The sequence below is a fragment of the Salvia miltiorrhiza genome, chromosome 6 (assembly GCF_028751815.1).
Source record: "Salvia miltiorrhiza cultivar Shanhuang (shh) chromosome 6, IMPLAD_Smil_shh, whole genome shotgun sequence".
NCBI classification, from domain to species: domain Eukaryota; kingdom Viridiplantae; phylum Streptophyta; class Magnoliopsida; order Lamiales; family Lamiaceae; genus Salvia; species Salvia miltiorrhiza.
Genome location: NC_080392.1, coordinates 3,247,378 through 3,381,762, shown reverse-complemented (window position 1 = coordinate 3,381,762; position 134,385 = coordinate 3,247,378). Strand labels below are relative to the sequence as shown.

At 33.1% G+C, this 134,385-nt stretch overlaps 5 protein-coding genes, 1 long non-coding RNA gene and 1 pseudogene across 21 annotated transcripts; 6 read left to right on the top strand and 1 right to left on the bottom strand.

The window, feature by feature from the left end:
* The first annotated feature begins 26,066 nt into the window (after positions 1-26,066).
* Positions 26,067-27,886, top strand: LOC130987959 (pentatricopeptide repeat-containing protein At1g28690, mitochondrial-like; annotated as a pseudogene).
* Positions 27,887-39,744: 11,858 nt separating this feature from the next.
* Positions 39,745-41,621, top strand: LOC130987958 (uncharacterized). Its single transcript, XR_009089892.1, has 4 exons — positions 39,745-40,125; positions 41,005-41,060; positions 41,178-41,289; positions 41,395-41,621. It is a non-coding gene; the product is annotated as an uncharacterized LOC130987958 (long non-coding RNA).
* Positions 41,622-52,452: 10,831 nt separating this feature from the next.
* LOC130987957 (glutamine synthetase nodule isozyme-like) lies at positions 52,453-54,899 on the top strand. Its single transcript, XM_057911680.1, has 11 exons — positions 52,453-52,638; positions 52,784-52,823; positions 52,966-53,069; positions 53,158-53,206; positions 53,289-53,395; positions 53,556-53,772; positions 53,881-53,955; positions 54,089-54,142; positions 54,227-54,264; positions 54,345-54,504; positions 54,606-54,899. The coding sequence occupies exons 1-11, from the start codon at positions 52,565-52,567 to the stop codon at positions 54,756-54,758; spliced, it is 1,071 nt and encodes a 356-aa protein (XP_057767663.1). The 5' UTR covers positions 52,453-52,564; the 3' UTR covers positions 54,759-54,899.
* A 7,289-nt stretch (positions 54,900-62,188) lies between these two features.
* Positions 62,189-73,151, top strand: LOC130987954 (uncharacterized). Of its 16 annotated transcripts, none has more exons than XM_057911676.1 (5): positions 62,189-62,422; positions 63,111-63,198; positions 64,545-64,647; positions 64,866-64,952; positions 70,395-70,807. In XM_057911676.1, exons 2-5 carry the CDS (start codon positions 63,176-63,178, stop codon positions 70,521-70,523), a joined length of 342 nt encoding a protein of 113 aa, XP_057767659.1. In that variant the 5' UTR covers positions 62,189-62,422; positions 63,111-63,175; the 3' UTR covers positions 70,524-70,807. The 16 variants fall into 16 exon arrangements, 9 of the variants coding, with proteins under 9 accessions (XP_057767659.1, XP_057767658.1, XP_057767653.1 ...); XM_057911675.1 differs by having other exon boundaries at positions 62,189-62,432; XR_009089891.1 differs by lacking the exon at positions 70,395-70,807 and having other exon boundaries at positions 62,189-62,432; positions 64,847-65,185.
* LOC130987956 (stromal processing peptidase, chloroplastic) lies at positions 72,907-90,868 on the bottom strand. The gene is given in 26 exon segments (XM_057911679.1): positions 72,907-73,409; positions 73,551-73,679; positions 73,793-73,943; positions 74,167-74,268; positions 74,691-74,729; positions 74,731-74,772; positions 74,845-74,965; positions 75,632-75,761; positions 77,719-77,842; positions 78,040-78,192; positions 78,357-78,584; positions 79,069-79,206; positions 79,599-79,748; positions 81,881-82,051; positions 82,231-82,434; positions 82,680-82,904; positions 83,194-83,328; positions 83,860-83,961; positions 84,656-84,955; positions 85,088-85,276; positions 85,401-85,508; positions 85,680-85,727; positions 87,076-87,283; positions 88,271-88,503; positions 89,092-89,280; positions 90,551-90,868. Coding segments are annotated over 25 exon segments (3,783 nt in total). The 5' UTR covers positions 90,752-90,868; the 3' UTR covers positions 72,907-73,409; positions 73,551-73,587.
* An 8,896-nt stretch (positions 90,869-99,764) lies between these two features.
* On the top strand, positions 99,765-100,633 carry LOC130987953 (probable arabinosyltransferase ARAD1). Its single transcript, XM_057911668.1, has 2 exons — positions 99,765-99,887; positions 100,153-100,633. The coding sequence occupies exons 1-2, from the start codon at positions 99,864-99,866 to the stop codon at positions 100,414-100,416; spliced, it is 288 nt and encodes a 95-aa protein (XP_057767651.1). The 5' UTR covers positions 99,765-99,863; the 3' UTR covers positions 100,417-100,633.
* Positions 100,634-124,117: 23,484 nt separating this feature from the next.
* On the top strand, positions 124,118-126,027 carry LOC130987952 (nudix hydrolase 18, mitochondrial-like). The gene is made up of 5 exons (XM_057911667.1): positions 124,118-124,625; positions 124,801-124,921; positions 125,019-125,102; positions 125,192-125,320; positions 125,679-126,027. The coding sequence occupies exons 1-5, from the start codon at positions 124,540-124,542 to the stop codon at positions 125,892-125,894; spliced, it is 636 nt and encodes a 211-aa protein (XP_057767650.1). The 5' UTR covers positions 124,118-124,539; the 3' UTR covers positions 125,895-126,027.
* The last annotated feature ends 8,358 nt before the right edge of the window (positions 126,028-134,385 follow it).

Sequence of the window (134,385 nt, the reverse complement as noted above, 5' to 3'; positions counted from 1 at the left end):
CACCGATTCAACGACATAAGCTGAAGCTCTGCCGAAATAGCTACTCAGCCTAAAGCTTAAACCGCCCAAAGCTTGAATCGAAGAAGAGAATTCCAAAGCCAAAATCAATCACTGCTGATTACATACATTCTCTTAGACCCTAGGCATATATTCTGTGTACCCAGAAGCCAAAGGTCAAACTTGCTTCAAAGAACTTGTTCTTTGTAAGTATAGTTGGCACTCGTTTAAACCTCTCCCCCATAAGAGTGTTTGAGTGACTCGGAGTTTCAGAAGGTGCTCTGAACTCTGATAGGGAAGTCTGAGCACGAGATGTGCTTAGCAAGGAAATCCTGCGCGAGCTGTGTAGGTGCTGAAATCCTGCGCGAGGTGTGTAGGTAGGGAAACCCTACGCGAGGTGTGTAGGTGCTGAAGAGAGAGCTATCTTCAGTTCACGGTTTGCAGTGCACCCGGGAAGCACTTGCGGAGTGGATTGTTGGTCTGATCAACCAGCCGTGGATGTAGGAAAGAGTTTTTTCGAACCACGTAAAAGTCTCTGTGTTATTTACAGCTTTCAGTTTTATATTCTTAACTGTGTTATTTCAATCGATAAAACTGAATGCTGACTAACTGAAAAGAGAAACCTTAATCCAACTATCTGCTCCACTGAGGCTATTCGAAACTAAGTTTAATTTCCGCTGCGTATGATATCAATCTGACTCACTATCCTCTGATAGTAAGGAAGAGAGATATCATCTTCATCTCTGCAAACACGACTGAAGCCCTTACGTGGATCAGTTAAGTTCCAGTGACTTAACTGATAACTCTTTACTGAAGAGCTTTCAGTATCAGTCGTCAACCCTGTTGGTCAATACTTATTTCGGTTAAACAGGTGTCTTGTTTGCGTGTAAAGTTTCGTTTCTATCTCTGACTGAGATCCCTCTGATTGAGGTTTGTAGATAGTCATAAAAATAGCCCATAGGTGTATTCCCCCCCCATACACCTATTCGAGACCCCCCGGACCCAACAATTGGTATCAGAGCAGGTTGTTCGCAAGAACTATCTGTCTCTGACTAGTTCTACTTGAACTAGATCCTTTTTAAAGGTCTCGAAAAAGTTTTACTCTTTCTTTTTGTGCTTGCTACTTGCTTTATCTGCTGTTACCTGTTCTCTCTTTTTTGATGGAGACTAACCACAGCAGATTATCTTCTCTACCTATGTTTTGTATTGAAAAATACGACATATGGAAGTTTCGGCTTGAAAGCTTCCTCGTTGCCCAACATTGTAGAATGTGGGAAGTCATCACCAGCGGTCCAATCATCATCACCGAAACTGTAAAAAGGGTTCCTACTGACATTCATCAGGAACCTTACGATGAGGACCAGCCCAAGTCAAAGGCAGACTTCACCACAGAAGAAATGAAGCAAGATGAGCTAGACAACCTCGCCAAAAGCATCATCTCCGGCACCGTTCCTGACAAGTATGTCATGAAGATCATCAAATGCAGGACAGCAAAGGAGATGTGGGATATTCTGGAAAGAATGTGCGTAGGTTCTGAGGAGATCAAGGAGAATAAGCTTTCTATAGCTTGTCAGAAATTCGACTCCTTCCTCATGCTCAAGAATGAATCTGTCGAGGAAATGGAACAAAGATTCAACCTCATATTGAATGAAGTTCAATCCATTTCCAAAGACAAATACACTCAACGAGAAATCAACTTGAAGATTCTTCGAGCACTGCCACAAGGAGAATGGCAGATCTACTCAGTCGCTCATCAGCATAAGCCAGGATTCAGTCAGCTCCCGACAAACAAGCTTTTCTCCGATCTCATGGCAAATGAGTTCGATCTTCTGAGAAATCTTGGTAACAAGAAGGCTGGAGGATCAGACGAAGATGGTCCATCAACCTCAAGAGGAGTTGCACTGAAGGCCTCAACCAGAGAAGGCAAGAAGCAGATCAAGGAGCCAACGGAACTCAACCCTGAGGACTTCTTCAGTCAATACGCCTTGTTGACTGACAGATTCAACAAGATGGAGTCCAAGTTCCGGAAGTACAGAAGGTTCCACAAGCAGCACTACAAGGGAAAAGAAAGAGAAAGGGACTCCAGACATTCCACAGATCGAAGCGGAGAAAGGAAGTCAGCCGCTAACGATATCAAAGAATTGGAATGTTATGGATGTAGAAAGAAAGGACACTTCAAGCATGAATGTCCTGATTTGACTCCAGCTGAGCGCAGAGAACTGAAAGCAAAGAAATATCGCAGATCTTTGAAGAAGAAAGCGATGGTTGCTGATGATGCTGACTCTTCTGATCCTTCTCCTCATAAGGCAGCCCTCTCCTTCTTCCAAGGCAGCCCTCTCCTTCTTCTATCTTCCGCCTTCTACGTTTTCTTGTCCTCCTCCACTTCTCCGTCTCCCTCATCTCCTCACCCCATCACTGACGTCCTCCTCTTCTGTTTATCCGGACTCACTCTGTTCTCAAATCTTCTCATGAGGTTCTGAGACTAGGAGTTGGGTACCGTCTGATCATAGCCTCCATCGTCATCTCTCTTTTTGATGTTGCCAAAAAGGAGGAAAGTTGGGAAAGTCAGAAGTCAGAGAGAAACCTTTCCTTGAGGGTTGCTCCTGTCCTCTAACTCTTGACTGATGATGGAACAGCAAAGGATCACCAGAAGTCAGAAGGATGACGTTTCAGAAGAGACCTCAATTCAACGGAAAACAAGTGAGAGTGGAACAAGCTTAGGAACATTGAAGACACGAAGACAGAAGATGAAGATCAAGAAGTTCAAGGCGCAGCCAAGCAGACTGCTGGAGCCCATGGTTTATCCATGATGTTTTTGTTTTACTTTTTACTCCAATGTAAGTCTTGCTCTGTACCTAGACTGATGGCTTATCAGTCCGATTAATGAAATGAACTTCTTATTGATCTCACCCTGAAGACAATGACTCTTTGTCCAGGCTCTGATTTATGGTTTTTTCTGTCTTCTTGCTGTTCTATGTTTAGAACTGTTTTCGTTCTTGCTCTGAGTACAAGTTATTTAGGTTCTATTGTTAAGGGGGGACAGCTTTCACCCCTTGTCTAGAACTTGTACTGTGAGCTCAGTCTTTTTGCTGTCTAGAACTGCTGTATGGTTTTGGCATCATCAAAAAGGGGGAAATTGTTGGGAACCTTGTGGAATATCCTAACCCTTGTTTTGATGATACCAAAATTCATAGGACTTAAATGTAATAGACTAGAATCATTTTTGAACTCAAGTGTTAGAGTTCGTTTCTAGTTTAGTTGCGGTGTCAAAGACTGAAGACTGAAGACTGAAGAACGAAGACTGAAGACTGAAGACTGCAGTTACCAACTGAAGTATCAGTTGAAGAATCAGTTGAAGACTGATTATTTAATGCGCGCCATGGACTGATACTAAAGTCAAGTATCAGTTGAACATTCCTCCTAAGACTGATCTTCCAACGTTCAGAGGAAGCCACGTACGCTCAAGTACAGCCGCATTAAATGCAGAGATATCTCAATATCTTATCTCTGCAGAGGTCATTCCTATCTGGTGGTTACTTTTCAGAGATGTCACATCTCCTGTCCATCAAAGAGAGCCGTTTCCATACAGACAAGGAACCTCGAAGATTGAAGCCTCAGCCCAAATTCGAATTGCTCTCCAACGGAAGAAATCTTGAGGACGATTTACGCCAACGGATCTATTCAAGAGTTCTCCTACAAATAGCGCTCGAGGATCACTTCAATCTTCACCGATTCAACGACATAAGCTGAAGCTCTGCCGAAATAGCTACTCAGCCTAAAGCTTAAACCGCCCAAAGCTTGAATCGAAGAAGAGAATTCCAAAGCCAAAATCAGTCACTGCTGATTACATACATTCTCTTAGACCCTAGGCATATATTCTGTGTACCCAGAAGCCAAAGGTCAAACTTGCTTCAAAGAACTTGTTCTTTGTAAGTATAGTTGGCACTCGTTTAAACCTCTCCCCCATAAGAGTGTTTGAGTGACTCGGAGTTTCAGAAGGTGCTCTGAACCCTGATAGGGAAGTCTGAGCACGAGGTGTGCTTAGCAAGGAAATCCTGCGCGAGCTGTGTAGGTGCTGAAATCCTGCGCGAGGTGTGTAGGTAGGGAAACCCTACGCGAGGTGTGTAGGTGCTGAAGAGAGAGCTATCTTCAGTTCACGGTTTGCAGTGCACCCGGGAAGCACTTGCGGAGTGGATTGTTGGTCTGATCAACCAGCCGTGGATGTAGGAAAGAGTTTTTCCGAACCACGTAAAAGTCTCTGTATTATTTACAGCTTTCAGTTTTATATTCTTAACTGTGTTATTTCAATTGATAAAACTGAATGCTGACTAACTGAAAAGAGAAACCTTAATCCAACTATCTGCTCCACTGAGGCTATTCGAAACTAAGTTTAATTTCCGATGCGTATGATATCAATCTGACTCACTATCCTCTGATAGTAAGGAAGAGAGATATCATCTTCATCTCTGCAAACACGACTGAAGCCCTTACGTGGATCAGTTAAGTTCCAGTGACTTAACTGATAACTCTTTACTGAAGAGCTTTCAGTATCAGTCGTCAACCCTGTTGGTCAATACTTATTTCGGTTAAACAGGTGTCTTGTTTGCGTGTAAAGTTTCGTTTCTATCTCTGACTGAGATCCCTCTGATTGAGGTTTGTAGATAGTCATAAAAATAGCCCATAGGTGTATTCCCCCCCCATACACCTATTCGAGACCCCCCGGACCCAACAAAAACGTATTGCTGAATTCGAATTCTCTGTTATTGGAAGGGTATTACTACGGAAAGGAAGCAAGCCACAGGCGACACATCAGTTGAAGCTTGAACTCAACAATTTGTGGGGTATCCAATCAGAGTGGAAGCTTCTCACTCTGGGTAAGGGTTTTTTTCACCATAAAATTCTCTACTCTTGAAGATAAAAAACTTGCGAAAGCTAAAATTGTTTGGGATCTGGCTGCGGGTTCCATTCGCCTCCGCGATTGGGTTCCATGTTTCAATCCCTACAAGGAAGTCTCTTCTATATGTCAAGTTTGGGTTCGGATTTATTACCTTCCGAATGAGTTTTGGGATCCTGAGGTAATAACAGCAATTGCTAGAATTATTGGTTTTCCAATCAAAATTGATGGTGTATCAGCTCATGGAGAGGTCGGCCATTTCATTCGTGTGCTAATTGAAGTGGATATCGCTCAGCCATTGCAGGAATCGATGCTTATAGATTGTGAACATCCTTTCTATGTCGAGTTTAGCTATGAACAATTGCCTTTCTTTTGCTCGAATTGCCGCATCACTGGACATCAGGTGGAAAAGTGTACAAAGCTTAAGCGGAAGGACAGCCAGGACAGTAAAGATGCTCTGATCGAGTCTGCTACTGATAATGAAAACAAGAGCAAGAAGGTTAAGCCTAAAGATCACATGGCTGCTAAACCTGCTGCGACTTTGTCAAAGGTTACCGAACAGGCGGTAAAAAAACAGATTGTTGTTCAGGTTCTTGAGAAAGAGGCTGTTGAGACGCGGAACACATTTCAGGCTCTTGACTTGGAGAATAATGCGGAGACTGTTTTGGATATGGGCGTTGATCCTATTTCTGGAACGTCTTTCGGGGTTCATTTATCTGGCCCGGATTTGTTGGAAAAAATCCTGGTTCCGGTTCAGGGGGTTAAAGATGTGATTATTAAAGATAGTGACTTGGTCATTAACGAGGAGGACTCGGATGTGGAGGAAACTTTGGAGATGGAGGCTCCGGATGGCACGGGTTTTAACAGCCCGATTATTGACGACACAGTTGTTGATCTCGAACGTGACCCAACTTTGGACAAAAGAGGGGGTGTTTCGCATGAAGGTAACAAGGATTTGTCCGCTCTTGGCCCGGACAATATTGCTAGTCGCATTAGTCGGTTAGAAGAGCAGGTTAATCAGGGGATGCAAATGCTCTCGGACAAGACGACCAAGCGGGGACGTGGCCGCCCAAAGGGCACGGGAAAGGGCATGGGAAGGGAGCCGATGCAAGCGGTTCCGGAAGGTAGCATAAAAGGTCGTCTCAGGAATGCGGGGGAAATGGGCTACAAGCCGAGGGACTTTGTAGTTGATTGTAGCAATAGTGATAGCATGAGGGCAATGAATAATATAGTAAATAGACGTTGGTCAGATGAGATGGACGACTATCCTGAGTTATGGGATTGTTAGTGTCTTCAGGATTCTTAGCTTAACGATCTCTTTTCGAGTTTCGTGCCCTTAGTTTGCATTCTGTGCTCTCAAGGGATTTTTTCTTTTACTTTTTTAATAAACCTCAATTTAATAATATAACTAAGATAGTAATTTATTGTAATATAATAGATTGGTTACGTTGTTTGGTTAATTTATAAAAATATAGTGTAGTGCAAAAAAACTATAAGGTATTATTAAAATTGAAAACATAGAATAAACAAAATTGAATTGGATGTATTAGTAAGAATAGTGTCACACATCCACAACATTGTTTAATTATTTTAAAAAATAAAATTATAGTGTGGTGCAATACTTTGTAGGGAAATTGAAATCATATCATCACCTACAAATGTAATTGAAATTATAATTGTAAAATTTGCCACTATAATTTTGTGAATATTGTCACACCTTCATTATATGGTCCAAATATTATACATTACATAAAATAATAAGATAATAGGGGATACACGTGGTCCCACACCGTACTCGTGGTCTGTGACCCCGTGGCTCGACGTTCATCCTTCAAGGGTATAACAATGTATCTTTAGTGTGGTCTCACGAATCATATCACATAGTATCATATGTTATTATTAATTCCTTAATTCTAAACTATATTGCATAAACTTATAAAATTATAGGAAAATTAAACAAATAGTTATAAATTGTGCAATTAAGCACTATAATTGTTTGAATATTTTCAAACTTTTATTGTACATTCTAAGTATTTCATAATTATGCACTATATTACATAAATAATAAAATAATAGGGGGCACTCAACCGCACGTGGCATCCGACACTCACCGGCCATCGCTGACGGCTCAATACCCTATCCTATCCTTTGAGTGTTATAACAATATATCCATAGTTCAAAGAAAGATAAGATTATATGAAAGTTAAAATTTTAAAAATATTATAGCTAGTAAAGAAATAGTAGTTTTGAGAATTATATCACCTTAGTACTATATTATAAATTATTTAAAAATTATAGAATATAGTGCACAAAATAATTAGATACATAGAATTATAGAAAAAATGAATATAATTATAAAATAGTACAGTTTCAATAAATATGTCATTGTAGTATATATATTAGTACTAGCATTTGCACCCCGTGCAATGCACGGAAAACTATTTTATAACTTTATATTTATATAAAATGAATTTTAACTGAATATATTTGAATGAATATTAAAGATATAAAAAAAATAAAGAAGAATTTACAATTATAAAAATTAATTTTACGAAAGGCAAAAAAAAAAATATTTAAAAATTAAAACTAAAATAAAAAGAATTAAAAATTAGATTTATTCAAAAGAAGATGAGAGAGGAGAGATTTTTTTTAAAACTTTAATCTTTAAATTAATATAACTATTATATTTTAAATCAAATATTTATATAAAATATATCAAATTAAAACTCTTATCGTGATCTTTAATTTGATATGCATATTAAATATTTTATAATTAGTTGAATTTCACAATTTTAGAAAGAAATAAAACAAAAAATAAGAAGATAAAGAAAAGAAAATAAAAAGAAAAAATATGGTTAACAAATAAACCTTCAATTTTATTAGAACTACAAAATTGCCATTGAATTTTGAAATTGATTTCAAATTGAAAATTGTCTTTTTAATATATTACTAGCATTTGCATCCCGTACAATGCACGAGAAAATATTTTAAATTTTTATATTTATATAAGATCAATACTAATTCAATTATTATACTTATAAATATAATAAAAAATTAACTTTAATTGAATATATTTGGATTGAATATTAAAAAAATAAAGAAGAATTAACAATTATAAAATTTGATATTATGTAAAACAAAAACAAAAAAATATATATAAAAAAATATATAAAATTAGTGTAATTAGTTAAATTAATTTATAGAGATAGGTCAATAACAAACAATGAATATTCTTTTACATATGGGAATTTAAATTGATAAATATCACATACTATGTAATTGGATCGATGTTTGAAAGATAGAACTAAGTTGGAATTTTTTCATTAAGTATAGAATATAAAACTAAGTTTAAATATAAAATTTAGTGGGTTAAACTGGCGTAATTTGTTAAATTAATTTAAGGGATAATTGCATATAAAATCACAACCTTTAATCAAAATCCAATTTGCCCATGACCTTTGAATTTTCCAAAATTTATCATAACCTTTCATTGTTGTTCAATTAGCCCATACCAAACTTTTTGACTTATTCAGATTTACCCCCAAATTTGCACAGGATTACACAACAACCCCCATTTTCTTTTGAACTTTGAAAAATTAGAAAAAGGACCCCCAAACATGAATCAATACCAACAAAATATCCTTAAAAGTTTTCTAAATCAAATAACGATAATAAAAAAGGCCCAACATGCTTCCGTAACAAAACACAAATAATTCTAAACATAAATCAACATTATACCTTCCGTCAAATGGTCATCTTCCAGAGTCAGTTCTTGTTGCGTTTTACGGACCGTCTGCCCTCCAGGCTCCGTCCAACCACGCACTCGCAAGAGATGGTTGCAACCTTTCTCCTTCACTATGCTTCGACGTTTAATACTTTGTTGATAAATGAAAGAAAAAACTTTTCAAAATCGGAAATTGAGCAGAAACAAAAGCGTTTAATGAGGAATTATAAAATACTTAATTTATTTCATAATATCTCCTTAAGGGAGGAGACTAACTTGTTTAGCTACTCATGGTAGCTACTCCTTGTATACATAAATTAAAAGAACAAAAAACTTAAAACGAAAAAACTTTGAAAAACTAAAAAAATACAAAGATAATTTTTCTAGAGAGAGAGTGTGGTGTGTGAAAGAGTTGTGAGATTTTTCGATAATCTCTTCTCTCCAGAGCTTGGGTTTATATAGAGGTCTGATGCCCTCTATAATTGCTCGGTAGTTGGCCTTGGATTCCTTCTTCGTGGCCAGCTCTCTTGGATGGTGATAGCCACCTTATTTTGTCGGCTATAATTGCCGACACTAGTTAGTGCCTTCACATGGAGTTGAACCTTCCTTTATCTTTTTGTGATAATGGTTGGTGAGGTCCAGCTACTTTTTTCTCCACTCGGTCTTGTCTTTTGCTGAGTGGTGCTTTTCTGGTCCCATACTCCAGTATTCAGCTGATAATGCTGTGAGGGGCCATCCTGCAACTTTTCCCCCATCCTTTGTCTTCTTTTGATGAGTGGAGCTTCTGTAGAATTACCCACTTTGGTCAGTGGGTAGTTGGCCTGCATTATTGTCCACCCACTTTCGTCGTTTCTCTTTTAGTGGGTGGTCCTCCTGTCCTGAGTCACATGACTCCCTTTTCTTTGTCGGGCCCCTTACTTTTTTGGTGCCCGCGGTGCTCGTCCACGTGGAGTTTGATGCTTCTCATATTCGTCAGACCGGAACTTCTTTTTGTTAGGCTTTGGAAAAAAGCCTTTGCCGAATTTCGATTCTTTCTGCGTGGGACACTCCGCGCAGATATGATCTACCCAATGGCCTAGATGAGCCATGTTGCAGAACTTGTGACGGGTTTCTTTGCTTCCCGCTATCTTGTTTCGCCAGAGTGTCTGCCTCTTTTCTTCGAAGGCCTTCTCCGCGAAGCTTGTAGTTTTTCCTGTCATTGAATTTAACAGGAAAGTTCCAAGTCCTGCATTATGAGAGAACTTGAATTGGTACTTTACTTTGTCCATCTCTGTGAGACAGACCCATAGTCCCCATGCACGTCTTGTGGAGATTTGATCCTCCGTAAATGTCGTGACAATGGAAACTTCATGATCAGGTGCCTTAACTCGGTTTAAGGCCTCCGTATCAGGTCTTCGAAGCTTAATGAAATGGAAAGCTTCATGATTCCCTTTGCCTGCTGGTTCTGGAGCTGCACTGAGAGAGTATAACTCCAGGACGTCTCCCCTATTTAGAGACGGATTGTTTGACCAAGCATCATAGACCGTTTCTTGGATCCACCTTGGTAGACCCCTGATCTCGCTGAATGCTGGCGATATAGTATAAACTGAGGCTAGTGCCCCAAATTCATACCACTCCTTGACCTTCTGAGGGTTGGCTCCGGTGGTCATCCATACACGAGGATATTTTCCTCTGACATCAACCCGACAATAGCTCGGATTAAGTCCCTTTCTAGTATTGAGTTTCTCCCACCTGGACTGATACATCTGCCAAACAGGAGAAATTTCAATAATGTTAGTATCAATCTTAGATTTGCCCGTCAATGGCCTAAGACTGATCTCTCTCTCTTTTTTCCCAGAGGTGGAGGGTTGACATGTTGGTTCGGGCTGTGAAGCCTTATCAACAATTTTTCCTTGAGGATCTGGTTTTAACACCTTAGCCTTAGGACTCGTGCTAGGGGTATTTGAATCCCCTACTACAGGTAATTCGGCCTGTACGGTAATGCCTGCTTCGATCATGGGAGCCATAATCCCGCGCAGGAGCGGCTTGTGGGTTGCCTCATTAAGACTTAACATCTTTTTGAGACATTCTCGTATTCGGTTGGTTACTTTGGATTCATCATCCGTTTGTATCATTCCCGCTTGTTTGGCATGGAGTAAGCACTCTTGCCATTCTTGTTGTAGCATCTCCAGGTCGTCCAGGAGCTGCCTCTGGTTTTCCATGATGGCGTCAATCTCAGTTGGCTCCATCCCTTGTTAAGAAATCTGCAAGAACATTTTCATCAGATTTCAAAATGACAATATTAAAATCATAATATTGGCACTAAGCTTGCCATCTAAGTAATCTAGCCTTTTCAGGTTTAGATTCGATTTTCTTGGTTAAGAAAGCCTTAACATTAGTGTTATCGACTTTCAAAGTAAATTTCTTTGCCAGTAAGAACAGCGGCCATTTTTGAACGCCTTTCTAACTGCATAGAATTCTTTCTCGTTGATGTGCCATCGCACAGTTTCACTGTCGGAAAAGAGACCGCTACAATATCTGCAAGGTTCTTCTCCATAAGGGGTGATTTTTGTGATCACGGCCGCCCACCAAGAATCACTCGCGTCAGTGTAGAGGACCAGGTCATCCTCGTCTTGTGGTATTGAAAGTTTTGGGAGATTTTTGCAAATCTCCTTCAACTTCTTTATACCCTCCCGATGCTCTTCCTTCCATATGAATGGAACATCTTTCTTTAGTAGTGGACTAAAGACTTTTCTATGTTCTGCAAGGTTTTTAATAAACATCCCTGCAAAATTGACAACTTCGAGAAAGCTTTGGAGCTGCTTCTTTTCTTTGAGATCTTCTGGGAAATTCTGGACCTTTTTCACAATATGATCTTGTAGAATTATTCCAGATTCATCGATCTCAATTCCCAGAAACTCCATCTTCTAGGTGGCAATGACTGCCTTCTTTTCAGACAGCACTAGTCCTTCTTGTTGACAAACATCCGCAAAGGTCTCCAGATGCCTGACATGTTCATGAATGTTTTGTGATGTAATAAGGATATCATCAATATAAACAACATAAACGAAGAATAATCTTTAAATAGATTATCCATCTTTCTTTGGAATATCTGAGGCGCGTTGGCTAGCCCCATTGGCATAACATTCCAGACATAGTGTCCTTGTGGAGTTGAGAAGGCTGTGAACTTCTTACTCCCTTCCTCCATGCGAATCTGGTGAAATCCTGATTTGCAATCAAACTTTGAGAATACCTTTGCACTTCTGATGCAGTTGATAAGGTGTTCTCTACTCGGGATGAAGTATCCGTCAAACTCAAGAATATCATTAATTCCTTTATAATTAATGACCAATCTTGGTTTTCCTCGCTTGATCTCCCCATGATTTCTCACCAGAAATCTAGGACTGTTGTAAGGTGAATTCCCTGGTTCGATCATGTTTAAATCAAGGTGTTCCTTGATTATATTCCCTGGTTCGATCATCTTTATATTCCTTGATCCTGAGTGTTCATCAGGATAGGTCTGAACCTCACGAACTCATGCTCATTTCCAGTTTTAACTTTCAAGGTGGCTTTGAGCTGATTCTTATCCCACCATGCCAAAGGATCCTCGTGATAACACTTCTGGATTCTCCTTTTGACGTCGGCTATGGACACTTGTTCGTCTTCCCTAATATCTTTGTGTGATATTAAGGAAACTTTGAGAATTTGTATTTCTTCCTCGGAGAGATCTGGGAATCCCTCGGTTCTGCATTTGAGCTGAATGTCTCTGAATCTCCGTTGGTCCTTCATTTGTGGTCTTCGGAGTCTGCCATCATCACCACGCTTGCTGCGGAATTTGACTGGCATCGAGCGATTAAAAGCTCCTTCGAGCCTTTGCACAATGATTTTGTGGTCACAATTGGTTGTGAACACCAGCCTCCTGGCTTCATTGTCCTGCGTATATCTCTTGAAGGTCTGCAGAAAATTGTTTCCGAACAAAATGTCTGCTCCGGTATCATGGAAATATATCGGTGGAGTTTTGACCTTGTACCAAGGTGTTTGTCATGCACCGCCGATCAATATTTTCGTCTGTTTTACTCCTTTTGATAGGAGCAAAATCTTTTTGGAGAAATCTCTTCCTGCAATTCGAGGCAGTTCTTCTTCAACTTCTGCTGGAAAGACTCCTCGTTTTGCTGTACAGATTCCTGCTCCTGAATCCACATAAGCAGCAAAGTATTCTGCTTTGAATTTCGCGTATAACATCCCAACAGAGATATATATCGAGAATGGGCTTGTCATTGGATCATCAATCTTTGGTTTCCGATTGTGATCTCCATTCCACCTGCTTTCCATGACCAAGGTCGATAATTGTCAAGGAAATTGCATCCCAAGATCAGGACATCAGCTTCTTATCCGGCTTGGCCTTCGACTTGAATTTCAAAGCTTCCGATCACCAATGTTCCGATATATCGGTTGCTTTCTGGATTTGCCAAATAATACAACGTGTTGCAAGGAAACTTATTTTCCCCTTTTGTTGTATCAAATCTTGTAGAAACCATTCTACATCCTTCGGGACATTTGAGTTTAACCCTTATGTCTGGAGCTGGTGCTTCTTGTATTGCTCTTCTCTCATAGGAATGAGAAAAACTTCTTGCTAAAGGCCTTGAAGTCAGCCTATCTCCTTAGAACGATAGCCTTGGTGCTCCCAATCTGAGACTCTGATTGTGGTTCAGCACCTGCTTGTCTCCTACTTCGATATCAATTTCCCTAATCTGGGGAATCTCCACTCGGTTCGGATTGACCGCCTTGGCTACTTCTTTGAATATTTCTGGAACCTCAATAAATTCTTTTCCCAGAAATAACTCCGTGTGGTGGGAATTTGATAGGGCATACGATACTTGATAAGTCAGCGAGTATGGCCTATTTCCTCCCGTCATAAGTTCCTTCCTTTTGTAGTCCTGATATAGTGCCAGGGCTCGGCTGAAGGATGAATCCTGTAGATTATAAGCGATTTGTGGGTAAAGCTCGGTTATAATCTTCTTGGCATAGAGATTGCCTGAGAAAGCTCCAAGGACTGAATCTTTGGCATCTATAATCCTCTTGTCGCAGAGTGCAACATCAATTGGTTGATCTGTCCCGGGTGAGAGGGCAGATTTGATTACCAACTGAATTGCTCCAATATGAATCCATTTCATCGTACTGGCGACTTCTGGCTTCATTCTTTTGAGATCCCGCCGGATGTCTTCGGCTGGAACAAGTTGGATCTCCACCTGATTGCTTGTTATCTCGATTGGAAGCGCCAATTCTCGGCTAGTAACACCGAAATAAACATGATGCCTCCTTTTGAATGGACTCAAGCTATGTAAAACTTGATTCATTCTTCCACTAGAAAACCCTTGGTATGTTTGTACCTCTTCGGTTTTCTTCTTGAGTTTTTTCACGAGCTTTTTCACCACCTCTTCTTGTGGAATCAGAAAATGGCTAGTAAATCCATTCTGATCCTCCTTTTGAGTGTGGAAAACCTCGTTCTCCTCTTTAGTCTGACTCGTCTCCAGTTGATCCATTGGTCAAATCTGAATCTTCAAAGCTAAAGACTTCTTCTTGCTCGTATATACTCTCGTCAGAGGATATATCTTCGAACTGATACACGGGTATCAATTCCTGGTGGTAGAGAGCGTCTTCGATATCCGGTGTGGATTCGAATTTCCTTATCCCTCTTTTCTCGTTGACTGGGCAATTGGTAGAAATATGCCCCTTTGCACCGCATGTCCAGCAGTTGCAATCTTTGAAACTTTCATTTGTCTTGGCTTGGGTTCGCCTGAAAGTTTTTCTTGCCGGGATTCTCTTTTGGGATGAGAACCGGCTTCTTGATGGTCCGCTCCGTTGGCCTGATTTGTAGGAGCGTGCCTTTTGTCTTGTCCACATAGTTCTTGGCTTCCAAGAACTCCTCATTGATATTTTTCCATAGGGTTGGTACCTATGTTTCTTTCTGCTTCTTCTTTGATGCAGCAACTCAGCTCCAATCTCTGTCGGAAGATCAAGATTGTTGCACATCAATGGGGAATCTTTATTGAGCTTCCTCAATTTCTTGAGGTTTCTCTGGTCCGCCGCCTTTTGGCACCATTCGGATAGCTTCTTGTGAACATATGACATCCTTCTCGACGCACTGTCCAGTGGATAGTCTCCTGGTGAAACGTACTCGTTGATGAGCATCTCTCTCCATGGACTCGGAAACTTTGTGAAAAAGAGGTCCCTGGCTGTCTGATCATCAACTAACCCCATATGAGTATATAGGGTAAATAGACGCAGAAATTCATCAAGAGCTTTTGGCTCGAGCACCACCAATCTTAGATTGTAAAGTGCCTGTTGATATTTCTTGCGCTTCTTGTCTCCTGATGCTTCAAAGAAACCCATTCCAAGGAAATGGATTTTCACTTGATGTGAGGCCACCTCGAGGATTTCCAGAGCTGATTCTTTTTTGAATAATTCATTCTTTGCCTCGTTTGATGCCTTATCCCAGAATTGCTTTACCATTCCGGAAAAGCTTGCCTCGAAGATTTTGATAAATTCCTCTTTATCATATTCCATCGTGGCAATTACAATCTTCATAGCTAAAGTCCAGTCGTCAATGAGAACCTCCCAATCTCTGAAACTGGCTTCATCAAGGTTGAGAATCAATCCGTAGGGGTGGATTGGTTCTAGCGTGACCTTTCCTACAAGTGTATCATGTAATTTGGGCCATCTCCTTTTTCTGGTTCGCTCTTGATGGATTGTATCCTCGCGAATCCTTTCTCCTTTGTTTGATCCTTCAGGTTGATGCTCTTGTTTGGGCATCTCCCCTCCTTGGTTCATTTTCAGATCCACCATATTTAAATTAGCAAATGATTCTGCTAATTCTTGTAGATCCTCCAATCCGATTCGATCAAGGCTATTCATGTGATTTGCCTTTCATGATTCAGATTATGTCCTCCGGCTGCAACTCCTTGGGCGCTGCATCTAGTGGTAGTGGATACGTCGGGTCTTTGGACCATTTATTCCGAATTCTTCCGGAACATGGTTTTCGCCGTTCGATCTCCTCCACCTTCTTCTTGATATCACATAAGAGGTTTAGAATTTCCTCCTGTTTGAGTGATATTTTACTCATTTCCATCGGTAGTTCATACAGCTTGACGCCATAATATTCCACCATTTTTTGAATCTCCCGCAAGTTGACGTTGTCGGAAGAACTTGGCTCGATCTTGTGGTAGCTTGGAAAAGCTACTCCCGCCTTGTCTTTTGGTTCCATCAAGTATGATATTATTGATGGAGGTTGTCTCTGGCTCGTCGGTTTGCCGATATGGCCTCGGCATTCTCCAATAGGGCATCAAGATATCCCTGGATGTACGTGATGATATCACGAACAGTCTCTTCGTCTTCGTTAATGTGAACCGCTAAGGCTCGACAATACACTCGTAACGCGCCTAGTAGGCGACCGTTTTCTCTCTCCATAGATTGGAGAGAAATCCTGTATACAAGACATCTCGGACACTCGTCCGGATCCATATAAATTTTTATGGAGTCTCCTCCCACATAGGTTAATCATAAAATAAATTAAATATAATATAATTCCTCATTAAAAACCCGCTCTGATACCATTTTAGGCGAGAGCGTAGGATCAATTTGATTTTAAATAAAAGAAAACATTTTTCAAGAGGTATTTTGATTGTATTGTCCTTTTCTAGATCATTTGTGAAAAAAGCGGGGTTTTTGTGCAATTAAAACTGAAATGGGGTAGTTTCCAAATTTTCAAGAAATTAAGTAATGTGGAGATTGAACAACTATCAAAGGTTGTGATAAAAATTAGATTTTTCAAACCTTGTGGGGAGAATGGATTTAGGTTAAAGGTGGTGATAATGCATGCAATTACCCCTTAATTTAATTAGGGAAGGATATTGAATTGGACTTTTGACATTTGAATTTCTATTTTTATAATCTAAACATATTTCTCGCGTAAGGCTATAATTGTAAAATACCAATTCACTTAATCCACATTAATGTTGTCTTAATAACTAATTATGTAAAATTATTAAAATATCCTATTATGTACATACATAATATGTATGAATAGCACTTAATCGTTGATGGGCCAAAGAGTTAGACAGGGTGAATGCGACATTGGATGTGTGTAATGTGAAATGCATACCAATTTTAATAAAATGGTTGACAAATGTGCTTCATCCGTTTCAATAGAAATAATCACTTTTCTTTATGCACGAACAATAAAAAGTTGATTATTAAGTTTTAATTGAATATGGCCCACTAAAATTATATGTTACTCCATCCGTCTTATTAGTAGTGTCTCATTTTTTTTTATTGTGTCATTAGTAGTGTCTCATTCCCTTTATGTCAATATATTTTTCTCTCTCTATACCTAATATTTAAATAATTTATATCAACCCACTTTATCTATTTTCTACACACTTCTTAATCTTTGTGTCCAAAAGAAATGGGACACTACTGATGTCTGTGAATTAGTTGTCTAGATTTATGTTTATTATCGTGTGTTTTTATTTGATTTTGCCCAAGTTCGTTGGCATTTTGCACAAGAATTGCGTGGATGGAGAATGAAGATGACAGATGTCGGGAGATGATGAAAGTCGAGAATTTTGGATCAAGTTGGCATGATTTGGAAGAGAATTAGAGATTGAACTTGGAGTTAATTATTTTAGATTTAATTTAGCCCAAAACTCTTGTTTTAATTAATTTTGATTCATTTATTGTGTAAGGGCCGAAAATTGCCATTTATTGAGCTTGGGGTGATCGGCCACTGAAGACTTTTAATTCCCCTAGTTTGTTTTGGATTAGGGTAGCCGCAAACTATAGATACATATATAGGTGATTAGCTTAGTTTTAAAGGAGAGTCGCTAGTTAGTTTAGTTAGGTGTTTAGTTCTATTTTTAATTATCTCTAGTGCTACACGTTTATTTGCTTTTGGATTAGGTGTTTAATTTTTCTTGCTTTTGGACTTTTGATTGGAACTTGACGACTGGATTATTGAAGTAACAACAGACGATTTCTTTTTAATTTCAAGTGGTGATTTATTTTTATTGCAATTTATTTTATTGTTTTATGTTTGCTTTAATTTATTTGATTGTTCTTAGTTTAATTATAAGTAGCTAATTTCTTAATTCGGCGAGAATAATGAAGTATTGATTTAATAACATGTGAGACCTAATTGTTCATATAATTGATTCCTGTTGATTTTGATTTGTTCCTTGTGTTTAAAGATAGTTCTGATTTAATTTAAGCCTGATCAACTTAGGTTAAATTGGATTACAGTCAATTGGTTCCCCCAATCCGTAATTGTTGGAATAGGGCTGATAAGTGATAAAGCTACTATGTTCGTAGTAGGAATAAATTGGTAGATGAATTATTACTAGCGTATCTAGGATAATTTATCTAAACTGGGTTCATTCATCTTAATGCTATTAGAATATTAAATCTAGGCCTGGCGTCTCCAGCTAGGTTATATTTTAATAAGGAAAATAAGCAGGTCTGACGTCTCCAGTTGTTTATCGATACAGTAAGTAGGAATTGTGGTACGTCCGTTGCGTTTCACGGTATCCTATAACTGATTGATTGATAGGCATTAATTAATCATTGCGTCAATGATCAGAGTCATTAAATTAATATGGATTTATTCGAGCCGAGTTACCTTTTCTTTGATTTATTTCTAGTGTGATTTTCGTTGATTTATTTATTTTCTTAGTAAATTAATTTTTCTATCACTTTAAGGCGTGGTGGCTACACCAAAAATTTGATCTTTAGGAATTTGATTGCAATTACTCGTTCTCTGTGGTTCGACCCTGCTTGTTAATATACTCATTTAATTCTTGGTAAGATTGCAGGAATTATTTGGTGGTACACGACGTCCACCAAATTGGCGCCGTTGCCGGGGAATTCCAATTAATTTGTGTGTATCAATTTGGTGGACGTCGTGTACCACCAAATAATTCCTGCAATCTTACCAATAATTAAATGAGTATATTAACAAGCAGGGTCGAACCACAGAGAACGAGTAATTGCAATCAAATTCCTAAAGATCAAATTTTTGGTGTAGCCACCACGCCTTAAAGTGATAGAAAAATTAATTTACTAAGAAAATAAATAAATCAACGAAAATCACACTAGAAATAAATCAAAGAAAATGTAACTCGGCTCGAATAAATCCATATTAATTTAATGACTCTGATCATCGACGCAGTGATTAATTAATCCCTATCAACCAACCAGTTATAGGATACCGTGAAACGCAACGGACGTACCCCAATTCCTACCTACTGTATCGATAAACAGCTGGAGACGCCAGACCTGCTTATTTCCCTTATTAAAATATAACCTAGCTGGAGACGTCAGTCCTAGATTTAATATTCTAATAGCGTTAAGATGAATGAACCCAGTTTAGATAAATTATCCTAGATACGCTAGTAATAATTCATCCACCAATTTATTCCTACTACGAACATGATAGCTTTATCACTTATCAGCCTTATTCCAACAATTACGGATTGGGGGAACCAATTGACTGTAATCAAATTTAACCTAAGTTGATCAGGCTTAAATTAAATCAGAGCTATCTTTAAACACAAGGAACAAATCAAAATCAACAGGAATCAATTATATGAACAATTAGGTCTCACAGATTATTAAATCAATACTTCATTATTCTCGCCGAATTAAGAAATTAGCTACTTATAATTAAACTAAGAACAATCAAATAAATTAAAGCAAACATAAAACAATAAAATAAATTGCAATAAAAATAAATCACCACTTGAAATTAAAAAGAAATCGTCTGTTGTTACTTCAATAATCCAGTCGTCAAGTTCCAATCAAAAGTCCAAAAGCAAGAAAAATTAAACACCTAATCTAAAAGCAAATAAACGTGTAGCACTAGAGATAATTAAAAATAGTAGTAAACACCTAACTAAACTAACTAGCGACTCTCCTTTAAAAACTAAGCTAATCACCTATATATGTATCTAAAGTTTGCGGCTACCCTAATCTAAAACAAACTAGGGGAATTAAAAGTCTTCGGTGGCCGATCACCCCAAGCCCAATAAATGGCAATTTTTGGCCCTTACACAATAAATGAAAAAAAATTAATTAAAACAAGAGTTTTGGGCTAAATTAAATCTAAAATAATTAACTCCAAGCTCAATCTCTAATTCTCTTCCAAATCATGCCAACTTGATCCAAAATTCTCGACTTTCATCATCTCCCGACATCTGTCATCTTCATTCTCCATCCACGCAATTCCTGCGCAAAATGCCAACGAACTTGGGCAAAATCAAATAAAAACACACGATAATAAACATAAATCTAGACAACTAATTCACACACATCAAATCTCCTCACACTTGAATCATACTTGCCCTCAAGTATGAAGTGAAGAAAAGACTCAATAGTGAAAACAATTATCTATACACGACTTCCCCCCCCCCCCCCGACTCAACACACAAACACACGGAAAGGAAAAAGAAATATGGAAGATAAGAAGTGAGACACGAAAACACAACAACCAAGTAAATGCCAACTGCTAGCTTGTAACTTATACTGCCATGATGAACCAAGTAATTTATAAATAACTCTCAACCTTCAAAATGAAAAATTAGAATCTCAAGTACGCATCTCTATCATCAAATTAGTCAAAATCAGGCAATAGCAAGTACAGCTCATGACTTCACTCATTCGCTCAAATTGCAATTAAGGACATTCACACATACAAGAAAAGATCCACTCAGTCATGATATGTCGCGGTCAAATAGTGACTCAAAAAGGACTTTGTTCATTTGGCGTAATGGGGCTAGGGACTATTCATAAGATTGGAAGGATCTAAAGGGGTTCCTAGGCTCAAGCAATGAAGATCAAAGTGCGCACATCTAATCCAAACCCATCATCCACAATTTCAAGTTCATAGAGAAAGAAAGCAAGCAACTAAACTCGGGGGAAAAATTCCAACAATAACAATGATATTACATGGTCAACTCATACTGGTGCAACATCTTTTCTCTTTTATTTCTTTTCTTTTTTTCGATTTTTTTTTCTTTTTTTCTTAAACAGCAGCACCCTTCATTTTTTTCTATATCCCCAATCAACATGCAATCATCATCTACAAAATATCCCCACAAATCATCTCCCAAACCCATCTGAATTCACTGCCACTGTTTGGCCAAACGGATCACAGACCCTTATCATTTAGCACAAGACAACAGTTTGGGCAAACGGCACATATAACACAGCTTAACTTTCTCTAACAATTAATGGAATGAAGTTCAAAATTAGACATGCATCACTGGGCCAAAGAGAGAGTCCAAAACAGGCCTTGGCTAATTATTTAGTGACTAGTAAGAACAAAAATGGTCAAGGCTTCAAAAATGGCTCACTAGGGGTAATGTATGGGTAGGCAATGAAACGTAGGCCAAATGGGCTTTCCTAGTGCCTTCTATCATTTGTCACATATGACACACTTAATATCACGACCTCATGAACATCAAATCACTCAAAAAAGAAATGTAGTAGAGAGTGCTCTACTCTATTAAGCTCAAATCTCACTTATGTGTGATTTTTACTCACTTATTGCCTTTATTCTTCATCCCAATTTTCATCTAATAAAGATTCATCTATAAAATCACAATTCTTCAATTCCAAAAGCATCAAGCCATCTACTTCATCACAAAGTGCAACTTGGCAGCATGCATACACAAAACTAACAAACCAACACTCACTTGACTAACATGCAAGACAACACAACGACTCAACATAGACACATAAAAACAAAGACACATCCCCCTCCTCACACTTAGACGTTGCTTGCCCTCAAGCAAACAAGAAAAAACATAAAAAAAGAAGCACACAAAATACTAACAAAAACACAAGACAATAAACAAGACAAAGAGAAACAAAAATAAAAAAACAAACACAAGGGAAGGACATCACCGTGCACGATGCCTTGTGGAGATGCCGGCAAAGGGTGAAGGGCGGCGGTTCTGGAGGGGGTCGCGACGTTGGTGGTGTTTCAGGCGGAGAGATGTGAGTGGAGATGGAGGGCGGTAATGGAGGTTGGCGGTGGTGATTTCCAGATGCAGACGAAAAGATATGATGGCCGGAACAGGGAGGTGTTGGATTGTGGAATTAGAGAGCAACGGTGGGTGCAGGTTGGAGATGGAGGCTGGAGGTATGTGGCTGCGGCGGCGGTTCTGGAGTAGGTCGCAGCAATGGTGGTGTTTCAGGCGGAGATATGCGAGTGGAGATGGCTGGAGTGGGTTTTGGAAGAGGTGGAATTGAGAGGGAAACGATGGGGGAAATTTTGACTAGGTCAAATCCTCCATCAAATTCCAGAATTGCAGTTGACTCCACCACACTTAGCATAGTGTCCAATTTGATCCCAAATTCTCCAGAATCTTCAAAATGACACCCAAACCCTACCTCTTTCAAGTCTAGCTCCGATGGCTTCATAACAGATGGCAAAATCGATTATGTGCTGGTCGATTTGGGCATCTTGCTCGATAGGTGCCGAATTGGAATTTCGTTCGTAGAGTACAGCTGCATGATAATCTCTCGAATAGCGCCATTCTCTTCTGTTTTGGCATCCTCATCATTTAGCGCACTGAAAATAACTTGCTCGAGCTCCTCTTCCCTGAAATTCTCAACAAAATCATCAACCAAAGGATCAATCAAAGTCATGAAAATAGATTCAGGATCCTCTTCGATTTTTGTTTCTGCCTCTGAATCAGGATCCGTTTGGGCAAACAGATCCTCTTCCGCAGTAGAGGCATTGGGTTCAGCCATGAAAAACGGTTCTGTTCGGGCAGACAGAGCAATCTCTAAATCCAACAGACCTTGCAGCTTCCTCTCATTTGCTTCTTTCCTCAACCTGGAGTTTTTTTTTTTTTTTTTTTTTTTTTAAATCTTGCTCATAAACAACAAAAGAAAACAAATAAAAACAATGAAAATAAATCAATACGAAGAAGAAAATAATTAACACCGTTCCCCGGCAACGGCGCCAATTTGGTGGACGTCGTTTTCCACCAAATAATTCCTGCAGAATTATCAAAATAAATTAGTATAATGACAAGCAGGGTCGATCCCACAGAGAGCAGGTAAAATAATTCAATTCCCTAAAATCTATAATTTTGGTGTTGCCACCACGCCTTAATTTTGAGAAGAATTATTAATTAAACTAAGAAAACAAAATTAATCAAATAAAATACTGTAGAAAAATATCAATAGAAAGGTAATTCGGCTCGAATAAATCCACACTAATTCAAGGCTCTGATCATCGACGCAATAATTAATTAATCCTTATTAACCAACTAGTTATAGCCTTATAGGATACCGTGATACGCACTGACATACCCCAATTCCTACTTACTGTGTCGATAGACGGCTAGATACGCTAGTCCTGCCTATTTCCCTTATTAAAATATAACCTAGCTGGATACGTCAGTCTTAGATTTAATATTCTAATAACATTAAGATGAAGGAACCCAATTTAGACCAATTATCCTAGATACGCTAGTAATAATTAATCCACCAATTTATTCCTACTCGAACACGGTAGTTTTATCACTAATCAGCCATATTCCAACAATTACAAATTGGATGTGCTAATTGACTGTAATCCAATTAAATCTAAGTTGATCAGGCTTAAATAAAATCAGAATTATCTTTAAACCCTAGGAATAAATCGAAATCAATAGGAACCAATTTTGTGCTCAATTAGGTCTCACAGATTAATAAATTAGTGCTTATTTATTCTCGCCGAATTAAAAGTTTAGCTACTCATAATTAAACTAAGAACAAACAAGTATATTAAAGCAAACATAGAATAAATAAAATAAATAAGAAATTGAATTAGAAATAGATAACCAAATTGGAACCAAGAGAAAAGTTGTCTGCCACACTTGATAATCCAGCGCCAACTCCAAGAAACAAAAGTTAAAACAATTAAAATCACCTAATCAAACTAAGCAATACGTAAAGTGTTTGAACATAAGGAATCAAAAGTTGACTAGAAGTATTCTACTACAAAATAACGCCTACTGCCTAAGAAAAAAAAGTGTATTCCAAAAGTCAACTAATCATAATTATATAGTGCTAAAGTGACGGCTAGGGTAAGGAAAAATTAGGGAATTAAAATCCCTTAAGTTATAGCTAATGGGCTTCGGCCCTTTAATAAAACACAACCCAAAATAATTAAAATAAGAGTTTTGGGTATAATTAAATCCAGACTAATTAATCCAAGTTCAATCTCTAATCTTCTCCAAAATCAATCAACTTCTTCCATAATTCTCGACTTTCACCAACTTCTTCCATCCACGAGCATCCATCTCCAATCCATCTAAACAATTCGATCGGAGAATGTCGCCGAAGTCAACCGCCTCTCTGAAACGTACGACAAGCTCTCTCTCTTTCTCATTGGATTTGCTTAATTTGTAGCTCTGATTTTAGCAAGAATGCAAAATGTTAATTATAAGCTTTTGGAGTTTATTTTAGATTCATGATTTTAGCTGTTGTGATTGTGGGGAAAAAGAAGGATTCATAGAGGCTAGAGCTATGTGAATATACAAAGGAAAGCTTTTGCAGTAGTTGGAATTAAGTCGCTTGATGTGGAGCTACCAGAAAATGTGGGCTTAGTGTCGAGGACGCCGAAGAGAGAAACACCAGACCCTAAAGAATCGAAGGTCCACGATGGAGAATCGGAGCTTCTCTGTCTTTTCATGGTGCGACGGACAAAGTGAGGCGAGAGTGTGGCTAGGGTTAAACTTGTGTGATAGAAATAAGTTTTAATTAGGAACTTTAATTAAACTAATTAATTGGGTCATTTATAATGAGACAAACAAAAGTAGTACTTTTATGGGGTTATTGCCAGAAAATACATATACTTTGTCAATTTTCTGGTTTATATCATGACTTTATAATTTGGCCAGAAAATACATCAATTTTCAATTTAATTACAATTATAACATGACTTTATAGTCTGGCAAGAAAATACACCAAGTTTCAATTTATTCTCAATTATAACATGACCTTATTTAGATTATTTTTCATCATAGATGTATTAATATTTATTGTATTTATATTAAATTGTTATGTACAAAATATTTATAATTGATTGATTAATTTTTATAAAAATTAAGTTAGATGATTAATTATTTCATAATAATTATTTCATAATATATATATATATATATGTATATATATGTATGTATTTTTAAGCCATCAATATATATATATATATATATATATATATATATATATATAGGGTGCGGTTATAGTGAGAACCACACTTATCGTGAGAACATAAGAACCATTAAAATCAATGCATCTACTATGTAAATTAATGCATTCGCTATTAAATTTAATGCATCCGAAAATAATAAATTTTTTGCTCCCTTCAGGATTCGAACCCAGAATCTGCATTCATCCACCAAGATGATGCATCCACCGTAGATCTTGATGATCGAATGGTTTAAAATGGTTCTCCGTTCTAATTTTATTTAGTGGTTCTTATTTGAACCTCTCCCTATATATATATCTATATTTTCAAGACACAAATGCATATATATATAAATTTGATTTTAATGTTCTATTAATATATTATATATATAATAAGTATTTATTTATTTAAATTATGAAATTATAAAATATTAGGACCAATAAAAAAAATTGTGTACATATATAATAGAAACTATGTTAAAAAGTAAATAATATTATATATTATTTACATATAGATATATATATTTATCAAATATATATGTATTTATATATAGTATATTGTGAGATGAAAAGAAAATTAAAAATATTTAATGTATTAAACTTGATATTATTATACTAAATTAATTATAAGGTCATGTTATAATTGAGAATAAATTAAAACTTGATGTATTTTCTGGCCAGACTATAAAGTCATGTTATAATTGCAATTAAATTGAAAATTGATGTATTTTCTGGCCAAATTATAAGGTCATGATATAAACCAGAAAATTGACAAAGTATATGTATTTTCTGGCAATAACCCCTACTTTTATGGGGACAAACAGAGTATTTTTAGTATAAAAAAGGTCCTATAAATATAATTATTTTTGTTCTTTTAATGGTATTGAGCCTATAAAAAAAATATTTTTATAAATATTAAGTGTGAATGAGATTTAAAATAAAAGAAATAATACAATTTTCGTCCGCAAGACAAAATTAATAATAAAACAACAATCTCTCTGGACGAAGATGACAATGGATATTAAACTCCATTTAGCATAAATATCGATTAGGATTCTAAATTTCGGGTTTTAATTTGGATTCTAATTCTTCAAATCCACACTTGGCCCAAATCACTCGATCTTTACCAATTACGTAATTTTATATAGAATTAATTAATATTTTATTTTTATTATATAAAAATAAATAATTTCATATATTGATTCAATATTCAACCGCTGAAATGGTGGTTGGATAAGTAGAATTTGATACTCTATTTAACTAAAAAAGAAATAAATCATTAAGTGGAATTAGAGATTTTGTTGGAAAGGAATGAGTGAAACCGCAATCACCACTCCTGGTTTCTGAATCTGAGATTCAACTTGGACTAATCATCTCCTTCTTTGATATCTAAATGGGAAGAAAATGAGGCATGGCAGGTTCAGCAATATGAGTGCCCTAGTTCAACCCACAACGAATTGCCCACGAACAGAGCTCAACTCTGTACCAGTATTTTCTGTGGCATCGGAGCTGCAAAATTACATAAATTCCGATCACCCCTCTCAAGGCCAGAAGATCCATTCCCGCATTCTCAAAATCGGAATGTCAACATCTCCATCAAACTCCTCATCCTCTACATCAAGTCTTCCTGTTTATTGTACGCGCGCCAGGTGTTCGATGAAATGCCTCATCGAACTTTATCGGTCTACAATTACATGATAGCGGGCAACATAAGACATGGCTTTGTGGAAGATGCATTTGAGAAGCCTGATGGTTATACATTTTCGATGATTTTAAAGGGTTCAACCAGCGGGTTATCTTCGCATGCTGTTGCGAGGGAAGTCCATGCCCAAATCGTGAAATCTTATATAGATGGTGATAATGTGCTTTACACCGCGTTGGCCGACTCGTATGTGAAGACCGAGAGCATTGCTTACGCAAGGAGAGTGTTCGATTTAATGTTGGATCAGAATGAGATTTGTTCTACGTCGATGATCACCGGTTACATGAACCGAGGCTGTTGGGAGGAAGCAGAGGATGTGTTTGACAAGACTCGCGAGAAAGATGTTGTGGTTTACAATGCCATGATTGTTGAAATGGCGAAGAAGGCCATAGAGATGTACATTCAGATGCAGCGTCTGGATTTTAGGCCTACCATATCTACGCATGCAAGCGTTATCGGCGCTTGTTCTCTCCTGTCCGCGTTTGAAGTTGGCCAGCAGATTCAAGGGCAGCTGATGAAGACTGAGTTTTTCCCTCACATAATGATAGGCAGTGCTCTGATAGACATGTACTCCAAATGTGGTCGGACCGAGGACGCAAGACGCGTTTTTGACTACATGCCTAAAAGGAATGTCTTCTCATGGACTTGGATGATTGATGGATATGGGAAGAATGGAAGCCCAGGAGAAGCTCTCGCACTCTTTAGTAGGATGATCAAAATTATGTGACGTTTCTTGGTGCACTGTCTGCTTGTGGCCATGCAGGGCTGGTTGCTAAAGGGATGGAGATCTTTAAGAGCATGGAAGGAGTTTATTCGATGAGGCCATGAATGGAGCATTATGCTTGTGTGGTTGATCTGTTAGGACGCGCAGGAAGGCTTGAGTTTATAATGCAGATGCCCGAAAAGCCCAACTCCGATGTGTGGGCAGCGTTGCTGAGTTCTTGCAGATTGCACGGTGATGTAGAGCTGCTGCAAATGAGCTTTTCAGATTGAAAGACAAGAGCAGGGCGGGGGCCTACGTCGCGTTGATGCTGGAAGGTGGGAGGGTGTGAGCCAGTTGAGGGAGCTGATGAAGGCGAGAGGAGTATCTAAAGGAAAGGGTTCACTTGGATAGGAACAGATGCAGGTTTGGAAGCTTTCCATGCTGGGAGGTCCTAGTAAAGAGTTCAACATATTTGACGATTACCATTATCTAAACTATTTATTTCGAGTATGTTTATGGATTACGAAAATCCTTTCCTTCTTGCACGTAGTTGGTGTTTGAAAAGTTCTCAACATCTCTTTGATAAATTGGAGGTGAAGATGAGATGAGGTATAATACAGATGAACAGTAGCGGATAATTTGTGTTCCAATTGGATCGGCCCACTCTGGTGCCTAGTCCACTATTTAGTACTCCCTCCGTCCGCCAAAAGTGGGGCACAATTACTAAATCGGGCGTCCGCAAAGAGTGTACCACTTTCTTTTTAAGGAAATGGTCCCACCATCCACTTTAATCTTTTAACATTCCAAACACTCTTTATTTACAAAAAAAACCAAATCCAAATTTAATCTCAACCACATATCTCATAAAGTGGTGGGGCCCTTACTCCACTACATCAAAATCATTACAAATTTTATTAAATACCGTGCCCACCTAAAGTGCCCCACTTTTGGCGGACGGAGGGAGTATATAAAGCCCATTGGGCCTGATTGATTATTCTATTTTTTAAATAATAAAATATACTCTCTCGATCCCATTATTTTTAGCTTATTATCCTAATATTATTGATTTGGTCCATTTTTATAAAAAAATAATAATTAATTTTTTAAAAGACATGAATTCTATTATTTTTAATTTATTTATATATATATATATATTTTAATTTTCGTGTTTAAATTAAATATTTTTAGCCAAAAGTAATGGGACGGGGAAGTATACGAGAAATCCCGAAAAAAATTAGAGGCTTCAGGCTTGTATAACTAATACATTATGCTTGTATTAGTAATATATTATGTTGACCGACGCAATTGCATATATAATGGTCAAGAATAAATTATTTAACAAATAGAATATCAGACATGATTCTCCAACTGGTCACTGCACCGAATACATTTTTACCGATTCTGATTTTTTTTTTTCTAATAGACTTTAGCGTTCTACTGATCAAACTTATTCCATAAATAAAAAATATTAGATTAATAATCCAATCAACAATCAAGAATTATTGAATTAATACTATCACCTTTTAAACTATTTTTTTTTAGACGCATATTAAGTTAAATTAATAAATCTCTTACTCTTATATATATTCAATCTCATTCCATTATTATTTAAAAGTTTTAATCTGAATAATCAACAACATGTATAGCCTCCAACTCAATAGAATTAATAAGAAATTCGATGATTTGACCCGATTGATATTCCTAAGTAGAGTCCTAATTTGTCATGATCTCTCAAAAAGAGAGGTACTTTGCCAACACAACTATGACAACTATTCATTTTGTGAAATTGCTGAGTGTTTATTTTTCTCATGCATATTTGCACGTAAAATTTTAAATTTGGATTAGTTGCGATAATTATTTTGAATTCAATTACATTCATCATGATTACTTAATTTATCAGTTTGAACAATACATGGAACTTGCAAGGAAGAACATAACTTTTGAAATTTGAAAAGCCTTTTAAATTTATGTTGCTGAGCGAATTTGGAATCATAGAAATGAGATAGTGTTTAAGAACTTGTTGGCAAATAATGAGGATTTAATAGAGATTATTAAAGTTTGGTAAAAAAAAAAATAGAGATTATTAAAGTAATGTTTTTGAGAACTTGATCTCAAATTTAGCTCCAAGCAAGATTGAATTTGTAATTCATCTCGTTATTTTGATATATTATGATTATGTCTTTCTTGGACTTATTTAAAGTTTGTATCTCGTGTTTGGATTGCACTTTTCGTACGTTGTAAAAATTTGGATTAGTTATGCTGAATTATTTTTTGGAACATGAATCAAACGTCGGTTAGAATATAATGAACCCTATATATATAGTTACCTATTTTGTTATGTATCAATATTTTATTATCATCTTATATAAGATATAATACAAAAACTCCCGTGAAATCGATTTTATGGTAAAATTGGCTTCACAATGACACTTTAACATTTTAACATAAAAATGTCATTTTTATGTTAAAATAGTGTCATTGTGAAGCTGATTTCACTATAAAATTGGTTTTACGAGCGACACCCTAAAAATATAAATGGGATTTAATATAATAATCATCGAATCCAACGAGGAAACCAATAAAGAGTGGTTGATGGAGGGATAAGTGGACAGTGGTCCAACATAGTTTTGCCGGCTTCAAGAACACAACAAGGAAGAAGATATGATGAACCTAATTACTAATGCAAAGTTTGTGACAAAAAAGCCAAAAATGCCATTATTTTATGCTTTGGTGGCCTAAGTAGCAAGGAATATAGGATATATCAACTAACAACAAGGCCAGCTCTATTGAAAATTGCATTACACTTATTTAAATATTGTTGTGTTTGATATTCATATTAAGCATTAACTTTGTGCAATATTTTAGATTTTTAAATTTTTAGATCAAGGCTTCATTGCGTCAATTTATCATATTCATAGATCAGCTAATAAAACTAGGGGTGTAATTGAATCGAGTCGAACTAAATAGTGGTCTGCTCAAATTTGATTTGTTTAGTATCGAGTCGAATTTCGAAATTTGAGGCTCACGAACTTAATCAAGCCTATACAGTTTTTTTAGTTTATATTTACATCAAAAATATTGATTATTTTATTTCGAAAATAAATTATTTCATTCAAAATAAAAAATATAGGGTTAAGTACCAAATACCCCCCAACGTTGGGGCCCCTATCGCGTATAGGACCCTATAGTCAGGGTCCGCGCTGTTTACTACCTCAACGTGGCTAAACCTAAGCAAATTCCCCCCCAACGTTGGGGCCCATATCGCGTATAGGACCCTATAGTCAGGTATTAAGTACCAAATACCCCCCCAACGGTGACTTAATGCAAGGGGGGTATTTGGTATTTGAGGGGGGGATTTGCTTAGGTTTAGCCACGTTGAGGTAGTAAACAGCACCTACCCCTGACTATAGGGTCCTATATGCGATAGGGGCCCCAACGTTGGGGGGGTATTTGGTACTTAACCCAAAAATATATTAATTATTTTCTTATAACTAAAGTTAATTAGAAATTTAATACAATTATTATTAATTTTAGTAGATAAATATAAATTGTAATAATTTATATTTTTCAAACTGAATCGATCAACGAACTTGCTCACGAGCTAACGAGCTGAATATTACGAAGCTCAAATTTGTTTTGTTTATTCATCTAACTTCTAAACGAACTTGAACGAATTCTTTTTGAATCGAACTCCGAATAGTTTGCAAGCAGCTTGATTTCTTTACGACCTCAAATAAAATTGCCCGTGCTCTTGTTTGCTACGTTTTTTGTTATCCAATCTTGTGGATGGAATTTGCTATTGTGATTTTCGATTTTTAAGTATCGAAAATTAGTTTTCTCTCTAAGAAAAAATATTGGTACGATATGAATTGCATCACCTACTTAATTGATGAAATAAAGAATTTAATTACAATGAAAGCTAAAAAAATCTCAATATTAATAGTGAAATTGACATGCGACGCACGAAGATATAGATTGGTAACCAAATTTTAGGGATTTTAAATATCTCTTTTCGATCATGAATCCTACTCGGATTCATTGGAATGAGTCAAGCTTCCACAAACCCAAGATTCTGAAGATTCTCTCTCTAGAATTTGGAATCTTGTTCTTATTCTTCTCCATTTCACATTTAAGAAAATAAAAACTGAAATTAATTTCCATTCATTGCACACCTACTTTTCATTCCCTATGGTTAGGGGTGGAGCAAAATACCGAAAAATCGGTATACCGCACTTACCGTACCGAAAAAATACCGAAATTTCGGTATACCGAAAATTTTGGTACGGTATTGTACCGTACCGAAGATTTTCAGTACGGCAACGGTATCATTTTCCTCATACCGCGGTATACCGATATATACCGATACCGCGGTATATGCCGAAAAACCGGTATATACCGATAGTATATATACCGAAAAAACTAGTATACCGTCGGAATCAATTATATATATATATAGGGAATGGATCAATGAAGAATGCTAAATGTAGAAGGAAACAACGAAAGCTGAATAACTCAATACATTTACTGAATAAATCACGCAAGCGCATGAACGAAAAATGTACGTGTTTATTCAGTAAAATAACTATTCGTGCGGTCGCGTAATTTATTCGGTAAATTTATTGACTTATTCAGAACGAAATATAGTTACTTCTTCATAGATCCCAACCCTATATATATATATATATATATATATATATTAGTGGTAAATTATTTTTTTTGTAATTACTAAAAAATTAATTACAATTTTTTTTGTTTATTTCCAATTCTATTCATTTTAAGCAATTATTTACTAATGAGTTCATGCGAATTTAAACATATTTACTTTCTAAATACTTTGAAGATTTTATATATGTTTATTTTTCTTGTTTTGGAATTATAGTGATTTTTTTATATTAGCTAGGACATTATTTGATTGTATCATTTTTTATTTTATTTTTTGTGAAGAGTTTTATTGCTGCTTTGTTGAAGATGTGGAGTTTAATTGTTAGAAAGTTATTTGTATTTGTTTAATGAAATTTTGATATGTACAAATATACGGTATATCTTAATGGTTTGACAATTTAGGCATGAAACGATATAACAATAATTTCGGTAATACCGTATGGTATGGTATACCGACTTTCGGTATGGTATACCGCACTATCGGTACGACAACGGTATGAAAATTCTCATACCGAAATTTTCGGTATGCCGATCTTCGGTATACCGAAAAGTACGGTACGGCAACGGTATGGAAATTCTCATACCGCAATTTACGGTATGGTATACTGTAATGCCCCACTCTTTTAAATACATATTAGATTAAATATGTGCATTAGTTATAAAATTCTTTTAATTATTTATGGTGATTATTTTGTTCAGATAATATTATTTCAGCAAAAGTCTGTATAAGAGATACAGAGCTGCGATTTAATATTCAGTCATGAATGAAACCAATAATTAAATTTATTGGTTTAACTATACGTTTGAGACTTTGTTTTACCAGTTTATTGATTTAATCAATATTATTAGAAAATTTAGATTTATAACCGATTTTATAAATCGTGTTATTTAAATCAAATTGCTAGAATTATAACTTGAGATCATATGCATAATAATTTTATTATTACATGTTATGTGTGTTTAGTATTAAGTCGTGAATTAATTCCGACTTTCACGTATTAAATCCCAAGATTGAGGATTTAATTTATATAAATACGACAAGTATTTAATTAGCAGGAATTGGAAATTATTACAGAAACGAATAAGAACTAGGAGAAACTAGATCACGGAAAATCAAAATCCTACTACACGTATGTCTCGATTTTTCATCCAACACATCAATTCCTACACTATTCCACCTTCTCCTTCAACGCAACATCATACTGCAACAAGTTTTTCAAGGTCTCAATATCTTCCATGCAATCCAAAAAGCCAAGATATGAGGAAAAGAAGATCACGAAAGAAACAAAATTTTCAAAGATTGCATGCTCAACCTTCCCCTCCAATTCAAGATTTCTGATTTCAAAGATTTGCAGATTTCTAGCAAATCTTATTTTTTTCAAAAGTGTAGATTTGCAGCTGACTTTCCTTCCAACTCCCTACACAAATTTCAACCTTCATAATTTCCATTGTCTACGGAATCCACTTATAAATACATAGCATATCAGTTAACACACAGCTCACTCCACTAGCAAGAACCACACCCGTGCAGAGAAAGTGAAGCCAACAAGCTTCAAAACAAACTTTGCATACTTCTTAAGCTCAAGTGAGCTCCCTTCGCCGGGCTGTTTCTTCGCCGACCGGCCACTAGGCTCTGAACCGAGAACGTGTACTCGTTCCTCCATCTTCAGGCTACCAAACCCAACAATCGAAAGGCCGAAACCTTCTCTATATTTTCCCGACCAAAGGCCACAATATCCTTCGGAGGCCAACGTCGAATTCCCGACTTAGCCACCGGCCAACTTACGGCCTTAGTTTCTCACTATCCTTACGACGAAAAAGGATCGAGAAACCACCGTTGTGTAGCCTGATCTACCTCGCACGAGGAAGACTAAGTCGTAGACCTTCGCGGCTAAACACCATAGCGGAACGACGACCAGAAAAACCCCCGGCGAACAACTTCCATTAGTGCTCACTTGGACAAGGGTAAGTTGACGCCCTTATTTCAATGCATTCCCGTTTCTATTATATTATGGGAAATTTCTGGGGTATAGATGGGAGTGTGGTGATATTTGTACAAAGTTTCATGTTATTTGAACTTCGTTTACTACCCTTTTAAAATTTGAGAAGTCTACTGCCAGTATCTGCTGAAACTGTCGTGAGGCAGATGATTAGGTTAATTACTTCAGTAACCATATGTTGATATTTAGCTCTCAAATTTTTATTGTATGAAGATATATGTGTTAGCTATCTTCATATAAAATTTGAGGTTATTCCGGTAACGTTTGCTATTTTTTCAAAAATCTGGACTTTCAGTTGGCAGAAACTGCCGAATCTGGTAGGCGATGGGAAAATCGCTATATCTCTTAAACTACTTGGAGTTTTTCAACATACTTTTTTTTCAATTAAACTAGACTCAAAGAGGTTTCTATTGATATAAAATTAGACTCCATACGAGTTCGGAGTAAAAGCAGTTTATTAGTTGAAGTTGAATCTATACAGTTTTGTTGAGATGGAAATGATTCAAAATAATTCCTATTAAGAATTTTAAAGTTTTATTGTCGATAAAATATCACTTTTAGATTATAAATGAGCTATTGATGTGTATATATATATATTGGTGATTGGCATTATTAAATGGGGAAAAGGAAAACGTTTTATGTTTATAGAATTATTCTTTATTTATAATAGATAAATAAATGAATAATATAAAATGGAATTTCCTACATCCTCAAAGGTACATGAAATATTTTGATAAAGGAAGAACGATTGTATATGAGTTAGATATAGTCGTTTAAGGAAATATGGGTAGTTAGAGAAATGAGTGAATAGTGATTCACTGCATTTGTTGTTATCTTTTCTATTATTCACTCGAACACATGTTTTTGTGTTATCAAAGGTTCAAATAAACAAAAGCGTCTGAGTAACCTATCGCGCTAAGGAAAGAGAATCATTGTCTTAAGTAGCAAAACACTGCAATCAGGTGGGCATTACTTTTACTATACGTATATAGAGATCCCCTGCGTGTCGTAGGCCTCTTATACGAATGAATGCATGAGATGATCTAACTGTTAATTTCAGTTTCATATATATATCAAATGAGTTTAAATGTTACGTTCAAGCAAGTTATTTCATGACAAAATCTTTGAGTTAAAGTTATTTCAAGTATTGTCTTGCCATAAAATGTTTAAATTTTAGTATGATATCTATCTGCTTTGGCTTTGCCAATGATGCAATCGAATTCGGGTCTTGAGCAGTTGATAGCTATCCTGCCAGGGCTAGTGTACACCAGTGACCGTGAGTCATCTAGCGGGTTGGCCGGTCAAGTGACCGTGAGAGGTGGCCACCTCTCCGGCACACAGTTTCAGATATGATAGATTACAAGAGAACTTAGTCTGCAGACGAACTTTAAGAATCACAAATGAACTTAGTAAGCTTGGGCCTTTTAGCGAAAAACTCCCTTGCTGTACTGTTTATGATGGCATGACAATTTACAGTTTTGAAGCATGTATTTTTATACCTAGGCATACGTGCCCACTGAGTGCTTTTGTACTCAGCCCTGCATATGTTTTCTAAATGTGCAGGTTGAGCTGATGTGATGATGGTGCTGCAATGAGCGGAGTCTCCAGGGTTGTTAATAAATAGTTAACCTGTCTAGAATATGTCTTCATACATATGTCTAGCTACTTTCCGCTGCAAGATGTTGTTGATGTTATAGTATGTTATGTCATACTTTGAGTCTTAAGAGAATGGTTTCATATGATGTATAACTTGATTAATGATATTAATTAAGTTTTATGCTGTCTTTCATAGACTATTTTCAATTGAGTATTCATGAATAAAAATGACGAGTTTTATTAAGATGAGTAAGTTTTACGGCTATAAATGACGCCCCTTTTCTTCCCCTTCTTCTTTAACCCCATCCCTAGTCGTAGATCACTCGGCTTAACTATCCTTAGTTAGGGCGGGCTGTGACAAAGTGGTATCAGAGCGAAGGAAAGCTCTGAATTATAAGTCTTGAGTTTAGTCTAGAATGAGTCACTAGACTAATAGTTATTAACAACCGTGAGCTCAGCGCACCATCACACCAGACTCAACGAGGTATGTAAAATTTCAAAGTTTATTTGACATTAAATTTTGAAGAGCATGATGTTGAGGTTATATGATGAGTTATGATGTTACACTTTGAAGGTGCATAGTTTGAGTTTGAGGATGACAACATGATTAATAATGAGTTATTATGTTGTAAGAGCATATGTTGACGTTACATGATGAATCATGAGAGCGTTTATATCATATGATGTTATATGATTGAGGATGCATAATTATGAGTTATGATGTGATGTATTTGAGATGTTTTGTGATGAGAATTGTTTGAGCAGTTGTGATAAGTCACGATGATTTAGATGAAGGAATCTAATGTCATTGTTAAGAGAGATTTTTTTTTTTTACTAAGTAGAAGGATGAAATGAGAACTTAGAGCTAAAGCTTGAGAGAATTAGCAATTGCTTTAAGTACTTGTTGGTTTGAGTTATGAGTTTGAGTTATGAGCTTCAGTATAATAGCATGATTAATGATGAGTTATTAGCATGCTGCAATGAGATATTGTACGATATGTTGAGTTGTTTTGTGACGCGAGTTTTGCTCACGCAACCTTAATGGTACTTGAGGAGGTATCATGAGCCATAGTCTTTGGAGATGGCTTTGAGAGAGAATTGTTGAGTTGTCTTACTGAGTCACGATGATTTAGATTAAGGGATCTAATATCATTGTTTAGAGAGATTCCCTACTGAGTAAAGATGGGACGAGATGAGAATTTAGATGTTTTGAGCTTGAGTTTTAAGATAACAGTACTACTTAGTAGGAGTTTTGCTAAGTTATGTTTTGTTTATTTCTGTTGCTAGAGCCAAGGAAGGCTAGGGTTGAAAGGATGAAAAGTAGCCGAGGAGGGCTAGAGTTGATGAGAATGAGAAGAGAAGCCGATGTAGGCTAGAACTAAGGATGATCTTGAGAGTATGAGCAGTACACCCTTGTTTTTGATTAGTTTCAATTATATTGCGATGTATATAACTTACTTAGGAGATATTGATACTTGAGCTTTTGACATGCTGATAGATAAGCATGCGAATATAGTACCCTACTGATGTTAAATAGATGGATGTTCCTAGTGTGCTAAAGTAGCAACTAGATGAGTTAACCGGTAACAATTACCGTAGGAAGTCCAAACCGAGACATAGCACCATTAATGGTGTCGGTTTAGAAGGGACATTACGATAGATACTATGGTTTTTGTAGGGTTTATATAACCCCTTTATGTAAGTCCTCTAAAAAGAGGCATTCTACTGATGGATATATTAGGTTGACCAGAGTGGTCTTTTTGTTAGCATTTCGTGAGTGCTTATTGCCTTACAGATGAATGTTAAGGTGACCGTGAGGGTTTCCTTAAAGTTGAGTTAGTAAATTGCACTTGAGTTTCGAGGATGCTTAGAGCGTTGGTCGAGTTGAGTTTTCCTTTTGTGATTTCAAAAATGCCTCAAAGATATCATCAAGAGTGTGATGTGAAGGATAGGCGGGATAATACTCCGCCACCACCACCGCAACATGAGAGGAGAGTCGAAAAATATTGAACTTTCGAAACAAGAGTCTAGAACATAGGACCCTGAGTTTAAGCTTTTAGCTTGCTGGTGTGAACTTAAGTTTTGTTATGTATAGTATGTTGAGGGTTTAGAAGACACAGAATTTTCAAGTTCGGGATAGTATATCCCGTGTGACTGGGGAGTGATTATGTTGGACCTGGCCAGTCCACATGATCCAAATCTCAGTAGACGTCTTTTGGGTTGAAAATCCATGTGTTTCAACTTTCGGTTGAAAAGCTAGATGGGTTCATACTCGAGGTCATTTTGTTCGACCTAGTAGTTAATCATTTCATACCCTCTGGTTATTCTTTTGATTCTCTTGAACAATTTCTACAACACCTTGCTTTGATGTTGTGTTGAGTTTGAGCCTTGCAACTCGTGAGTTGTCATAATAAGATCCCCTTGATTGATAAGACTAAGAAGTGTTAGTCTACTGACGTAGTATACTACCCAAATTATGGCTTCGTATAATTGTGTCTCATTGTAATTAGTTGAGATTAGTCTTTGTCCTATAAATGATATCGACCACTCATTATGATAGAAATTCAGAGTTCAAGCTAAGATCGTAATATAGTGTTCGAGTACGAGGAATTAAGTTAATTGGTCTACGATAGTTTTAAGTGATTCTTATTTTTATAGATCTAGATTGTATGATGTTATGTGTGAAGTATATGCCTTGAGATGTGAAAGTTCGATGGAGTTTAGTTTACCCAAAATTGGGAACTTTTGAGCCAATGGTTAAGATGATTAATAGATGATGAAGATGAGTCCATGAGATGTATATGATGATGATTGATGGAGTAAATTGAGTATATGATGTCAATTGATGATTTTGATATGAGTTAGTTTAATAAAATTAGGGATATGTGTATCTATGCTCTAATTTGTAAATTAATGGGTTATATGTGAGATTAATTGGCTAAGATTGATAGATCTATGAATGGATTAAGGTATCATGTGTGTTTATTAAATTTCAAAAAGTTTACTTTAATAAAAATCAGGACTTTTTGCCTATGTGTTATTTAAGTGATTTTGGCTTAAGATATATGTATTTGAGCTTGATATTAGTGTATAATTATGTTTGAGTAAGTCTTTTGTTGGCTAAGAAATTTTGACTTAGTTTAGTTTGTATGAGTTTTTGAGTTTTCATATTTTGAGAAGTCGATGATTGATAAAATGAGGTCTAATTGCTTTATGACCATTATGTGAAAGTTTGTCATTAGAGTTTAGTTTACATGATAAAAAGGAATCTATATGTGTATAATGATTTATATGATAAATGAGATCATGTTTGAGTATTTGAGTAATTTTGAGCACGAAAATGAGAAGAGAATTTTAATGATGCGTTCGTTGAAATGTTTTACTTAAGATTTGAGGTTATGATGTAAGAAGAGAGTCAAGATTGAGTATGATGAGTATTATAATGTGCTTGAATGTTTTCAAGTGCTATATGTGTTTAAAATGAGCTTTGATTGGTTTTCATTGAAGGGATGTTGGGTTGAGCATTTAAGAGTTTGAGATGAGATTTTGGTGAATTTCGTAGGCCTACTGACCTACTGTGATCGATGGTTTTTAGATGTCTAATAGCTTTGAAAATTTTATAGAAAATCCCTACACACTACTACAAATTTAGGCAATCTCTACACCCCTATAACTACGGTTTTATAGAAAAACCGTAGTGTATTCGTATAGACTACATTTTTTAATTTTAGACTACACTAGCGAACAAAACGTAGTCCCAATCGTAGTCTATAGTAGTCTATTACTACAATCCTCATAAAACTGTAGTGTATGAGCTTGTTATTGAAGTTTCTCTCTACAGTTTATGAACTACCGTAGTGTATGAGTTTGTTTTTCCAGACTTTTCTCTACAGTTTTCTTCAAAATGTAGTGTATGAGCGTGTGTAGTTTTAATTTTCTCTACGATGATCTTCAAAATGTAGTGTATTATATATACTTTTATTTATAGTTTTGCTTAAAATTGTAGTATGTTAAATAAAAATTAGTTTATTTATGTTATTATGAAAAAAGAATGATCTATATTTTATATATAATTAAATATAAAAAAATAAAAATTTTAGATAATATATTTTAAATATTAAATAAGAAGGATTTATATTGTATAGTGATTTTTATTTAAGTATTATTTAAATAATAATTAAGATAAGAAGTAATTTATAATAAAACAAATTTTTTTTAAAAATAAGAAGTAATTTATAATAAAAATTTATTTTTTAAAATTATTTGAATATTAAATAAATTGTATGTCAATTCAAGTAACTTGTAAAATAATATAAAAATTATCATAATTCCCTCCCACATCACATTCTAACCCTACGCACTATCTCTCTCCCACATACACGTTCTCCCCTCTGCCGTCTGTTACAGAAAACGCAGCCTTTCCTCGACCGCCATCGTCAACCCCCTCTCAGCCTTCCTCCGCCATCTGGTGCAGAAAACCGCCGACTCTCCCTCAATTGCCGTCGTCAGCCGTCCTCTTCCTCAACCGTCGGCGACGGCCGCCCTCAGCTGAGAACAAGCAATTTCAGACGACATTCCCAACGACAACATATAGTTTCAGATGCCGTTTCACACCATATTCTGCATCAGGTAACTAACTCTCCACCATATTCTGCATCTGGGTTGTAACTTAATTTTTGTGTGCAGTGTGTAACTGAAAGCCCCCACCATGTGAAGATGTATAAAGCTTCTAGGATTGAATATATATTTGACTCATGTTGGATTGATAAAGATTATTTAAAATTGAATTCTATTTACTTGGTGCACTGCTTTTGCCGTTTCTTATCTGCTGCCTAAGCTTTAATCTAAGCTTTCTCTTTGATTATTTCTAGATGGAATCATCTATACTTATGAAAGTTATGACATAGGAAATCACTAAGCTTCTCATTGATTCATCGAAATTTGGTGCAGATTATTTGTTTATGCTAAATAGTATTCAAAGTTTTGTTGTATCATCGACTTGTTAATAAACTCAAACTACTTAAAAGTATTAGTGGATATAATGCTTTGCTTATGGGAAGATTTGTTTTAATATCTTCTTTGTAGGTATATATAAAAATAGGGTACGTGTGTAGGAACTTTAAAAGATGGTACATTTTTGGTTAAATTTTTTAATTTGTATATTTGATTAAGTTTGTGAAGTGAGATGGTTTTCTGTTCTAGTGAAGATGTTTCATACTTTTATTCATTTGTTATAGTAAATGGAGTCCGATTGGGCTGAAATTTGGTGGATAGATACTGGTAATGTATATATAGCTACTGTAAAATTTTCATTTCTTTTTGATGATGGGAACCCTATGAAATCCTCCTGCAAACTGTTTATGCCGCAAATTTCCATTGTTTTGAGCAGTAAACTTGTAAAAATTTATTGTCATAGTAAACGAGGTCTGATTGGGCTGAAATTTGGTGGATAGATACTGGGAATGTATATAAAGCTACTGTAAAATTTTTATTTCGTTTTGATGACAGAAAGACTATGAAATCCTCCCGCAAACAGACTGCTTTAACCATCCTAAAATCTGACAGTGAGCATTCATGAGAAAATAGTTCATCTTTTATGTTTTGTTTTTATTTTATAACATTTTGTTCCAATATTTTCTTAAGCTTGATCTATTATGACTGTTGAAGGATGAATTATGCAGCAAAAATGATATAGATAGAGCTATCATGTGGAAGAAAGTACGAGTGCCTAGAAGTGGTGACATAGAAGACGAGAAGTTGAGAAGTTAAAGAAGACTATATATGAAGAAGATTGTAAGATTAACACATGCATTTTATTTTTATTTTTATTTTTATTTAATTTTTTTATTTATATAAAATAGTGTTAATAATTATATTTTTAATTGTTAACATATACAGGATATCGAACTTATGGCCAAAAGATATTGATGAAGTTCGTGTTGAGTGGGCAAGCTTGTTGCTGGAACACATATAGTATGACAGATTTTTATTTTAGCTATGTAATATGTCAATACTTGATATTGTAAATTTTGAATTGAATTTTGGGTTTGACATTTGTATTAATACTTGCTATAAGATTGTTGGATGAAATAATTTGATTTTGAATGCAAATGAAATTTCTTGTATTTTAATTTCGTTTTGGATTCTAGAGTTTTAAAACAAGCAAACTACAATATGATACCGTAGTAATAGGTATAAACTACGATATTAACACTGTAGTCTATATTTCATAAAGACTACGGTGTTAAACTATAGTCTATAACAGCGTAACTGTAGTATTTCAAAAATATAGACTACGATTATCCATTAAAACCGTAGACAAAAGTACAAACACACTACAGTTTGAAATAAATAAACTACGGTTGAAACGTGTAGTCTATTGAACACAATAGACTACAGTTGAACGTTGTAGAGTATGTGCGTGATATACTGTAGTCTATGTCAATTATAGACTACGGTTTTACAACTGTAGAGAAAAAGGGGGGTCTTTCTCTACACTACTTTTCTCTACAGAGCGAAATGCACATAATCTACAGTTTAAAACTGTAGAGTATGAGAGAATTTGTAGTAGTGACATGAGTCTTAAGTACACCGGTAAAATTTCAAGTCATTTGGACGTCGTTTACTATTTTTATAAAATACAAAACCTAAACTGCACATTACTACCGAGAATTTCAGAGAACAGGAGAAAGAGTCATTCATTTCAGTAGCTTCCTGTGTGATCTAGATTTCAAAATTTTTATGGTATTAACCTTATTGTGTTAACTAGATATCCACCAAAGTTGAGACCAGTTTGACAACGTTTACTATTTTTTCAAAAATCCAAGTTTTCGATTGCTCAAAACTGCCGAATATAGTAGACTGTAGTAAAACAGTCATATCTCCTACAATACTTGGAGTTTTTGACTCTACTTTTTTTTATATGAAACTAGACTCGAAGACCTTTCTTTTGGTATGAGTCTCGAGTCCAGGAGGTGTCGGAGTCAGAACAGGTTAGATTTTGAAGTTGAGTCAGTGTAAAAACAGAGCATGTTTTGATAATGTTTGATTGTGTTTTCTTATGGGCCTTAGGTGATTGTGTTGTCTATGTGTTTGAATGAGATTAGACGAGCCTTATATGAGAGACAAATCGAGACTTAGAACCATGATTTTCTTGAAACCTATCCTTGAACTTAAGGATTTGAGATGAGTGGAGAGTTTATATAGAGTTAAGTAAGGAGATAGAATATGAGATAGAGTTAAGTAAGGAGATAGAACATGACTTTGCCCGATCAAAAAAAAAAAAAAAAAAAAAAAAATGAGATAGAGCATAAGTTTCCTTTCATGTCTCTGATAACCATAAGTTTTTGATGTCGAGTCTAGAATAGTATCTCTAGACTTCTAAGAATGTCAGTAACCCTCAGCTCGCAGTCACACTGCCGCAACAAAGGTACAATAATAGTTTCAAAAATATACATATATGTATTTCAGACGTTATGAAAGTTTTTCAAGAAAATGTGCGCCTTATGTTTACGATGCTATGTGAATGCTTTTTGTCGTGTTTGGGACTACCCGAACCCATAACGACTCAATGAATATATTTCGTGTTTGGGACAACCCGAGCCCTTAACGAATCAATGTATGTATGTATGTATGGTCGAGTTAGATTCCTTGAATCTTTCCGGCATAAGCAAAGTTTTCATGAAAGGGACATTAAATGTCCATATATGTTAAGGTTTCAAAAGAAACAGAAGTATGTATGTATGAAAGAATGAGAAAGCTTTATGTTGTCGTTTTAGGCTAGAATGATGGGTCCTCTTACAAACCGTTTGAGTACTACCCAAGAATGCTTTGAGAATGTTAATCGTGATTGCACCGCTTGATCGATTTAAGTAAAGACTGGTAAGATAGAAATGTTTAACATAGAGATGTTACAACATAGAGGCAATGCTTTAAGACTAAGAGCTTGAGATTCACTTGAGCTATTTCAATAGCGGTGAGATTAAGTTTTTCACATAAGAACTTATGTTGCTTATGATTATGATGTTAGTCGTGATAGCTTGGCTAGAACAACATAGAATGGACTTTCATGGTATCAGTAACTTATGATGAAGTACTTATTAGTAAGTGCTTTAAGTTAGAAGTTGACTTAGAGCTTTATAAGAGATAAGAAGTTGACATGATTGGGGGCGAAGCGCCCATTTGACTGAGTGATTCATCGTGCTGGGTCTGGTCAGCCCATATAACTAAGATCTCGGTGATTGTCAATTAGGATTTTGACCTTGAGTAGGGCGTCATCCCAATGTATAGACTCACACTATGTAGTTGTCACAATAAGATCTTATTTTACTACGATAAGCACAGTAATGACTAGAATGACTTAGTTTGCTGTCAGTTCTCGAAGTACTAGAAGGTGATATTCTCACAGTTAGAAAGATACACTAAGCATCAACCTATCTTTTGACCGATAGTCGGTAGAAACAAAGCAACTTCTGGAATCCCAAGTGGAGAACCAGGACAGATAACTAGTATGATAGAGTTTTCAACAAAATGTCAGGACGTGCTCCAAATATGGTGGACACTTATAAGAAACGCGTGAAGGAGTTCGCAAACGAATGGCGTCATGAGATATTCAATTCACCTACCAAGCCAAAGAAATATTACGTAGGAACAACCAACGAGCAAGACTCTCACCATCGAATCACTGCTACCAAGGGAGAATGGGAAGACTCCGACACAATCTGGATATACACCACCTCAAGATGTGGTGAAGAAAAGAAAATGGAATGAAGAAAACAACAGAAAATTTGAGAATAGAAAAAGAACTTTAGAATAAGACTTAAGATCTAACCCAGCCTCAGAGCCAACAACCTCACACTAGAAGGGTGATTGTTTCGGCTATAGTATCAAAAGCTCCATCAATAGGAATGTTCAAAGGAAGCAAGTATTTGTTTTAAACTTCAGAGAACTTGAGCACTATGTCTCATTAGCCCCAAAGTTGAATTACTTGACTTATGACTTAGAACTCGTTGTGGTTGTGCACGTGTTGGAAATTTGGAGATACTATCTCTACGGAGTTAAGTGTGAGGTCCTTATAGCTGACAAGAATTTGAAGTGCTTTTTTTTGAGCAAAGAGATTTCAATGTAAGACAACAGAGACGATTCGAATTAGTGAAGAATTATGATGGTACTATCAATTGGAAATTAAGATAAGATGTTTCACCACTAAATATAAAGTATTGATTGGTGATTGCCTTATTCGGTTTAGTAATTGTTCACCATCCGGAGACAATATCAAGCTGTGTAGTTGCATCAATAGTTAAGTGTGAATTGCAAGAAAGGATTATGAAAGCACGAAATGAAAATGGATATTGGTGAGAAAATGTGTCTCGCCTCAAGAATAAGAAAAACGAAAGGATTCACGAAAGTCAGGAATAGTGCACTAATGGTTAGTGGAGGATTGTGGATGTATACACTGAATATTACGTCTCGCAGTTAAGAAAGTATGTGATTAAGAAAGATGAGATAGTCCAAGCTCAGGGCTTAAGTTATAAAGAGAAATCAGTTTAGTGACTAGATTGCAAGGTTCAAGTGTTACGAGGCAATGATATTGTTCTCGTCATGTAGTGGAACCATCACAGGATGGAAAAGGCTACAAAAGAGATGAATGAAACGAATGACTAGTATCACAAGCTAGAATACCATGTATGCAAATTTCGGGACGAAATTTATTTTAAGGGGGGTAGTATGTAATGCCCCGCTCTTTTAAATACATATTAGATTAAATATGTGCATTAGTTATAAAATTCTTTTAATTATTTATGGTGATTATTTTGTTCAGATAATATTATTTCAGCAAAAGTCTGTATAAGAGATACAGAGCTGCGATTTAATATTCAGTCATGAATGAAACCAATAATTAAATTTATTGGTTTAACTATACGTTTGAGACTTTGTTTTACCAGTTTATTGATTTAATCAATATTATTAGAAAATTTAGATTTATAACCGATTTTATAAATCGTGTTATTTAAATCAAATTGCTAGAATTATAACTTGAGATCATATGCATAATAATTTTATTATTACATGTTATGTGTGTTTAGTATTAAGTCGTGAATTAATTCCGACTTTCACGTATTAAATCCCAAGATTGAGGATTTAATTTATATAAATACGACAAGTATTTAATTAGCAGGAATTGGAAATTATTACAGAAACGAATAAGAACTAGGAGAAACTAGATCACGGAAAATCAAAATCCTACTACACGTATGTCTCGATTTTTCATCCAACACATCAATTCCTACACTATTCCACCTTCTCCTTCAACGCAACATCATACTGCAACAAGTTTTTCAAGGTCTCAATATCTTCCATGCAATCCAAAAAGCCAAGATATGAGGAAAAGAAGATCACGAAAGAAACAAAATTTTCAAAGATTGCATGCTCAACCTTCCCCTCCAATTCAAGATTTCTGATTTCAAAGATTTGCAGATTTCTAGCAAATCTTATTTTTTTCAAAAGTGTAGATTTGCAGCTGACTTTCCTTCCAACTCCCTACACAAATTTCAACCTTCATAATTTCCATTGTCTACGGAATCCACTTATAAATACATAGCATATCAGTTAACACACAGCTCACTCCACTAGCAAGAACCACACCCGTGCAGAGAAAGTGAAGCCAACAAGCTTCAAAACAAACTTTGCATACTTCTTAAGCTCAAGTGAGCTCCCTTCGCCGGGCTGTTTCTTCGCCGACCGGCCACTAGGCTCTGAACCGAGAACGTGTACTCGTTCCTCCATCTTCAGGCTACCAAACCCAACAATCGAAAGGCCGAAACCTTCTCTATATTTTCCCGACCAAAGGCCACAATATCCTTCGGAGGCCAACGTCGAATTCCCGACTTAGCCACCGGCCAACTTACGGCCTTCGTTTCTCACTATCCTTACGACGAAAAAGGATCGAGAAACCACCGTTGTGTAGCCTGATCTACCTCGCACGAGGAAGACTAAGTCGTAGACCTTCGCGGCTAAACACCATAGCGGAACGACGACCAGAAAAACCCCCGGCGAACAACTTCCATTAGTGCTCACTTGGACAAGGGTAAGTTGACGCCCTTATTTCAATGCATTCCCGTTTCTATTATATTATGGGAAATTTCTGGGGTATAGATGGGAGTGTGGTGAATATTTGTACAAAGTTTCATGTTATTTGAACTTCGTTTACTACCCTTTTAAAATTTGAGAAGTCTACTGCCAGTATCTGCTGAAACTGTCGTGAGGCAGATGATTAGGTTAATTACTTCAGTAACCATATGTTGATATTTAGCTCTCAAATTTTTATTGTATGAAGATATATGTGTTAGCTATCTTCATATAAAATTTGAGGTTATTCCGGTAACGTTTGCTATTTTTTCAAAAATCTGGACTTTCAGTTGGCAGAAACTGCCGAATCTGGTAGGCGATGGGAAAATCGCTATATCTCTTAAACTACTTGGAGTTTTTCAACATACTTTTTTTTCAATTAAACTAGACTCAAAGAGGTTTCTATTGATATAAAATTAGACTCCATACGAGTTCGGAGTAAAAGCAGTTTATTAGTTGAAGTTGAATCTATACAGTTTTGTTGAGATGGAAATGATTCAAAATAATTCCTATTAAGAATTTTAAAGTTTTATTGTCGATAAAATATCACTTTTAGATTATAAATGAGCTATTGATGTGTATATATATATATTGGTGATTGGCATTATTAAATGGGGAAAAGGAAAACGTTTTATGTTTATAGAATTATTCTTTATTTATAATAGATAAATAAATAAATAATATAAAATGGAATTTCCTACATCCTCAAAGGTACATGAAATATTTTGATAAAGGAAGAACGATTGTATATGAGTTAGATATAGTCGTTTAAGGAAATATGGGTAGTTAGAGAAATGAGTGAATAGTGATTCACTGCATTTGTTGTTATCTTTTCTATTATTCACTCGAACACATGTTTTCGTGTTATCAAAGGTTCAAATAAACAAAAGCGTCTGAGTAACCTATCGCGCTAAGGAAAGAGAATCATTGTCTTAAGTAGCAAAACACTGCAATCAGGTGGGCATTACTTTTACTATACGTATATAGAGATCCCCTGCGTGTCGTAGGCCTCTTATACGAATGAATGCATGAGATGATCTAACTGTTAATTTCAGTTTCATATATATATCAAATGAGTTTAAATGTTACGTTCAAGCAAGTTATTTCATGACAAAATCTTTGAGTTAAAGTTATTTCAAGTATTGTCTTGCCATAAAATGTTTAAATTTTAGTATGATATCTATCTGCTTTGGCTTTGCCAATGATGCAATCGAATTCGGGTCTTGAGCAGTTGATAGCTATCCTGCCAGGGCTAGTGTACACCAGTGACCGTGAGTCATCTAGCGGGTTGGCCGGTCAAGTGACCGTGAGAGGTGGCCACCTCTCCGGCACACAGTTTCAGATATGATAGATTACAAGAGAACTTAGTCTGCAGACGAACTTTAAGAATCACAAATGAACTTAGTAAGCTTGGGCCTTTTAGCGAAAAACTCCCTTGCTGTACTGTTTATGATGGCATGACAATTTACAGTTTTGAAGCATGTATTTTTATACCTAGGCATACGTGCCCACTGAGTGCTTTTGTACTCAGCCCTGCATATGTTTTCTAAATGTGCAGGTTGAGCTGATGTGATGATGGTGCTGCAATGAGCGGAGTCTCCAGGGTTGTTAATAAATAGTTAACCTGTCTAGAATATGTCTTCATACATATGTCTAGCTACTTTCCGCTGCAAGATGTTGTTGATGTTATAGTATGTTATGTCATACTTTGAGTCTTAAGAGAATGGTTTCATATGATGTATAACTTGATTAATGATATTAATTAAGTTTTATGCTTGTCTTTCATAGACTATTTTCAATTGAGTATTCATGAATAAAAATGACGAGTTTTATTAAGATGAGTAAGTTTTACGGCTATAAATGACGCCCATTTTCTTCCCCTTCTTCTTTAACCCCATCCCTAGTCGTAGATCACTCGGCTTAACTATCCTTAGTTAGGGCGGGCTGTGACATATACGGTATGACGAAAAAATTTCGGCATACCGTACCGATCCACCCCTACCTATGGTCACATAATCTAGAATAACAGAATTTATTCTATAATTTAAATTTAAGGAATCTTTAGATTATTGGCGAATTTCGGAATAGTAATTGATTCTCAGCACATGATTTTCTCCCAGTTAAATGTTTTGTCATTTTCGAAAATTAAAGTAGATTGATTTTTAGTATACGAAACATAGACAAAGTCACCAACCGTATCTAATTCGATCTAGCTTTTTTTACAAAAAATTCTATCTAATCAAACTAAGTAGAAATAGTTGTACAGATATACTTCCTCCGTCCACAATATCGTTTTCACTTTATTGACGACATGAATTTTAAGAAAATGATAGATAGCTTTTAATAGTAGATAGTATTATTGTGAGTGGAGTTTGGATCTCACTATTATTGTGAGTGAAGTTTGTGAACCCTACTGCTATAAATGAAAGTGAAAATAATATAATGAACGGATTAAAATGAAAAAAAAGTGAAAACGATATCCTAAATGAATGGAGTATATGATTTGAAAAAGAAAAACAGACGGATGGAATGAATAAAATTAAAAGATATGACTTGTACTCGTGACACTAAAATTGTACATTTAAAACGGGATGAAATTCTATGTCCCATAATTTATTGAGTCTCATCGTATCTCACTTTTAATTTGTTATAATTTTTAAATATTTTTTTTCTATAATTTTAATTTATTATGTTTTGATATAATTTTAAGATAATTAACTAAAGTTCACTCATCCAATTAGGGTTTATAATTATTTTCTATATTTATTTGAATTAATGATGAATCTTTTGGGTTAATTAATTCAAAGTTATAACATGGTATAATTTTATTAAATTCAATTTTTAGCAATAAATATTAATTAGAGTTTATAATGTAATAATATTTTTTATTTTTATAACAAATAATTATAGAATAGAGATATTATGAGTGGGCCAATACACGGTGAAACATAGTAAATTATGGGACAGAGAATCTCATCTGCATTTAAAATTGGATTATCTTGGTAAGACGTTTCGCTTCCAATTAATAGATTGGAATTTCAAATTATATAAAAAAATTGGAATGTAAGTGTTTTTTTTTTTATTTGGATAATAATAATTTTTTAAAATAATGTAATAAAGCATTCAATTCATTAGTATGGTTGGTTGAGTCTTTAGTGTCCAGTACTTGTTCGCCAACTACTCCCTGTCAACTGAATAATAATAATAATAATAATAATAATAATAATAATAATAATAATAATAATAATAATAATAATAATAATAATAATAATAATAATAATTACTCCGTATAATAATTCACATCAAAGAGGCCGCTAGGATACATGGTTTTTTTTTTTTTCTTCTTTTTTTCAATGACAAAATATATTATTTCTTTATTAGTTATTTGAGTTAATTGTCTGTAAATTCTCGAACTTTCATCATTTTTTAATTTTTCTCACGATACTTCAAGTTGGCAAATTAATTGTTCAAATTAAAAATTCATTCTTAGCTAATGTGCCCGAGGTACAATTATCTCCAAATTAAAGTTGAGTTAGACATCGAATTTGGCTGTGTGGCGTGATTATATAAACCTAGAGTCGTTTCACTTGTTAGCAGTGGCGGAGCCAAGAATTTATATTAAGGGGGGCTGAACTTCTACGGGGGTTTGGGGGCGGTAGTCCCCAATTTTTTTGGGATATTTCGTACATTTTAGGCATTTTTAGGTAAAAATAAGTACAATAATAATAATAATAAACAATATTTTCATAAATTATAGTTTTAATGTATTACAGATAACTTAAGACTAAATACATGGTGAGCTAGTTGTTTTAGTTTGAGAAAGCAATGATAATTGACTTAATTCGACATGTATTCATTAATTGAAAATGTTGCAATATCTTTTAAATATACACGACCAAATTGTTATTTATCCACTCATTAATTAATTATCTATATTTATAAAATTAAATAAAATGTACAGAAAATACCATCAAATAGAAGAATTGATACAAAATTAACTATCGTAGCTTCTATTTAACCATCATTTAATCATAAGTACTCCCTCCGTCCCGCTATTCAAGTCCCATTTTCCTTTTTGGGTTGTCCCACCGATAATGTCCCGTTTCCTAAAAAGGAAATAATAAGAGGATGCTTAACATTAATTAAAACACTAATTATTCAACTAATAAAATCTTAATTAATTGATTTCCCCTCTATTCTCTATCTCTCTCTATCTCTCTTTCTCTCGTCTCTCTCTTTCTCTCGTCTCTCTCTCTCTGCGCCTGAGATCTCCACCGCCGTCGTCTGCTCGTCGCCAGAGGAAGCCTTCTCCTCCACCTTCACCGCCCTAGCCGTCTTCTCCTCCACTTGCCTTTCCCCTGCTCGTCGTCGGAGGAAGCCGCCCCCGCCGGATCTGTCCTTCGCCCCCGCCGGATCTGTCAAGGGAGGAAGCCGCCCTTCGCCTGCCGGATCTGTCTCTTTCTGGGGAATTTCCGGCCGATTTTTGTCGGATTTCAACACTCCGGGATCTCGACCTTTCTGATAACAGCCTCGGCGGGAATATCAGCTCTGATTCGATTTCGATGTGCTCTCATCTTTTCTCTCTTAATCTCTCTTCCAATTACTTCGTCGGCAGCCTGCCTGGTTTCCCGGTGGAGTTTCTCAACTTGTCGGTGTTGGAATTTTCAATTAACAACTTCTCCGGTGAAATTCCGGCGAATTTTGTTAACTTGAGAAGTCTCCAGTTTCTCTCTCTCGTTGCTGCGTTTCGACGCGTCGCAGAACAATCTGACCGGAAAGATTCCCCAAAGTCTGGCAGCTCTGCAGCTGGAATCGTTCAATCTGAATGACAATCTCTTAGAAGGTGAAATTCCGGAAATTTTAGCTTTGGTGGTGCTGTGGTGGTGCAGGCGGTGGTGTTGTGGTGGTGCAGGCGGTGGTGATGTGGTGGTGCTGTGGTGGTGCTGTGGTGGTGCAGGCGGTGGTGCTGTGGTGGTGCAGGCGGTGGTGCTGTGGTGGTGCTGTGGTGGTGCAGGCGGTGCTGTGGTGGTGGTGGGGTTGGTGCAGGCGGTGCTGTGGTGGTGCAGGCGGTGGTGTTGTGGTGGTGCTGTGGTGGTTAATTAAACTAACATTAAGTTTTTTGAAGACACAATTTAACTCTTAATTTTAGTCTCCTTAATCTCCGTGCCGAAAAGAAACGGGACTTGAATAGCGGGACGGAGGGAGTATAATTTACAACACAAAATAGTATCATATTCAAGAATAGATGAAGAGAATAATGCAATGAAATTAATAATACTTTTTTAATTAGAAGTGGGCTGAATTATTATTATTTATGAATAATAAATATTTTTAAAACAAAGTTGGGGGTGGGCTTCAGCCTTCAGCCCACCCGAGCCCTTACATGGCTTCGCCAGTGCTTGTTAGACGGTCGTGCCACGTTAGCAATTTTCATGTCCAGCTCAACTTTAATTTTGGAGATAATTATCCTATGTGAAAATATTATGAATGAATTTATCGATTGTAAATATCACAAGGAAAACCGAAAAATGATAGTAAAAGTTTGTGAATTTGTAAGCAATTAACTCTAATTTTTTTAGGGAAAGAAAATCCGTACCCTTAATTAATGTAATATGGAAGAAAAAATAGGAAAATGTGATTCCGGCGAATGAGGTCACTCCTCGGAAGAGCTGGCTTCAAGTTGGCAAATGAATATTCTTATCCATATTTTAAAATTGTTTTTTTTGTAATTCTTTATTTTCGAAAAAAAAATGTGAAAACGTGTAATTCCGTAAATTCCAACGCCCATCATTGGCTATATAAAAAAAAGTTGATATCTCTCGACACTGTCTATATATACATACTAGCAAGAGGAGTGTGATATTTACAAAGCAAAGCAACTTCTCATTAATTTTGATTATTTTCAGACTGTGTGTGTGTGTGTGTGTTGTGTGTGCAAAAAATGGCTCTGCTCAACGATCTCACCAACTTGAATCTCTCCGACTCTACTGACAAAATCATAGCAGAATATATATGGTTAGTTATATATTTCTTCATCTTTGCTATAATCTAATTTCCAACAAGTTTGGAGCTCTTTGATTTGATTTGTGATGCAATATTTTGCACATATAAACATATTCATACATATATTTGATGTAAATTTGTTGTGATGATTGATCAGGATTGGAGGAAGTGGGCTAGATCTCCGAAGCAAGGCCAGGGTAATAATTTATTTTTTTTTTGAAATATATATGTTGAAAATTGATAATAATTGTTTGATTTGAATAGTGTCTTAATTTTTTAATTTTTTTGAAATATATATGTTAAAAATTGATAATAATTATTTGATTTGAATAAGTTCAGACACTGACGGGACCCGTTCGCGATCCGTCGGAATTGCCAAAATGGAATTTCGACGGATCCAGCACCGGCCAGGCGCCGGGGGAAGACTCTGAAGTCATCATCTAGTATTATTCTCAATCTTATTTTTCATCTTTATTACTTGTGTTATATCAAATCCTATTTCAATTTCTTTTTCTTTTTTTTCTTTTCTAGTCCTCAGGCAATTTTCCCTGATCCTTTCAGGAGAGGAAACAACATTCTGGTAAGACTTTTTCCATCTTCTTCACCTAACTACAAAAAAAAAAAACTAGATTAAAAAATAATGTGTATGTATGTTATTGTAGGTGATGTGTGATGCATACACTCCGGCGGGGGAGCCGATTCCCACCAACAAGAGGCACAACGCGGCTAAAATATTTAGCCACGCTGACGTTGTTGCTGAGGAGCCATGGTATAATATAATATAAATTGTGTGATTAAATTAAGAGTTACTCTGAAAAAATATCGAATTTTTAGTTTTTTTTTTTTCATAAAATACTTCACTATACAAAATTTGATTATGAAGAGATGATTTATCTCAACGAATGAAATATTTTGGGGACCGTTGTCAGGTACGGCATAGAGCAGGAATACACATTGCTGCAGAAGGAGGTGAAGTGGCCTTTGGGTTGGCCGGCCGGCGGCTTCCCGGGCCCACAGGGGCCCTACTACTGCGGCATCGGTGCGGATAAGGCCTACGGGCGCGACATCGTAGATTCTCACTACAAAGCATGTCTCTATGCCGGAATTAACATCAGCGGCATCAATGCGGAGGTCATGCCGGCCCAGGTCTGTCCCATTCTTCTTGTCCCGTTTTTCATATTTTTATTCTTCTTTTATCCCATTTTCATAAAAAATTGACAATGTTTAACCAATTTAGTTTGCTTGCTTTCCTAGTGGGAGTTTCAAGTAGGGCCTTCTGTGGGAATCTCTGCAGCTGATCAAGTATGGGTGGCTCGTTACATCCTTGAGGTATTCTTTTTAAGTTTATAATAATAATAATAATAATAATAATAATAATAATAATAATAATAATAATAATAATAATTAATACTCTATGATATGTAGTATTATGTATTCTTTATTTATTGCAATGTGGTGACAGAGGATAACAGAGATCGCTGGGGTTGTCGTTTCCTTCGATCCAAAGCCTATTCCGGTGGGTCCTAGCTTCCCCATTTCCATAAATAGCATTTTTTAATTTTTTTTAGTTTGAAATCTCATCTTAATTATTTATTGTTAGGGAGATTGGAATGGTGCGGGTGCTCATACAAATTACAGGTTAGTTCATATTTCATGTTTTGATTAAATATTTTTGTGAGAGGAATTGATAAGATATATATAAAATAATTAATGTGCAGCACGAAGTCGATGAGAGGAGAAGGAGGGTATGAAGTGATAAAGAAGGCGATCGAAAAGCTCGGACTAAGGCACAAGGAGCATATTGCCGCCTACGGCGAGGGTAACGAGCGCCGCCTCACCGGCAGGCACGAGACCGCCGACATCAACACCTTTTTATGGGTAATGTCTTAGAGTTTTAATTATTAAAACTCGTGTCGTTCACTTTTACGTAAGACTATTTTTTTGTTGAGGCTAATTTTAAAGTATGACTAATTTGGCAGGGTGTGGCGAACCGGGGAGCGTCGATAAGGGTTGGGCGGGAGACAGAGCAGGCGGGGAAGGGGTATTTCGAGGACCGGCGGCCGGCGTCGAATATGGACCCCTACATCGTCACCTCCATGATTGCGGAGACGACGCTCCTTTGGAAGCCCTAGTTTTACTATGTATCCATTTCATTTCAGTTTTTTTTTTTTTTTTTTTTGTAATAACACTTTCAACTTTCTCACTTAATTATTCGCCCTTGTTTCATTATTTTAATTCACTTCACCTTATTATATCAACTTCAAATAACCTCACTTACTCAATTTCTTGCTCTTATTCTATCATTACTTCTTGAATTCTTATGCGTTTTTAATATCATCAGCGTTCGATATCTTGCATCATCTAAATCAACATATTGTGTCATTATTTTAAACAATTTTACAGACTAAAGTATTTTTGATTATCTTGCAACACAATAATAAAATTTATATATTATTAAACTATTGTTAGAATTTTAAATATGTATGTAAGAACATTAATTATAGATAGATCAAAATTTGTAAGAATAATAATTATTTTTATAATATTAATACTCCCTCCGTCCACTAATTCAAGACCTTCTTTCCTTTTTGGGACGTCCACCAACTCAATGCCTATCCATTTTTAGTAAGTTTTTATTTATATTTAATTGGTGGGTCCCAAAATAATACACTTTTTCTCCACTCAACTAATAAACAATACATTAATTGTGGGTCCCTTTCTCCACTCAACTAATAAAAATACACTTTTTCTTAAAACCCGTGTTTTGCTCCTTAGGTCATGAATTAGTGGACGGAGGGAGTAGATAATAAGTTTAGTCTTGCATTAGAGTACTATATTTGGTAGACTATTTGTGGTTCATAAAATAATAAATGTTGTTATATTATTGTGAGTGAAGTGGTGGGTCAAGAGTGTTTTATTACCAATAAATTGAGAAAATAGGGATTTAAAATAAGACATTTAATTTGTGGAGGGAGTAATAATGTTCAAAAATGAAAAATAAATATTTTATGAAACATGTCAAAATGACAAATTGCCCATATTTTTGTGGGGCAGATAAAGTATGTAATAATGTATTATTATCTAAATTGATCACATGTGTTCGAAAAATGTAAATAAATGTTCAGCAAATATAAATAAAATTATTGAAATATTGATATTGATAAGATTTACTATGATTTATGATTATTTATTTATTCATTCTTTTTCAACACTTAGAACATCTATATATATATAAAAGTAAAATAAGCTCTATCCTACGTGGCGTAATAGAATCACTCTATTCTAATTTTCCTCAATTCTCATTCATTCTTATTTTTTCTAATTTTTTAATCAACAAATTTCTATAATTCTAATTTCGAACCTAATCATATTACGGAAATGCCGAGAAATGGGGCGGCTTGATTATGTTAATCCTTTTTGCAAGTTATGTTAATCCTTTTTGCAAGGTATAATCCCGAGCATAATTAAGGTAGGAGAGATATAATTTTATCGCAAAATAACATTGTATTCTTATAATCCTTCTAATAAGCTGCTTATTTTGTCTATATATTTACTTTTAACCCGTTTGTCCATCTATCTATCTATTATTTAATAGATTACATATTTAAGGATTCCTCTTAATTCAAGATCCTATATATGTGGCACATCCTCTATTCTCTATTCTAATTTATTTTAAATCCTCATTTAATCATTCTAATCCATACATTCTCTCATCCCACATTGAATTTATAGTAGTCAATGACTACTAGAGAACACATAGAAAAGAATTAGATATAATGTGTATTTCTCCATCCCTCAATTATTTTACACCTTCAATTAAATTTGGTCGATTAATTAGTTGGCCAAATAAATAGTTTTATTTTTATTGATTTTTTTTATCAATTATTAAAATGTCAATGCTAATTGACTAAGTAATTGATTTTTTTTAATTATAAAATATTTAAGTTCACAAAATTGTAAGTTGACGTAATTTGAAGAATGGTAGAATTGCATTTCTCCATATTTTAAATATTTGAGCAAATAATTAGAAAATATTTGCTAGATTTTTATAATTTTTGAAACATAAACTTTTAAACTGATGTATCCCCTTAGAAAAAATTGTCATGATTATATGATTTTTTCTATTTTTTTAATTTTATTTATCTCAAGTCCTCATTTTAATTATTTTTTTATCAAATCCCACATCAAATTTATAGTAGTCTATGCCTACAAGAGAACATATATAAATGATTAGATACAATGTGTATTTTCCCATATTTCAAGTATTTGCACCTCCAAATAAATTTGATCAATTCATTAGTTGACTAAATAAATAGTTTTATTCTCTAAAAAAATAGTTTTATTTTTACTAAAAAAATTATTTTGACCAATTATTAAGATGTCAATACTAATTAGCTAAGTAAATGACTTGAAGAAATATAGAATTGCATTTTTCCGTATGCTAAATATTTGGGCAAATAATTAGAAGAAAAATATTTGAAAGATTAATAGAATTATGAAACATAAACTTTTAAACTCATAGTATAAGATAAAATCAATGTACTTCTCTTAGAAAAAATTAACATGTATGATTATACGATTTTCTCTATTCCTTATTTTTAATCATTTTTATCCATATCTTCTCCAATACCACATCAAATTTATAGTAGTCTATCATTACTAGAGAACATATATAAAAGGAGTAGATATAATATGCATTTTCCCATCCCTGAATTATTTTGCACCTCCAATTAAATTTGGTCAATTAATTAGTTGATCAAATAAATAATTTTATTTTTATTGAAAATATTATTTTGATCTATTATTAAGATGTCTAGCTAAGTAAATGATTTAATTTTAACTAGCATTTACACCCCGTGCAATGAACGGAAAAATATTTTAAATTTTTAAATTTATATTAAATTAATACTAATTTAATTATCATACTTATAAATATAATAAAATTTTGATTTTAATTGGATATATTTCAATTAAATATTGATTGAATAAAAAAATAAAGAGGAACTCACAATTATAAATTTTGATATTATAAAATGTAAAAAAAAGACAAGATAAACTAAAATTTAATAAAAAATAATTAAAAAATAAATTTATTCAAAAAGATGAGAGAGGAGAGAGATTTTTTTAAAAAAATTAGTTTTTAAACAAATATAACTTTTACATTTTAAATCAAATATTTACATAAAATATATCAAATTAAAGCTCTTATCGTGATCTTCAATTTGATATCCATATTAAATATTTTATAACCAATCGAATTTCACAATTTTGGAAAGAAATAAAATAAAAAATACGAAGTTAAAGAAAAAATATAGTTTACAAATTAACTTTCAATTTTATTATAACTTCAAAATTGCCATTCAATTTTGAAATTGATTTCAAATTGGAAATTGTCTTTTTAATATAACTAGCATTTGCATCCCATGCAACGCACGGGAAAATATCTTTTATTTTTGTATATATAAAAGTTAATACTAATTCAATTATCATACTCATAAATATAATAAAAATTAATTTTAACTAAATATATTTGAATTGAATATTAAAAAATAAAAAAATAAAAAAGAATTTACAATTATAAAATTTGATATTATGAAAAGTAAAACAAAGTTAAAAAAAAATAAAAAAAATACTAATAAAAAAGAATTTAAAATACGTTTTTTCAAAATGATGAGAGAGGAGAGAGAAATTTATAAATTATAATAAATAAATTTAATTTGTACATTTTAAATCAAAGATTTACATAAAATATATCAAATTAAAGCTTTTATCGTGATATTTAATTTGATAGGTATATTAAATATTTTATAACTAATCGAATTTCATAATTTTGGAAAAAAATAAAACAACAAATAAGAAGTTAAAGAAATGGAAAATAAAAATTGGGAACTGAAAAAAATTCATGTAAAAGAGTTTTAATGAGGCTCGGCCCTTAGTCTGTTTCTTTTGTGCTTTCAAGGGTTTCTTAGGTTTTTCTTTTCTTTTATATATAATCGCATTACAATAATGTGTTATATGAGGATGGATATATTTCGTCTTTTACTCTATCATGTTTCGGCTTGGGACTTCGGAATTTGCTTCTTCTTCTTTTTTTGGAGGGGAGACAGAAGTTGACTTTTAAGCATCGAAAATTTCTAAAATCATCATAATCAGATTGGATTGGTGGAAGTGTCTAAAATTAGTTTCTTACAATTAGCTTTTGAGTTGAGAGAATTGTTTCACTAAATATTAGTAAAAATATATTTAGTTAACATCTTTTACTTTAAAACAAATTTATTTAATGCTTTATGTTAGTGAAAAAAATTCATCAAACAAAAAATGTATTGAATAATTACAAATATTTATATATTTTCTTTTATTCCCGTCGATTTTCGACGGGTTACCGACTAGTTTAAAATTAATCAAACTAATATAACTATGTATTAACATAATCTCATCAAATTGATTATAACATAATCAGCGCACTATAATTTATTATAGCAATTAACAAAATAAAAATATGTTGTATAAGTGTGATCTTTTTATCATTTGCGACCGTCTATAATAAGTGTGGTTTTTTCATTATAGGACATACTATCACACACAATATTTACAAAAAACTCATCTCACACATCATTTATTAATTTAACAAATCAACTTTGGTGAGTCATTTTCTCCACTTTATATATAAACGTCTTCTAATATTTTCTTGAAACTCGTGTCTTTCAATCCAACACACCACACTTATTTTGGACGGATGAAGTATTATACTCCCTCCGTCCATGAAAGAACTTTATATCTTTCATTTTTGGGACGTCTACAAAAAACTTCCTACCTATTTATGGACTATACCACACCACTTATAATTACTCTTACTTTTCACTTTTCACAACTCTCAATATTAATTATAACACATTTCCACCACTCCTAATACACTCAACTACCTTTAATCCACTATCAATACACTCAACAACATTTTTTTTAAAAACCCGTGTCACTCCCTCCTAGTGAGTTCTTGATAAAATCATTGTTTGATAAAATCATACTTACTATCATAATCTTATTTTCACTCAATATATATTTTTAATATCACGTATTATTATGCCTCCAATGTGTTTCTTGATCCAAAATTTATATTCAAACAATATCAAATCGACAATCAAATGAGTCTCAATTTGCAACTGTTGTTTAAGATATGGACGTCAATCTCATACCTAATGCTGAATAATTCACTTTCAACCCAATTTTTTAATATTATTGAAGTCGTCTTTGGAAGTCATTAAATAAGTAAAGTGTGATTTCTTGTGTACAAGAAAAAATATAATTGGTGAGGCGATTGATGGTTACTTTTGAGGGTTTTGAGCATGATTGGTACATGGATGTATATTCATTCCTAATATCTTGGTATAATTTTATAATTGGGTTTTTCTTATTTTTGTAGGATTAGTATTTCGATGCATGAGATTCGCATGATACTAATATTATTTAACCATTGACCCATTATTTGTAATGTCACATCGGATTAACTCATTCAATATCAGTTATCACATTGTGATTAATATATTACTTTTTCTTTTGATACTCGAATGCTTTTATTTATAGGATAAATGGTGGATGCAAATGCATCATCAACCCAACTTGGAGGGAAAGGGAAAAGGATAAGATTTGGTCACAAGAAATTAACAAATAAAGTGACTTTTCTTCTAGGATAGAATGTTATTATGTTACAGCAATATTACTAAGATAGCACCCAACTATGTGAGTGCTCTTTTTGGAAAAGAGAGCACCGTTTCCTCTCAAATATGGAAGATAATTTCAATTCTAGTAACAGGAGATTTCAATTTCTTTTCAAAGCAGGAGATGATTCGAATTTATTAAACGGGCTTTGAATATTTTGACTGGGCCCAGTGGGCTTCAAATTGAATACTTGAGGCGGCAAATGTTTTATTTGTAATTAATTTGGCATTTCAATTTTTTTTTTTTGGCATTTTAAGTTCTCACGACATGAAAATGTAAACAACGGAAATCAACTTTCGATGTCGTCGCGGCGTTCCTGACCTTGAGGGACGAAAACTCGGCGTCGCCTCCTCGCGCCACCTAGGGATGTCAATCTAACCCGAAACCCGTGGGCTGACCCGATTAACCCGTCATCCAAGAGGGTTAGGGTTGAATATTTTTAACCCGAAAAAAGTTACAACCCGATTAGCCCGTAATCAAATAGCCCGGCACCCGATAGGGTCGGACCGACTAACCCGATGGGCTAGCCCGAAACCCAAATACTTAATATTGAATATTTAGATATAAAAATAAAAAATGACAAAATATTATAAAGTCTCACCATTTTATTTTTCTGTATTTTTTGAGATGCTTTGATTCTATGAATTCAAACTATCGTTTGATATTTTTATTGTTTTTTTGTTAGTAAAGTTGAACATTTTATTGTTACCAACTTATTTTATATGATATGTATCTTGCTGTTTTTTTCAATATCTTATATTTTGCATTTCATGCTTGCTATATAATTTATATCTTTGATTTCTATGTATATTTTATACATTATACATTAGATCATTAAAAATAACAAAATACAAATGATTATTTTATTTTTACGCATTTAAGCCGACTAGCCCGAAACCCGAACATTTAAGGTTAGGGTTGAAAATTTATAACCCGATAAAATTCTCAACCCGATTAGCCCGCACCCGATTAACCCGAAACACGATAGGGCTGGCCCGATTGACATCCCTAGCGCCACCGTCACCCGCCTCTTTGACAATCTAATTTTATCCCAATCGGACTTTCCAGGCACGAGGTACCCTTCAACTTCTAACCCCACAGAATCTGATCCGATCTATCATTTTCCCTGCTGATTGATAATTTGATACTTGCACTCACAGCTTACATCAGACTTGATGCTATTACTGGAGTTGGCTCGCGATCTCTCTTATTATCAACAAGGAATTGAAGACGTTACTCAGACATTCGTTAAATTATCTGGATTGGTACATCCAGTGGCGGATTCAAGATTTAGGGGGGTGTATTAGTTCAAGACTTATCTGAAATTATTTTTGGGGCAGAAACATGATTTATTGAAATGTTGGGTACTTTTTTGCAATTATCCTTATGGCGGGACACTTTTTGTGATTAAGCTCATAAGTTGGACGAATCTGATGTTTACCCTTGTAACTCCGTTAAAGACATTGTTTCTTTTATATTTTTTTAATTTAGGTCTGATTTTAGCAATTAGCTGCAATTTTGGCCAATTCTAATAATAGAATTTAGTTATGTGGTCGTGATTAGGGCTGTCTAAAAGGATATCGGGTATTGGTTAATCCAATAATCGAACTGAACCGCTCGGGTTTGGTTACCCGATAATCGATTTTTTCGATTATCGGTTCGATAACAGATAGTGATTTTCAAAAAAATTCGGATATCGGTTAACCCGATAACCGAATCGGGTTAACCGAATAACCGATTTTTCAAAGATTTGTAATATAATATATATTTTTTAATTATAATTTCTGGTTTATTATCATTCTAATTATAATTGATAAATGATAAGGAAAACCCTAAATAACTAAATCCCTAATTCTCCTAAATCCTAAACGCTGCTCCTGCCCCTGCTCACGAGTCACGCACGCGAACTCATCTCTCTCTCTTGCCGCCGCCGCCCGCAGCATACCAGCAGCTGTCGTCGTCGTCCGCAACACTAGAGCAGAGCGCCCTCCAGCCGCACCAGTAGCTGCCACACCTCCAGCTGTTGCCGGCTGCGAGTAGTCGTCACCGCACGACAAGCTCTCTCTCCCTCTCTATCTCTGTGCGTATTGGTGTGTAAGACAAATGCAATTTCAATTTGTATAGGTCCTCAACTTTGACATCCGACTGATTTCATTTGTTTTGCTTATGATGGTATTTCATGGAATAAGTTCTCAACTTTGGTGTTTCTTTAATTTTTAACAGCATAATCAGATTTACTTATGTAGGATACTTGTTTTATTCATGTAGCTTGAATTGAAGAGCTTAGGATGGTTTTTTAAGTGAATGGTTTAACTGAATTGCAGTAGATTTGTTTTTTTTTTAAATGGTATTCGGATACCCAAATAACCGGCTCGGTTAACAGAGTCGGTTATTGGATAACCGAACGCTCATTTCGGTTCGGGAACGGTTAGTGATTTGGGCCATTTTCGGTTTCGGTAACCGATCGACGCCCCTAGTCGTGATGGCACATAAGGGATTTTTGCTACGAAAAAGTTAAGCTTAGTCAAATTTAGTAAATCATGGTTGATTTAAGGCTTAGTTACACATTAAGGCATGGGTGGGTAATCATTCGGTTCTGATCAAATTCACAAATTGACCAACTTCGGTTCTGATCAAGTCACAAATCGACCAAATTGCAAAGAATTTTCAAATTCTTGAGTAAATCTTTTTTTCTACCAAGTCTTTCTTGAAGTATGGCGCTCTTAGAGCCGCAATGCAATTGATGAAATACTGTCTTTATTGAGCAGGTACTTTGTATTTAATCAACCATCAAACCAGTGGTAGATTGCTGGCATTGTCGTTTAAAATCCTAATGCGTTTGATAGCATCTACACCGTAAGTTTAAGCTACAGAACTGAAAATTATTTTAATTATTTCCATCTGCTTGTGACTAGTTTTTAGCTTTTATCTTAACTAGTATTGTACCCGTGCGGTATGTACATTTATCAATTTACAAGACAAAATATTTTGATTAATCAACATACATAAATGTAATGGGATGTCAATGTAGCTAGAAATTTGTAGATTGAGCAGAACAAATCGAGTAATAAACAATTGAAATTTTATTGGACAATGCTAATGAAAAACAAAGTCTATGAAGCACCAGTACGTTTCTGAGGGTAGCGTCCGAGTATTAAAACGAAAAAAATACGAATACGTGTAAATACGTCTGAAATACGTATTTAATACGTCTTTTTCGTTTTTTTCGTATTTTTGTTTTTAGGGTTTGAGAAATACGTTTTTAATACGCCTGTTGACTAAAAAATACGTTTGACCCAATTTAAAAAAGAAAAAACAGAAGACCAAGCCTACTACGCGAATTAGTTCTCTGAATTTCTCATCTCCTAAACCCTACATATATGCAAGCGGCGCAAATCCCAGCCCGTTCTCCGCCGTCGCGACTGCTGCCGCAGCTGTTCTGGAGCAGTTCATGAAGCGGCGCAAATCCCAGCCCGTTCTCCGCCGTCGCGACTGCCGCCGCCGATGTTCTGGAGCAGTTCATGAATTGGAGTGTGAATTGGGTATATATTGGGGGTGCGTATCGTGGTAGGCGGTGGGTATATTGGGGTGGGTTTAATTATGTTATTTATTTACTTGGGTGGCCGATTGGTGTAGGTAAGGGGTGGGTTTAATTTTGCTATTTATTTATTTACTTCTAAGTTTTAAGAATTATGTAGTTATTTGTTATATTTGGTTATGAATTAGTTTCTATGATATATATATTAATATTATTTATAAAATTATTATAAAAATTAAAACGTATTTTTAACGTATTCGTATTGTGATTTTTGGGATATTGACGTATTTTCGTTCTCGTCTCGTATCGTATTCATATTTCGTATTCGTACCGGTGCTTCCTAGGAAAAACCTATTAGACAATTGTGAGTACCTTTTGGAGGGATAATGGCATTGTTTTAAATTTTGCCAACATTTGGCTTTTATATATGTAATGGATAATATATAAACCAAAATTTTGAAAGAGAACTTGTTACTTTTTTTTTTGTGTGTGTTCTTGGTTTTCTGGATAGAAGACATGGAGATCCTACGTCGCTAGATGGAGAGTTGACAGAAGTAGAACCTTTTATCGGATATATTGGCATTAGTATCTAATGCTGATTCATAAATGCTTTTTCTGTTCAAACGGGTATGGGTCTAACAGTTCTTCAATGTTCAATCTTTAGATATTCAAGAATGCCACCTGAGCTGCTCTGTAGGGTTATCTCTTCACTCCAATCAACAATTGAAGAGGGGTTTCCATATCATAATGATCGGAATATCTTGCTGGTAACTATCAAGTTTTCATCCATATTCATCAATGATATGTCTCCATTTTCTAGCTTCTTTTGTTTATTTGTCTTGTGTGCAAACTCAGTCAATTTATCTAAGTTTCTATAATTTAATTTATGCTGGATAATTTGTGCAACTGATGTTCTGTTTCCTGTACTATACTCACTATTTCCTCAAAATGAAATCTACATGATAGCTTTGGTTCTATTCTGCAGGCTGCAGCAATTATTTGCTTAACTAAGCTCTTTCTGTGTCTGCCTCAACGTGTGTCAACAATATGCTGCTGGGAGAAGTTTCAACAGGTTTGTTGCATGTAACCATATTACAACCGTACCTTGTTGTGTTTGTGAACTATTAGAAATAGATTTGTACGTATGGTATAAATTGTAGTGCAAGTTAGTGCTTTCCTAGTTGTGTTAGAACCATTGAGTCTCTGCACCTATCCTTTTTTCTTTTTTGAATGTTTGTTTTGTTTTGAGAAAATAGGATTTGGCTCAGGATTGCCCGTTTTTATTAATTTCGGGGTTTCTTTGAATTTGAAAGTTCTCACTTAGTAGGTTTCCATACCAAAACTCAATCCAATTAAGTCCGTAGCGTCTACCGATTTCGCCATATCCCCCTTCCTTTTGTCTTTTGTTTTGAGATTAAGATTTTATTAGAATATTTCTAATATTATTCATTTTTTCTTTCATTTAGAATTTCTATTGTAACCTTTTCATTTATTAGATAGCGGTTACTATCTCGAAAAAGTCTTTTTTTTTTCTTACCTATAAGAAACCCACATTTGATTCAATCAAATTGAATTTTATCATTTCTGTATGAGCAATTCAATATAGATTGATATATATCCTTTATATATCTTTATTTTCATGCAATTTTTCTCATGCAATGACGATACTTAAAGGATAGAAAATATAGAAGTGTAACAAAAAGAATTCAAATGTAATGTGAATTCAAAATAATTTTTTTTACTATCTAAAACTAAAAACATTTAAGATTGACTATCGAATAATATTCGATTCGAATTTAGAATTGTGATAAAGAAATCAAAATTCTATATCGCTATATAAATTGTTATGTTCTATAATATCATATAATATCATCCAATATTGATTTGATGATTGTGGATTCTATTCTATTTCCTCATTATATATATATATATTTATTGTATTTAACTTAGCCCAAAATTAGACAGAAGTCTAACTCCGCCCTTTCTTCAAATTCGACCTTCGTTCTCCGTCTTGTCCTCGCTCGCCGCTGGTTCGTGCGTCTTCCTCAATCTCTTGATTAAGCTCTTTTATACTCCCTCCGTCCACGAAAGAACTTTCTATCTTTCCTTTTTGGGACGTCCACAACAGAACTTCCTACCTATTTTTGGACTATACCCCACCATTTATAATCATCTTACTTTTCACTTTTCACAACTGCCACTATTAATTATAACACTTTTTCACCACTCCCAATACACTCAACAATATTTTTTCTTAAAACTCGTGCCACTCCCTCCTAGAAAGTTCTTTCATGGACGGAGGGAGTATCATTTTATTTTTCTCTCTCGTCGCAGTCAGCCCAATCAACTTCACGACCAGGGGCGGATCCAGGATTCAATGTTAGGGGGGGCTGAATTTATTGGACTACGGTGCTTGAAAATATTTGCACGGGGGTTCGGGGGCGGGAGCCCCCGAAGCAATTTTTTTGAGCATTCCGTACACTCTATTTCATACATTTTTTCAACAATCACTTAATATAATAAGATAATTGTTCGCAATTCAATTAATTCAACATCAAGTAGATTGAAAGCATATAAAAACGTACTTTTATTCATTTTTCTTAAAAAAAAATTGTTTCGTCTTCTAAACAAATAAACTAATTTTCATTGTTAGTAATTAGTAATTTTACTTTTACCTTTAGAATTGACTCAAATTTAACATTAAAAATTAACTAAGAAAGAAAAAATGATAAAAATAATACTATAAATGTAACAACTCAATGTGTTGAGCAATTAATATGGATAGTTGGATACTATAAATAATGTATTACTATATTTTTTCTTGTATTTTTTTTATTTATATACACACATATATATATAGATATAAAACAAAATAATAAATATATATATCTATAAAAAAAAAAAAAAAAAAAAAAAAAAAAAAAAAAAAAACTCAAAAATTGGGAGGGGGCTGAAGCCCCCCCTAGCCCCCCCCTGGATCCGCCACTGTTCACGACTACTTAGCTTTTAGGAAAATTTTGGATAAATATGCTCATATGGGGAAAAAGAAGAAAACGAAGGCGGGTGACGGCGCACGCCAGACCCAAGGCTCAGTCTCAGTGAACGACTTTAAAGAGGATTTGAAGCAAGAATGTGATTAGATGTTTAATAATAAAGATTATTTAGGTGCTATTAAAAAGAACGAGGAGGCCCTTGAAATTGTCTCACTTGCCCAAAAACATGTGTTTCATTGCAATTTAGCTTCGTGTTTGTTGATGGCTCCGGAGCAAATTGATATTATTATGATATTGTGATAAGTCAATGTGATTATGCACTTGTTTTACAGCCTAATTATTTGCGAGCCTGTCTTTGAAGGGCACGTGCACACGCCGCCATGGTCAAAACTAATTATGAAATGACTATGCACAGTGTGGAGTTAGTGATGAGAGCTGACTGTGATGATACTGATAAAATTGAAGCATTGAAGATTGTTAAAAAGATGAAATCGGATATTGCTGAACAATTGAATTTGAAATTTGAGGTTGCTGAACAAGTGCTTGCCCCCAGTCAAGGTACTCAGCTGGTTCCGACAGCAAATGTGCAATATCTGCCGCCGATGGTAATCTTTAAATTTTTAACCCGATCCAATCTGAATGAGGATAGCCAATCTGATGGTAATCTTTAAATTTTTAACCCGATCCAATCTGAATGAGGATAGCCAATCTGAGGACCCTGCTTGTTTAAGATCGGTTGTACAAGTAACAAGCAGAGTCCTCCCATCGTTATCCTCATTCAGATTGGATCGGGTTAAAGATTTAAAGATTACCATCGGCGGCAGATATTGCACATTTGCTGACGGAACCAACTGAGTACCTTGACTGGGGGCAAGCACTTGTTCAGCAACCTCAAATTTCAAATTCAATTGTTCAGCAATATCCGATTTCAACTTCTTAGCAATCTTCAATGCTTCAATTTTATCAGTATCATCACAGTCAACTCTCATCACTAACTCCACACTGTGCATAGCCATTTCATAATCAGTTTTGACCATGGCCGCGTGTGCACGTGCCCTCCAAAGACGGGCTCACAAATAATTAGGCTGCAAAACAAGTGAATAATCACAGTGACCTATCACAATATCATAATAATATCAATCTGCTCTGGAGCCATCAACAAACACGAAGCTAAATTGCAATGAAATACATGTTTTTGGGCAAGCGAGACAATTTTAAAGGCCTCCTCGTTCTTTTTAATAGCACCTAAATAATCTTTATTGTTAAACATCCGATCACATTTTTATTTCAAAGTCGCTTACTGAGACTTGGGTCTGGCGTGCGACGCCACCCGCCTTCGTTTTCTTTTTTTTTTTCTCATATGAGCAGATTTATCCAAAATTTTCCTAAAAGTTAGGTAGTTGCGACGTTGATTGGGCTGACTGCGGCGAAAGAGAAAAATAGAATGATATAGAAGGGCTAGCGATTGAGAGAGACGCACGAACCGATGGCGAGCGAGGACGAAGGTCGAATTTGAAAAAGGGGCGGAGTTAGGCTTTTGTCCAATTTGGGGCTAACTTAAATCCAATAAATATATATATATAGAATCCATAATTATCAATCAACATTGGATGATATTATAGACATAACAATTTATATAGCGATATAGAATTTTGATTTCTTTATCACAATTCGAATCGAATATTATTCGATAGTCAATCTTAAATGTTTTCAGTTTTAGATAGTCATTTTTTTTTTGAATTCACATGACATTTGAAATTCTTTTTGTTACACTTCTATATTTTCTATCCTACAATATTTATCTATATTTCTTCCGAATTCGATTGATTAGTTATACCTAATCAAACATTCATCGGCTTTTAGTGGAAGTTAAGGAAAAAAAGAATCGACCATTTAAGTATCGCTATTGCATGGGAAAAATGGCATGAAAAGAAAGATATATAAAGGATATATATCAATCTATATTGAATTGCCCTTACAGAAATGATAAAATCCAATTTGATTGAATCAAATACGGGTTTCTTATAGGTAAGAAAAAAATAAAACTTTTTCGAGATAGTAATCGCTATCTAATAAATGAAAAGGTTCCAATAGAAATTCTAAATGAAAGAAAAAAAAGAATAATATTGGAAATATTCTAATAAAATCTACAAAAAGAAGGGGGATATGGCGAAATCGGTAGACGCTACGGACTTAATTAGATTGAGCCTTGGTATGGAAACTTACTAAGTGATAACTTTCAAATTCAGAGAAACCCCGGAATTAATAAAAATGGGCAATCCTGAGCCAAATCCTGTTTTTTCAAAAAAAAGGATAGGTGCAGAGACTCAATGGAAGTTGTTCTAACAAATGGAGTTGACTGCGCCGGTAGAGGAATCTTTCCACGGAAACTTTAGAAAGGATGAAGGATAAACCCATCTATTGAATACTATATCAAATGATTAATGTTGGCCCGAATCTGTTTTTTTTTAGCATGTACCTAAGTTTCCTTTTTTCTAAAATAGGAAAATTTACAAAAATACCAATTGAAAGAATAAATTCAATTGAATTTTTTTATTCAACTATCATTATTAGGGCTGTCTAATTGGTTATCGGGTTTTGGATAATTCGTTAACCGAACCGAAATTCCCGGGTTTGGGTATCCAATAATCGAATTTTTTGGTTATCGGTTTCGGGTATCATTTTTAGAAAAAATTCGGGTATCGGTTAACCCAATAATCGAAACGGGTTAACCAAAATAATCGAAAATTATTTAATATATATTTTATGTACATTTTAATTATTAATTCATTAATTTATTTATTTTTAAATAAATAAATCGATTCTTAGGTAAAATAAAATTATGATATATTTAAAGTAATAAGAATGAGCTTTAGTCTAATGGATAAGTTGTCTTGTGTATTTTTTGGAGACTAGGGTTCAAATCCTTTATCTAGCAAATTATTTGAATTTTATTTTTTTAAATAGGTATTTCGGATACCCAAATAACCGAATCGGGTAACCGAAGCGGTTATTGGGTAACCAAACACCTAAAACGGTTCGGGAATGGTTAGTGAAATATGGCAATTTCGAGTTCGGGTAACCGAAAATTCGGGTACGGATAACCGAACCCAAACCGATCGACAGCCCTAATCATTATAGACTGCACGAACAAAGAACCCTTTCCTTAGGATCCTATGAAATAGAAATAGAGAACGAAGTAAGTAGAAAGATTGTTAGAATCACTTTCTCCTAGAAGGATCATCTAAAAAACGATTCATTTTTTCTGTATTCAAATAAAAAGCTGACATAGGTGTTATGGGTATAATTGTGTTCACATCTCAGGTGAATAGTCAGTACTTCCTATTCCATTCTATATTATTGGGTAGGTTGGATAGGTACGACCGATCTATTTTAACTCTATATTACAAAATATTACAAATAAAAATAGATAAATTTTTTTTTTATCTTTTTATTGATTCCTGGCAGAAAGGAACAATTGGAATAGAAAGCTCACGATTTTGTTATTCCCAATAAAATAGCTCGGTAACAAACTGCTTCTTCCAGCGCGCGCCCCATTCGTTCCGCCCATAACAATCCAATCAGTTATATGGACAATTCCTCAATATCTTGTTCATTCACAACAAAATATTTTCTTTGTGCGTCGGTAAAAAAACATGCTTCTGAGGGGAGAGATACTATTTCACCAATCGAGTTAGATCCGCATTATCAAATGATTTCCTGCGATTATTTCTAGTATGGAATGAGTCAATCATCCACTTTGGTATCTTATTGAACAAAAAGGGCGTTCCTTCATTGATCAAGAATTTCCTTTTTCGGGTTTTTTCTTACCTACAAGAAACCCGTATTTGATTCAATCAAATTGGATTTTATCATTTCTGTATGAGCAATTCAATATAGATTGATATATATCATTTATATATCTTTCTTTTCATGCCGTTTTCTCCATGCAATGACGATACTTAAAGGGTTGATTTTTTTTTTCTTTGATATAGAAAATCAAATTTTTGAGATTGACAGCGATCGTTCTTTTCTGAGTGAACTAGCCAATAAGGCAATAACTATGCCATCAAATATCCATTTTTTAAAATTTTTACTAATTTAAACATCGAATTATTTAATTTGTGCTCCCTCCATCCCAATTATATAGATTGATTGATTTTTTCACAAAGTTAATTAAAGAAAGTCATTGAAAAATAAAATCATACAAGTAACTTCCTAATATGTTCAAATTTATTTTTTGACAATTCATTAATGCTAGCGTTAATCAAATAATTAAATAAGCATATGCTGGTAAATGAATTAAAAATACATCACCTTTTATGAAAGACAAGCGTATATATTATTTAAAATATCTATATTGATGAGGATGGTATTCGGGGCTCTAAGATCTTGCCTTTGGACAAGAACAAGAGGTCCGAATACCTTACCTGTTGGTCCAGAAAGAAGGAGTCTACCCAGAGCGGAATCTTACCAGATCTGAATAAGAGGAAGTGTCACCTTGGTGGCATTAGATAAGGCTTAGTAAGAAAGAGGAGCTCGGAGAACTATTTCTAAGATTCAGAGCGGAGCATTGACTAAGCTCACCAAAACACACCTGAAAAGAATATTAGAACGTGGCGAACCTTATACAAACCTAGACGGGGATGGTTATCTTCATGAGAATTGAGATCATCTGAACAAGAACGGAGAGGTACAGGTAAAAAGTAAGTATATACGGAAAAGGAGAAGTGCACCTGCGACCTTCCTTTTGGCAGGGACCGTCTCCCTTAACTAACAACTTGTCGGTTGACCTGGAAGATATCCTAAAGTAGAAAGGACACTATTGCCCTTGCATATACTGAAGGAAGGAAATGATTTAACGAAAAAGCCCCTCCGCGTTGAGATCGAAAATTCCAATATTGTCCATTAGGTCATGCAATCTATAAATAGCACGCATCTTTATTTTTGTAGGGGACTCGGTTTAAAATTCTTACCTAATCCTATAGAAAAATGACTAAGAAAATACTCTAGGCGTTCTTATTTGAAATATTCAACCGTTGGAAGAAAATGAGGAATAACCAAAAGTGTAATACTCACGAAGAAGAAGATAATCTAAAAAGGGTGAATACTCGAGTCATCTTGGCATTCCTAAACCAGGTTAGATTTAATTAGTTGAAGTCTTAGAATAAGTGTTGGTAAGAACTGCATTCACCATATATAAAAAAAAATAAGTCTATATAATTAAGACGGAAGAAGTACGTAATTGATATCTATTTATTTATTTGAAAGTAATAAAGACTTTACTAAAACAATTCAATTAAAACGTTATAACGGGGACAAGGGGAGTGATACCCTAATTTAATTCAATTAAAATAACATTATTTCTGTCTTTCAAATGACTATTCATATTTTTTTTATCCGTCTCCTAAACGAGTATCTAAAACAATTTTTGGTTTTCGGTTTTCCTTACAGAAGGACTAGATCGATTTTTACAAGTGACCATGTAACATGTTAGAGGTTATTTCTTCATGAAAAACGAACTTATTAGTTAACCAACTAATTATCTATTAGGAAACCTGATTTCTAGTCAAAGATAACTCCAAATATAATTAGTGCTCATTTGATTCAAGTAGAGGAATAGAAAGGGAATAAAATCAAATAAATGAGTGAAATGGTAACAATAATCATTACTTTTATTGAGTGTTTGGTTAAACAATGGAAATGAATCATTAGTAAGGGATTCTCTTTCTTTTATTTCCCCTCTATTTTGAGGGGTAATAAATTGGGTGATTGAGTTACCCTCAAATAAGGGTAATGATTAACTCATTACTCAAACCAAACAACAAGTAATGAATTCAATTAATTGAATTCCTTTTCAACCTCTAAAAACACCCAACCAAACGTGGACTTAGTATAACATGGATAAGTCATACACATGTCTCGGTAAAAGGGCTGGTAAATACCTTTGATCATTCCTAAAATATCTAAAGTTTTTGTAGAAAGTAGAAACCATTTAAAATTAAAATATAAATTGTTGTTGCCAAAGAAATGTAAAGGAATAATAATAAGATGATTATTGTTATAGAACCTATTACTAAGCCTACAAAAGGCAGGTGGTCAATATCTGCAAAAAGAAGATTCTGTGCTTCCCATTTCAATAGGAATGAATACTATTATTCCACTCAATTATCAACTATAAGAATGGATGTGATCCCTTACACTATTTACAATGTTACATAACCTAAAAAGATATAATGAAAAAAAAAAAAAAACAGCCTTTCATAAGAATCAGCCAGTCATCTACCCACCTCAAAAAGGGATGAGTAGAACCACTATCATCATAATTTAGTGAGCTTTTTTAAGAAGTTATGCTTTGTTTGCATCAATCAAATCAAAGTTCAAAGATTCATCAGCAGCTCCTCTGGCTGAAGTGGAATCTAAAGACACTTCCACAGCTTCTCTTATCTCCGGTTGTTGCTCAACGGGCTCCCTTCCACTCGTTACTGAGTATACAAGCCGGTCGGAGCAACCCTTCCCGAGAAAGTATTTTCAACCTGTAGATTTGACATGTCTGAGTCTTTTCATGATGCGCGTTTACTTATAGACGGCAAAAATAAATAGTGTGTGTTGAAAATAATCTAGTCTCTGTTACATAAATTTGAAATGCGGAAGTTATCCATATGTAAGAGATATACCTTATATGCTGACCTATGCTTGAGCTAATTACAAACTTCATGTTGTTGGACGTGTCATCGTTGATGAACCCCGTCCCACTGGAATTACATTGTGGAGGCCCTCAGGCAATTCTATATCTTCAGTGGAAGCTGCGAAAGAAATTGGGTAATAAGGGTTTATTATAATAGCTACGGAATTATGCAACAGCTATAAAAGCAGAAGTTCACGAATAATGTTATACTCTCAACACATCCGACTTCACCTGTGACAGGTTCACCAGCCTGTGACCCAGCAATTCCAATGCAAGAGAACAAGCAATTCTCATCTATCTTCAACTGCTCATATGCAACGTATACATCTTCAACAGTAGCAGCTTCGTATAGAGATATCAGTTCTTTAATGCAAGATATATCCTGAAAGAATAAATACTTCTTGTCATTCTCACTTCTGAAGTAAGAGAGGTAAAAACGGAACTGCCAAAGATGCTGGATTCTTTTATTCTTTTTGCCAAAAGTCGCACGACACACCCAACACAAACATTACTTAGTTGAGGTTCCTAGCCATGCATATCAATTATCTAACATAGATTTTCTTTTATTTTTTAAACTATATGTAAAAAAAGAAATCCAGTTCCACCTTTCTTGGGACAGATGTTGCTTGCAAGTGTGCCATCAATCCTAGCCAATACGCATTTGACTTGATTTCGGCCTCATGACGCATAAGCAGTGTTCTTCTTGCCTGCATATGCAGTGAAAAGAGTTTTTTAACAGAATCAAGTCTGGAAAAGACAAAAAAACAAAAGAACCACCAAAACTGCATTACTTCAGCAATTGGCACATCCATCTGGCACCGAAGGCATTAGAAGTGGTTTCTTACCATTATATATCTTGAGTTGTCTTTTTTTTTTTTTTCACCCAAATGTTCACGGAAGCCAAGTATTCTGGGATTAATTTTATCAAAGCAACTCCCATAACTACCAAGGCAACTTACATGGTCATGTATAACCCAATAACTAACCTCCCACACACTATTCTTTCATTATATAGCCTGAGGATATTTTCAAATTCATCGGCAGATATACACTCTCAGTAAGAAAAAGAAGAGAAAAAGGATGTTCAAGAAAACAATCATCAGTGCAAGTATTTAACTACACAACTTACCCTGTCCAACTCCCTTGGGGCGATCTGGTTACTGTGAAGGACCTCTGAGGACATTCTTGCACGCATCAACAGCTTTATGTACCTGCATATTTATTGTTAGATTGTAATAATAAGAAAATCACAGTAGACATGAATCATCATAGGATATACACACCTTTTCAGGGGTTGATGTCACTGAAATTACATACCACCCAAGTTCCAACCGATCAAACAGGTTTAGTTCAAATGACACATCATATGTTAATCCAAGAGAATCTCTGACTGTTGTAAAGAGCCTACACGGAAACAAAAAAGAATTAGATAAAACCATGCGTAGATTAAAAACCCGGAAAGAAAAAAGCAAAATTCAAAAAATCTTCTTAAATTTTCTTTTACAAGATAACCTAAGCAAGAAACAAGCCAATAAAATATGATCATTTGAAGAAAGATATGGAAAAACAAAAGGAAATTAAAAAAAAAAAAACTTTCCTCCAACAATCTATCAATGTAAAAATAAATTATTCACTATCTTGTAAAAATTATTTTGCTATATAAATTTCCCTGTAATGGAGAACACCTGTGTCCCATGAGTGCAACAAAATATAGGGGAAAATAGGAGCAGGACTCGAACAATTTAAACTCATAGATCTGATTCATACAAATCAAAGGAAACCTCTTAAGAGCTGTGATGTAGGAAAGTAACATGATTACTACACATACAAGAGAATTCAGCCTACACTTCATATATCAGGAAAAAGTGCACAGGTGACAGAAGTACAATATCACATCTAGTAGATAATATCGACTCGGTATCAGGTAGTAATGTGCTTATAAAGTTCAAGTTCAAAGCTCAATTAAAAAAAAAAAACCACCACTGTTCTGAGAAAAGAGTGTGAGGTTGCAAAAATAGCTGCAATTATAATAATGAACAGCTGCAGTCTATCACCAGTGATATACACTACCTGGAATTTATGATCTCTTGCAACAAGCCCATTGTGATGGCAAAAAATAGTGGGTGACCACGTAATTTCCCTTGGACCTTGTCAGCATTTTCCAACTTACTAGGTTGTTCTTCAGATTTTAGATGTTCACCTGGAAAACAATAATCATATTCTAGAGATATCATGGTAAATCTAAAATATCTGTGTGAAATAAACTTCATGAAGATTTCTTCAGGCAGATTACATATATATCACCAATATAGCAGCAGCTATAGTAAAGTAGAAGAGCCATCTGTTTTATACACAGCATTGGTTGCAGGAATGACACGGATCAATGAGTGAGAAAGGATAATATATCTGCTTGTTTCTTTGATATTAATATTAAAGAAACAAGCAACTTGTGGAAATGAGACAGATCAATCAGCTACCAAGAGTCTGCATTCTTCATATTCTAACTCAAGGAATGGATAGTTCTATGAGTTCCTTTTCCCTTTACACTTAAGCATACTACAATTTCCATATCATTTGCTCAGCTTTCATTAAAGCAGAACAACCATTACTCTGCTTCGTCTAGTAAGCAACCATATTTAGTAAAAAATTGGCCATAACCAACATCCTCATGCAATAAATGATGTAGACATATTGAATGGAAGTCAAGTTTATTTCCCCCATTTCTCCAGAGAGCAAGTAAGAGACCAAATTCAACAATCATAACCTCAAGGAAGAGAATGCATTAAGTACAAAAATACTAATAATGACTAGAACCTATGCCAGAAGACCAAGCATCGAAGACTCATAAGATCCAGATAAGATTACAGACTCAAAAATTAGACTAAGGAAACTGTCTGCGAGAATATTGAGAATGAAGTTGCTGATCAATGTGACAGAGTGTGCCTCAACTATAAGATTGTCGTTAAGTACACCATATATTTGAAGCTGGCAAAAATATGATAAAACCAATTGCAGTGGACATCTTACAGTGTGGAACTGAGGTAACTAAACATTACAGAGTTTATTGTCATTAATGTTGGGTTCTGCCAAAAACACATTACAGAAATAAACCTCTTAAAGGTGTAGCCCCAATATATATTGACGTAGTGACAGTTTAATTTCACTTATACTATACTCCCTCCGTCCACAAAACATCTTCCTAAAGTCGACACGGGTTTTAAGAAAAGTTAGTTGTGTGGTGAGTGGAGAACAGGTCCCACAAATTACAAAAAGTGATGATAGTGACTAATGGACCAATTAAAATAAAAGGCGGTGGTTCCATTAGTGGCAATGTGTGTAAATATGTAGGAATTGTACGGGTAATAGCTAGCGTGGAGGGACGAAAATGGAAAAATAGGAAGATGTTTCATGGCCGGAGGGAGTATTAAATGCTATCCCTCAGCCTCGTAATTGGTCTATAAACCATGTCAAGGCAAATTATAGCGTGCAGTGAATTTGCTTTTTCTGTTTCTTTTATTATTTCCTTGTTTTCTGGATTCAACTCATATATATTCCACAGTGATATCATACGCTTCCAGAAACATCACTTTGCAAACTCAAAAGCAACATATTATCTATGAGTGAGAAAGGAAAATATAGCTGCTTTTTTCTTTGATATCAGTCCTGATCATTAGTGCAGAAAGAAGTAGAGCTCTAGTTAGCACTTTATTTCTTTCCAAAAGAAAATAAAATCAGTGCCAAAGTCGATCAAAAGTCACTGAGGTCCAATCGGATTGGATGTAGTTCCCTATTTTCTCTTCCCCCTTCCAATTTTTTGTTTGACATGATAGGAAGGGAAACTTGCAAGTTTCTACTTTTCTACTTTTTGGAAATTGAAAATGATCAGGTGAACTTAATATAATACTGATTATAATGTAGAGTGCAAGAATGAAAAAAAAAATCACTCTTCAAAGCTCATGCATGTGGATATGCATGTTGGGAAGATACAGCAGTTACAGAACAATTCACTATCTATATGCAGTTCATATTACATGAACAGGACATATAGTTTTCGTTCTTGCGCAAGCTTAGCGTGTAAGCTGATATAATCCTACGTCAGATAACAGAAAGAAAGAAGCTCAACTATTTTGTGATAATTTTAGACACAAGAAACTTACCAAATGCAGAGACATTGATGACTGACTCAAGAAGATTCTTTCCCTCGAAAGTAAATCCCCAGCGATTTGGAGCAGGCCCAGCAATATATGCACATGCTCGCTCATCTGTGTCCTTCAAGAACACCTGTCAAGCAGCCATTGAACAGAAAATAAAAGGACTGACAAGCATAAGTTGTGATTAACAGTAGAAAAATAACACTCATAACAAGCTATTAGGATCACACGGTTACTGATTAATCCATGCAAAACTTAAGAACTGATAGTGATATTCAACTTTCACCGGAGAGACTACATTCACCATCAGTATATATCATTTCTTACTTGTTGATGCTGCAGATCAGCAGTGTATGGTCGAAACATGATTGGGCTGTACTTTTGTGGTCTCTCAGAACCTCTTCTTTCTCCCACTGTACCTAAATACTCCAAGATACAAGACTCAATATCCTCTTCTGTGAAATCCCCAACAATACTCACCTGCCAAACAGAAATGAGGGGGGAAACAACCAGAAACCAAACCAAAACAAAACAAACCCCTTAAAATGAGATGCTGAAGACATTCCATACGGTTAAAATGACTATAATAAGAAAGTGACGTGGATCATCTTAAAAGAAATTGCTAGAAATGGATAGATGCTTACCTCCATGTTGTCACTAACAAATTGACTCATCACAGCATCTTTAACTTGTTCAAGTGTCAAGTGTTGTAATGAGTTTGGAGTGGGCTCAACAAATCGTTCATCTCCACCCAGCATGGCAAGCATGAGCTTGTGGGCAGTAGAACGCTCCAAACTTTTTGGGATAGAACGGTAATAAGACAGGTATAACTGCTTTGCTCTGTCAAATGCATCTTCCAACCAAACACTTTGCTGCAACAAAGCATGCAAAGAGACTCAGAAGGTTTCTAAAATGCCTCAAGACTACCAATTAACTACTCCAACTGGAGCAAGATGACAGGGCTGAAGCAGTAAGTAGCAGGAACAATATTGAGAAAATTATAATATCTTTTCATTACAAATAATGTTGGCACCTTGACCATTCCAACTAATAAAGTGAGTAAATTAAGTTCAAGTTCCCTGAATTAACCAAATAGAGGAACTTGAAAGATATGTATCCCTCTCAAGGATGCCTACAAATTTCTGCATGATCAGCCATACTTACTCTGAAATAGGTCCCATTCCCAATACATCAACCTCCTAACTACATAAAGGGGACGGGTAAACTGTACTAGTAGACTGAAATGACAAAAATAGATATCTTGCAGCTGCATGACTCATCAAATGACACAAGGACTAACTCAACATGAATGACAAACTTCAATAATAGTACACATGATTGAAGGCTTCACATTACCTCAAGCACCATATGAAGCAACTGGAAAGCAGCACGCATTCCGTTATCTCTTAAAGTAAAGCGGAACTCCATGCTTATAAATTCCTCAGTTGACTCAAGGGAACAATTGATCAGATGATTCACACAGAAAAGTTCTACCTGCAGATAGTTATTACGATTATAACTATTCCAAGGAACAATGCACAGAGAAAATGTTTGGTGTTTGACAGGAGACTTCATGGATTTGAAGATCTTTCACCAGAACAGATGTCAAAAAGCATAAGGGAGAATAATGTTACACAACAAAAGATAAGACTACATAGACGCCGTGCAGCAATACTAATTTTGTGTTTATCATCTTTAATGTTCAAAATAGAAATAAAATGACACAAACAACCAAAACATCCAAAGTCAAAAGTACGAAAAATACTGTTTCTTATGTTTAATATCAGAAGCAGTTACACGGGAACTGATTTCAAGTTATGATCCCTTCCATCATTATCAAATATAGTTGGAAAAAACCTCAGCAAGCAAAATTTTTGCTACCTCACCTGTTCACGGGAGAAGTTCCCCACACGGCCTCCTTCACTCAGAGTACGAACACCCACAATAACCGCTCCCTTAGCTTCATCAGTTTCAGATGCTCGTCCACCACCAACAATGAGGCGCATGACACCACAATTGGCTTCGTTTTTCGAAATCTATTAATATAATAACAGGAGTTGCATGAAAGATTGTTTGACAAAATCCCAGAAGTATACAACAAACAACTAAGGAGCATGTAGGTAGCTTGAAACTGCAGCAGAAGACCAAGTGAATAGCATCATAACTCTGATTATGACAACAACAATTTACATACATTGACATGTACATATGGAGGCAAAAACAGCCTAGTGCAACATAGAGAACTTCATAGTCAAAGTTGACACACTGCTACATAGCATCTTTGGTTTGAATAACATAAAGGGTTTCCTATGGATTAAATTTTTTTGATTCACTGATGGATAAATCATATCCCACCTGTATTGGTGGAATACATAATCACCCTATTAATCCCTTAAACTCGAAACAATCAACAGCCTTACATTATCATCCCATTTAAGATCAAGAAAAGTAAATATTTTATATTGTTAGGATAATTTTTACCATCCACCCTAATCCTACAAAGTAAACAAGGCCAAAGTATATTGCTCCAAAATATCTACACTGTTTACGTCCACAAAAATAATCATTAATATTGGTACAAACTGCTCCCCAGAACAAAAAAGTTCCAGGTTTGATGAACATGAGTAGTAATTGCACGTTGTCTTTATTTTGAAGAAACAAGAAATTTTTATAGATTAGAATGGAAAGGGTCAGATGGGATGGGGAATCACAAAGTGCAAGAACCATACAATCTAAAGTACACAAATTTTAAGTTAATTGCAGCTTTGATTTCAGTTGATTTTGAAAACCTGCTTCTTGGAAATTCAGCTTGATTTTCTAGGAAACTTATAGGCTTTCATTTAGGCAGTATTGTTATTCAATTCTACCGGTTTCAACTCTAGTTTCTTAAATTAGATTCTTTGGACAGCTGTTAATCCCGTCGGTGCAAGGGGTAACAGATGGTCTGACCCTTTTTTAGAAGTTCATGTACCTATGATACTTTAAGGGCCCACTTTGGACCCGCCAAATAGTTTATGGTCATATTTGACCTTTTATGCTATACATATACATATATATAGGATTGGGTTAAAGTGTGAACACCACATTAGATAATAATTAAGAACCAAACCCAAACACTAATTAAATTAGATTGGAAATCTTGGAAAAAAGATTTGGAGTAATGTAACATACCTTATCCTTGCATAAGGTAGTCATTTGTATTCACAAGAATATGTGACACTTGCATAAGTTAAGTAGTTGTATGAATAAGGTTTTTGCCGGTTATGCTAGATTCTCTCATGAATGCTACTCCCTCCGTCCGCCAAAAGTGGACCACTTTTACTATATCGGGCGTCCGCAAAGAGTATACCACTTTCCTTTTATGGAAATGGTCCCACCATCCACTTTAATCTTTTATTCTTACAAACACTCTTTATTTACAAAAAAACCACCTCAAATTCAATCTCAACCACACATCCCATAAAGTGGTGGGACCCTTTCTCCACTACATCAAAATTATCACCAATTTTATTAAATCCCGTGCCCAACCAAAGTGGTCCACTTTTGGCGGACGGAGGGAGTATAACATTTGTGATAATTTATCCTTGCATAAGGTAGTCATTTGCATGCACATAATAAATTATGCTTGCATAAGTTAAAGTATATGTCGGTTATGCGACATTCCCGCATGATTGCTTTGAAATTTGCAAAAAATCAGTTATTAATTGAAACCACTGAATTAAATGGATCGGGGGTAATTATTAGTTCTTAGCTCTCATTAAAGATGTAGTTCTTGTTTGATCCACAAAGAGTGGTTCAAATAAAGACTTCTTATTGTGAGAACTCTACACCTAAACTATAAAGTAAATGTTTTAAGCCTATAAGTAACTGCACTGAACTCTACAGTCAACCAATATTGTGAATTACTTATAGGTCCAGTGCAGTGTAGAGTTCTCACAATGAGAAGGTTTTTATTTGAACCCCACCCCCTATATCAGAAATACTTTAGAGTACAGTAAAATGAGAAAACAAGATTATCGTACTAATTGTTTACGTAAGGATATGTTGTTCAATCTTGAACAACTTGAAAAGTGAACAGCAGCCATCAATTATACTTCGAACAAAAGAATCACAAGGACTCCAAAACACTGCAAATATTCAACTAGCCATGGAAATCATAATGAGTTACCTTGTAATTTACAGGAATTCCATTCGAAAGACGCCTCTGAACTATTCCTGTATCTTGATCATAAACCTTTGTCATTTTCTTTTCTTGGTCAACTGGAACAAAGGATGGGAGCCGCTGCAAAAGCAATTCCTGCAGATTTTCTGAGGACACCAACTCCTTTGGTATCTCAAGCTGCAATTACAAACAGACAAAAGTTAGATATATAACCCTTTGACAATACTTCCTTGAAACACAATTTCTAAATAGGGAAAATCAAATATTTCTCCGAATGGAAGCAGTTCACTAAGTCATGCTGTTGTTCCTCTTATAACCGTGATCACTTAAACACAAAAGTTTTTTCAGGTAAAGACCTCGGGCTCAGCCTCTATGGGTTCCTTTAAACCAGCTTCAACAGCAGCCAAGATCTCTTCTGGTTCTATCTTGAATTCAGTTTCACCAATTCCATCAACATGCACTTTCTTTGGAACACATGCAACAATCGCCGCAGGGGACGGTGCAGATGGTTTACCAAAATCAGATATGAACTCCAAAACCTCTGCACCAACAGAGTTGACCTAAGAAGCATTGAAAAGTTTCAGGTAAACATCAGTCTGCATATATAATAGTGGCATGAATATTTACATTTTTTTCACACGATTTTACAGATAACATTTTGTAGAAATTGAGAAACTAAAAGATCTGAAAATGTATAGAAGTATGTCCTGGCACACCTCTATATACATGTCTAATGCAAAATATATGAAGCCATCTCCGATAACGATAAGCAATAATTATGCTTCCGCATCAAGGCAAGAATTACCTCCTCAAGGGTAACTGTGCTAGCAACAGCAACCAAACTCTCATGTCCTTGTCTCTGATCCATCACAGTATGACCAAGTGCATCACTTTCCATAATGAAGTCTAAATTATCCACTGATGACACATTATCAATCATGGCAGCCAGTTGTTCACTGTCTTTTAATAGGGCATCTAAGTACCGAGCTAATTCACCATTTGTCACACCAAATTCTTTAAGCCTTCTAACCTGCAGACACGCAAAAATAAACAAACATATCTCAGAAATAGAACTGGGAAAACACTACCAAATTATCTGTTAGAAGATTACAAATAGCATGCAAATGCAAACTGAAGGAAGCAAATGACATCGGCTCTTCTCATAAAATTGATCATAATATGCAGGGAAGTTGGATATATGTGCATATAAACATATTCATGTGTAGACATGTACACACACTAATAAAGGTATAAAAAGATATGTAGAACTCAAACACAGAGAGCATAAAAGATGATGCAGGAAATGAGGAAAAACAAACCTCCTGCACAGCAACTTTAATTGCATTTTGCCAATTCCGAGGTTCTGCAGTCACAGTAAGTGTCGTAACAGTACATCCTTCTCTTCCTGAGTCACTGTGGTCCAATTCGACTGAGGTAAATGGGGGATTGGAACTCTGGAAAATTCTTGAAATTAGCCCAAATGCCACTAATTAAGATGCAAATTACAAGATCAAACATGTTCGTAAAAAGCATAATATAATAGACCTTGTAACCACAGGTCCACAACATGTAGTTTCTATCATATAGGATAGGATATACTCCCTCCTTTTCAAAATATATGTCATTCTAGCCTTGTGCACGCAAATTAAGGAAATTTCTTTTTGCCAAAGGTTACCCCTAATAAATAATGTATTTGCAATTAATGAAGAGTGAAAATATGAGTTTTGAGGTGAGCTACTAGGGGTAATTAATAATGGAATCAGGAGTGGAACAAAACTAGAATGACATTTGTTTTGAAAATTTTGAAAAAGTCCAAAACGACATTTATTTTGAATAGGAGGGAAAATGTATCTTCTTTTTATTTATTTTTTTGAAATACTATGATATATGTATCTAATTATGCACTTGGCATTCGAAGTTCCATGAGCAAGACTAAAATCATGAAATCTTAAGGTCCCATATTAGATGGGAAGCAGTCAAAGCACCTGGTATCTTGTATTAATGCGAAAATGAAGAGCGGAAAGAAATATTCTCTTCATCAGCACGTTCCGCAAATCACCAAAAGTACGGACCTTGTTGACTGGGATCTGATGAGAAGCGAACAATAATATCTGTCAAGAAAAAATAATACTAAAAGAAAAAACAACTATAAAAGCCTCCAAAGGAAATTGATTTTTCCAATTGAAAAAAGTTGGCTAGAAGCAAAAGCACTGGCAATTGCATACCAACTACATTGTCTGAGAACCTCCAGATGCAACTAGGAGGAAATACAAATTTGTGTTGGAAGGAAAGACCTTTTAGCTAAAATATAAACTGAAAGGTTTCTGTAAGCAAAAAAGTAAATAAAAAATAAATAATTAGGCTAAAATGTTGCTTCACTTGGTACTTCCATGTTTTGATTTATTTATTATGAGTTCATTGGACATGGATATCATGTGTCCAGATGCATTGGTACACCATAATAATTTAATCGCACCAACTTACATTACGTTGATTAAAAAGTTAGAAAGGCAACATAATATTTGTAACCGATACTGATAACTGTAGTCACTAGCATCATAGTTTGTTGGTTGATGATTTAATACCAGCTTAATTATCTAGCTTTTCAAGTGGACATCATGTACATATCATGTGCTTAAAAACTTTATGTACATCTTGCGCCCTTGAAAACCTTGTTTAACCAAGAGTGTTTTAATATGAAGGCAATATAGAGAAAAATATGGTTTTTAAAAGGAAATTGCACCCTAGTAAAGACAAAGCAGCATAAAAAGTAACAATAACCTTGCAGAACATATTGATTGAGAAATTCTGAAGCAATTCATGCTGAAATATCTGGGGAGGCTTAGGTTCCGTGTAACTCCCAGGAATGGACCAATTATGCTGAACTGGAGGGCGAACAGCATGCCTCTCCCTTCTGAGATTTTTTGATTGCTCCAGGGAAACAGATGACCTTTCCTGAGACAAACCACCAGACAGTCCAACTGTCAGCTTAGGAACAAGGAAACTGGCCATCGCACCAAAAGCACTTGGTGTAGGTGGAACAGATGCCTCATTTTCCATGCCATTCTTGCCAAAAACTGCCTGAAAAAGTTAAGGAAATTATTTATTACTTCAACCGATAAGGATCAAAGTCAAACAACTCAGACAATAAAAAGTATACAGGGTTTATGTCAAAATCATCTCCATGTCATCAATAAAGCAGCAATCACATACTTCAATGTGGTTAACTGTCTTCGGAATGTCATCAATGTCCCCAACAATATACAATGTGGCATTTGCTGGGAAATACCAACGCTCATGGAACTTCCTGATTTTATCAGCATCCCATTTCTTAATTTGTTCCTCCAATCCGATTGGAAACCTTTTGCTCAGCTTGTTCTCAGAATGCAAGTACTGCAACAACTGTACCAACAAAAGAAAGGAATAACTGGGTAAAAGGCAAGAAGAAAATTGGAGAGACCATTTTGGAAAAAATGACAAAGAAAACAACAAAAAGTCATCAAAGCTGGTCAATTGTTCTACATACCTGGCAATCAACACGGTACTCTATGGTGTTCATCATTTGTAGTTCTGACAAAATTGCCCGTCTTTCTTTCTCAACTCGAGAAGAAAGAAACTTGGGGTGGAAAGCAATCTACAGCCATTCAATAATGTGTTGTTTTCAACTAACATATAATAAGAAAAGCACAGAGAAGTACAAGAAGGCCAAAGAAAATTGAGAGTGCAGAGTCATTGACCTAAATAGGATGAATTAAAGTGCATAATAGTTCCGAAGCATTAGGGAAAAAAAAAAGAATTGATATACCTCATTAAGAGCATCCAGGACAACCGGCAGCAAATCACCTTCAGAGTCCTATATATCAAAACTCCATTAGACTAAGTAGAGACGAGCAATGCTGAATGAAAACCAAAAGGAAAAGGGACAAATAGTAACACTAATGTAGACATATTTATACATCTTCATATAAACTAATGGCGCTCCTACTATCAATTATTCCTTATTATTTTCGTCAATAAGTCAACCCTCTTTTCTTTTCTTTTTTTTCAGTTTCCGCTGCTGCTCTGGACCCAAACTTCACACATACAAGTTATTTAGTGGGTTACATATATGGAATATGTTGCTAAAAAATTTAGAATAAGTTATAATAGGCCATGTACAAAATATTAAGTGAGAGGACAGCATGATTGAACTAAGTCAATTATGGGTTTACATTGCTGAAAAATGAGAGGACAGCATATTTTATATTGGAATAAATAGTTATCTATGTAGATACATTGCTACTTGCTAGACACCAATTGACAATTGAATCTGTTGTTGATTTCTTTTAGCTTTTTGCAAATCTTTTGTGATTTAACATCACGAATATACAATGAGTAGAAGAGGGTCCCACTTGGAAATATGCCTTCTAATGATGTGTGGATAGCCAACCAAACTAACGAAGATGTTGAAGCAATGATGCCAATAGATGAGGGGGACGTTCTCTTGCACAGAGAAAGAGGAAAAGAAATCAACCAAAAAGGTTACTTCTATTATTTTACAAGGTTTGATCATATTCTACAAAGTACATGCTATATACTTAATTTAATATTTAAAGTATATGATAATATAGGAAAGCGACAAAGTGTTCAATCAAGCATTGCATTGATTGATGAGGATGAAGTGCAAGATGATTACAAAGGTGGAGATGAAGATGGAGATGGGGATGATTCGAGCTTCTTGAACATTTGATTATAGCTAATAACATTTATATTTGAGTTCAAGATTTTTAGGACTTCTAAGTAGTTATGAACTTATGTTTTTCTATGTTTTCATATATTTGCTATGTTTATATGTGTTATATTACAATAGTTATCATTTTCATGTGTTTTAATGATTTACCCCTCAGTTTTACACCTTGTAGGGCCATTGGAAAATGCCTCCACGCTTAAACACATTTTAAAACATTGTTTCACATGTTCACACAATTACTTCTTTTCTTTGTTGCCCCTTCTTTTCTTTCTCATCTAGAGGGGATCCATAAAAGTTGGTTGTGTTTCCCTCAATTTCTCTTGAGTTTCATGGCTCTCCCCTACTTCATTTAGTTTGATTATCTTTTCCACACATATCAAAAAAATGAGATGAGAGCAAAACAAAAACAAAAGAAGACCCAACAAACATTAATATCAGAGATTTTGTAAGTAAAGATGAAAACACCACAAACCTTCGTACTAGTTGGTGAATGGATATGAAACACGGTGTGATGGAAGTCCGTGTAAGCATTAGATCTTGCCCCAGTTCCAAGAAGTTTCTCACGTTTCTTACTTCCGAGGAATGCAACATGTTCAATCATATGAGCAATTCCTTGCTCATCATCTTCCTCATCGATTGATCCAACATGGACTTCCATGTGGGCTTCAAACCTATTATTCATAGGTAGAACAATATTAAAGAGCAAAAAGGTGAAACAAAACCGCTATTCGTTTTGGAAAGCTCCAAGTGTAACTATTGAAGGAAAGCTTCAAATTTTGAATTGTCACTGTAATTCTAGTGCGTCCCTTGTCTACACAAATCATTAACTCATCCAGGTCTGAAAGAGGACAAATATTGCTCTATCCATTGATTTTCAACAACAAACATGTAAACAATCATTTATTGGGTGGCATATGCAGATAGTCACTTTTCTTCATCAAAAACTAAAATCCATCTCAGGTTTTCTAATATAATTGAACGTCCCATCTTCACCAGATTCATTCGTTCCCACTAATTTGATCATTTAACCCCAATATAACTTAGTTCTCAGACTTCTAGACATGCTGCTGTCTGCAGACAATAGTAAACTCAATCGGTGTTTCCAGTTCTCGTGGCATCACTACCAGCATACCAAAGTCGCTAATTATTATGTTGCTAATAACTCACACCAGTTCCAAGATCCTTGGTACCCAGTTCATTTTCCTATCCTGAGACACACCTGATCTTTCTCTTACATCTTTATGCTCAGTGTTCACATTGGGTGACTTCTCTGACTTGAAGGTCATGAGCACCAATGAAAACTACTTGTAATCTCCCAACTTATGACATCTTTCCAACCACAATCTTCTATATACTTAGAAGTTACTTGTCCAAACAGGAATCTTGATCCTCCATAATACAGATCCAAAAGTAAAACAGGAAAAAACCGGGATAAGGCATATTAACAAATTAATCTGCAACACCATACATAACGATTGCCAGAAAGAAAGAATCGTGAATCTCCTATATTCTCAAAACCATATCTTCAGTGCAAACTGTAAAATATCATGCTTGTTTTTCATATTTTTCAAGCATTCATCTATAATGTGACAATACACTCTTGAATCACACAAAAATGCATTTATCATGTCCATAGAAGTTATTGCGAAAGAAGATTACCTATTAGGGGGACTTTATTTGGTAGAATAAGATAGCGGAGTCCATTTTTCAGTTGTCCTCTGTGCAATTTTGGGTGAGAAGGAATCTCAAACCTTAAGAAATTCTCAAATTCTAATCTCTCTGCTTCAGTATCTACTATATCCAGACCAGATTTCTCTGTAACACCATCAGGCCAGGTGGTACTTGCGGCATGTGGCTCTTCAGGGCCTACAGAGGCATGTGGAACTTGAATTTTTCTTGCCTGAACATCAAATTGAATGGAGAAACAGGTTTATATCCGTTCGGACAATCAAAGGAAAACAGTAGAACTTCATAAAAGTAGTGCATGTTTTTCAAGGGAAATGCCAAAAGGAGTGAAATAAAATCGTTAAGTATTGAATATTAAAATGGAACTATTATGTCAATAGCATGATACATCCTCCCATTAAATTTTTCTCCATTCTCCTTGCTGGATATTATTCCCTCAAACAACGGCAAAAGCTAGATAACAGCTTCCACAAAAGCAGAACCCAGGAACGTAATATTTGCTTTACATTGAATTCAGAATGCAGAATGACCTCAAATCGTTGGAAAAGGATTGAAAACACAGCAGGAAAACCAAGAGTGATAGAGTTATGATCAAATACAGAATATTATCTATCACTAGCAAGAAACGTGGAACATTTGACCCAACCGAAATGCAAAAGATGATTTTGTTGAGATGAACAATAGAAAAAAATGGTGTAGAATAATAAATCCAGCTTTCAATTAAATAACATGAATGAAGCTATCATATTTTCACCATCAAACAGTTCTTTGAAAAATGAAACAATTTTCACTAATCCCTTACTTCAGCATTATCTGGTAGGCTCTTTGTCAGGTGAAAGGTTGACTTGTCAGCAAAGAATCCAGAGGTGAATCTCTTCACTCCAATTTTCTTTCTATTGTAAGAATGGAAGCAAGATACTCGTTGTGAATTAGCTAGCAAACGTGAATGAGGTGATAATTCTTTGAACTCGGAACAAAGTCTTCTACTTGTCTGCAACAAGGGATAGCAAAAACAGAGATATTAGTGCGCATAGTGGGGAGTAACTTTGCCCACAAGTGACTGAAAACATAAATTTCCTTTCAAACAAAATGAAATTATTTAAAGAGTGTTCAAACCAGATACTCCCTCCGTCCCAACTTTTAGTATCCATATTTCCATTTTTGGATGTCCCACATTTTTGTATCCATTTCTAATTTTAGTAAAAGTAGGTGAGACCCTTACTCCACTTTAATTATTTTAACACTCACATAAAAGGTGGGACCTTTATTCCACTCACAATACACTCAACTACCTTATTAAAACCCTTACTACTCTCAATTGGATACTAAAAGCTGGGAGGGAGGGAGTAATAGGCAATTGTAGAACTTTCAGATAGAAAATAGAGAACTTTACATATTCTATATTAATCATTAAAGCACCATCCTTTTTAGAAGCCTTTGTAAGGGTAGATGTCATCTCACAGATATATTTTTTACACTATTGGCAGTAATAACATTAATATCTAACAAATGGAAAAAAGACCTATCCAATTCAAAGACTTCCATGTCAAAAATGGGGGTTTCAAACTTATGCATTCTTATTCTACAAGCAAGGACGTTGTTTCTGAATCTTGAATCAATGACTTAAAGACTTGAACAAACGGCCTAGAGCATCAAGGCTCATCCTTCAACGGCTATGACCTTTAAACTACAAATATATTCCATTAAGCAGTTTAAAATCCTCCCACAGTCCAATATAAATGACAAGAAGGAAATAGTCACAGCAAGTGAAGTGGCACTCTACAGGTTATGAGGCATTCTACAGTATGATAACAAGCGAGTGAGGCAATGTAAGCACTTAAGTTTCTATCATTTCATTAAATACACAATCAGATTGACCAACACATAACACTCCAAAATGCACACTAGAAAATATGAGTTATGGATATTTTCAAGCTTCTATTCAAAATCTGCATTCACCCACAGGCCATACCATACATAACTGCCCATAGAATCAATATGGGAGAAACTATTTCACAGCTGCTATCACACTATATGGCTGCTAAGCAAATAAGTAATGTTACAAAGACAAAAACTACCATAAAACCTAAGCACAATTTAGTTACACAATAAACCGTAAGCTTCACTAATTAGTTGCCCAAGATATTCAACTTCCCACTCCACGCTATAAACCCACATAACCCCAAAAAACACCAATTAGACAAGAATATCAACAAATTTCACCTAATTGAAACAGAACTCAAAACTTTTCCCCAACATACCTTACTGCTAACGGAACACAAGCGGCTGCGACAACCGTTCTGCGGCGGCCGCAAGGTAATGGCCTTCTTTAACCGTGTCCGATTAAATTTGGCTGGAAACAGAGCAGAATTAGAGCTTTCTTTACTATGGTTACAGCTAGTGCTGGTATGAATCGAGGCTAAAATTGGTTTAGTGTTGAATACGATAGCTGAGCTCTGCATAATTGCGAAATTAGGGAGAATCAAAGATATGTGAATGGATGGAGTTGAAGATAATTAGAGAATTGGAGAAGAAGAAATTGTTTTGGGAAAACGAAAATTGCTTGTACGTAAATGAGCTAATTAGACCAGTTGAGGTGGGTGGGGGTGGGGGTGGGGGTGGGGGTGGGGGTAGGGGTTGTGGGTTGGGGCGGAGTCGGCGGTGTAAGTGGTGGCTGTTTGGCCAGCTTGGCTCAGATTTTTTCTTTTCCAATCAAAAGATCATAAATGAAGTCTATTTTCGGATGAAATCTTTATTTTATTATTTGTTATAAAAATTAAAAGTATTACTTCCTTCGTCTTCCAAATAATTTTTTAAAAATAAAGGACACAAAATTTAAGACGAAATTATTGAATGTATTTGAAGTGGTGAAAAGGTGTTATACTCCCTTCGTCCACGAAATATTGTCCGACGGAAGAAATGTACAGGTTTTAAGAAAATTTGTGTTGTTTATTTAGTTAAGGTGCGTTTACTTTGGTGGTAAATTTTTTATTGAAAAATGATGGATAAGAAAATATTAGAAAATGTTATCTTTTTCTCTTTATTTTATCATATGTTTATTAGAGATAAAAATATGAAAAAATATTGGATAATATTTTCACACCCCTACCATATGAATGATAGGATAATATTATCCAACATTTAAGAGAAAATGAGTGAAATTGAGTTGTCCGGGAAAAAAATTCCATTATATTAAACATGTGAAAATGGTGGAAAATGATTGAAATTATACTTTTTATCTCATTTTTAATCAAAGTAAACGCACCCTTAGTGGATATAAATGAAGAAAATTGAAAAAAGTTAATTAAGTTAATGAGTGGATAATGAGGCTCATATGTTAGTGAGTGGAGAAAGGGACCCACAAATTTATTAAATATAAATTAGAACATTTTTTTTTTGGATGGATCAAAATGACAAATTAGGACAATATTCAGTGGACAAATGAAGTATTTAATTTTGAAAGTCATGAAAATATGAAAAGTAATATTATTGGTATTATTAATGGTTGAGTAGTGTTTTAAAATGAAAAGTAAAGTTATTTGAGGAACGGATAGAGTATTATATACTGATAAACTCTATTAATATTTATCATAAAAACTTTAAGTTAAAAAAATTATATATCCTAATTTAAAATTAGTTAACCCAAATAATCCCTTATTGATTTAAACAAATATACAAAATTATAGAATCTAATTTGATAGTGAACCCTGTTAATTATCTTAAAATTATATTAAAACATAATAAATTAATATTGAAGAAAAAGTAATTAAAATTTATTACAAATTGACATTGAGACACACTAAATTGTGAGACAAGAGGTCTCATTATGATTGATGATAAATATGCGAATTAAGTCGAACAATGTATTTTTTTATTTTTCAATATTCAATTTAAATATATTTAGTTAAAATTAATTTTTATATATTCCTTATGTCCCAGCGGAAGCGGTGTGCTTCTTTTCGGCACGGGATTTTAGAAGAATAAGATTGTAGTGTAAAAGTGTGTAAAGGTGTGGGGCCACATTATTTGTAGTTTAAAATTATTACCAAAAAATGAAATCCACCACTTTCGTTGGGACGGCTCAAAAATGAATGCGCACCGCTTTCGTTGGGACGGAGGGAGTATTATAATTATATATATATATATATATATATATATATATATGATAATTGAGTTGGTATCGATTTTATATTAATATAAAAAATATAAAAATATTTTTCATTCATTGCACGAGATGCAAATGCTAGTTTAAAAGTATGATATGATATGATATGAAACTTATTTCTTAAAAGGACACTATTTTTCATTTTTTTAATTGCATAAAAAGAGATCACAACTTTAGAATAATTTGAAAAGTTTTATATTGAAATCAAAACGTTGATGCACTCAAAGACTCTCATTTATGATAGGTATTGGGTTCAATCCCGTCTGCGTGCGGATAGTTTTCCCACTTTCGTATGAGTAGTGTTCCTACCTTTGTGGGGGCAGTGGTTCCGTCTTCGTGTGGTTGTTTTCCCACCTTTATGTGGTGTAGAGGTTTCGTCTGCGTGCTTGTTACTTATTTGATTATATATTGGATACCTCTTATAATTTTAAGAAATCAATTCGATCCATTTATATATCTGGATTTGCAAAAATATGAATTATATTTCTTGAAACTTATGCAAATAATACAAATATCTTTCCTTTAAAAAAAATTATAAATATCGAATGGAAAAAGTAGTAATAAATTTATGTTTATTAGAGATGAAATGATGGAAAAATAATTATTTTTACAATACCATCCAAAAATAATATTGCTATTATTCAATATTGGAGATAAGATGAGTGAAAAAGAACTATCCCGTAAAATATTATATCATGTTAAGAGAAAAATTTTTATCATAGTAATTAACATTTGAAAATAATAAAAAGATTATGAAAATATATTTTTCTCTTATTTTTTCATTAAATTAAATAAATGCTAAAGAGATTGGGGTAGAATAGTATGTAAAATTAAAAAGAAAAATATTTTTATGAGACGATCTAAACCACAAAATGAGTATATTGTTGTGAGTGAGACTAAAAAATTAGAACTATGGAATGGAAAGTAGTAATAAATGTGCTAATGAAATCAATGGATTATGCGAAAAGAGGCGGCCCATCTGCATTTCTTGGGATCTCACAACATGGGCTTAACAATTAATGGGTCTTATTTTACCTAAACAAAGAATAATTTTGGATAATTCTAACTGTACCCTCAAATTTACTCTTTATAGCCTCCTATATTAATAAATAAATAAAATTATATTTGTTGCACAATATTGCCCCCATAGCCCCCAAACCCAATTCATACTTAATTAATAATAATAATAAAAAAAGATACAATCTCAAATAACTTATAGCCACCATTACGCAAACCATAACCCCCAAATTCAATTTTTTGATTTTTGTTGTCTTGCTGTTGGAATTGAGAGAAAAGGAAAGGATCGATAATATCTTCCTAATCTTATTCATATATACTCTTTTTTAGGGAGTTTTCCTAATCATAATATGATTGAACAAAAAGGATAAGTTTTTTCTCAAGATTCTGCCATTTATGCAAAGTGTGAAACTTCATAAATTTTCAAACAGAAGTAGAATTTAAAACATAAATATGAACCATTATAAAAGCAATCTACAGAGGTGATATGGCAGCGGCGGCACCGGTGGTGATGGCGACGGCGGCGACCATTTTCCCCACCCCTGAAGAAATGATTGCTTGTGAATCATTAATGACAATGGATGTGATGATGATTTAGAGAAAATAATGGAACTTGCAGAAACTGATCTCTTTGTTGTAGAGTAGAACTCGTGTGATTCCTGGGTTAGATATAATTTGGGGCTATACAAAAATTGAATGATAATTTGATTATAAAATAAATTTTACTTTAATTTAGGATTACATGAATTATAGGGTAGAATTGTAAATTTATAAATATTTTATACTCCCTCCGTCCACGAAATAAACTCCTACTTGCCCTTAAATATTTGTCCACGAAATAAACTCCTACTCTGCTTTTTGGACAATTATACCCTCCCTTGCTTTTAAATTTACTACACTTTTATCTATTGAGCCCACTTTTTCCACCATTACTTATTATTTATATTATTATTATTATTATTATTATTATTATTATTCTATTATTTTATTATTATTATTATTATTATTCTATTATTATTTTCTTCATTCTTATTATTTATTCTTCTTGTTATTGTTATTATTATTATTGTTCTTTTTTTTTATTATTATTATTATTATTATCCTTATTATTCTTATTATTATTATTATTATTCTTATTCTTATTGTTATTATTATTATTATCGTTATTATTATTATTATTATTATTATTTATTATATATTATTATTATTATTATTATTATTATTATTATCCTTATTATATATTATCCTTATTATTCTTATTATAATTATTATTATTATTATCGTTATTATTATTCTTATTATTATTATTATTATTATTATTATTATTATTATTATTATTATTATTTTATTCTTATTGTTATTATTATTATTATTATCGTTATTATTCTTATATTATTATTATTATTATTATATTATTATTATTATTATTATTATTATTATTACTATTGTTATTATTACTATTATTATTGTTATTATTATTTTTTTTTATTATTATTATTCATATTATAATTATTATTGTTATTATTATTGTTATTATTATTATTATTATTGTTATTGTTGTTGTTATTATTATTATTATTATTATTATTATTATTATTATTATTATTATTATTGTTATTATTATTATTATTATTCTTATTATTATTATTATCCTTATTATTCTTATTATTATTATTATTATTATTATTGTTATTGTTGTTGTTATTATTATTATTATTATTATTACTACTACTATTGTTATTATTATTATTATTATTATTATTATTATTATTATTATTATTATTAATATTATTATTATTATTATTATTATTTTTATTATTATTATTATTGTTATTATTATTATTATTATTATTATTATTATCAAATTGCTAGTTAAAGATTAGTAAAAGTAATCACAATACATAAACACTACCCTTTTAGTCTTTTACACCACCTTTTTCAGCTTTGTTAGTCTCCGTGCCGAACCCCAACTGGGAGTTTATTTCGTGGACGGAGGGAGTACTATTATTTTACATAAGAAGCTAGGGAGTAGAATGGGGGGATGTAAATAAAATCACCCTTTGTACAAAACCAAAAGGGGTCTTATGTTCGGCCCATTCTCGAGCCCATGCCACAAACTCATATTTATTCATCTCGATTTGAGATATTTAATTTACAAAAAAAAATGTTAATCGGAAATAAAAGTTAATTTGGTGTCCCTTTTGTTTATCAATTGTTTAGGATATATTTATGACACAGTCTATATTTCTTTAATTGATATTATCAATAATTTAAGATATTTTTGTGACTCAATTCATAATTTAGGCCTTTAATTGATACTCCTTCCGTGGCTCCGTCCAAGCTACAGTGAGACCTTTTTTTTGGGTACGATAATTAAGAAATGCGTATTTTGTGTGTAGGTGAAAAAGTTAACAGGTGATTAAAGGGTAAAATTTTTACCCAAAAATAAAAAAGTCTCACTTTAGCTGGGACGCCCAAAAAAAAAGTGTCTCACTTTAGCTGGAGGGAGTATTTGCATTTTTTTACATGATTATTTAAAAAAGTAAGACGATAGTATAAAGCGACATGCGTTTATATTTGATATGGTGAAAAGTGATTATTTACAAAGAAAATAGACCAAATCAAGTAGTACAACTAAAAAAAGAAAAAAAAAACCATATCAAATGAGACCGAAAAGAATATATTTTCTTGAGATACATTTAAATGGAAATCTAATGGCCGGAGGTAATATTATGTAAGTCGACGTTGAAATATCACTTATTTATGCATGTATTTATTTGTTACAAATATAATATTGTGAAAGCATGTGACAATGTGGATGATACGAATTTTAAAAATTGTTAGATAAAAGTGTATTGTGAGTGAAAAATAGATCTCGCTTCATGAAAAATAGGGATAAAAAGTAAAAATATTTTAATGAGGTAATATTCAGAAATGATTAAAATTTTTCCATATCAAATAAAGCCCGGCCGGTGAATTGGGGCCAACCTAACTAGCCTCATGTCTGGGTTGGTCAAGGCTATAAGCCGATAGGAATTGGACTGGGTCGACAAAGTTGGGGCCCTTCTTGTTTCACGATTTGATTTTTGACAACTCTAGTATTTGATTTTAGACCTTCCCTTAATTCATCTCATGAAATCAAAACCTCCAATCAGAGTGCAATTTTAATTTTATGTATTATGTACATATACATATGATACTCAGAAGCAACACACAAGTGAGACACTATTCTTGAAACCAAGAATTGTAATTGGATATGAAATCAAAACAACCTGAAATTTTCTCATCTAAAAATATTACTCCCTATCTCTCACTTATCTTGGCACATTCTTCTTTTTAATTTATCACATTTATAATGACACTTTCCAAAAATATTATGTTGTTCCTACCTTTTCTACACACATAAAATAAGTGGGTCCTACTCACTTTACACTCTCAACTTTTTATTCTTAATTCATGTGGCAAAAGCAAATGTGCCAAGATAGGTGAGACGGAGATAGTAGTATTCCATGCGTCCCACTAAAAGTGGCTTGTATTCCCTTTTGGGTCATTCCACTATAAGTGGCCTATTTTCATACATAGAATAATTTAACCCTTCAAAGAGTGTAGGCCCCACCACTTTTAACCAATTTACATATTCTCCTTAATTTCCGTGCCAAAAAATTTTGAGCCACTTATAGTGGGACGAAGGAAATATTTTTTTTTCAACATATCAAGTAATAACAAACAATTAAAATAGACTCCTATAACTCGAACCTACAACATGGGATATGTTTGTGCTGTTGTGATGTCTCATAGTTTGTAGTGGTTGTCCTTGTATCTTCAAACTGGTCATTTATGTAACAACACCAAGTACCTCCTGCACAGTCGGGAGCCTCAACATGATCCATCAATAGTCAGAATACTCACAGAAGCACACTCTATTTCAATTAGACAATAGCTATTTATATTTATATATACATCATATCTCATGAAGAAACACATGGAACACATTGTAGTCGGATCATCATCGTTGACACCAACAATAGGTAGTTTCATTTCACACTTCACTAGACACATTATATTTCTCATCGCTTGGGACATAATTTCGTGTTATTTTGATCAGATTTAGTTTATTAGGCGACATAATTCGAGTTGCACTTCGTTTCGCTATAGATTGATTTTGGTCGAGTTTGCATGGATCAAACAATAATAAATTTTGGTGGCATAATGAGATGAGTATAATATTATGTGTTATTTTTAAAAAATTATGACTAATTTATTAGGTGAGTCACGTTCCGGTTGAACTTCGTTTCGCTATTGATCAGATTTTGGCATAATTTATAAGGATCAAACATGAATACGTTTTGGCAGTAGGAATAAGAGGATTATGATGTTATATATATATATATATATATATAGGGGGCCGCTCCAATGAGACCCCCTAATTTTAGTGAGATCTAGGGCACGATCTGGTGCGTTTATTTTATCAATCCTATTGCTGATATTGTATCTGGAGGGTGATTTTTTTTCGCAGGGTTCGAATCCTGGAGGGAGCAGAATATTTTAAATTTTGTTATTCATCAGTATATACTGCGTTGTTCATCAGTATATACGACCGTGTTCATCAGTATATATGTCTTATTCATTACGAATTTTTTAAATTTTATTTTTCATCAATATATACATCTTGTTCATTAGATATACGTTTTGTTCATTAGTGTTATATGTCTTATTCATTGTACTCATGTTACACGAAAAACATGGGGTCTCACTGGAGCGCGCCCCTATATATATATATATATATATATATATATATATATATATATATATATAAGGGTGGGCTAGAATAAAAATACTCTTAAGTGTATGAAATATAAACGTTTCTTAATGTACGAATTTTATGTAGAACACGTACGAATTTATCCATCAGAGTTACGAATTGCGAAAAATAAAATTTTGTTACCTTTGGGATTCGAACTCAGGACCACGAATTCATCCAACAGGGTTACGAATCAACCGTACATGGTTACGAATTGTGAAAAATAAATTTTTGCTACCTTTGGGATTCGAACCCAGGACCACGAATTCATTCAAAATGGTTACGAATCAACCGTTGATGATGGTGATATAAGGGCTGAAAATCATTTATATTTTATACACTTAAGAGTGTTTTTATTCTAGCCCTCCCATATATATATATATATATATATATATATATATATATATATATATATATATATATAGATATAGATATATATAGGGATGGGCTACCATGAAGTGTATAAAATATGTATGAAATCCGTCCGTCCATCAAAGGTAAATTAACGGTCCAGATCTTTAATTCTTTAGATAGATGATTCTTTCAGTCTCTCTTGTAATTCGTAATAATAAAAGATGTAAGGGTATAAATGTCAGTCAATAATATTGACCTTCCGTCTCTCTAAATCTGTTCCGTTTCTTTCGCCATTGGATATGGAAAGATTTTGATTCCATATCAGTAATTACGAGAAGATTTAAAACTGGTATAATATTTACTATTCTATATTCTGAATTTTCAAGCATATTTAATTGATATTCTAAAAAAACTCTCACCCTCATAAATTAAAACCTACGAAAGTATAAACAATCCTCAATCTTCCATTCCCGGCTACAATGAAAGCATAGAGAAGGCGACGAATCTAGGGTTTTGGAGAGTCGAAATGGCGAAGACAAAGAATGGATCTCGAGGTTCGTTACATTAAACAAATCACTAATAGAAATGTATTATACTTTATATAATATCAAATGAGTTAAAGAGATAACCGGTTAAATTGAATAATTTCAAACACAGTCATATAGTCTCCACTTTTCTCACCACACTACAAGAAAAGCTATCGGACACCGACAGAATTACCGACGGAATTAATTCCGTCACAAAATAACGACCGAATAACGACGGATTAACGACGGAAATACTCTTTCATACATAGCGATGGATTTACCGACGGATTTACCGACGGGTGTTGGCGGGAATCTTTCCCGCGAAATTACCGACGGAATTACCGACGGATCCCCGATGGAAAATTACCGATGGAAATTTTTCCGTTGTTATTTCTTTTTTTTAATTTCCGCGATTTTAAAATTGCAGATAGCGATGGAAAATTCCGTTGCTATTTACCGACGGACGAGATTCCGTTGCTAATAATTATTTTAAATAACCGAAAATATTTATTTTAAAAATAACAACGGAATTCACGTCCGTTGCTAAATAGCAACGGAATTTTCCGTTTCTATTCCGTTGCTAATAATTATTTTAAATAACCGAAAATCAAGCATCTCTGGTCAAGGATGTGATTCTTCCGTATTCACATAGGATTAATACATTCAAAGGGGATGCTGGACTGGAGAACCGCAAGTCTCTGCTATTCTTTATGGGGAATCGCTATCGAAATGAGGTAATAAGATTGTTTCTTTATTGTTATGCAGTTGTTCTCCAAATTTTATGTTCTCTTATGATGTTTAATGTCTTGTATATTTACAATTAGCATGAGAATAAGTGGTGAGTTTTCAATGATTATTTTGTTTGTTTGCTCCCTTTCAATATGCTTCTACCACCACATGCTTCTCATATAACTGTTTGTGATGTCCATGTATCCCATAATCCGTGTGGTCACTTGTGTGTGCATTTACACTTAAGTTGGTTTTTGTTGTGGATTGTAGGGTGGTAAGATTCGAGATTTGCTTTTCCAACTGCTTGAGAATGAAGACGAAGTTATAATCAAACATGGAGCACAGTCTAGGGAGAGTCGGCGTGCAGCAACACAAGGAATGCATACAACAAAGTTTTGTTTGCATCCAGCTGGTGATACTCCATCAGCTTGCCGACTATTTGATGCCATTGTGAGTTTATGTGTTCCTGTTATTGTCAGCGACTACATTAGTGGAGATAGCACGTCAAAAGGAGGAGATGAGGCAGAAAGATGAGCAGACCGATGCTCGATTTCAGGCTCAGCAGCGTATGTTCGAGGAGATATTGGCTAGGCTTCCACCTGGACCCACTGGACCCACTCCACCCACTGGACCATCATCTTGATTATGTTGTGTTTTTGTATTTTGAATACTTGAATATTTCTATTATATATTTGTGAACACTTGAATATTTTGTTAAGTTATGACTATTCGAATGCTAATTTAAATTTCATTTGGTGTTTTCGATATTGATGGTTATATAATTGAAAAGAAGCGTGTAACAGGACGTCGTTAAATTGTATAATGCAAATTTAAAAAAAAAATTGTATTAAAAAAATACCGACGGAATTTGATTCCGTTGCTAATACCCGCACGAAATTTACCGATGGAATTTGATTCCGTTGCTAATCGCGACGGAAAATTCCGTTGCTATTTCCGTCGTATAGTCTAGACGACGCCAACGTCGTCCCATCGCAGCCGACGGGCATTCCGTTGCTATTTCCATCGGTAATTTAGCAACTGATTTAATTTTCGTCGGTAAAATTTTTACCGACCATATTTTAAGCGACGTACACGCGCCGTCGTTAATCCGTCGGTATTAGTTTTTAGCATCGGAATTTTTGACTTTACCGACGGAATTTTCCGTCGGTAATCGGCCAGATTCTTGTAGTGCCATAGCCCCCTATTTTAAAAAATAATAAACATAATTACAATTGTAGCCCCTAATTACCCCATTTTTATAGCCCCCAACGTCTCGATCGTACGCTTCCACGAAATGCACGATCTGTTTTGGTAATCTCCTTCATTGAGTGCATAAAGATGATCAACACCTATTGCAAGATCTTCGTAATTTTAAAGTGTAGCCAAATGTATTGTTTTGTAGTTTCAATTTGATTTACAATATACTATCATGGAGAAGATGGATCATCAATAATGAAGAGTTTCACAAGATGTGTATATCACCTCATTTTCTGGTAAGCTTCATATATATACCATATTGCTCCACTCCATTAGAAAAGTAGCTGACAATCTCAATCCCCTAATAATTATGGTAGGATAAACTCATAAACTTACTAATTTACTAGAAATTTAAAATGAGGGCTATGGGGGTAATTTAGTATAATTATAATTATTTTTATTATATTTTAAAATAAGGGGCTATAAATAGCCTATAATGAGAAAATTGGAGGTTGTGTTTAAAATTACCCATAATTTTTTACCAAATAAAGAGAGAGTCCGTTGAGTTTACAAGTTTTATAAGAACTCCTATTTATTTATTTTTGTATTTGGAAGGTAAAAAATGATTATATAAATCATAAAGCATCAAGACCCAACTCCAAAATCTAATATTATGGGTTGATCGGATTCGGATGGCTCACATATCGATACAAATGGGAACTATCTTTCAACTCTATAATCTTTTCTTCATCAAGATTCATCAAATCTTATGTTTATTTGTAGGGTGATTTTATACATAGTCTCCAAATATCTCATTATAGGGTAAAAATGTACAATTATTAATATTAAATTTTTTTTTTAGTAAAGGGCTATGATGAGATACTTTGGAGGTAATATATGAAATTACCCTTATTTGTATGAGTATATTTTATGTATCTTATTTTTTTCTCTTTCCTATATTTTTTAATAATATTATAGTATTATTCATTTTCGTGAAAATATAATTTTTACATATTTATACATATTTTTTGTGCCTTTTCTTTTCTATTTGAATTACTAGTGATAGTTTTAATTTTATATTAATTTTAATTATAGAATGATTTATATAGTCACGATCAGGTGGTACCCTTCCTTTAGGATGATCCGGTAATATGGAACCCGAGTAGTCAATCACCAACAAAAGGATGACGACGTGAAAAAAGTATCCTCCATATGTAGCTCCTCAGATGCTTCACTGCTAGATACTTCACTGGTAGATGCTTTACTGCTTCTACCCGAAGCCATCCAAGGCAGGATATCAAATGAGTTGTTGGCTATACATTAAACTTAATGGTTAAATGGTTACATGCGCCTAAACTTTGTAATATGATATTTTTAGTCTTACTCCGTTAGTGTACTTATAGCGCGGGGATTCCATAACAACATTGTACAACGAACATGTACACCCGGGTGTACATGTTAAAATTCTAAAATAGCTTAATTTATAGATTATACAATTCTATAAATTACTTATATTATTTTATAAAATAGCTCTAATAACGATAATAACATTAAATGAAGATGAAACCATCTTATAGTTGGAGGCTAATCAAATGAATGACGAAGATTTTGACAAAAACTTTTTATCTAATGATTATTATTATTTATTTAAAATTTTCACCAAAATATCTGAATATTTTTCTTTCAAATTTTCTATTAGTCTTGAAAGAGTTTTTGGAACTTTTAATTACTTTTTACTGATTTGCATTTAGCAACATATTTTTTTTGAGGCATTAATTGACTGTTAATCCACAATCTATTAGTGAATTTTGATATTTTTTCAACTTTATAAAGTTGTAATATAAATACACAAAGTTTAGCCCATTTCAAAATTTGCCCTGAATTTTAATTTCGTTCAAATTAAAAAATATATGAAAAATTAAAGATGATATAATATATACACATCGTATTAAAATAACTTACACAAAATCTCTTGTACACCCGGGTGTACGGTACACCCAGAGTATTAGTGTCATTTCGATAATAATAATATGATAGTGTCATTTAGTGTTAGTGTCATTATATAGTGTTAGTGTCATTTCGAGATAATGTTATTTATATAACGTGATAGTGTCATTTGTAAAACAAATAGTGTTAGTGTTAGTGTCATTTAATGTCATTTACATCCGGGTGTACGTACTACCCGGGTGTATAGTAGACCACCTCAATAACTTATTCAAAATTTCTACTGAAATATATACAGTACTAAAATATGTACATATGTAGTTTGGCTCCCGTGCGAAAAATATTATAATAAAATATTATTTTAAAGTATTATGTAGATTTAAAATTTTAATTTTTTATTAATGTTAAAAATTTTATGTTGTACAACATATGAGTAGGAACATTTATTGCTCGTTCTTCCAAAAATAAAAATTATATATTGTTGATGTTGTTAGAGTAGGACGGGTAAGTGTTTAAAATGATGTCTTGTATTTGAACATCAGATGATTTAAGTAATATATCCTCAAAGAGATGGGTAGATGCATAATCATCATTATCACCACCACTTGTTACATCTCTAATACCTATATTTACTAAATATTTTATTTACATTTACTGAACATGCATGATCATTTTATGCAAAAATATGTACTCCCTCCGTCCCACTCCAATAGGCTCACTTCTTTTGGACACGGAGATTAAGAAAATTTACTTTTTAGTAGGAAAGTGGTAGGAAAGTGGTGTGGTCCACACCAATTAAGTACAATTTTTTTACCTAAAAAGGAAACTGAGCCTATTGGAGTGGGACAACCCAAAAAGGAAACTGAGCCTATTGGAGTGGGACGGAGGGAGTACTATATATTCCATTTTAAAAAGTTATATATAATATAACTATTACCTATAACACATTTAAGAGATTAAAAATAACTAATGCAATAAATTATAGAGCTATGATCATGTTATAATTATTTTTTGGGATTATAATTGATACACAATCATAATGTTTATTAATCTTAAATTTCAAATGTTTTACATATGTTGATTAAATATTCAAGAAATAATAAATAAATATCTTAAAGTACAGTTTTAATCATAAATCTTATCAATATAAATATTTTAATAATATTATAATTATTTATTGAACAATTTGTTTACATTTTATTCGTAAATATAAAATATTTAATAGATAAAAAAATTAACTAACAATATGAAAAATTACAATAAAAAAATATTCATATAATTTGAAGTAGACTAAATTAAAATTAAATAAAAAAAAGTTTATTTCTAAAAATAGTAAAGTGATTTTGGCGGAAAAACACAACTTACTATTTATATAAGTGGTTGAGCTTTTATATAAATATATAAATATATATATATATATATATATATAGATATAGATTCTTCGTGACCCATTTGGGCGCTTGTTCCACTCCACAATTTGTACCCTACCCTTAAAACCCTTAAAAGAGTATTTATCCTCTTCTACAAGTCCATATTGAATTGCATAATCAAACGGATCACATATGTACTGGGCTGTGCCTTTTACTGGGTCAGTTTCGCTACCAGGAATTACTTGATATAGAAAATCAAGAAATTCCTGGACAGAACCTTTGAAAGATTCTGCAGTGGCCAAAAAATGTGTGGCATGAATGGCATCCACAGTTGCAAATCCATATCAGCCCAAGTGTCCTTTTGATTCGTGACCGATAATATGGAACCCGGGTAGTCGATCATCCAACTAAAGGATGACGACGTGAAAAAAAGGATCCATATGTAGCTCCTCATATGCTTCACTGCTAGATACTTCACTGGTAGATGCTTTACTGCTTCTACCCGAAGCCATCCAAGGCAGGATATCAAATGAGTTGTTGGCTATACATTAAACTTAATGGTTAAATGGTTACATGCGCCTAAACTTTGTAATATGACATTTTTAGTCTTACTCTGTTAGTGTACTTATAGCGCGGGAATTCCATAACAACGTTGTACAACGAATATGTACTCGTTGTAAGTACACTAACGGACTAAAGATAAGACCAAAAATTTCATCACAAAGTTCGAGGAACTTTTGGATAATCTTTTCCAAAATAAGTAAGTGTACAACATAGAGATTAAACAATTTCATTCCATAGCAAAGTCGGCAACAGTCCCTGTCCGAAAAAAAACAAAAGATTTTGACATGAAAATAGCAAAAAGAGAAACTAAATGCCCAAACTCAAAATGTTAGGACAACTAATAATTCAAATGCTAATACAAAATGATTTCTTAATTAAATATTCAAACTTTGAATGTTGGAACTGCTAATGAGTTGTAAACAACGAAATAGATTAACTCTACAGTGAAAGTTTTGAAATGATAATATAAAATGTTTCATATACCTTGATTTCTTATAATGTTCATGTCATTTGGTAAAGATGTTTATTGGAAGAAAATGAGTGAAATTAACATGAAAAAAATTGAATCCGATGACTTCTCTTACTTGAATGATCATCGGTCCGCCAAATGCTACTCTATCACATGAAAACCACAAGTTACAATTGAATATTGGGAAAATCAAGCTGCAACTAGTCATATATGTTACGGAAACCCAAAATGCGTATGGAATATAAATTGCAACAAATCAAAAGGTTGGATATTGGATTGCCAAGGTGTAAGTAATGTAAACAATATATCTAAAGTTTATGAACTCAAATACAATTAACTCTTCCATGAAATAGAGAAAGAAAACTACCTTTGTGATTCTATATGTTGAATAAAATATCTCCTTACAATCAAATCCACAATCGTCAACACTACAAGAAAAAATAATTTATAAAAATACGAAGTATTAATTAAAGTATCTAATCTCAATAGAAAATAGGATATTTCGTTGTGTTACTCGTCGACCATAAAATCCTTCATGCGATCTTGGTGGCGCCCAAGTGCTATTAACTTATGTCCTGGAAGTAAAACTTTGGATTGATCACAGTGGGATCGCAAGTGCCATGAAGTTGTGGTTGATTTGACGCTCACAGAATCTTTGATACGTCCTAACTTTGCACACGGCAATAATTGACCTACTTGAATTCTGACAATGGCAAGGTTAAAGTGGAAGTCACATACTTCTACTACACCAAAACATATATTTTTGTTCGGAAGAACCACAACCTCCTAGAAAACGGATATAGTTAGGTTTTTATAAGTTTAAATTAAGTTATAAGTATATGATATGCACCTTTAAATTATCAACTATTAAGTTAAGCATAGGTTGAGCTCTAAAGAGGGTCCCGTACGTTAGGATGGTAGTTTGAATTATTCATCGCATTCCAAGATGAACAATTTTGGTAGCGGGAATGAGATGAGTATAATATTATGTGTTTTTTTTTTAATTATGACTAATTTATTAGGTGAGTCACATTCCGGTTGCACTTCGTTTCGCTATGGATCAGATTTTGGCCAAATTACATGGATGAAAAATTAATACGTTTTGTCAGCAAGAATAAGAGGATTATGATGCTATATATATTATTTTAATATAATTATGTTTAATTTATTACACGACGGACATTCCAATTGCATTTCATCTCGATATGGATCGATTTTGGCCGAATTTGTATGGATTAAACAATAATTCATTTTCATAGTGGGAATGAGATAACTATGGTATTGCATGTCTCTTCTTTACTTGTGAAGCTACATTTCTCCGTTTTACTTGTGATGTGCACTCGTCTAACTTGAGTATATTGGCAGGTGAAAAAGAGTCAAACATGCAATTACCGAATGGACCTTTAAGAGGGGTCAGCAATGGGCAGCTGCAAAATCAACAAACATTAAACAAATCACTAATAGAAATGTATTATACTTTATATAATATCAAAAGAGTTAAAGAGATAACCGGTTAAATTGAATAATTTCAAACACAGTTAGATAGTCTCCACTTTTCTCACCATAACCCCTTATTTAAAAAAATAATAAACATAATTACAATTGTAGCCCCTAATTACCCCATTTTTATAGCCCCCAACGTCTCGATCGTACGCTTCCACGAAATGCACGATCTGTTTTGGTAATCTCCTTCATTGAGTGCATAAAGATGATCAACACCTATTGCAAGATCTTCGTAATTTTAAAGTGTAGCCAAATGTATTGTTTTGTAGTTTCAATTTGATTTGCAATCTATATAATATATAAAAGAGGAGTTTTTTTCCCTCTCCTTCCACCAATTTTTTCACTATTTGTTTTCTTTTTATTTTTTATATTTTAATTCTTTTGTAAATATTGTCAAATTTGATTCATGAAAAATATTATATATACATCGTAAATTTAATATAGTATAAAAAATCATCAAAAATCAATAATTTATGAAAATTTTAAACTATTTTATTTTCCCTTTTTTCATTAAAACTTTACAACTTCTTAATTATATTTGTATATGAAAATATTTATTTATTTATTATGATGCGTAATACTCTATAACAATAATGAGTAATGCTAATTTTCATTATCAAATCATTTTTAAACTTATTTAATAGAAATAATTATCATTACGCTTTATACAAAATTGAAAATTTATATTTTAATTTTGTTTAATATTTATATTTATTTGTTTACTTAAATATATAATTTAGTTTCAATTTTTGTCGTGCATCGCACGAATGATCATACTAGTATACTATCATGGAGAAGACGGATCATCAATAATGAAGAGTTTCACAAGATGTGTATATCACCTCATTTTCTGGTAAGCTTCATATATATACCATATTGCTCCACTCCATTAGAAAAGTAGCTCACAATCTCAATCCCCTAATAATTATGGTAGGATAAACTCATAAACTTACTAATTTACTAGAAATTTAAAATGAGGGCTATGGGGGTAATTTAGTGTAATTATAATTATTTTTATTATATTTTAAAATAAGGGGCTATAAATAGCCTATAATGAGAAAATTGGAGGTTGTGTTTAAAATTACCCATAATTTTTTATCAAATAAAGAGAGAGTCCGTTGAGTTTACAAGTTTTATAAGAACTCCTATTTATTTTTATTTTTATTTTTATTTGGAAGGTAAAGAATAATTATATGAATAATAAAGCATGAAGACCCAACTCCAAAATCTAATATTATGGGTTGATCGGATTCGGATGGCTCACATATCGATACAAATGGGAACTATCTTTCAACTCTATAATCTTTTCTTCATCAAGATTCATCAAATCTTATGTTTATTTGTAGGGTGATTTTATACATAGTCTCCAAATATCTCATTATAGGGTAAAAATGTACAATTATTAATATTTAAATTATTTTTTTTAGTAAAGGGCTATGATGAGATACTTTGGAGGTAATATATAAAATTACCCTTATTTGTATGAGTATATTTTATGTATCTTATTTTTTTTCTCTTTCCTATATTTTTTAATAATATTATAGTATTATTCATTTTCATGAAAATATATTTAATATGTATCTTAAATTAAAGATCATGACAAGAGCTTTAAGTTGATGTATTATATGTAAAAAACAATTTAAATAAACTAATTATGATCATTTAAAGTTGTGAAGTAAATTTTATATATATGTGCAATTTTTATATATTTATACATATTTTTGTGCCTTTTCTTTTCGATTTGAATTACTAGTGATAGTTTTAATTTTATATTAATTTTAATTATAGAATAATTTATATAGTCACGATCAGGTGGTACCCTTCCTTTAGGTAGTACCGTAGCACTCGTGTATTTTTGTGTATAAAGCAATGTAGTATTGTATGTGTAATCATGCATCCTTTGAAATTTGTATTACTTATTAAAAATAAGTAATACAATGAATAATAGAATTATAATAGTATTGTATGTGTAATCACAATTTAATTTAAGGTATTACTTATTTTAATAATATGAAATGAATAATAGAATTATAAAAATATATACGCACTTAATGTATATTTATCATAGTATTATGATTTATTTACAATATAAACATATATTCTTTGTTGTAAATATTTTAGGATCATGATCGATCCTTAAAATTATTTATTCATTTAAAAAAGTAAATTGGAAAACCAGCTTATCCACTCCATAAAAAAATGAAAAGAAAAGAAAAAAAATCCGACCAAGAGATAAGCATATGTCCAAATTCCTACGTATACACCTAAAAAATTCCATGATAATCTATACTCTCAATAACTCCATAAAGAATCATATGTAGACATTAAGATTTAAAAAAAAAATTATATTTAGGGAAGACTTCCAAGTCAAGCCTAATAATTCCAATTGGTTAGGACATAATTTAACGCCAATTGCCAAATAGTCCATTTTATGTCACATACTCAATTATTACGCCTTTAAAATATTTTAAGTGCGGGAGAAAAATACTTTAACTTCAATTTTTTTTGTAGAGCGCGAAAAATAGTGATAAAAAAAATTAAAAAAATTCAAACTTAATTTCTCCATGTATTAACTTTACAAACATTAAATACAATAATTTTAATAAAAGAAAGTTTTAAGGTAATTTAATTTAATTAAAAAATAGACTATAATATGGGACATCCTAAAAAAATGATTAATTTTATGGGACGGATAGAATAAAAGAAATTGAATCATTATATTCCTGATTGTGTTAAATATCACAAACACAATTACAATTAGATAAGGATGCTAAGAGTTTGTGAACATTTATCATAATTAATGCAATTCTTCTGTTTCTAAAAAAAAAAAGGAATAAGAAATAGTAGATACGAAAATAGTTTTATTGAATTGGGTTGCTACACTCAATGCAGTATTATGGGCGAGCAAATTTAAAAGGATTAATTTGTCTCAAATCCACGAACTTTACATAATTTTTGATTTTTTTCAAAAAGAAATAAAAATTTGTTTTAAATATATAAACTCACACCTTTTCCACTTAAGTCAACTTCGATGAAATTGAATTTAATGTGATGTCGAATTCTGCTAACGTGAAAGATATATGATGTTAAATATATACTCTAAATCCTGGATAGTTCAATTATTATAATAAATTATATTAAATTAAACCTTTAAGATATTCCACGTCAGCAAATCTGATGCCACATCAGATTTAGAAATTATGTAAAGTTTGTCAATTTAAAATAAATTAACCCAATTTAAAATGGATTCGGGTGAGTTGATGTTGAGTCATTTTATTGTTTTTTTGATGAGGCGACCTTTTAGATTCATTTTATATTGGTAAGAGTCCTTTAAGAGGTAATCCTTTTATTTTTTGAGGTATTTTAAGTGGCAATCTTAATAATTGTGCAAAGTCTTTATTATAATTTGCTAAGGTTACTAGACTTTGGGATAAACAAATGTGGGTGGGGGGAGTTCCTATACCCACTATTTAATATACATGCAACAATTTCATAATTAGTAACATGTTAAAATTACTCAAACTACCCATAATTGTCACAATTAACTTACACTCACTGTCTCACACAAATATGAAAAGTTACTTCAATTATGCACATGTTTTTCGAGTTTAATATGATTTTTTAAAAACACATGACACTGAACTTTAGGTTGGCGTATAGTAAGTACTGGTATTATTTTAGGTTAATAGTGTTTTATGTTCAATATTTTAAATTTTTTTATAAAATATTCCCAAAATTTCATTTTCTCTTAAAAAACCTTGAACTTTCAATGTTTTCGATAAAATGTTATGCTATATAAAATTTGGTGACGAAAAAACGATAAAAAAATCATGAACTTTCAATGGTTTTCAACAATGGTTGTCCTCAACATGGTTTTTCAACAATAGTGGCCTATAAAATATTACATCCGGCGAGATAAGTCATCTTCCCGTCATTGAATTTTGTATAACGAGACATTTTATGAAAAACGCTGAAAGTTCGAGATTTTTAGGAGAATATAAAACTTTCGAGACATTTTGTGAAAAACGTTGAAAGTTCGAGACATAAAACACTATTAACCGTATTATTTTAAATAAAACATACTAACATGAACATGTATGATTGTACATAATATACATACTTCATAATTAATTATAGGGATAATTGCGTGAAAATACACAAACTTTGCCAAAAATCCATATTTGACGCGAAGTTAGGATTTTACATTTTAATACACCAACTTTCGTTGTTGTCCAAATTTGACACGACTTAATTCTTAAAAATTCAAAACTTCGCGTCAAATATGGATTTTTTCTTAAAAATAACAACTTTCGTGTTATTTGGGACATTTAAACCAAAAAAAGATATTTCCTTATGATGTTTTCTTTTAAACCATTTTAGGCGCGGATCAAAGATTAAAAGAAAACATCATAAGGAAATATCTTGTTGGGAATAACAACGAAAGTTGTTATTTTTAAGAAAAAATCCATATTTGACGCGAAGTTTTGAATTTTTAAGAATTAAGTCGTGTCAAATTTGGACAACAACGAAAGTTGGTGTATTAAAATGTAAAATCCTAATTTCGCGTCAAATATGGATTTTTCGCAAAGTTTGTGTATTTAGGTGCAATTTTCCCTTAATTATATATGCATAAAAAGAGTAGTAAACAAAATAATCAGGAAATGACAAAACTTAATCTTTAACCTTGCGTTTACGTCTCTACGATTTATTTGGTGAGAATGGAATGTGAATCAACGACTTATTATCACTTAATTAGACAATATAATCCCCTTTTTTGGGCGAGATTAAACAAGTGCAAAAGAATATTGTCACAATATTTGTCTGTTTTTCAAAATGTCATGATTTTTAGAATTAGACAAATTTATACTCCCTCCGTCCATGAAAGAACTTCCTAGGAGGGAGTGGCACAAGTTTTAAGAAAAAATATTGTTGAATGTATTGAGAGTGGATAAAAGGTAGTTGAGTGTATTGGGAGTAGTGAAAAAGTGTTGTAATTAATATTGGGAGTTGTGAAAAGTGAAAAATAAGATGATTATAAGTGGTGGGGTATAGTCCAAAAATAGGTAGGAAGTTCTTTTGTGGACATCTCAAAAAGGAAAAATAGGAAGTTCTTTCGTGGACGGAGGGAGTATTAAATATAGCAATCCGACGTCACGTAAAACTAATCAAATTGATTTATCTTTTTTCCTTTTGCTTTCAAATGTAGAATTTAGAGCGCACAAAGTTACGTCATTTTGATATTGTATATCATTATATCCCAAACTATGCATTGTTTTTTTTTTTTTTTTTTTTTTTTGGAAACGAACCACGCAAGTTTATCAAAAATAGCATTTACTAAATCCAAAACTATATCCATAACACGATTTTGCTGGTGCCCTAAAAATTATTAGGCTAGCCGATGCTGACGTGGAATATCGGAAGAATATTTTAATATTGGATAAGTTATGGGCCAAAGCTGAATTAATGGGTGGGCTTGGTTGACTTGATTGAGAAAATTGAGCCCAAGTTAATATCAAAATAATCTAGTTAAACAAAAAAGAAATAAATTGATATCTAAACTAGTGGTCGTTATTTTGTCAAAAAGTTGATGATTGCTATTTTTTATCTTTTTTTTTTTTTGGAGAGAGAATTGCTATTTTTATGTAACAATATAAAGTATTCCAATTAAACAGTGCAATTAATAACAAAGAGTAACTTGAATATCGTATTAATGGTTAAATTAGCGAAAACACAATGAGTAATCAAATATAGACAATTTATTACTATAACTCCAACTAACTTTTCGAGATTGAGGGTTTTTATAACTAGACAATCAATAATTAAAAGAAAACAACAAACACAAATAAGATTTAAAAAGAAAACAACGATCTTAGGAATTATATTGATTCACCTAAACGTGTGCAACTAACTTATTAATCCATTTACTAGTTTTAATATACCCTTTATGAAATATCACAAAGTTAATCATGCATTCTTTCTCGAGTAGGTTATGACATTTGATTAGTGTATATTCTCTATTATCCGTAAATCTCAAGAAGAAATATACTAATTCTCAAAAGCACACAAATAATAACTTCATATGATTATCTCCGCTAAGAGCTTAAGACTTAGGGAGTGTTGAGAAATTTCATATTTTAATTAAATTTCAAAACCCCTTAAAATGATAATAGTCTAACTGTTGTATATATAAGCCAACTCTACAAACTCTACAAACTTTCAAACTCTCATAAGCCAACAAGTAATTAACCAGCGAAATTAAACTAAAAGTTCAAGTGAATCTCTCTCAGATCTACACTTGAGAGATTCCAACAAATATTTTCCGCTGTGTTTCTAAGCATTTTCTTCTAAATTCAAAGCTTAGAGTCGAGCAAATTGAACCTTAGAAATAAATCTTCATTATAACAGTTATTGAAAACCCTTCAAACACTAACTCACCGTAAAGTTTGGTTTGTGTATAAGTCATGATCTCTAAAATACTAACAATAAAAAACGCAACTAAAACAGTGTAATTGTAGCATAAAAAGCAAATCGAGTATCGTAATCCACAAAGATCGATATAGCGAAAACAATACGTAGACACTAAATTACTATACAGGTAAACAGACAAACGATGAGAACGAAGAATCATTCCCATCCATTATATTTACAAGATCTACAGTGATCAGTGGATGCATGATCTTGATAAATCGATGAATACATTACCCGAGTTCGACTTCTAAAGAGAGCGAATATTTTATTTTTTCTCAAATGCATTATTTTTTACAATTGGTGCATTATTATTCTCACGTTTTCACGAAAAATGCAGTTTTCTCTCTATATATATCATTTCTAGAAACTAATTATAAAAAAATATATAATTTCCTTTTACTAATTACGATAATTGATCTTTTTACTAGTACTTGATTGGGTCAATTTCCACAGCCGTTTGCACCACACATGGGACAACTTGTCTTGTAGAGAAGTAGTCAAATTCTAGAATATAGTCCCACTAATAATTCATATCCAACTCACTAATCAATGAAATATATATACGTTTCTTCAAAATTCGAATGGTATATCATAAATAACTAGGCATCAATATTAATTTATATCATGCATGCATTTTTAGAGACGTTCAAGCGTGTATTTCCACATATCAAGAATCAAGATTCAAAGCCTATTACTACTTCTCCACGAAAGCAAAAGAAGCAAAACACCCTCTAAATTTGTCAATTCTCGAATAGTATCGCATTCTGTGATCAGAGCAGCATCAGTTTCTACAATTGGAAAGTATTCTAATTCGTGATCACTTTTAATTATATGGGATTCTTTTATTTAAATCGACACACACAAATCTGTGCTTAATTTGTGCTATGTATTACTTGCTATATATATGTGTGTGTGTGATACTCATACTACGATATATGCGTGTACTTGTGAAACACAACATTTATATATACATATATACTTATAGGGTTGCATTCTACAGAACCAGAGCTTATACAAGAACATCAGAAACATCGAACATGCATTGAACATGGCAGTAAATATTGTTGAACGTACAAATACTTTGTTGAACTTTTGGGGGCTGAGGGATTCGAACCATGTTCATGTTCAACACAATTTCGCGTTAAACGTTGAACGAACGAACGCTGACCGTTAGATTAGATAAGATCAAAGGTTGAGATTAAGACTCTATACACTGCCTATATATATTTGCGTTTCTATTGAACTCTCCCCTATACTTATAATATAATATAGAAGTTTAGAATTAATTAAATTGTTCAGAAATAAGTGTACCGGACAACAAAAAGACTTCTATTTTCTTTTTCCGTGAGTAGAGTATCATAGCCTTCAAAGCCAATGTAGGTGTGTTTACTTTTATGGAAAATAAGAGAAAATAGTGTCGTCGCCTCGCCAAACGCCATCTTAAACTTTTGTGACTGTTTCACATTTTTGCGAAAATAGTGTAAAATACATTGTTGCACGATTTTAACAAAAAAATTGTGAAAGTCACAAAAAATCGTGCAACAATGTATTTTACGATGTTACACATTAATTTTTTTGAAAGAATGTAAAAAATATGTAATTGTGAAAAAGTATGTATCAATATAAAGGGTAAATATCATGAGAATCTTTGAAGTATACCCACTTTATCGAAAATACCCCAAAACTTTCAAAATATTCTATAAATCCTCAAACTATTAGGTTTTTATCAAATATATCCCGCATCTATTTTTCGATCATAAAAAACGTGATGTGACTCGCCGGATGCCACAATGTAATTTATATTCTATTTTTTAAAAATGCAATGGCAAAAACAACATCGTTTCGTACCATATCATTTAAAAAAAATCACTCTGAAATTTAAAATTCACTCTTATCGTGTTTGAAATTCACGCTAATAACTTAGAATTAGGGATAAAAACCATAGAATATGATACGAAACGAAGTCGTTTTTTCCATGTCATTAAAAAAATAGAATATAAATTTCATTGTGCCACATCATGTTTTTGGTAATCGAAAAATAGATGTGGGATTATTTGATAAAAATATGATAGTTTGAGGATTTAGAGAACATTTCAAAAGTTTCAGGGTATTTTTGATAAAGTGGGTATAGTTCAGGGATTTTCATGATATTTACCCCAATATAAAATACATTATTACACGATTTTTCAAAATCTTTTAAATATGTAAAAAAAAAAAAAGTGTACAATAATGTATTTCTTTGGTGAGAATGACTACTATTTTCACATGCAATTTTATCCATACCAATAAAATTTCCTTTCTCTATAATTTTAGCTAAAATAAGACGCCAACTCTTTGGTTTAAGATCTATTATCAATTTCATTTCCCTACATAGTTCGGGAATTGTATATCCAATTAGCATGGGTATTACTTAATATAATTTTAAAATATCCACGCCTTTTTTTGAGTTTTCATAATCTACGTATCCAAATTTTCCTACTTTTTACATGACCTTAAACATTGCATCTTTTTTTACAATATCCCCAATTTTTTTCCAGCATAATTTGTCGAATGTATATCCTAGAACGATGTTATTATAAATTAAAGATACTATAAAAAAATTCATTAATGATACATAAGACTTGTCGGTTATTATGTGTGTCATAAAAATTAGAGACATTTGAGAGCCCAAAGTTTTTTCAAATGAGATCCTCTGTCCCAAATTATAGTGTGTACCACGTGTACCACTCTTCATTTCTTTATATTTATAAATTATTTTTTATTTCATTTTAATTTATTATGCTTTTATATATTATAAAGATAATTAACAAGGGTTCACTCATCCATTTACGGTTTATAATTATTTTTTTATATTTATTTGAATTAATAATAGATTATTTGGGTTCATTAATTCAAAGTTAGGGTATATAATTTTTTAAATTTTAATTTTTCAATGATAAATACTAATTAGAGTTTATAATAATATAATAATTGTTATTTTTATAAAAAACAATTTATAAAATAAAGAAATGAAGAGTGGTACACGTGGTACACACAATATTGTGGGATAGAGGATCCCATCTGAAGTTTTTTAAGACCTATAACTTTGACTGTTTTGCAAATGTAGGACAAATTTTTTCGGTCTTGCAATAGTAGGATAAATTTTCAAAAATTGAGCATAAGTAGGACAAATTGAGTCTGAAAAATCAATTTGTCCTGCAATTGCAAACCCAAAAATTTGTGTCCTACATTTGCAAAATTACCAAAGTTACGGTCCTAAAAAAGAGAGAGAAGAAATAATTTAAAAAAAAATAATCTTTAAATAAATATAACTTTTACATTTCAAATCAAATATTTACATAAAATATATCAAATTAAAGTTCTTATTGTGATCTTTAATTTGATATGCATATTAAATATTTTGAGTGGCAAGATATTCAATTTTTTGCCAGGCAAGAAAAGAAAATATAGGGGAAGAAAAAAGAAAATAAAATAACCCTTAAAAAGACAAGATTTCAATTTGAGTGGGAAATTTGGAGTTATAATAAAATTCAAGGTTTATTTATAAACTGTATTTTTTAATTTTTTTTATCTTTTAATTATTTTATTTTATTTCTTTCTAAAATTGTAAAACTCGACTAATTATAAAATATGTAATACACATATCAAATTAAAGATCACAATAAAAGCTTTAATTTGACATATTTTATGTAAATATTTTATTTGAATTGTAAAAGTTATATTTATTTAAAGATTAAAATTTTTCAAAAAATCTATTTTCTCTCTCGTTTTTTTAGGCCCGTAATTTTGGTCATTTTGCAAATGTAGGACAAAAATTTTCGGGCTTGTAATTGCAGGACAAATTAATTTTTCGGGTCTCAATTTGTCCTATTTATGCTGAATTTTTGAAAATTTGTCTTATAATTGCAAGCCCCCTAAAAAAATGTCCTATATTTGCAAAACATCCAAAATTACGGGTCTAGAAAAACTTTGGGCTTGATATTTGATGATGTAGCCAATAACTAGTAGTTATACTTTCAAATACCACTAATTTTATGACACAAATATTAGCTATATACCAAGCCTATTATCACTAATAGAAACGTTTGTGCGATGAGACAAACTTAGTTTCATGATTGGAAAAATTAGGAATGTTGTAACCCAAGAAAAACGAAGAAAAAAAATGATGAGTAATTACAACGTTTTACTTCAAAATTCAAAACCTAAATACTAACACATAACATAATTACTAGTATTTGCACTCGTGCAACGCATGAAAAATATTTTTATATTTTATTATTTATAAAATTTTTATTAATTTGATTATTATATAAAAAATTCTAAATATATTTAAAAAAATACTGTAATTTAAGATAAATATTTTATTTTAATAATAAAAAAAGAATAATTCACATTAATGAAAATTGATATTGTGAAAAAAAGAAAAAAAATACTATAAGTTAAAAGATAATTGAAAAAAATAGATTTATTCAAAAAAAAAGAAAGATGTATACCTTATAAATAAACCTTTAATTTTATTATAATCACAAATTTGCCACTCAATTTTGAAATTGCGTTGAAATCAATTTGGAATTGAGAACTTCCTTTTTAATATAGTATAGATAGATATCATATTATTATTTGTAATTAGACTAAACACATTTCATGATTTCACCAATTTATTTCTCTAAATTCTTATAATTTTAGTACAACATTTAATTTTTTAAGTGTACAAGAATATGCATTATTTTAATATTTTATCACTTACACATATAGATGTCATGTCACGCATCTAAGTGTTTGATTCATAATCTACTAGATATAAGTTATAACGTGTATTATTCATTATATGCAGAACTAGTAAACAATTTGTTGTAAAATGTTATAAGGCTTTGCCTTGGTACCACTGGTACCGTTTTTTTATAAATTTTCTCTGTTTTCTGATAAAAAAAAAAAAAAAAAGTAAACAATTTGTTGTGCAAGTGGGTCGTTATTCTAATCTTTTTTTAGGTGAGGGAATTATTCTAATCTGCAATCACCCATTTAGGAATAAATGCGAAACACAAAAGCATTAAATAGGAAAGTGAGATAATTCGAGATTTCTCGAAATAAGCAGACACGACGTAGCCACGGTGCCATAAAAATCAATTAATAAAACGTTTTTCAATGCGCCCATTGCACCGAGTCTCACACGCGCGTGGCCTGACTTTGAATTTTTTAACCCCTAACACCTAGTTCTAGTTGGCCTACTCAATTTTTTTTCATTTTTAGTAGTATTACTCAATTTTGAAATATTAAAATTGAAATGTCATAATTGTAGCATGGTCCCTTAACTATTCAAGAACGACACTTTGTGGAGTTTTTCATTTCTAAATTAATATTATGTTGGGACTTCTATCGTGCTCAAAATTAATGCTTGTTGACTTAGATCACTCAAAGATTTTGATTTTTAATTATTGTTTATAAGTTAACTAGAGTAACCAAATCAATAGTAACTCGTGTCATATTTGTATCTCTATCACACATAATATGATTGATACTTTACTTTAGTGTTTGGACCATTTTTTTTTTCTTTTGGTGCCATTTACGTCCTTATATTTTCGCTTTTTTGTTTTAGGGTGAGTGGTGAGGTGTATATGTTCACTATACTAAGTTTAATTAAGTAAAAATATTATGGTATGGCTGATTTATATAGTCATTTTGGTTGACATTTTCCTTTTCCTTGGTCATCTTTATAAATAAATACATGAATTTTGCTCCCTCTTTCGTTTTGTATATGATATTTGAATTTTTTCTAGTAAAATCACAAATTTTTGATTTTATTCGATTTTTTCACAATTTTAAATTTCATTCAAATTAAATCTGACGGTGACACTTAAATGGTAATTGAATAACACGTCCAATTAAATGAGTCAGCTAAATGACATCGTTTGATGTCTTAAATACCATCTTAAGACAAAAATATCTCTTACTTCTATAATCTAACAAAGCTTCAATTCAACAACACAAAAATTATACATGCATGTTACTATTAAAGAAAAAATACTCTATATTACGTCTGCATGGATGTAAATATATTACGTCGGAATATATTGACCAATGAAAATTGATTGCCAACTGATGTATATATTATATATGAATTTTATAAATTAACTGATCAAGTTCAAACGGGAATAAATCATTATCAAGATCGATCGATATATACTAAAATAACTATAACTATATATCCACAGAATTATGTTGCTATTTTTTTTTTTAATAAATTACGGATTATTGCAGAAAATTTAGATTTATTTTAAATGCACCATGCATAGTGATGGCATATATATTTTCTGTAATTATCATAAAAAGCTAGAAAACATATAAATATTAAATTGACCAAACTATATAATTTTATACAATACATGTCAGAGGCAAATTAAAGTTGAGGAATAGATTGCATGTGGTTTGTTTTCTGTTATGATGCACATGGCTTTCTCTTTTTCTAAGCAATATTAGAGAGTTAATTTACACGATCTTAGTTTTCTATATGTGAAGCTTACCAAAGTTCCCGGATACTATATATTTCGATGCAATAATTCACAGATCTCACATACATAATATTTTTTTATTTTTATTTTCCCAATTCACATGCACGATGACCCACCAAGTCACCCGACGAAAATCCTACAATACATATAGGGAATGGCTAAAATAAGAGCATTTTATAAGATATAAAGTAAAAATCGTTTTCAGTCCTTAGATCATCAAGATCTACGGTTGATTCCTAATCCTGTTGGATGGATTTATGGTACTGAGTTCGAATCCCAGAGGTAGCAAAAATTTATTTTTCACAATTCATACCTTTATACAACGAATTCATACGTGTCTACATAAAATTCATCCATTAAAAAATTTTCAGTGTGCAAATTTTCAACCATAATCCACATTTTTCTTATATTCGTCGATTTCGAGCTACTAAATTGCCATTATCTAAAATAGACTACGAAAAAAATAAATTAAAAAATCGAAAAATTTGAGCTTGGCCGGCATTTTATCTTTCTAGGCTAGAAGGATCAAATTCTTTAATTTGAGTTATTAATTCAACATGCAATTAATCCATATCAAACACTATGTAGTATAATCCGAATTAGGTGAAGAAAATAAACTAGAAATTGGAGATCCCCCAATCATTTAATTTGGATGCAAACAATTGTTTTGCTCATTGCGTGAAGTAACAAGTTTGCCAAACCAAATAATACCATTATAATCTGTACATAATAATTTGCAACACAGCCGACTATCATATATGATTATAAATTAAGAAAATATTCAAACTTTGGTGTGAAATAAAATAAATAAAAAATATAGTAGTGCTCTAATCGTGGTTTCAAATTGATACCCAATTTTAGTCAAAGTATTCTTCTTTTGATTCCTTAGTACAAAATTTGGCTTTTTTGTGCAAAATGGTTGACTTATTATTATTATTATTATTATTATTATTATTATTATTATTATTATTATTATTATTATTATTATTATTATTATTATTATTATTATAAATGAGAGTGGTGATGATATATTTGCATGTGACACGGATTCTTTCCACAATGATTATTTCGGCTCTAACCAACAATTAGGTTTAGGAATGTGCTCATTAATTATATAATGACATAATATAAGTACAAAAAGTTTTAAAGTCACATTCGAGATATAGGGTACTAAAGGGTGTTCTTTAGGGAAATTTCGCTTTCATTTCGTCTTTTTTTTTTTTTTTTTTCTAATTTACAACCAAATAAAGAAAAAAACTCACTCACACTCTAGCTCTCCTAGGGTGACTCGAACCCCCGACCTATTGATTGGAGGAGAAACGTGCTTCATCGTCTCATTTCGTCTTCTTAAAGTAAATGTATTTCTTTATCGGGATTGAGGAATGTAAAATAAAATAAATGAAAATATGTACATTTAATTTGAAACAATCTGTTAAAGAATAATAATGTCATAAATAAATTCCGGATTGACAATTAGTAAATTAGTAATGGCTTTCCGTAGCGAATTGATAGATAATATAAACATGCGCGAAAATATATAAATCATCAACCATTATATTTGCAAGCCCATGTTTAATCGGGTGTTTTTGAAGGTTGGAAAGGGATTCAATTTCAATTAATTGAATTCATTACTTGTTGTTTAATTTGGATAACGAATTAACCATTACCCTTACTTGAGGTCCAATTAGTCAATTTGTTATCTTTCAAAACAAAGGAAAAATAAAAGAAAGAGAATCACTTACTAGTTATTAATGTTATCACTCCACCATTTTATTTGATAATATTCTCTTTCCATTCATCTATTTTAACCAACCGAGCACTTAGTGGTAGACTGAATATTCTTATGGTCAAACACTAATACATTTAAACTGAATTGAATATCTAATTCTTAAAATAAAATTTATCTTTTTCACTATATGGTTAGCATTTGCAGCCGTGCAAAGCACGGAAAATGTCTTTGATTAAATATATTTGAGTTGAATATTAAAAAAACATGAAAAATATTAAAAAATAATTAAAAAACAATATTATGAAAATGTAAATAACAATATTAAGAAAATAACACAAGTTAAAAGACAAAACTGAAAATAAAAATTAAAATGAAAAATACATGTGTTTTAAAAAGATGATAGATGAGAGAGTTTTTTTCTTAAGTTTTAGTAATTTTTAAATAAATATATTTTTTATATTATAAATTTAATATTTACATAAAATATATCAATTTAAAGCTCTTGTCGCGATCTTTTAATTTTATTATAATTATAAAATTATCATTTCATTTTGAAATACATTTTAAATTAAAAGTTACCTTTATAATATAGATTTGTAGACTGATATATAAAATGTTAGAAAAATCGATAGAAATAAGCCTTGCAAGTTAGTGGTGCTTGGAGAACAATTTTGGCATAGAGAGATAGTATAAAATTTGGCAAATTGTTGATTACAAATTATTACAAAAAAATAAAAATTTGTGATCTTATTACTATATTAGTAATTTAGTATATTAGGATATTCTTATAAATTGTAGTCTTGCCTTATTTGAAAACGACCCACAAACTTTTTCCTTTTAGTATTATTTATGAAAATGTGTGAGACTCAATCTCCAATCAAATATAATTATTACATTTTTTCTTAAAACGCGTATCATCTTTTTGGAGCCACAATTTTTGGTGACGTATAAAGAGTATATCTCGATTTTACATGTGAACGAAAATATAATTAGTGAAAAATAGAAGGAGCGGAAGGTAAAATATAAAGTAAAATAATTCCCCGACCTGTCGCCATCGTGCACGTGTCAGTGCAAGAGTGGGCACACGCAAACGACACATGAGACAGTCGACATTTCTATTGGAAAGCGATGGGAGACGCGTCCATACTACGAGGCCTAACTCTTTTGAAATCAAAACCAATTAATTATTTTTAACCTCCAAATCCATAATCCATAATTATAAGTCAATAATAATAATATAAAAACAATTTATCATTTTTAACTTTGATTTTTGAATGATAGAAGTCGAGATGACACTCATTTCATAATCTCACGTGCTTTTAGAAATTGATTGAGCGTGTGGAAGTGGAATTAGTCTCTTACTTTTATTATAAATGTATTATATGTGGAATCTATTTATTTAAAAATGAAATGAATACTTATTTCGTAGATAAATAGAGTATTTTACTTGTGTACGAAATAAATAGAGTATTTTACTTGAATATATCCAATACTACTAAATGACAATTACAACTATCCTTTATGGGGCATTTTTACACTCAAACATACATCTCACAACCATTTTATTCAAATACGTGTCATTTATTCAACCATACAATTTTTACGAACGGAGAGAGTATATCTTTATAGAGAGAGAGAGAGAGAAAGTATATCTTTATAGATTTGAGTATGTTATATTTGATCCTTAAATATGATTCACACGTATTATGTAATTTATAGTTTATTGTACAAGAACATGAATTTATCCAATATGCACTGAAAATAACAATGGTAGATTTCCATGAACACACAAAAAATGTACTCCCGCCGTCCGCATAAAATATTTCTAAAATGGGAGGACACAAGTTTCAATAAAAACCGTAAGGTGATTTGTGAATGGAGAAAGTGTCTTATTTAAAACGTAATATTAATAATGATAATTAATTCTATTGTAAGTAGAAAACGAGTTACACCATGTGGTGGATATTGTTTAAAATTAAAAATAAACTATTTTTTATGGACGTTTCAGAATTATAAAAAAAATATTATTATGATATATTGATTGATTAGATTACTCGATCCGTAATTTAATCCGGAGACAATGCTACGTGGAATTGATTGTGACTTTTGAATCTTATCTTCTTTAAGATAAAATTTATTTAGGATAATATTGAATTCACTTATTCTTGAGTAACTTCGAATTAATATAATCTGAGTAGATCTCGTGAATGTAGATCTCACGATCGAACTACGTAAAATTCTGGTATTATTTTATTTGTTTTATTTAGGTATTGATTTTTGTTACTATCACTAAGTAATACTCCTAGTAGAAAGCATCCTAAAATGAACTTTCAAATAAGATAATGTGGCATGTTGAAATACTATACTGCAAATATCTTTTGCTTTAATAACTGTTGATGAATTGGATCCTCTCATAAAACTGTTGGGACCATTGTTGCTTTTTGAACCCCCCCTCCCCACCCACCCCACCCCCACCCCCACCCCCACCCCCACCCCCTAAAGAAAAGGCAGCTCCTCTTTCTATATAACCAGTGGATGAACATCCCAACCATTTCAGTTATCCATAATAAGCTTCAATTATTGCCTTCCATTTGTCGTCTCCCAACAACAACAAAGCGAAGCACAAATTAGTGCTTACCAATTTGCATTTTTTAATTCTTGGACATACGAGTATCATATTTCAGAGACGCAGATTGTCGCCATTGCCGATTTTTCTGGAGCTAATCGCAACTGTTTTTAACCGAAATTCACCCCTTCTTTTACTTACTGAGTCTTTTGATTTCTTTGGAGGGAGTTTTTTTTCTCCCGGGGAAAAAAGATTCATTTTTTTTTCGTTCGTTTCTAAATCATTCCCCGACAAACAAGGCTTTCCCGTTTCCGTTTCCGTTTTCGTTTGCTTTTATCATGCAAATCAAGAAGCTCGTTTCTTTGCCGTCTCGCACCGGGAGGCATCTGCAGCGCTATAATAAGGGATTTCGTCAGGTTGTTGGGTATGTATCTCATCTCCCTCTTTCCTGCTCAGTTTCTGATTTGGGGATTTTTTTTTTCTGTCTCGTTCACCAACTGTTTGTTGAATTTCCGCTGTGGCATTTCTGCTCTATTCTTGCGGATCATTTCATGTTCTCCAAATGAATTGTGCCTTATATTTTCTTCCTGTTTGTGCAGATGTATTCCATATAGAATCAGAGACACCAAGAAGACTCATTTGATCGATGACATCACACTTGATGATTTGGAGATCCTTTTGATCAGCTCTCAAAAGAGTACAAGACTTATGTTCCCCAAGGTAAAAATTCGATGAGAAACCAAAATCATGATATCAAAATATGTAATTCATCCTTCATTGGTCTAAACATTGTTCGATTTGCAATTGATCTCATCAGGGTGGATGGGAACTCGATGAAGATATCCAATTGGCAGCTTCACGAGAGACCTTAGAGGAAGCCGGCGTAGTTGGCCTTCTTGGGGTATGTTCTTGCCTTTGATAGGATCAATATTTTTGTATTCACACCTCTAAATTCATCATCTAAATCTCTTTAATTTCCCTTCACTGCAGGAAAAGTTGGGTGAATGGATTTTCAAGAGCAAAAGCCAAGAGAAGTATCATGAGGGATCCATGTTTCCCTTGTATGTCACCGAGGAATTGGAAGTATGGCCGGAGAAAAGCCTTCGCCATCGAGTTTGGGTACGCCCTCAAGCTCCTTCGCTCTCTATATACCCAAAGGGTCGTTTACTTTGCATATTGATAAGATGTATGATTGAGTATTTAGGATTTCTCCAGTATCATTCAACGGGATAAGAATCAAGCAAAACTAGCTTAAATGATAGGAATTATCAAGAGATTAGCCTTACTACTTTTATCTATCAAAACTAATCATCCAAAATAAACGCCCCCGAAGGAGATGTTACTTTGATAATGCTATTACGAGTCTAATCTATCACTCAAAGTAAACGACCCCTAAAATCAAGAAAATGCAAACTTTTACGAACATGATGTTGTCAAATGGTACTAGTTCTGATGTGGGATGTTATTTTTCTTGCAGATGACTGTGGACGAAGCTCGGGAGGCTTGTGCGGCCGTATGGATGAAAGAGGCGTTGGAGGAATTCGTTTGTCAGTTCACTTGTCGATCAAGAGAAGTAGAGGAAGATGCATCTTGTTTATTACTAGCATTGTGTGGAAGCGAGGACTTAAGCTTCACAATTGGAGCTCAAACTGCTGACAACGAAGTTGATTGCTACTTGAACTTGATCAGTTGAAAAAGCTCGAATCTTTCGCAAAATGGAGCTGCAACAGGAGCTGCTTGAAGATGAGGAGTTAACCAGATAGGCTAAAGTGTACAAATTGCTCACCTTTATTCTTTCATTCATGGAAAATCCGTTGATTCTTCAAGCTGTTGTGTTTTCGAAGTTGTTGGAAAATTAGGGGCAAATCTGCAATCAACTTCTTTGTCTGTAAATGAGATCTGTGATGAAGAAATTCATGGTATCATGGATATAGAGCTAGGCCACTGTATTATTAATTCCAATTAATGTATATATACTTAAAAAAAATAAAAAACTTTTGTACATGCACTTGAATTATTGGAAAATAAACTTTAAGTTGTGTGTATATTTCTTGTATGTGTTGAGGGATTATTTGTCCCTACAGCCTACCACATAAAGAAGTCTAAATTCCTCTTATCTCTTTCATCCACATGTGTGTGATTTTTTTCTAGCCATAGAAAAAAAAATCACATGTGAAGGGGTCAGGATGCTTACTGGATTTCCTTTTATTTTTGAAGATAAGGGTAGCTCTCACATCCCAAGATCTTGATTGTTTCGATTTTGAGTGATTTAAGTGAAAAGTATAGTACTTTCTCCGTCCACGAAAAATTTACCGCAAATAATTTTCATTTTGACATACACAAAAAATTGTCACTTTCGTTTTTTTTTTTTTTTTTTTTTTTTTGATCGGGCAAAGTCATGTTAGATGTTAGAAGTTAGTTCCTCATCCACTCCAAGAACCACCTTATCTCTCCATTCACCAAACTCCACCTTATATCTCCAATCACCAAATTCGTTCCCAAGAGGGATCGAACCCGGGTCACTTCACTTAAGTGAGGACCCGGTGGCCAGTGGGCTAAGCCCCCTGGTTTTGTCACTTTCGTTTATAATAATGGGGTCCGTATTAATAACATATTTTCCTATATTCCATTTGATTTTGTCTGTATTTTTTTTCTTCACACTATCCCACATGATTTAGTCTATTTCTTTTTTAAATACACACTTTATATTATACTTTCTGTGTCCTATAAAAATGTATCACTTTTTTATTTTCGTCTATCCCATAAAATGTATCACGTCATTTTGGGACATGACCTCATTTTTTCTTTTTAATCATAATCACCGAATTCTACGTGATGAGACTTTCTCTCCATTCAATATATTATCAACCAAATATTTCTTAAAACTCGTGCTGTCTATCAAGTATATTCTTATGGGAACATGGAGCATTAGATATACAAATTCTCTTGCCCGGGCGTCCTTATGCTGGATCGTTCACATACTCTAATAAGACATTAAAATGTACTATTAAAGTGTTTAATAAGACACTTATAAGTGTCATATTAAAATATGTGAGTGATTCGCATCGTGGGAATGTCTGCATTGAGAGACATCTTCTATTAAATATGGGAATATGGGCACACGCACTCTTGCACTATATCTTATTTTCCATATATTATTGTCAGTGCGGCTACTATTCTATTTTCATAATTCAAAATGACTATTTAAAATTTTGCCTAATGTTAGGATTCTTGCAACATTTGGTGTCTCGAGTAGCACATACAATTTCCACTGAAGGTATCGAAATATAAAAATTCCATTTGCAATAGAACCCCAACTTATAAGACTATATTGGGTTGTTATGGAAAATTTTACATGTTGCAAGTGCGTTTGAGATTGTTAATTGTTTTTAAGTGTAGTTTTTCAATTTGTATTTGTTTGTTGTAAGAGTTTTTCAAGTTGCATTTGTTTGTTGTAAGAATTTTTTTATCTTGGTCTAGTTTTCCAAGTTTGTATGCGTGTCAGTTTATTATTATTATTATTATTATTATTATAGTGAGCTCGGCACTAGCTCCATAAAATACAGTACTACTATTAATTAAAGGTGATTCGTTGACAAGAACCTGCTGTCCAAGATATTAAAATATACCCCTTTTCCAAATCACGCATTGCTCATTAAATATTTAATGTATAATCTTTCCATTTTTAGGATATACGTCGTCTTTTTGTCATTTTCGTTCGTATATATTTTTATGCTTTATCATATTCATACACAATATTTACAAAAAATCTCTCCCACACACCATATAACTAGTTTAACAAATCAATTCGGTGGAGCCCTTTTTTCACTTTATACACATCTGTCAATATTTTTTTCTTATAACTCGTGTTCTTTAGGGATGAGCAAAAAAATTGAAATTGAATAATCGAATCGATTCAAACCAAAATTTTAAAATTTGGTTGATTCGATTATATTTTATTTTTTTATAAAAATTCGATTTTTCAATTCAGTTAGATTTGAATTTTTTAAAACCGAACAAAATCAAAAATTGAAAATCGAATTATATTTATGTAACACTAATATATATATATATATATATATATATATATATATATATCTCATATAAGCTAATACCCAAAAATGTTTTATTTTAATATACTCCCTCCGTCCCAACAGTAATGTCCCACTTTTCTTTTTGGGACGTTCTAGTACAAATGTTTCATTCTCTTTTTGACAATATATTATCTCTCTATACCTAATATTTACATAATTTCCATCAACCCACTTTATCTACTTTTTACACATTTCTTAATCTCCATGCCCAAAAATTATAGGACACTACTATTGAGACGAAGGGAGTATTATTTTCAATTTGTTTGGCTTTTTTTGATTTGTTCGAATTTATAGGTTTTCGCCGGTTTTTCGATTTTAATCTTAAAATTTCCGATTAATTCGATTTAATTTGTTCTTTTGACATCGAATATAAATTCGGTTTTATAAAAAAAATCGAACCGAAAATCAGATGCACCCCTCTAATATCCTCGTATCCACATCACACTTATCGTGGACGGAGAAATTAACGTTTAGCTTCTAGAAAGAACGGCCAAAAAAAGGTCAAAGTTAAATATGCAAAATGCTAACCATAAGTTAGAAAGTCAATGTTAATTATGCAAAATGCTAACCATAAGTTAGAAGTCAACGTTAAATATGTAGTGAAGGCGCGATGAGTGTGTTTGTAGACCATATTCAATCAATGTGGACAAAGTTTTATCTACAATAGTGTCACGTATGTAAAATGGCCTATACTTTTGAATTCCAACTTATTTTGCTCATCAATATGGAATAGTTTTGGCGTGTGAATGCCCATGACCATTTCTCTCTCTCTCACTAAATAAAACACGCAGCGCCCACAATTAAACTCAAGAATCAACATACGGTAATGGTAAACTCATGCCAATACCGACGTAACCAACAGTACCAAACAATTTGAATTTTCCGATACCAAATATTGAAATGCGTAGGGATTAAAAGTCTTAATAAATATATTGCACAACAACTTCCAACTTGTGCTGCTAATTGTAAATTACCTGGTACCTATCTAGAGACACTTCTAATTTTGCTACAATAATAATATTTTTTTTATAGATCTTAAGTTCATGTATGTTGTTAATTTATATTTAAACTAGTACACTTGCCCGTGCGATGCACGGCGAATGTAGCTTTGCATCAAAATTAAACGATGTAGTGTGTATATCGACTAAGTAATTAGGGATTAATGTCTAAAACCGAAAGTCTTGGTTTCGAGCCCCCTGTGGTGCGACCTTTAAATTTCTTTATTTAATCATATTAATTTATATCAAAAAAATTAAATGATGTATCAAATGAATAAAAAAATAAATATTAAATATAGTTAGAATATAAGTAAATCTAAATTATTTTTTCTTATAAAATTAAAATAATCTCATCAATTACTCAGTAAGGATCCTTAGTTTTATTTTATAATTTTCAAAAGTATCATTTTTAATTTTTCACCTATTTGATGGAAAACTTTGTTTTCTTCCCTAAAATTATAAGTAGAATAAACACATCATTCAAATTAAAAGAAACGAAGAAAAAAAAATATTCACATTAAAATATATATTTTTAAAACATGAGCTAATCATGCATAAAATTATTTTTTTCTAAGTTAGCTCATTACCTATGTCATCTTATTAGAAAAGCATCAATTGATCAGTAGGAAAATAAATAATATTATTAGAATTTTTTAGAATACTAATAAAAGAATTGAATAATTATTTGATGCCAAAAAACAAATCCCAATAAAAATGAAATATATCATTTTGCATTAGCTTTCTCCTTCAAACAAACTTATTTAAATACATTTCTAAAATCATTTTTTTGCTAAAAAGGTATAATTTCAAAGTTTATAAAATTTTATTGATTATAATTTTGAACATGGTATATAAACGTATATTTATTATTATTATTTGTAAACTATTTAAATTACTTATAATGGCAATTGACATCACACATTATTATTATATAGTAATTAAATACCTTCATTCACAATCATAAAACAAAATTATTTTTGAAATTCTATTTTTCATATAATCTCAGGTTGACATAAATATGATTGTGTGTAAAGTAGATATAACGTCAGTTGGTGGAAACAACGTCGTTTCAGGCTGTTAGACAATTAAAAACCCTAAAATTATTTTAATTCCTATTTTTCGTTTTCTACTAATCCTTATATCTAATCATATTTTTTGCAGCAAAAAGAGTTTCTATCTATTACTTTGATTTTTTGGATTACTTCTTGTCATTTTCTCTCATCAGCTTCATTCATCTCACTTTCTCTCAATTAAATACTTCGATTCTTAATTTATTTAGTTAGATGTTAATTTTAAACGTAAATGACATTGTTTTAATATGCCCAAATTAACATTGTATTAGTAATCGACAAATATGGAATGTAGGATTTCATATTTTCAGCACAAAATTTGACCAAAAAATAAGCGAGTATGCAAAATAAAAAATATATAATAATTGGATAATTTTAATATATATTTCAAAATTGATGTGCAAAGGCCACTAAATTTATATACAATAGTAAACCAAAGAGAAAAAGTAAACGTTTGTTTAGTATTAAGGAGATGTGATATTTCCACAAAAGAATTAAAGGTATCTTTATGTTATGCTTAATAAAATAATTCAACATATAGATATAATGTTTCAATGATATTTATTTATTTTTATCAAAAGAGAAGATAGTAGAAACAAAATTTTGTAGTAGAGAAGGAGAGAAAAAAAATATTAATAATAACGACAACCTTAAAACAACCATATAAATAAGAAAAGACAAAAAATATGAAAATTTGATTAAAAAAAAAGAGGAGAGAGGAAAAATAAACATCTTAGATTTTTAAAATATAATAATTTATTTATTTTAAATTCATATTTGATAATTTGTATACCAAATTAAAGATCTTGCATTTATCTTTAATTTAAGATATATATATATATATATATATATATATATATAATGAATATTTTTTAAATAAAATTTAATTTTTTAAAAAAAATCACAAAAATATGAAAAAGAGAATATGATAGAGAGAGAGAGAGTATGTAAGGAAAATTGAAAGAAATCCTGTGATGAAAGAGGAGAGAGGAGAGAGGAGAGAGAAAATATATATGTGCTTAGAATTTGTTGAATTTTATAAATACCTTTAGCATGATTCTTTAATTACCATTTTGCCACAAACAGTGTTTTCATATAATAAATAGATACCTCCATTTTAGATACAGGTGATCTAGTCAGTGAAGTAGACAATCTTCTTGAGCAATTTTATGTACGAGTGAGGAGTTAGTGGATGGAATTCGATTGATTTTGGTTTGAAAAGAACATTGAATTGAAAAAACTTAGGGTAGGGGGCATTGGCAATTGTTGTTGTTACGTACATAGTCGTCAGACGGATCAACGGAGGGTGGAGGCACGAGGAGGCGGGACAGGGACAATGAGGGGAGGCTGGGCCGTGCAGTCGCACACTAAGGCGCGACGTGGTGCAGGATGCTTCTGGCTCTCTACGAAAGCTCCGAGGCGAGGCAAGGCGAGGCAATCGGAGGAGGCGATGGCGATGGCGACCAACAACGAGAGGTCGGAGACCAAAGAGAGAGAGTGAGAATGTAAGAGCATGATGCAAATATAACGGATAATGAAAATTAATTTATTCTCTTTTATTACATTTTGTTTTTTACATTAATAATAATAATAATAATAATAATAATAATAATAATAATAATAATAATAATAATAATAATAAGACTATTGAAATTGATTTTTAATCAATGCAGTGGGATTCAAATTAAAATTGGTGTCGTAATATAACTATGACACCATAACAGAGAAATCGATGGTTAAATACTTGTTTTTTTATCATCGTACTTTTTATTCAAAGAAATCGATTTTATGTACAAAATTAATTTTTTGAGTTAAGACACCGATTTTAACAAAAAATTAGTGTCTTTTAAATAATTTCTATTAACATTTTTGTTGCAGTAGACATTCTCAAAATCTATCGATAGCAATATCGTAACAAAACAAGTGATACTCAACAAGTTCATATCAACAATTAATCAATTGAAGCCCAGAACAATAAATAAAACACAACAGAAATAATAATATATAGGAAAAATACACAATTTAATTAGAAGTACATAACATCTAATTATTTTTTTGTCAATTCGGATGGAAAAATATCAAAGTAGACAGAAAACTGAAAAATCTTTTTTTTTTCTTTTAATGAAAAATCAAACCAATCAATCAAATAAAGAACTTTCTAGAACGAAGTTGGTGCGTTGCATTCGCTATCATTTCTGATTAAATCACTTCCACACACACTCTTCTTGCAATATTTCTAAATAACTATCATAATTCATAAATCTTGATCCATAAACGAAGAAGAAACGTGGAGCAATTTATATCATGAGAAATTGATTATAACTACTAGCTACTATAAAACTTCATGCAAGAAAAACATATATATTTCAAATATATTTACAATAATTAAATAACCAAAATATGAAGGTGGGTATAGTATAGGTATATATCACTCTCATGCCACCCCTGATATAAATATTAATTTGAAATATGTTAATTAAATGAATGATGGAGACATTTATTAAATAAACTTTGTTCAAATTAAGGGAAATTTTTATTTATATATCTTGACATATGTGAATAAAAATATTCAGTAAGTCCAAAATTTTCACGGCCGACGTAGACCTAATCAATAATTGAAGACAATATTGTACCTTTGTTTTCTTTTTCTTTAAGAAAATCGAATCTTATTAAATAATTCAAAAGTCTAACGAAATAATGGCCATAAGCAAATGTGAAAGGCTTTATATTCCACGTAGCATTAATCCTATAAAGAATCAAACGAAGCATCATGAAATTTGTACTTATACACAATCATTGACATTGCAAATTTATAACAATAGCATCAACTCCATATATTTATTTTGAATTCGGATTGAAAGTGGCATCACCATTTCCTTTTAATCAAGCCTCTAATAAAAATTCAAATACAATTGCCACTTATACATGATCACATTGAACATTACAAAATGAATCAAGGTAATACTTAGGGGTGCGTTTACTTTGATCGTAAAATTTTCATTGAAAAATGATGAATAAGAAAAAATGAGAAAATATTATTTTTTTCTCCTTATTTTATCAGATGTTCACTATAGATGAAAAGATTAGAAAATGCTGGATAATATTTTCACACCCCTACCATAGGATAATATTATCCAACATTGGAGAGAAAATGAGTGAAAATGAGCTGCTCGAGAAAATATTTCACTCTGTCCGGAGAAAATTTTCCATTATAGTAAATATGTGAAAATGATGAAAAATGAGTTAAAATATACTTTTTCTCTCCTTCTCCATCAAAGTAAACAAACCCTTATGGTTTATTAAGTGTGGAAACATCACAACGTTTATTGAGATTCAAGTATATACACCCCTAGAGATTGTTTAGGCTCAAAATATTAGTACAAATGCGGATACAAATTGGACAATTTGTTAGTGTTCTTCAACAAATATGTTTGCACTATCACCTCTCCTAACCATGTGCACAAAAATCTAATTAGAAAGTATTTGAAAGGTCATATGTGCACAACTTCCTCCGTCCATGAAAAGTATGACGCTTTGTCATTTTTGATGTCCATCAAAAGTACGACACTTTCGACCAGCATATTTTCCTTACCTTTTATCCTTATCAATATCATTTATATATTTATATATATAAAAAAAACTTCACCCTTAATGCAATCTCAACAGCTCATTTCATATAAGGCCTGGGACATTTTCCCCACCACATAAAAATTACCATCTATTTTATTAAAATTTGTGCCTATCAAAAGTAGACTAATATATTAAATTAAAGATCTTGCCGTGATTTTTAATTTATGATGCATATTGAATATTTTTGTAGATGAAATATCATGATTTTGCAAAAGAATAAAATTTTATGAAAGAGAAGAAAAGAAAGAGACAATACATATGGCACATAAATAAACTCTCACTTTTATATTGAAAAAATATTTTAAATATAAACATGCAATCTAATTCATAAATATCACAAAATATATAAACTGTATATAAATGTATGTGAAATTAGTCGAACTCTAGTATGC

Coding starts and splice junctions, on each gene's coding strand:
- LOC130987953 (XM_057911668.1), top strand. CDS start 99,864: ATGGGGAATCGCTATCGAAATGAG. Junction 99,888..100,152: donor GGAATCGCTATCGAAATGAG/GTAATAAGATTG, acceptor TGTGGATTGTAG/GGTGGTAAGATTCGAGATTT.
- LOC130987957 (XM_057911680.1), top strand. CDS start 52,565: ATGGCTCTGCTCAACGATCTCACCAACTTGAATCTCTCCGACTCTACT. Junction 53,070..53,157: donor GACTCTGAAGTCATCATCTA/GTATTATTCTCA, acceptor TTTCTTTTCTAG/TCCTCAGGCAATTTTCCCTG. Junction 54,265..54,344: donor GGTGCTCATACAAATTACAG/GTTAGTTCATAT, acceptor ATTAATGTGCAG/CACGAAGTCGATGAGAGGAG.
- LOC130987954 (XM_057911669.1), top strand. CDS start 63,794: ATGAAGCGGCGCAAATCCCAGCCCGTTCTCCGCCGTCGCGACTGCCGC. Junction 63,898..64,544: donor GAATTGGGTATATATTGGGG/GTGCGTATCGTG, acceptor TTCAATCTTTAG/ATATTCAAGAATGCCACCTG. Junction 64,648..64,865: donor ATGATCGGAATATCTTGCTG/GTAACTATCAAG, acceptor TCTATTCTGCAG/GCTGCAGCAATTATTTGCTT.
- LOC130987952 (XM_057911667.1), top strand. CDS start 124,540: ATGCAAATCAAGAAGCTCGTTTCTTTGCCGTCTCGCACCGGGAGGCAT. Junction 124,922..125,018: donor CAAGACTTATGTTCCCCAAG/GTAAAAATTCGA, acceptor TGATCTCATCAG/GGTGGATGGGAACTCGATGA. Junction 125,103..125,191: donor GCGTAGTTGGCCTTCTTGGG/GTATGTTCTTGC, acceptor CCTTCACTGCAG/GAAAAGTTGGGTGAATGGAT.